The sequence below is a fragment of the Typha angustifolia genome, chromosome 6 (assembly GCF_048772165.1).
Source record: "Typha angustifolia cultivar Huaian chromosome 6, ASM4877216v1, whole genome shotgun sequence".
NCBI lineage: Eukaryota > Viridiplantae > Streptophyta > Magnoliopsida > Poales > Typhaceae > Typha > Typha angustifolia.
The window spans coordinates 1632353-1776531 of record NC_133244.1 but is presented as its reverse complement, the minus strand read 5'-3'; the positions used below and the strand labels follow the sequence as shown (position 1 = coordinate 1776531).

Below are 144179 nucleotides of genomic sequence, written 5' to 3'. Positions count from 1 at the left end.
ATTGGCCTCACTATAGTGGAGTTGCCAGCAAAGTGGGACTCAAGGAAGGCGAAGCGTAGAATGGCATCGTGCCCAGCTATCCGACACTCACTAGAGGATGTGGAGTCCACTATGGGCTTGCAATTAGCCCGTGCAGGCTGACTGTGGCCGCTGGTGGTCACAGGAGTGGCAACCCCAAGGTCACGTGGCTAAGGTTCGCTATAGTGGAGAGAATTGCTATGGGCAATCTGCTGACCATCTCCTGAGGCTACCGCCGACCTGGCTGGAGTGCGGGGCTCCTATGGATAGGACTAAACGTGGTGGTTTGGGCCAGTGGGAGCTAGATGGCCGCTAGTGGGAAGCTAGGGTTTTTTACCCTTAGTTTCCACCGCATGCAAGGAAAATGACCTCGACCCTTACGCTGGCGACAGTGTGTGTCTGTAGTGATGGAGGGGCCTCCATCGTGGCTTGAGGAGGAGTTGAGGCCGTGGTTTGGGCCCGCTTGTCCCCTCCCTCCCGGCTTGGAGTGGATGGATGCGGTTGATCGGTTTTCACCACGGTTGATGGTGCTGGTGGCGCGAGGTGCCCATGTTGAGTTAGAAGGATTGCCGCCAAGTCTTGAATAGTCTTTTCCATCATCTCGGCGCTTTCCACAATAGATCTAGTGACCTCGTTGGAAATTTTTTTAAAAATTGCCTTAGCCCAAGCAGGCGGCTTGTTGTTGACTATTGGTGGTAATGGTGGGGGCATTAGAGAAACTCCCATAGGAATGAAGATGAGTTCTTGGTCCTCCATAGTCGATCCCTCCTTGTTTGTCTTGGATTGTTTGTTAATCATCATTTGAGGAACGTCGGCTTTGATACTAATATTAAGAACTAGATTTGGAACGATTCGGATGTAGGAAAATTAGGAAAATTTTGGTTATAGCCTCACAAGGTAGGGTTCTAATAGCTCTGGTTTCACGTCAATCGGATGTCTGTATGAAAAAGTATAATTAAAACAGTGGAGCAGGATTAGAACAGAGCATAACGATAAATATCCAGCATTGCAGTGATCATCAGAAAGTAGTGGATGGCTAAGGGTGGTGATGGATAGTCGTATAGTAGGGTGGCTACTGGAGAAAAGTGGTGGCCAGGGTTTGAGTGCTTGGAAGGATTCTAAGGTTACGATCTACTCCTATAAAGATAAAAATGATCTAATGGCTACGATAAAAATAATAAATACAATAATAAAAAAAATAACTAAACTTAATTAATTCTCAATGCATGGATGATTAAACTAAGAAGCTTAGCCCCTCTATATATAGAGGTTGGGTATAATAAATTTTACTCGAACTTAGCCCTAAAGGTTTATACGACTCGAACTAGGACTTGTTTTAAAGGCTTACATGATTTAACTAGACTTGCTTTAAGGGCTTACATAAGTATGAATCAATTAAAAGATAAATAGATTCGATCTATCGAGCCCAATATTCTCATGATGCGATCTGATCTGACCTAGTTCGCGTTAATTGAATCGAGCTTGACTCAGAATTTAATCAAGCTTGAAAGAAGACATGATTCAATAGTGAAGATATAAAAACTAATATAATAATATTAACAGCATTCAGATTTTCCCACACTTTCTTAACTTTTCTAGACTAAAATACCTAAGTACAATCACATATAAACTAATAAATAAGTTAAAGCTCACCTCTAATCAAGCATAAAAGGTGGGACGGGAGTTGTTGTTTAAACAAAAACCCTTCTCCTCGAACAGATTATTCATTAACAAAAATAATACGGGTATTTTAGTAGTTTTAATGTAGGGGATTAAATGAAATAAAAATAAGTATATATGAAAAGTGATGTTACAGCCTTAAGAGGAGATGGGGTGGACATAGTTTGGTTGAGGTGGAAGGGAGAGTAGACGAGAGAAGCGAGGGAGAAATACAGAGAACGAGAATAGAATCAATTTTTTATCAACATATGCTCCAATTAGGTTGCGCTTCGCATTTTATAAAGGAGGTTGATTGCCTAAACTAGCATTAGCTAAATCAACTAAGACTAGACTTGATCAAACGGCCTAGCCTGCCCTTGCCCGGCCCAGTTTGGACCGAGCTAAGCCCAGCCCAGACCCGGTTTAGGCCCGGCTCGGCCCGAGCCCGAACTACCCATGGGCGGCACGGACCAGCCCTTTGCTTGCTCGACCAAACCCGAAAGCCCACCCGTTTGGCTCATAACTAGGCCCGTTCGTTCTGCTACAGTAGCCCACTCATTCTGCTACAGTATTCCACCCATTCTGCTACAGTAAAAACCAACGAAAATTTTGATACTGTACTGTTTTGCATTTTTTTAAGCACACCTTTAAAACTTTTTAATTTATTATTATTATTTTTTAAATGGAGGAACATAAATATTTTTTTAAAAAATAAGCTAATAGTAAAAATAATTCTAAAAATAGCTAAAATGTGGGTTGGGCCGGCCCGGCCAGACCGGCGAGCTCGATCTCTCACAGATTGACGGGCAGTAACGGGCTAGACTATTCTAGCCCGGCCCGAACCCAGCTTGGCCCGAGTGATTAGTGGTTCAGGCCGTGAACAAATAGTTAAGCCCGATTGGCCCGAAAAGCCTTGCCCGAACCCGGCCCGGCCTGCCCGATGATCATGTCTAGCTAAGACCTAAGAACTCAATAGCTAACTTGGTTCAAACTGAACCATATATAGACCCAAATGAAATGTAATAAGAAAATAACTAATATAATAAGCAATTGACTTGACCAACTTATGGGCTCGGGCTAACTAAGACTTAGATTCAACCCGAGCTATAATATCTACCTAAATGGTATTAGTGTTAATTTAATCTAAGATATTTTCTGCACATATCTGATAGATGTAATTTGCAAATATTAGAAAATAACGGGTGTAAACCACAAATAGATTAAAAGATAGCATGTTGCATGCAAATTTTCTCAAATTATATTTTGGTAACAACTTCTCCATGTAAAAAATTATGTGCCAAAAGGATATTGTTGAATATAAATATGATGGACCTACAGTAATGTACCGTCATAGTAATGTTGATATTTGGATTGGAAAACTTGGAGTTTTGGTGAATTGGTAGACGGAAAAGACATGAATGGACAAGAGACAAGAGATGCGTTTAAGAAAACTTTGATTTTAATGATTTGCCGTGATTTACTGTTACAAAAATATTTTCTTTTATAGACTCTCTAACTAGTAACTTGATAGAGGACGAAAAATAGATAGTTTTGGTAAATTCAAATGATCAAGAATTAAACTATGATCTACATACTTATTCAAGAGATATTGATAAGAAATCAAATATTCTGAAGATATTTGAACTCAAAAATGAAAGAGATTTTACTTAGAATAGTAAAGCAAGCTGGAACTCATACAAAGCCATACATAGGTTTGTTACGATCTAAAGTAGATTCTGAATAAATTTCTTCGTTTAGTGCTTGAAATTAGTGTCTTTACTATTGTAGAAAGGTTTTGTTTTGATTATCTCTTTTGATGTATAACTCAGAATTAGATTCTGCTTATTTAAACATGCTAAATTTAACTTAAATTAGAATTTTATGAGTCTAAGTCAAAACTATCTATAAATGAAAATTTTGTCCTTTTATCATATTAGAGTTTTGAGTCTTCTGTTAGTCTATAAATGTTATCTAAGCCAGTGGCCAAAGGGATCGTTCGGTCTCATTTATTTTCTTAATAAAATTTTGACAGCTGGTACCATAACGAGAAATAAAGTGGGAATTTTGAAACACTAATGATGAGATCTTAGATATTTTCACTAAGGCACTTCCTTTATACAGTTGGTGAGAAACTCACTTTCCTACCTTACAGATTTATCACAATAGCAAGCTATCATAATAATACCTTAATAAAGAAATGCATTTAGTAACACCAAACATTAAATAGAGCTCGAATATTAAATTTATATTAAATGCCTTCTCGAAGGGTGAAACCACCGAGCATGAAAATAATCACTATCAAAGAAATTACGATAAAGTAGATCACTACAACAAACTCTCTAAATATTGTATTTATAAGAAAGCATATAACCCTAACATCAAATTACAAAATTCTAATAACATTTTCGATAGAAAAATTGAACCTTCTTAAAATGTAAAAAAGATCCTTATGTCTTATTTCCAATCAAGAAATAACTCTAGGTACAAATCCTTATTGTGTTAAAGAAGATCTTAGCCACACCCAGTCAAGAACAAGCCTTATAGGAATTAGGTGCAAGACCATCACTTACTCATGAGGCTAGCTAAGCCAATTGTTACGATCTGACCACATTGGTTAAAGTCGAGCCAAGTCAAGCCGAATCAAGTTATTTAGTTAGTTAGATTTGTTTATTAATTTAAATTTCAAATAAAGTGAGTAATCCATATGTAGCCGTTGGAACTTTTTTCCTATTTAGTCATGTATTGATTATTATCATAGAATGAATCTTAAGTTTAGTCAATTATTATTATTGTCTTATCTTTTACTATAGCTGTTAGAACGTCTTTATCTTTGTAGGAGTAGATCATAACTTTAGATCTTTTCAAAGCACCCAAACTTTAGTCACCATCTTTAACCATGAGCCACTATACTATACGGCTGTCCACCACCACCCTTAGTTGTCCATCACCCTCTGACGACTGCCACAATATTGGATGTTTATCAATCTACCCCGTTCTGACCTTCCTTCACTGTTTTATTTTTAAATTTTCACCTCGCCCTTGAATTTACATGTAACTAAAGCCATTAGATCTGTTATTCGTGAGGCTACTAGCAAAATTTCCATAATTTTCTTATGTTTAGATTGATCAAGATCTAATACGTAATATTGGTATCAAAGCTGATATTCCTTAGATGATGGTTAACACAAGATCGAGAAAGAAGAAACCAAAGAGGATCAAGAGCTCATCTAGCAACAATCGTCGACGATGAGCCATTGATGTGGGGGAAGGTGATATTTAAGGATGAGCTGGTCTAAACCGCAACTACAACCCCCCTCCTTCGACTATGGTGGAGACCCCTCTGATCCTACAGACCCTCCTAGCTACTATAGCCATGTCAGGGCCACTTGCAATAGTGGCTTCAGGGTCGTCTTCTCCACTTGCGGTGGAAGCTAAGGTCGAAAACTATAACTTTCCATCGGCGGCGATCAAGGTGAACTTGGCCTAAACCGCTACGTCCACTCATTTCCTTCGACCACTTGCACCCGAGACAAGGTCGTCGTTCATGCCAACACTAGCTAGAAGACCGTTGACAAAGGCAATTATTACTGTAGTAAACCTGCAAAAAGTGGCCGCGGGTTTGGTGCTTCCACGACCATCAACTGCCATGGATGACTTTCTCAGGCTGACTACTAGGTAATGGTGACCGCTACAGCCGCCGACGAGCGTTAGGTCATTGAACCCGATAGCCACCACCATAGGAAGCTATCCATATGTTGGGATGGCTTCACCAAGGCTTCTCGATGTTGCTGCTCCCACACAGTAGTGCTGTGGGCCCCATTCGCAACCACCGAGGGCCAGTGGAAGCCGATGATGCACTATGGCCGCTGCTGCATTAAATCAAACTTGAGCTCAATTTTCACCTTCCACCATCGTTTGCCATCTCAATGACTCTTTAGATGGCGACTACCGCCAGCCACCTACCCTGACCAGCAGCCACCGAGGCTACAGCTACTTGTCTCAATGCCCCTAGGTCAAAATCATATCTTAGTTCTAGGGTTAGGTTTAAGGCAAGTGCATGGAGGAGATAAAGTGCACAAACTCTGAGGCAAGCCAAATTTTTGGTAATCGGTTCAACCACCTCATACAAACTAGTTTGAAACATATGTGCATGACAACATGATTTTGCTTAAGGATGACTGGTGGAACAACTTGGTGGGCTCGTGCCATCGAATTAAGACGATCCTACTTGCAGCCCAGGCACAAAGATATCAGTCAATAGAGCGGACTCAACCACTTGAGTTTTGGCATGACTTTGCTGATGCAATCTGTGTTTGATTTGGTCTAACATAGTATGAGGATTTTTAGGCCTTGTTGACTAAGCTGACTCAGTCAACAACAGATCGAGCATATTGAGAGGAGTTCAAACGAATCTGCAACTAAGACAACCACTAAACAAAGTCAGCCCTAAAAAGTAACTTCATCAATGGGCTTAGGCCTAACATTTAAGCTGAGGTCAAGATCCTAAGGCCCACTACTTAATTCTAATGATGCATTTTATTGGCGGCTCTGATGGAGTCCAAGTTAGATCTACTAAATCAGATCAGCAAGGAGAAGCGAGGAAAGAGCCTAAGCCCATGACACACTGGAGATTGTGCCTACCTTGACCCAATCCGTGCGGATGGCTTAGCCTAACTGCTAACAAATCTTTGCCACTTTATACCCAATGACTTGGAAGAGCGTAAAAAGAAAGGCTTATGTGTTTACTATAATGACCGATTTACCTCTGGTCATAATGCAAGCGTCAACTAGCCCATGTTATAATCTTAGATTGCCTTGAAGAGGATGAACCTGAGTCATTTGATTGGCATGATAAGCTGTATGAGTACAAAGATGTGAGAGACTAGTCAACTTGAGGACAATGTGTCAAAAGTGTGGTAGATTGTTATGATCTGACCATGTGGGTTAAGTCAATTGAGTTAGTCGAGCCAAGTCGAGTCGAGTCGAGTCAAGTTAATTAGTTAGATTTTTTTATTATTTTGAATTTCAAATAAGGTAGATAATTCGCATCTAGATATAATCCGCTATGAGTGATTATGTGTTGATTATTATCGTGGAATGATCTTAAGTTTAGCCAATTTATTATTATTGCCTTTATTTTGTTACGGTAGCACTTAAATCGTTCCTATTTTTAGAGTAGATCATAGCCCTAAATCCCTCCAAAGCACTCAAACTCTAGCCACCATCTTCAATCACGAGTCATTCTACTATACGGCTATCCACCACCATCTTAGCCGTCACTATCCTTCAACGACTTCCGTAATATTAGATATTTACTAATCTGCCTCGTTTTAACCTTTCTTCACTTTTTTATTTTTATCTTTTCACCTTGATTTTCGATTTATATGAAACAAAAGCTATTATATCCATAACTTGTGAAATTACCATGACAAAATTTTTTATAATTTTCTTACGTCCAAATCGTTCTATATACTAATCTGGTACGTAACACCACCTTACTAAAGTTCATCAAATTCAGGAAGCTAATTGACGTCAAAGAAGTTTGAATTTAGGAGGCATGATTAAACAAATTAAAACTATTCTTATTCTTTGTTACCAAGTGGCTCAATGTAAATTTGTACATACTAAAACATGCATGTTGACAATTAGGATCTCTTCATGCCATGCATATAATATATAATCTAAGCTTATTCTCCCGGTTAGAACAACAAGCAAAATTATTTTAGATTCAATATATCCTTTTTCCCCGAGGCGATGGCGATGTGATCCTGAATACGTGCTCCTCACCGGTTTCTTCGTCCACCTGAACTATCCATTGGCTCCTCTTTCTCCCCGCTGGCACCCGGCACACCATCAGCCCGCCGCCTATCGGTAAATACTCCGCCCTCATCTTGGCGCCGCTCGATTGCCGGCTGAATGCATTATAACCTACCACGAGACCGCCACAAGCCTGGACCGCCCTGGCGTGGGCCGCCTTAAACATTTGCTCGTACTCACCCATCTCGCAGTCGACGATCACAAAATCGGCGGCGGAATATTCGTTCCTCAGAAGTTCTCTCGCATTCCCAACGACGAGCTCTACGTTATCGGCCTCCGGGCCAAGGAATTCAACTGAAGATTGCAGCTCGTCGGCCCCGCGAACGATGCAGACTGCGCGACCGCCGGTTTGGTTTGCCGCGGCGATGATGGCTAGGGTAACTGGACCGGCGGTCTCGCTGCATGCTTCTACCATGAGGCGAGCGCCGCTCCCGGCTGCCAGGGCCGAGACGAATTCGGCGACGTCGGGCTCCATGAGCTTGTTTCCCTGCACAGTACTAGATTAGGAACGCCAGAGTGTCTAAAATGATGGATATGATGAAGGATTGCCATGGTCGGTGGTTTTGCTTACCAGCTTTAGTGTTCGGAGGTAGGCTTTCGTAGCATCTTCTACGGACCAAGCCATGTCTTTCTCTTCTTGTGCTGTTTCTTTACTTGCCTTCAGTTTTATGAAGTATATATAGGCATTTGAGAGCATTACCGTACTTTACTTTATGATAGGCAAGTCACGAATACGTACTTAATTTGTCTCTTTAATTACTTATTTTAAATCTTTGAAGTGAGAGTTGTAACAAGTTCGTAAGTGAAGTTTTTACAATCAAAGTGAAAGCTGGAGCTACCGATATAAATATATTTGCCAACTAAGATCGTAAAATTGTATGTATACATTTGTCATATAGGGGCTATGTTTCCTTTTAAAAGAACACACAATAGTTGTTTGATAATACACCTAAGTCGAGTTTTTATTTTTTTGAGAAGTGAAAACTTAATCGGTAGTTGAACCAAAGCCGCGAAGGTGCAAGCACAAGAACACTCGGTACAATATCTGAGCACTATCCTATTGTCATTGAAATTAGTTATATTAGAAACTAAATATAAAAAATAGCTATATTGGATTAAGTTATAGGAAGGATTTTTCCATTCTGACTTGGATATTTAGATATAATGTTCAATTTCATTTATTTCATGCATTTTATCAAATAAATTCAAAAGTACTATCATGTGGTGGGTTAAAGAATTTTAGATAGGTCGTACTTAATTAAACTTTGGGTGATCTTGATGCTACTATCTCTCTCTTAGTACTAGAGGACAATGCCTTGAAATTTCTAGTTTGACTAGTTCATGTGTAGCTTGACCCCGTCTTACAAAATATTCATGTGATGTATTAGCTCTAGATGCTCCTCGACAGGCAGAAGAATAAATTGGGGAAATCTCCAAGATTATGTTGCATTGCATGCAACAATCCGACAAGACTTTTCTATTAGCTAATTAATTAACCATGCATGGGAGGCAATTCATCCACTAGGCGATTCATGACCAAATTATTGCAGCACTAGAATAGAACTCAAAATTTAGTGAAGATCAGTAGACCTATAGTTTCAAGCATTACTACAAAACAAACAATCAACAACATTAGTAAATGCCACTGAATGGATCTTTTAATGCAGCTAAATTTTTACCAGCATTTAGTTAGAATAGTTGCCTATACATGTATCTCTAGATGATCAAAGGCATTTTCAACTAATGATGGTAATTATTTACTTTCAGTGGCATTAATAAATATCATTGAAGATGGTAGTATTATCGATATTTATTAATATTATTGGTTATGAAATCTTTCAGGAGCACCAATTAAAACAAAAAAAATGCAGATGATAAATAATGATTTGACCGCATATAGCAACTAATAAATATGAAACAAATAGTCTATTAAGTAAGCATCTACCAATATCCTAAAGAAGACATTGAGCCTATTTATAAAGGTATATATATGTGTGTGTGTGTGTACAGACCAAATTGCTGCCCCTTATATTAATTGGAGTATTTTGGGCATAGTCTTCTTTGGTAGTTGTTAATTAATATTCTCTTTATCGATTGCTCCCTAACTTGTCCCTGTCCAAGAATCTAGCCACACATGCTGTGAGTCCAAGTTGATCAAAATATGGCTCAAGGATTTCAACATTGAAGCCAAAGAAAGAGACAATACTAATAATAAGGATATAAGATTTGAGCAAATGGAGCTATGCAAGATTGTGACAAGGTATGGGCTAGTGAGAATTTTAATTAGATTCATGCATCTAACTCTTAAAAATGGATTTGATACCCATTTTTATGCAACTTCTCTAAATTGATCTTCTCTAATTACTTCAAAATCCACTTATAAGAGGAGAGGGAAAAAGAAAGCAAGGGTATTTTTATGTATCTAATTGGTTAGCTAATTTTTTATCATCTTTTCTAACAAAATTTGTAATAGAGGAGGCTTAGTGATACAATTAAATAATTTAGGGGTATATATATCTACTTTTTTTCTTGAGGAAATGAAAATGATGCAGAATGATAATTAAGGGGGTCGAAATGTAATTAATCTTATATTTTATAACACATGCTCAAGGAAATATGTAGCATGATTTAGAGCAGTGAAATAATGGTAGGATTAGAACCTAAATTTTGTCCTGCTCTTATATTGCAGCTGAGAGAGACATGACAATACCATATCAAATCTTATGTTGAATTAACACTCACCACCTAACAACAAGGCAAGCAAGGAAAGAAATCCATGGAATTTTCTGACCACCATGCATGAGTCCACTATAAAGAACTGTCCACCCCACTAGGAGCATGGAGATTAATTGAAGTTTCTTGTCATATACAAAGGCAACAAATCTGTATGCATAGTTTGATCAAGAGGGACACTTTCCTGCAAGCCTAACAAATCTATTCTAACTTAGACTTCCATCCATGCATGTGAGACTAGCATCTTTATGGTGGCAGGGTTTTAATGGAAATCTTTGGGCCCATAATTTTGTTCAGAAAGGGCTTTAATGCTACTGTTTCCTTGGGCACAGAAGAAACAAGGAGCAATAAATTAATAGCAAGGAAAACTATTCCCAAAATATTGCAATCTTGAAAACTGTGCCCAAGACATTCCAATTTGAGCTACTAATGGTGAGTTTTTGTCCAAACTAGGCTTCTTAACGAAAACTTACCCACGAAACATTGATACCCAAGAAATGACTTTTGTATATGTCAGTTTTCTTTAGAAAGAGAAAGTCCATGGACACTTGTTTTCTTTTAAGAAAAGAGAAATTTAATAAACTAACATCCATGAGTACAAAAAGCTCTATTAGTATCATAATCAGAAAAACTGGAGAAGCTCAGAAAAAATCCTCATCCAAGATATATCCATATCATAACAATCTATCCTAAGCCAATCAGTAGCGTGATTATTTTCTCTAAAAATGTGATTAACTTTACAATATTTGAAAATATGAGTTAGGTTAATAATATCATCGACTAAGGACTCCACGATCCAACATGGCACGTCTATTCACTATGTGCACTAGAATTTGTGAATATGACTCAAGAATGTTAGTGATTCCTTAGTTCAAGAGACTCGACAATGTTTATTTGACCAGCATGGCTTCCACACATAATGCTAAGCTATAGGAGCCGCATCAAACCCCTCCTAACTCTAACTGGCCCTTAAAAGAACTGTAGGCATTAACCTTACACCAACCTGGTGGTGGAGGTTCCCACCAAATCAGAGTGCTAAAGGAGGCGAGTTTCATGTGACTAACAAAAATTTTATGAACATAATCATTAGCAAATATTAGAGCTTAGGTCCAGACCTTTTCTAAGTCTTCGCTAATATCATTGTAAACCACATTATTACGGTATTTTTAGAGTTGCCAAAGAAAGACGGTGATCAAAGCAAAGAGCCAAGCCTTAGGCTTCTCCAGCAAGTCCTCACCTTCAAAGAGCTAAGTACATTGATCCCAGCTATCCCAAAAGTAAAAAGACATCGAAAGTCATACCTTAGCAAAAGCCCATAAGGTATTAGCAACCCTACAGATAAGGAACAAAAGAGGAATGCTTTCGCTAGTGAGCGAACACACTAGACGTGTGTTGTTGAATACAGCCTAATGCCATGGATGAAGTTTTTGGTTGGTAGGTTTCCACAATAGAGTTTTCAAAGAAGATTTTAATTTTAGGAGGGATACTTAGGACCCAAATGTCCTTGAGGGATGTTGCCTCTAGATCCAAAGACCATTTCTATCACGCATAGAGATATTAATATCAAGAATATTTTAAGCCAATGAAGGCCCAAAATATAGATTGATGAGCTCAAAATCCCACCGAAAATCTAATATTAGTGATATGACTTGGGTTCGACCAAGCCGTCTCGGATATTAGAGTCTATTTCCTATTTTTATGCCTTTCTTATTTGCAGTTTAGCCATTGTATTTCCTTTATTTGCTTATGTTGCATTTGTGATGTCGGTTGGGTAAGTCAAGTACACTAGACTAAGAGAGGGAAGAGAGTGTTTCCACCAAAGGAAGAAGAGAAGTGGCCATCCAAGGAGGAACCGTTTGCCTCAACTTTCTGCAATTTAATAAAGGCGATCTGCTTGATTGGGTCTATCGAGCGGAATAATTTTTCAAGTACCAATGAACACCTAATGCACAAAAGGTGTTATTGGTGTCATTCCACCTAGAAGAGACTGGCATCCATTAGTACCAAGCAACGAGTCAAGTTCATTCCTACCGTACGTGGAAAGAATCGTTGACATCACCTGCATTCAGTTTGGACCTTTCGGATACGAAGACTTCCAAGCAGCCCTTACCAAGTTAACCCAAAAACTACGCTGAGACAATACCAAGATGAGTTCGAATGTGTGAGCAATTAAGTACGGGGCTGAATAGATTTCCAACTCAAAAGCACGTTTATTAGCGGCCTTCGGTTGGATATACAAGCCGAGGTAAAGGCGGCTCAATCAGCCACCTTAGTAGAAGCATTCAACATAGCTCAAGTGATGGAAGAGAAGCTTAGGGAGCTTTGAATGGCAGCGAAAGGGGCTATAGCACCATGAAGGTCAGAGGAGTACCTCGATAAACCGCAATCGCATAGCAAGTGTCAATGTGTTTGTTGAGGGCAATGATGTAAGCAAGACAAAAATCTTGAAGTCTACTAGAAGGGTTGCCATTGATGAGCATGGCATTAGTCATGTAAGCAAGACAAAAATCTAGCTGATCGAAATATTAGGGAAGCCTTAGCTCTAAGTAGATTGAGAAGGAGATTGTGGCTAACACTATCAAAAGCCTTGTTGAAATCTAGCTTTAGGATAAGATCATTGCATTTGTTTTTACCCATCTAGTGAATCAATTTATGAGTAGCAATGAAATTGTCTAAGATATGTCTATTCTTGATGAAACCTGATTGGGAAGGCATGACAAGCTCATCGAGGAAGGGGGCCAGATGGTTGGCAAGAACCTTTGAAATGATGTTGTCAGAATAGTTGATGAGGCTGATGGGTCAAAAATCATCTGGTTCTATTGCCCCCTCCGATTCTGGGATAGCACTATAAATGCCTTGGCCTAGCCCAAGAGATTTAGGTTTGGATCGAAGAGGTAGTTGAAGGTGTGGATCAAATCATACTTGATGATGTTCTAATATTTATAATAAAAAGGCCAAACAAAAATAGTTTGGATTAGGGGCTTTATTTGTTGCAAGGTCAAAGACTATAGTCTTGATTTCTTCCTCTTCAAAATGGAGCCTTAAGGGCTAAAGATCAACGAAAAGGGAGCCGTATAACAATTTACAGTCAATTAAAATGTTAGGGTAGCTTGAAGAAGGCTTTAAAATGATTTTTGAATAGAGAAAGGATTTACTTTTGATTTGTGACCTTCATTGTTATATAAAATGGAATGAATATGATTGGCCCTCCTCTCATTGGCGAATTTGTGAAAAAATCTCCTTTTAGCCATGTCTGTCTGGACCGATGTTGTTGTAGGATGATACAATCACGGATCAAGGTGTCCGTAGAACGTATCAAATCCAACTGTCAATTCTTTGATATGGTGGATGATTGGTTAGATAGAGGATGATTATGGAGGATTAAGGTTGAATGGTGGAGATGGAATGGCTATGAATGGTAGATGAAATATGATGGAAGGGAATATGATACGATTCGGACTTCACCGACCTCATCTCGAGCATGGATTCTGAAAAACCCCTAGACACACGTATGTATCTAACCTCTAGGCAATGATATTTCTCGTTCGCTTAAGTAAAAGTCGGAAGAAATATTAAAAACGAAAGTAGAGATGAACGCCAAGATTTTAACGTGGAACACCCAAACGGGAAAAAAAAACCACGGATCCAAACTCGGATCAAAACCAATCACTATGATAGTAGCAGTTACAAGACTGACTCACAAAACAATCCGTCGATCCAAACGACTTTGTTCCTCTCAGTCTTGATCGCTAGAACCCACGATTCACTGCTTCTTATGATTGAAGTCCAATCTCAGTAGCCCTCGAGATTGACTTTCGTCTAGATAGCCCTTAAGACGAAAGATTAAGATTTGTAGATGCGAAGGGGCTTATTTGTTGAAGAACCGATGTAGCCTCCAAAAAGTCTCCTTGAATAATCTTCTTCAACTGCCCTAGGTTAGGGCAACACTATCCTTATATATGATCTCCAAGATAGAGCCAAATCCAAGTCATATTCGTACTGACAAAAATCCAATAAATTGCAAACTTCATAGGTGCGTTCGAACGCGGCCCGAGTGCATTCGAACGGCCTAACTTAATCTCAGGTGCGTTCAAACGGGCCCAAGTGCGTTCGAACGCGACAACTTGAATTCTTCAGGTTGCGTTCGAACGCGTTTGTGAACACTGCTCTCGGTCTGTGTGAACGCAGTACCCACATTCGAACGCGTTTGTGAACGCGGCTCTCTGTCTGTGTGAACGCATATTCCGCGTTCGAACGCGTTTGTGAATGCACCGCGTTCGAACGCATTTCTGAACGCGGTGTGAACTCAACAGCTTTTCTCCACTAATTTTGCAATTTTTCAAACCAGAGATATTCTAGACTTGTGTAAAGCTCATATACATGAAAAAATACACTTAGAATATTTTTTACACAATTGCCAACAAATAAAAACCTAACAATCTCTCCCTTTGGCAATTTGTGACAAAACACCTTGTTTACAAGATATTACAAGGACTTCAAATTGAGCAATCAACAAGTCTAGAATATTTTGCACATCAAGCCCTGCAAGTAAACATATACCAATCCAAGATCAAGTAAAAATAACTTAAAATGAATAAACAATTCAAACACAAGTTATCAATGGAGCATAAATTCAAAAATACTTAAGCAGACAAAGTTCACAGTTACTTCAAGCAAAGTTCAAAAGTACTTAAGACTCTCATAAACTCCCCCTATGCTCATACTCCCCCTACACACCTAGACACCTAGACACTAACCTAGACACTAAGACACTCTCCCTCTTTTTGACACAAATGGCAAAGACTAGGAACTCGGAGGGAACTGACGATAAAGAATTGTTAACACGAAGTCGAGGTAGGGGACGAAGGCGGCCTTGGTTTCTTAGTAACTGTAGCTTTTTTTTTTAGGCATTCTAGAGAAGGAAAAAAGTCGCAAGATTCAACATATGCCCAAAGAGTACAAAAAAAATAACAAGAAATCCAAAAATTCTAGAAACTATGAAGACCCTAAGTGAAATCCATCTTCCACTTAAAAATGCTAAGTTATCACGTTCAATCGCATAAAAAAACATCAAGATATTAACAACTTTAACGTGATCAAAACTTGAAACTGCTCGAAATCAATCAAGATCAATAGACTTTGGAGATGCACTTCTAGAAATTCAAAATATATTCAAGACATAGAATATGACAAGATTGACTATAATAACACATAATCAAGAGAAAAATCATATTTTTATGTCAAGAGTATATTATTGAATCTAGGAGTGCATCAATTTTATTTTATGACAAAAACTCTCGACAAATCTGAAACTAAAACCAAAGAAAATTTCAGAATAAAAGAAAACCTAAAAAAATGAAACGAAAGAAACTCGCAAACTAAAAAGAACTCAAATCCCAATAAAATCAGTCCAAAGCACAAATCCCTAAAGAAGTACGAAGATACTCAAATCTCTGTAAATCCAAAGGTTTTGTAAACAAATCACCCAACTGTTTCTCCGTCTCAACATGTTCTAGTGCTATTGTTTTGTCTTCAACTAACTCGCGTATAAAATGATGTCGGATATCAATATGTTTTGTACGCGAGTGTTGAACAGGATTTTTCGATATATTAATAGCACTCATGTTGTCACAATAAAGCACCATAGTATCTTGTTCAATGCCATAATCCTTGACCATCTGTTTCATCCATAGTAACTGAGAACAACAACTCCCTACTGTAATGTACTCGGCCTCCACAGTAGATAAAGATATCGAGTTTTGTTTCTTGCTGTGCCAAGCAACCAGATTGTTTCCAACATAAAAACATCCACTTGAAGTACTTTTTCTATCATCACATGAACCTGCCCAATCAGAATCCGTGTATCCCGATATGATAGCGCCCGAGTCATAAGTAAACCAGATACCTAAATCAACTGTGCCACTGACATATTTTATGATACGTTTCACAGCAAACAAGTGTGACTCCTTAGGTTCAGACTGAAACCTAGTACACACACCGATACTAAATGCAATGTCAGGTCTACTAGTAGTTAAGTACAAGAGGCTACCAATCATGCTCCTATACACTGTCTGATTAACACTTTTTCCTCACATGTCCTTACCTAGTTTGGTAGTTGTACTCATAGGAGTTCTAACATGTTTTGCATTTTCTAAACCAAGTTTAGTCACAAGATCCTTAGCATACTTGGTTTGAGCGATAAAAATCCCTCTCTCCAATTGAGTAATTTGAAGCCCTAAAAAGAACTTCAACTCACCCATCATACTCATCTCAAAATGACTGTGCATGAGATCTACAAACTCCTTAGCTAATAATTGACTCGTCGCCCCGAAAACAATATCATCTACATATATTTGTGCCACAACTAAACTCTTGTTTTCACGTCTAATGAACAATGTCTTGTCCACTCTCCCTCGAGTGAACCCCACATCCACTAAAAAGATGGTCAACTTCTCATACCAAGCTCTTGGAGCTTGTTTTAGCCCGTAAAGAGCCATTTTCAATTTAAAAGCATGAGAAGGAAATTTTTGATCTTCGAAACCCTTAGGTTGTTCCACATAAACATCTTCATTCAGGATACCATTTAAGAAAACACTTTTAACATCCATTTGAAACAATTTAAATTTTAAATGACAAGCAATGGCAAGCAGTATAAGAATAGACTCTAATCTAGCAACAGGAGCAAATGTCTCATCAAAATAGTACAATCATTACCATCATGATCTAGAATAGTACAATCATTTTTGGAGAATTTTACCTCATAATTTTCATCACAAAATTGACTGATGCTCAGTAGATTTGCTTTCAAGCCCTTAACATAAAGAACATTTTCGAGACTAGGAATCCCTAGAGTACTTACCTTTCCTTTACCTATTACCTTTGATGAATTACCATCTCCGAATGTCACAACTCCCCCTTCATGTTTTTCAAGATTAGAAAATAACGACTTGTCACCCGACATATGTCTTGAACAGCTACTGTCTAAATACCATAAATCAGAATTTAAAGCTTTCAAGGCTGTATGCACAACATAACATTTCAAATCACTTTTCTTGACCCATATAGTTTCTGTTTTCATCCCATAAATGAAAGCAGTTCTAGGTTTTTGCACAAATTTACAATGAGGTCGAATATGCCCTAGAATGCCGCAATGATAGCATGTCGGAACAAACCCTTTTCTACTTACCTTTTGTCGAGGAGTGTGACTAAAGTTTACCTTTGGTGCCGTCAAAAACTCACCAGTTTGTAGATTCAACTTCAATTTTGAAGGATTCATCCAGGATTGCTTTGAAAATGCGATTAATAGCTTTAAGTATTCTTCCTTTTGTAAACCTGGAGAAATAAAAACAGTTTTATTATTATTTGAATTACTAGTATATCCAACACCATACCTGTCTTTTCCAGATATCTGAGCTTTTAGAATCTCGTCTAGTTTGTTCTTCCCTTTTAGAAATGTAACTTCCTTATGCAATCGCTCTAGTTCAATTTCATCAGCCTTCATTTTATTTTTCGCATTGTCAAGTTGTTCAGAAAGGTCTTTGACACGTTCAAGCTCCAATTTGTACTTCTCCTCAAATTGAATTCTTTCTGGTTCAATTTCCTTGAGTCGTTAAAGTAGTCTAAGATTGCTTTTCTTGAGTTTAAACGACTCCAGGTACAAGTCATTATATGCCTTTTGAATTTCAGATTCATCTTCCTCAGCTGGTAGCATATCAAGATCATCTGTACTATCAGTATCATCAACAGAGTCAGTATTAAGCAGAGAAGAGGCAAAGGCTACAAAGTTTTCTTCGTCTTTTTCAGAATCATCATTAGATTCATCTGAATCATCCCAAGTAACTTTCATAGCTTTGCCCTTTCTCTTAAGACGATTAGGGCATTCTTGTGCGATGTGTCCAAAACCAGAACATTCAAAACATTGAACTTTATTCTTAGAATTTTTATTTTTCTGTTTGACATTGTTGTTGCTACCACCTGTATTCGAAGTCACAGTATTCTTCTTTTTCACAAAAGCTTTACTTTTTTCAAACTTTTTAGTATTCAACTTGTTTGGCTTTTGAAAGAATTTATTGAACTTTTTGACAAACATAGCCAACATCTCAACATCTAAATCACCATCATCTTCAGACTCCTCTAAATTTTGTTCAATAGTGGATAGAGCTATCCCTTTGGACTTCCTTAGTTTTGAAAGACTGGACTCAAATGTTTGTAGATTTCCTACCAATTGTTCAACTTTCATAGAGTCGATGTCCTTACTTTCCTCAATAGCTGTAACTTTTGCCTGAAACCTTTCTGGAAGAGACCTAAGGATCTTACGGACAATTCTATTTTCAGGAATTTTCTCTCCTAGGTTGAAACTGGAGTTGACTATATCACTCAACTTTGCATAGAACTCATCAAATTGTTACGATCCTTCCTCGGCTATAGGCTCTGATACCAGATTGATACGAACCCTCTTTTGGTGCTATGACTCTGATTCAAGATTAATACGATCTTGCACGGAACTTTGAGATCAGATCCCGAAATATCCCGCCGTTGGATCGCTGTGAAATTTTGATATGTTGTAGGCCCGGAAAAGAGCTTTCCAACGGATCTAGTTTCAGGCGAATCGGAGATGGGGATCTCGAAATATCGTTCGTTTAGTGGACGAACGTCAGGATACTCTGTTTTTGGATTCCGTGGATGAAGGCACGAAATCCTGGGTAATGGTGGATTGTGGAGGGCCGGTGTTGATGGGGTGGCACCGGTGTAAAAGTGATGGTGGAAGGGTTATGGATGATGGAAAGGTTAGGGATAGCGATGGATAAATTGGAAGAAGGGGGAGAAGAGGGCCACTCCTAAGGGACTAGGGTGATTGGCCTGTCGAGGGAGATTAGAAGCGGCGTCGCCGGGGAGATTGAGGGAACGGGAGCGAAGAAGATGAAGGAGGCAAGGCAAACTCAATTCTCAATAATCAATAATAATTTTGGTTGCCCTACACATACTTTTATAGGCTAACCAACAACTCAATCTTATCCTAAAACACAATCTTATCCTAAAACTCAATCTTATCCTAAAACTCAATCTTATCCTAAGGTAAATCCAAACTTGAGACGATGTCGGTGAAGTCCGAATCGTATCACAAATGTTTCATTCTCCTCCATACGTAGGGTTTCAAAATTAGTAGTCAACCTCTGAAGTTTCGAAAGTTTTACAGCCATAGTACCTTCATGAGTTGTTTCTAAGATTGTCCAGGCTTCTTTTGCTATTTCACAAGTTAAATTCTTCTAAATTCTTCCGAGGAAACACAACTAAAAATTGCATTTATTGCTTGGCTATTCCAGCCAACTTTTTCATAATCTGTCTTATCCCATGACTCAATCGGTTTCTCAACAAACTCATCATTCACCATGTACATTGGTGGACTCCAACCGTTCATAATGGCCATCCATACACTCTCATCTATAGACTTCAAATAAGCTCTCATCCTAGCTTTCCAATATCCATAATTTGATCCATCTAGAATAGGAGGTCTAATAGATGGGGTCCATCTCTATGAAAATCCATACCTATCTGATCTCTCTCAAAGAGTGAGAGAACCTGCTCTGATACCAATTGAAAAACCCCTAGACACACGTATGTATCTAACCTCTAGGCAATGATATTTCTCGTTCGCTTAAGTAAAAGTCGGAAGAAATATTAAAAACGAAAGTAGAGATGAACGCCAAGATTTTAATGTGGAAAACCCAAACGGGAAAAAAAAACACGGATCCAAACTCGGATCAAAACCAATCACTATGATAGTAGTAGTTACAAGATTGACTCACAAAACAACCCGTCGATCCAAACGACTTTGTTCCTCTCAGTCTTGATCACTAGAACCTACGATTCACTGCTTCTTGTGATTGAAGTCCAATCTCAGTAGCCCTCGAGATTGATCTTTCGTCTAGATAGCCCTTAAGACGAAAGATTAAGATTTGTAGATGCGAAAGGCCTTGTTTGTTGAAGAACCGATGTAGCCTCCAAAAAGTCTCCTTGAATAATCTTCTTCAACTGCCCTAGGTTAGGGCAACACTATCCTTATATATGATCTCCAAGATAGAGCCAAATCCAAGTCATATTCGTACTCACGAAAATCTAATAAATTGCAAACTTCATAGGTGCGTTCGAACGCGACCCGAGTGCGTTCGAATGGCCTAACTTAATCTCTGGTGCGTTCGAACGGGCCCAAGTGCGTTCGAACGCGGCAGCTTGAATTCTTCAGGTTGCGTTCGAACGCATTTGTGAACGCTGCTCTCGGTCTGTGTGAACGCAGTACCCGCGTTCGAACGCATTTGTGAACGTGGCTCTCTGTCTGTGTGAACGCAGATTCCGCGTTCGAACGCGTTTTTGAACGCACCGCGTTCGAACACGTTTGTGAACGCGGTGTGAACTCAACAACTTTTCTCCACTAATCTTGCAATTCTTCAAACCAGAGATATTCTAGACTTGTGTAAAGCTCATATACATGAAAAAATATACTTAGAATATTTTGTACACAATTGCCAACAAATAAAAACCTAACAGATTCACTTTAGGAGTGTTTTTGTTTCATGTTTTAGTGTTTAATTTCTATTAAAATAAGTTTTCTGTAAGTCGCGTTCAAACGCGGGTGGAGTGAGTTCGAACATGGTTTGTGAACGGGGTTGTGAACGTGGGTGAAGAGAGTGCACTGTGCGTTCGAACGCACTGTGAACGTCTGCATCGTGTTCACAAATCTAGAGGAGCGAACTTGATGCGTTTGAACACGGTCGGCGAAAATTGTATTGTTAGGGTTAATTTGAGTTGTTGGTTAGCCTCTAAAAGGATGTGGATGGCAACCAAAGTGATTATTGAATTGAGAATTGAGTTTTGCTTTGCCTCCTTCGTCTTCTTCACTCCCGTTCTCTCAATCCCCGGCAACGCCGCTTCTAACCTCCCTCAACCGGCCAATCACCCTAGTCCCTTAGGGGCGGCCCTCTCCTCCCCCTTTTTCCATTCTATCCATCACTTGCCCTAACCCTTCCATCAACCATAACCCTTCCACCACCACTTTTCACCGATGCCACCCCATTAACGCCAGTCCTCCACCAACCACCATTACCTAGGATCACATGCCTCCATCCACGGATCCAAAACAGACCACCATGACCATCGTCTGCTAATCGGACGATATCTTGAGATCCCCACATCCGATTCGCCTGAAAATAGATTCATTGGAAAGCTATTTTCTGGGGCTACAACATATCAAACATTCACGTCGATCCAACAGCAGAATATATCTGGATCTTATTTCAAAGTTCCATGCCAGATCTAGTCCAAATCAGGAAATTGGAAGAGATCGAACCTTAGCCTAAAGGGGAGATCGTATCAAGCTTTGTATTAGAGCTCCATAGCCCAAGGCGAGATCGTATCAATCTTGGTATAAGAGCCTTAGCCCAAAAGGGAAGATCGTATCAGAATAGGGAAGATATGGAAGGATATTTAAGGATATATAGGAAAGAATTTGAAATAGATGATGATTGAGGTCTAATTTGGATCTAAATATAGTTGTATCTTCCAGGCTGATTTATCGAGGATTCGACCGTTGGATACTTATCAAATTTGGATGGAAGATAGATTTCTAAGTCAGCTTCCCAAAATGTGGGTCGTGTGGATTTCTAGATATTAAGGTTTTACCAAATACTTCGCTGGATCAGAATAGATCTAGAGGTGGATATTTTGAGATAAATTCTAATCGATCTAACGAAATCAAAATCACGGATCCAACGAAATCGAAATCAGGTCGATCGGATGAGTAGATCAAGAGTTATGGTGAAAATATTGACCGAAGGTCAGATGGTTGCGAGATGGACGTTAAAGGTGGAACCTACGGATTGACGGGATGGAGGTCATCGATGGATGGTGGAAGGCCTATGGGCGTAGGGAAGACCTTAGGACATGGAGGAGATGAATGAGATGGTGTGGGCTAGAGATCCAAATCGCCATCAAGGACTCGATCCAAAACTTAAAGGAGAACTCGAAAGAGATCCAAATCGCCATCAAGGATTCGATCCAGGCCTTAGTGGCAATTTTCCTAGCCCAACACAGCCATGTAGTGCCACCAGCATCACTGACCACAATGAGAACTGACTCCCACGGCGAGAATAATTCAAGCCGTAAGGGAGGGGACGGGCTAGCCCAAACCATGGCCTCGACCCCTCCTCTAACCACGGGGGAGGTCCCCTGACCACTATAGTCTCAAAACACAACGGCAGTGATGCTGGAGCAGCCAACCAAGACGGGTCTCAAGTCATCTTCCCCGCTCATGGTCGAAGCTAGGGCCAAAAATCATAGCTTTCTACCAATGGCGATCCAGCCTCCACCAGCATCGATCTCAACATCCAGTGCCTTTCTTGAACCACCCAGACCCAAGCCTAGGCCGCCATTCAGCGGGCACCAGTTGAAAGATCGCCGACGATGGCAGTTTACACTACACAACAAACTCGCAGCTGGTGGCCGCGGGTTTAGCGCTCCAACGACCATCGACTTCCTTGAGCTGACTAGCTTCCACGAACCAGTTTGGAACCTATGAACATGACCCCATGCACGAGTACGAGCCTGAGGATGAATGGTGGAACAACCCGGTGGGCCCACACCATCGGACTAAGCCAAACCCGCACGCAGCGCAAGTCCAACCCAGTACAAGGACTTTCAGGCCATGTTGACTAAGCTGACTCAGTCATCTATAGTATGAGCCTATCAAGAGGAGTTTGAGTGGATATGCAATTGGGTTACTAACTAGTCTAACTCAACCCTGAAGAGTACTTTCATTAGTGGGCTTAGGCTTGACATTCAAGCTAAGGTCAAGGCTTTGATACCCACTACTTTTGATGAGGCCTTCCCCTTAGCTATTCTGATAGAGTCCAAGTTGGATCTGTTGAACTAGATCTGCAAGGAGGAGAGAAGAAAGACGACCCAAGTCCACAGCCCACAACCCACTAGAGACTACATCTATCCTAACTCAGCCTAACCGCTAGATGATCTCGCACTGCTTTGTATCGAATGACTTTGAAGAGCATAGAAGGAAAGGCTTGTGTTTTTACTATGATGACCAATTTACCCCCGACCATAAATGCAAGTACCAGCTAGCCCACATCATGTTCCTAGGCAGACTCGAGGAGGATGAACCTAAGTCCACAGATTGGCACGACAAGCTATACATGTACAAGGAAGTGAGAGACTAGTCACCTCGAGGATAAGATGTCGGAAGTGTTATGGATTGTTACAATCCAACCACATGGGTTTGGTTAGTCAAGTCAGTTGAGTCAAAGTCAAGTCAACTTGACTTAGTTAAATTTATCTTATTATTTTGAATTTTAAATAAATCAGATAATTCATGTATGGATCCGATCTGCTAGGATTTTTACTCCTATAAATAGGAGTGGACATGTGTTGATAATTATCATTGAATGAATCTGAGTTTAGCTAAATTATTCTTTTTGTCTTTATTTTTTAAATTACATTTATCTTTCTAGGAGTAGATCATAGCCATAGAAGCATTCCGATCTTTCAAACCCTAGCCATCTTTCTCCACCAACAGCCACCTTACGTTACGGCCGTCCACCATCACCCTTAGCAGTCCGCCACCTCCAACGACTATCCCCAACATTGAATATTTACTGTTTTGCCATGTTCCAACATTTCTCTATTATTTTAATTATATTTTTTTATCTAGACATCCGATTAATGTGAAAATAAATCTATTAGAACCCATCTTGTGAGGCTACAACCACCTAAATTTTCATAGATTTTTTACTTCTGGATCAGTCCGAATCTGATTCATAACATATTTCAAGCTGCAAGGAACTAAATACAAGATGAGCTTGGGCAGTGGTTGGATCACCACCAAGCCAATCCTATGCACCAACTTCTCATCCATGAAGTTATGCATGCTACCCGACTTAATCAGGAACTCAACTTGGTGCTTCTTGATCGAACCCATTATCCGCCTAATTGACTCAAGTGCTTCTCGATCAAACACTCTACCCATAGGGTTCGAGGTGTGCGCAAACCCAAATAAGCATGTAGGCTCAACTCGATGTGCACCTCCTCGTGGTTCATAGCCTCAATGTCCGAGTACTCCTCATCACCCCATGGCTTCAAGTCCTCATCCTCGTCTCCCTTGAGGAACATGACAAGTGCGGGTTGCTTCTCACACTTGTGGCCTGAGGTAAATTTCTCATCATAGTAGAAGCACAACCCCTTGGCCCTCTTCTCTTTGATCTATGCTGGGATGAGCCATCAAGAGATGCTCCTCTATTGCCCTAGGTGGTAGGGGCTTGCCTTCTCATAGCCAAATGGATGTGACCCAAGTCGTGGCTGTCGCTCAAGAACCCCTCCAGTCCGTGGTTGTCCAAGGTACCTTTGAGCTTCTTCATTGCTCCTAGGCTACATGTCTTTCACCTCCACATGAATATCGGCATGAGTGCGCTGAAGGTGCTGTAGAGGGCTGATTTGGATCGGCCCGTTATGCGGTTATAGACCCACTCAAACTCTTCCTAATAAATCTTGACTATAATCCACTAAGTTGTCTTAGTCAATATTGCTTGAAAAACTTCATATTCGATTGAATCGATGTGGGCAAATAATGCAAATGCAAACTCCTCCGAATGTAGTTAGTAATGGTTGGGTTAGTTGATCTACTTGAAACCATCTAATTGTAGTGTCCTCCAAGTGGAATGAGGAGAATAGAAATTTCTACTAGTTTGGGACCTTTGGTAAGTAAAGAATTGCTTTGCTCGATAATGCCAGTCAAGTAGATCGTCCATGAATTTAGGGAACTCAAGCCATATGGTTCAGACGTGACCCCACCAAATGGTCCATCCACTCATACCGCATGTTCTCGATCTTTGTGGGGGTCCCATCTATTACGTGGAGGAGGGGTACCCATAGTGCTTACTGCTCTAGGGCCCACTGGTTCAAGCAATAGTCTGCCCTAGCCATGGGTGGCTCAAACCAAACTATTGCTAGGGGCAGCTCGAACCAAGGCCTTGGTGCACGCAATATAGGCCATGGTCTAGCCTATTCTAGTTCAAGCCAAACCCTAGCTACATATGGTACCTAGGACTTGGCTCTTTGAGTTTTTAGAGTCAAAGTGCCTTTCCCTTCTAGTCAAGGATATTTATTATATTAAAGCAAAGGCAAGTTCGTCAGAGTTGTTCTCTATTCACATTGGATTGCAAATAAACTAATAAGACTAAGGGGTTTCGAACACTATCCAATCAGCCAAAGACGACTGGGTTGGCCTAATGTTACGGTCGCTTTTGGCAAAGATGATTTTCTATCCAATTTGATAATTTAGACATAATTCAGTATGAAACTTGCGAAGATAACTTAAATAGATCTAACCGTTGGATTGATATGAGATTTAAATATGTTGTTCCTCTGTGAGTTAGGAACTAAACTCAACTAGAATCTCTTCGATCGAATGAGTAGATTGAAAGTTAGGTATGAGACAATGACCAAAGGTCAAGAGGTAGCGGGATGGACATGAAATATGTGGTTAGTGTTATAGTAGATGATTTATGGGTATAGTGGATGGATTAGTGCTTAGAACTAGACGAGGTGGGAGAAAGGAGCTTCCAGGTATGGCTGATCGCTATAGAGAGGAGAGAGAAGCGACGGAGAATTAACTTCGGCCGCAGATGAGAACTTAGTTTGGATTCCAAGAGGGAGGAATGAGGGAGAAGACGGCTCAAGCATAAATGAAAACCAATTCCAATGATCAATAATCCAAAGAGATTTTCTTTCCACATATTTGGAGGGTAGCCAAACATTCAAAAACTCTAAACAAATTATATTACAACTCAATTTTCCCATCGTGTGTTCGAACGCAATCGGAACCTATTTTATTTTCCTAAAACATAAATAGAGATTGATACAAGTTAAAGCGGTTTAATCATGTTCAGTATGCACCTAAATCAAGAATTGCAACACCTAAGTCGTATCATTTATTTTATTATGCTTTTTAGTATCCTAGAGCATTAGAGGTTTTGGCTTCTCTTATAAAAAGCATCATCTTAGAGACCTTGATGTAAATACTTAATGCAATGTGTTGTGTATCCAAGAATCCAAAATCTCTAATATCTTGCAAGGATTTAGTCAAGTACTAGGGTTAATTCACTGGACATTTGGGCCACTATCGATGCAAACGAATCAAAAGGAGGACTTCTAACTGGGTGGAACTCTTTAGCCTCCTCTAAAATTTCTAAAAGTGGAGTAAGATTTTCTCTTTCAATCCTTCTTCTAGATATTCTCTCTAAGATACAAAGATGTTGATCACTAACATCTACAACCCCACTAATACAAATCTAATTTCCACTTTCCAGCAAGAAATCGCCTCCCTCGCTTCAGACAAGCTTGGTGCATTTCTAGAGATTTCAACTCCACTCAAGCTCTTAATAAGAGAAATATTAAAACCTGCTCCTTTGACAATGACTTATTCAACTCATTCCTTTGCGATCTTGGAATCTCAAACTTACTTATCAGAGGTAGAAATTATACTTGGTCCAATAAACAGCTAATGCCAATGCTAACCAAGCTCGACCGCTTTCTTGTTTCGGTGGATTGGGAGTCTTCCTTCCCTCTTCCATTGTGGTTCCTCTATGTAGTTCAGTGTCTGACCACACTCTAATGGCGTTGGATACAAAGGTGCCCTCTCCTCCTCCTAAGCTTTTCAGATTTGAGAAGGTCTATGCTAGACATGAAGGATTGGACTCCCTCATCCATGAGTGGTGGTTAATGCCCTAACGTACAATAATCTAGTAGGCAGCGGCCAATTTTCTCCTCAAGCTTCGCTCTATCTAATCTCATATTAAATCTTGGTGCAACATTAATTTTTACAGCATCAAGAAGAACTTAATTTTGTGGGAAATTTCAAATCTTTCAAATCAAAGAGTTTCTCTTCATCTTGAATACAACAAAATACTAATAGAAGAAGAAATCCTATGATATGATCCGGGTGAGCTAGGTCAGTCTAGAAGATGAGCTTTAGGCCAATTGGTCCACTCAAAGGGTATTGGGCTGGGCTCACTACAGTTATCCATTCTATTTGCTTTAGTTTAGTCCCATATTGGATAATGGGCTAAGCCCACTTGTATCTCCCTCTTATAAATAGGAGGGCTGATCTTCACTTGAGGATCATGGATGAATTATTATGAAACATCTAGCTTGAGCCCACTTCTCCCTCTTCTATCAGTCTAGGACTTGACTCATCATGGTTAAGTCTCTCTCCCCCGTATTTGACTAATCGTTCCCTCTCAACCCTAAGAGCCGACTCCCTTCTCCCTCATCTTCTCTACCTTGCGCAGCACCCCGATCTAGCCCACACCATCTCATTCATCTCCTCCACGTCCTAAGGTCTTCCCCACGCCCATAGGCCTTCCACCATCCATCGATGACCTCTATCCCGTCGATCCGTAGATTCCACCTTTAACATCCATCTCGCAACCATCTGACCTTCGGTCAATATTTTCACCATAACTCTTGATCTACTCATCCGATCGACCTGATTTCGATTTCGTTGGATCCCTGATTTTGATTTTGTTAGATCGTTTAGAATTTATCTCAAAATATCCACCTCTAGATCTATCCTGATCCAGCAAAGTATTTGGTAAAACCTTAATATCTAGAAATCCACACGACCCACAATCCGGAAAGCTAACTTAGAAACCTATCTTCCATCCAAATTTGATAAGTATCCAACGGTCGGATCATCGATAAATCAGCTTGGAAGATACAACTATATTTAGATCCAAATTAGACCTCAATCATCATCTATTTCAAATTCTTTCCTATATTTCCTTAAATATCCTTCCATATCTTCCTTATTCCCTTCCATCATATTTCATCTACCATTCATAGCCATTCCATCTCCACCATTCATCCTTAATCTTCCATAATCATCCTCTATCGAACCAATCATCCACCATATCAAAAAATCGACGGTTGGATTTGATACATTCTACGGACACCCCGATCCGTGATCGTATCATCCTACAACAACATCAGTCCAGACAGACATGGCTAAAAGGAGATTTTTTCACAAATTCGCCAATGAGAGGAGGGCCAATCATATTCATTCCATTTTATATAAAAATGAGGTCACAAATCAAAAGTAAATCCTTTCTCTATTCAAAAATCATTTTAAAGCCTTCTTCAAGCTACCCTAACATTTTAATTGACTATAAATTGTTATACGGCTCCCTTTTCGTTGATCTTTAGCCCTTAAGGCTCCCTCTTGAAGAGGAAGAAATCAAGACTATAGTCTTCGACCTTGCAACAAATAAAGCCCCTAATCCAAACTATTTTTTTTTTGGCCTTTTTATTATAAATACTAGAACATCATCAAGTATGATTTGATCCACACCTTCAACTACCTCTTCGATCCAAACCTAAATCTCTTGGGCTAGGCCAAGGCATTTATAGTGCTATCCCAAAATCGGAGGGGGCAATAGAACTAGATGATTTTTGACCCATCAGCCTCATCAACTATTCTGACAACATCATTTCAAAGGTTCTTGCCAACCATCTGGCCCCCTTCCTCGATGAGCTTGTCATGCCTTCCCAATCAGGTTTCATCAAGAATAGACATAAAAACAAATGCAATGATCTTATCCCAAAGCTAGATTTCAACAAGGCTTTTGATAGTGTTAGCCACAATCTCCTTCTCAATCTACTTAGAGCTAAGGCTTCCCTAATATTTCGATCAGCTAGATTTTTGTCTTGCTTACATGACTAATGCCATGCTCATCAATGGCAACCATCTGGCCCCCTCTCGTTGACGCTATTCATCCTCTAGGTAGAGTTGCTATTACAAATGATTAATACGACCGAACGCAACCAAATTCTTAAAAGATCATGACCTATCAATCAAATTTCAACTCTGCAATATGCAGACAACACCATTCTCTTCTACAAGAATGAGGAAAGGTCGGTTAAAGCTCTCAACTTCATCATATTTTAGAATTGGGGTTAGGTCTGAAGATCAACTTCTCAAAATCTTGTCTTTCCTCAATGATGGACAATTATAACTTGGTTAACTAGGCGACAACTTTTGGTTGCCAACTAGGGGTCCTTGACAAATTTGAGTATTGCCTTGGTCGGCAAGATCTCTCTCCATTGGAGGTCATTTAACCTTACTAAAGGCAGTCATGTTTAGCAATCCCCCTCCTATTACAACTCCTTTTGGTTACCATCTTCAATATAACCACATCTACTAGGCCATCCTTTGGCAAGGACAAGGTAGCACAATCAGCTTCTACTGCTTGGCAAATTGAACCCTTATGTGCAAGGCAAAGGATCAAAGGGTACTTGGGATTATCAACGTTAAACACCAAAACATGGCCCTCCTAGGAAAGTGGTGGTGGAAGTAATTCAGCCAAGATAATCGTTCCTTGTGGAAGAACCTAGTTCTTCTCTCCTACTACTACTAAGAGAGAATCCCTTAGAATGTGCCCTTTGCTTGCTCACTCCCAACACAAGTCAACAAAATCAAGGATAACTATCTAATTGATATGATACACTTTGTTAGAGACTTTTCTCATTGCATTAGTTAATTGTTTTCATTAAAATAAATTTCATGTAAGTCGTGTTCGAATGCGGAAGGGGTCATGTTCGAACGCCTTTGCGAACGCCTGCATCAGGTTCACAAAAACAGAGAATACGAAATGCGCGTTCGAACACGGTCAGGGGCATTCGAACGCCACGTACGAATGTCTTCCTCAGATTCGCATCGATAGAGAACACCTTTTAAGCGTTCGTTCGCGATCGGGTGTGTTCGAACGCGATCGGTGAGAGTCCACTAGAATTAGGATTAATTATTGTTATTTTAGCTTGTTGGCTAGCCTCTATAAAGGTCTAGATGGCAACCAAAATCATTATGCTATTGGAATATTGGTTTCTTGCCTCTCTATCTTCTCTCTAGTCTCTCTACCCTAATCTCCCTTCTCTCTCTTCACCAACCTACCACCTCTATCGTTGGCAAGGTCTCTTCTAACTTCTAAAATTTCAAGGCGGTGATCCAACGCATTGGGTGTTTCAAATTGAACAATATTTGATAGTCAAGGTACGGCGAAAGATGCAAAAGTCCAGATGGCAAGCTTTCACATCCAAGAAACGGCATTGTATTGGTATAGATCGGTTATTCGTAGTGGTAGATTTACCGGATGGGCTGATTTTTGTAAAATGATTACACGCAAATTTGAGACAACGACATATGAAGATTTTGCTGCCACAATAAGTAAGATGGTTCAGAGGATAACCGTATCGGAGTACCAAACTGAGTTTAAAAGAGTTAGTAGTCGTTGTGAGCCACCTTGGCCCGAACAAACATTGATGAGCACATTTATCGAGGCTATGAGAGGAGATACAAGTAAATGTTCATGCTCTATGTTCTACTACTCTTGAGGAGGCCTTTGAGAAGGCCGTGAGAATGGAACAAAAGCATAGGGCTCTAAAGATGGCAGCGAAAACTAATTGGGGCAACCGAGATGGGCGGTTTGCACTTAGAACATCGGCTGAAAATTCTGCGGTTTCAAAAACAACGGCTGCAATTACTAGACCACGACCACCTCTGAGACCTTCTTCAGATGTTAGAGGAGGCACTAGACCCCCCGTTCGAACTCTCACACCTATCCAAGTGGAGGAGTGAATAGCGAAGGGCCTTTGCTTTCTATGTGATGAGAGTTTCACCCCCGGTCATCGGTGTTCTAAACCAATCGGTAGTGTAATGCTTATCGATGGTCTTGAGGAGGATGATGAGGTTGTTGATGATGAGGAGTGTCCAGAGGAGGTCCATGAGGAGACTGTTGTGGAGGGCGTTGAGGAAGATATCCAAGCTGAAATATCGATGCATGCATATTCAGGTATTTCCGCGCCGAGGACGTTACGAGTAGATGGACTCGTTAGAAAGCATTGTGTGCACATCCTCATTAATTCGGGGAGTACACAACTTTCTAGACAAGAGGTTCGTGAGGAGATTGGGTTTGGATGCCAAACTAACCACGGGATTTGACGTTACTATTGGAGACGGCATAAAGCTTAAGGTGGAGAGCTTATGTCGTCGAGTTAGTATACGGGTGCAAGGACACGACATCATTATAAATTTGTATCTGTTGGCGTTGCGAAGAGCGGACATTGTCCTTGGTGCTTAGTGGTTACAGATTTTGGGACTCATCATATTTGATTTCTGGAGCATGTAGATGAAATTTAAACAAGGAAACAAAGATGTGCGGCTTAATTGTGTTTGGTCTTCACTGATTCCTGCGATGCAGCCTATGATGGGGCTGCCTTGTGCGTATGATTTAGCCTATCTTCTTCAATTAGGACAAGCAGATGAGCGTCAAACGAGTTCAAGTACTACTATTGAATTGTCTAATTTATTAGATAATTTTTCTAGACTGTTTGAGCCACAAGAGTTGCCACCGAGGTGAGCGGTAGACCATCGCATAGAAATTGTACCCGAGGTTGCACCGGCGAACGTGAGGCCATATCGGTATCCACATGTGCCAAAAAAAAAATTAATTTCAAGGATGGTAGCCGAGGTGTTAGAGCAAGGCCTCATACAACCAAGTCATAGCTCATACTCATCCCTCGTGCTATTGGTGCGAAAAATGGAGGGGAGATGGTATTTTTGTGTCGACTATCGAGCATTAAATGCTATTACCGTCAAGGACCAGTATCCTATTTCGATTATTGAGGAGTTGCTGGACGAGCTTGTAGGGGCGACTATATTTAGTAAATTTGACTTGAGGGTCGGGTATCATCAAATTAGAGTTCACCCGGCAGATGTGCACAAACTGCATTTCGGACTCCGAACGGGCATTACGAGTTTCGAGTGATGCCTTTTGGTTTGGTCTCACCAATGCTCCAGCTACCTTTTAAGGCCTCATGAATGATATATTTCGGCCTCTCCTGTGAAGGTATGTCTTGATATTTTTTGACGACATTTTGGTATATAGCATGACTGAATTGAAGCATTGGCAACATTTAGAGGATGTGCTGAATTTGTTGACTCAAAACTAATTGAAGATCAAGAATGAAAAACCCCTAGACACACGTATGTATCTAACCTCTAGGCAATGATATTTCTCGTTCGCTTAAGTAAAAGTCGGAAGAAATATTAAAAACGAAAGTAGAGATGAACACCAAGATTTTAACGTGGAAAACCCAAACGGGAAAAAAACCACGGATCCAAACTCTGATCAAAACCAATCACTATGATAGTAGCAGTTACAAGACTGACTCACAAAATAACCCATCGATCCAAACAACTTTGTTCCTCTCAGTCTTGATCGCTAGAACGCACGATTCACTACTTCTTGTGATTGAAGTCCAATCTCAGTAGCCCTCGAGATTGATCTTTCGTCTAGATAGCCCTTAAGATGAAAGATTAAGATTTGTAGATGCGAAGGGCCTTGTTTGTTGAAGAACCGATGTAGCCTCCAAAAAGTCTCCTTGAATAATCTTCTTCAACTCCCCTAGTTTAGGGCAAAACTATCCTTATATATGATCTCCAAGATAGAGCCAAATCCAAGTCATAATCGTACTCACGAAAATCCAATAAATTGCAAACTTCATATGTGCGTTTGAACGCGGCCCGAGTGCGTTCGAACGACCTAACTTAATCTCAGGTGCGTTCAAACGGGCCCAAGTGCGTTCGAACGCGACAGCTTGAATTCTTCAGGTTGCGTTCGAACGCGTTTGTGAACGCTGCTCTTGGTCTGTGTGAACGCAGTACCCGCGTTCGAACGCGTTTGTGAACGCGGCTCTCTGTCTGTGTGAACGCAGTGCCCGCGTTCGAACACGCTTGTGAACGCGGCTCTCTGTCTGTGTGAACGCAGATTTCACGTTCGAACGCGTTTGTGAACGCGGTGAGAACGTGACGGCTTTTCTCCAATGATCTTGCAATTCTTCACACCAGTGATATTCTAGACTTGTGTAAAGCTCAAATACATGAAAAAATACACTTAGAATATTTTGTACAAAATTGCAAACAAATAAAAAACCTAACAATCTCCTCCTTTGGCAATTTGTGACAAAACACCTAGGTTACAAGATATTACAATGACTTCAAACTGAGCAATCAACAAGTCTAGAATATTTTGCACATCAATCCCTGCAAGGAAACATATACCAATCCAAGATCAAATGAAAATAACTTGAAATAAAAAAAATCAAAACACAAGTTATCACAAGAGCAAAAATTTAAACAGACAAAGATTAAACACACGTTATCACAATTACTTCAAGTTAAGTTTAAATGCCAACGATACTAAGACAAAGCAAAGTTCAACCATCAAGTAAACTCCACTAAACTCCCCCTATGCCCATACTCCCCCTAACTAAACTCCCCCTATGCCCATACTCCCCCTACACACCTAGACACCTAAACACTGAGACACTCTCCCCCTTTTTGGCACAAATGTCAATGACTAGGAACTCGGAGAAAACTGACGATGAAGAATCGTCAACACAGAATCAAGTACAGTTCCCTGACGGACTTGCTCAGTACGTAGATCAGTCACCGTGGAATGGAGATCCTGCACTTGAGTACTAAGTTGATCGAACCGGTCCGAGTACTATGGTAACTCCCCCTCAGCGGGAGATGAGTCATCGGCAGAGCTATCATCAGAACTGTCGAGATGCGATGACCGACCAGTGGCGGAAGAGGATGGTTTGAGAGGAGACGTCTGGTCGTGAGCTTGACTTCGCTTCAGAGTAATCCGATCCAATGGTTTCTGCGAAGTAAGAGAAGGTTCCGAAGCATCTACTCGCACCCCACTCTGAGTGCACAAATTGGTAAGAAAAATGCCAAAAGGTAATCCCTCACGAGGTGCTTCTTTCTGTGCAGCTGAGAGAATCGAATCATAGATCACTGCAGCTAGGTCAATAGAGACTCCCGATAACATGGCATGAAGAAGAAATGCACGATCCAGACTAATGCTGGAATGTCGAGTCTTGGGGGTGACATTGTACAGACAAAAGAGGTGAAGCATGCGAGCCACAGATGTCAGCCTTGCATGCGGCATCATGTTACCTTTCCAACGTTCCCCTTTGATCATGACTGTACCGGCATAGTCATTTATATCAGGGAGTGGAGCAGACGTCGGATACTGAAACTCACCATCAGGCAGACTCAGTTCAGCACGAATAACATCGAAATCCAGGTATATAGATACACCACGAACAGTAGAACGTATACAGTGATCGAAAATCGTGGCATTACTAAAGAATTCGCGAACAACTTCCACATAAGCAGTCCCGCTCATCCGACACACTGATAACCATCCTCGTTCAGTAAAGATCTGTTCAATCCCCAACTCAGAAAAATTAGATATAACCACGGGTCTTTCACAGATAACAGGACGGGTGCCAAAATTATGCTTGTAACGACCCGCAGCCGTTGTTGAAGAAAACTTGGGAGCCGAGGATGGCGAGGAAGGCGGCCTTGGTTTCTTGGTCACCATCGTTTTCTTAGGCATTCTTGAGAAGAAAACACGTTTCAATATTCAATACATGCCGAAAGCAACCAAAAAATAGCAAGAAATCCAAAAAAAATGGTAGAAACCATGAAGCCCCAAAAGGAAAAAGATCTTGCACTTGAAAAACGCTAAGATATCACGTTCAATCTCACAAGAACCATCAAGAGTTTAACATTAACGTGATCAAAAGTTGAGAACGCACAAATCACTCAAGATCGCTTGTTTATTGAAAAAAAAAACTAAGAAAATAATGGATGATCATACCTTGCAAATGTGGGGAGAAACTCAAAATTTTGGTTGAAAGACACTAGATCCGGAGGAGATCTACCCCCAAAAAGGATTTGAAGTGAAAAATTCGATGAAAAGCACCAAGATCTTGAAGATTTGAGAAGGGGAAAATGAAGGGTTTTTAGGGTTTGGAGAATGGAAGATGAAACCCTTGGGTTCGGACGCAATATTTAAAGAACCCACGCGTGCGTTCGAACGCACCAGTCCGCGCGTTCGAACGCGCCGCGTTCGAACTCAAGAATCCTCGTTCGAACGCCCTTTTTTTTAACTTAAAACAAGTTAAAAATCTTTTTGGAGATGCACTTCTAGAATTCCAAAATATAGTCAAGACATAGAATATGATAATCAAATGAAATAAGTCATACAAGATCAATCAAATCATCAAAAGCATATTATAATCAATTCAAATGCATCACTCAAAATTACATTAATCTTGATTGATCATAACGATATGCATATGCAAGATGAGCATAGATAACATGAACCAATCTTCTTAAACAAACTTTACTATATAAACAATGATGCAACACAGTAGTCAAACCGACTTAGTATAGAAATTTTATACTTTTCGACTTATTCTCCATAACACAGCAGGAATTTTTCCTGTATTTTTTTATTGAAACATATATGTGCAATGATGGCTTTCACACATAAGTAGGTATCCATTTTCTTGTAGTACAAATCAAACGATGTGCAAGAAGAAATTCACATATATCATTTTTTTTTAAATTTGCAAATAATGTACTGAGTCAAACTGGACTCGAAACAAGTCGGCTTTCACACTAACTCATTGTAGCCCTTTTCATTGATCTTTTATAAAAATATATTTGATAACTAAGCATGAGGTCAAACTATGCAAATCAAAGTTAATAGAGAGCTATTTAAAAAAAATATTCATGATATCATGCTTACACAAGAATACACATACATTATGAGGCATTAAAAATTTATTATTATAGAAGTCGAGGGAGTGACAAAATCAAAATTAAAACAATATACTACAAGATGACAAAATTGACTATAATAACTCATAATCAAGAGAAAAATCATATTTTTATGTCAAGAGTATATTATTGAATCTAGGAGTGCATCAATTTTTTTTTTTATGACAAAAACTCTCGATAAATCTGAAACTAAAACCAAAGAAAATTTCAGAGTAAATGAAAAACCTAAAAAAAACGCACATATGAAGTTTGCAATTTATTGGATTTTCGTGAGTACGAATATGACTTGGATTTGGCTCTATCTTGGAGATCATATATAAGGATAGTGTTGCCCTAACCTAGGGTGGTTGAAGAAGATTATTCAAGGAGACTTTTTGGAGGCTACATCGGTTCTTCAACAAACAAGGCCCTTCGCATCTACAAATCTTAATCTTTCGTCTTAAGGGCTATCTAGACGAAAGATCAATCTCGAGGGCTACTGAGATTGGACTTCAATCACAAGAAGTAGTGAATCGTGGGTTCTAGCGATCAAGACTGAGAGGAATAAAGTCGTTTGGATCGACGGGTTGTTTTGTGAGTCAGTCTTGTAACTGCTACTGTCATAGTGATTGGTTTTGATCCGAGTTTGGATCCGTGGTTTTTTCCCGTTTGGGTTTTCCACGTTAAAATCTTGGCGTTCATCTCTACTTTCGTTTTTAATATTTCTTCTGACTTTTACTTAAGCGAACGAGAAATATCATTGCCTAGATATTAGATACATACGTGTGTCTAGGGATTTATTTTTTCACTTTTAACATCCATTTGAAACAATTTAAATTTTAAATGACAAGCAATGGCAAGCAGTATACGAATAGACTCTAATCTAGCAACAGGAGCAAATGTCTCATCAAAATCTATACCCTCAACCTGAGTGTATCCATGTGCTACTAGTCTGGCTTTATTTTGAACTATATTGCCATGTTCATCACTTTTATTTTTGTAAATCCATTTTGTTCCAATAACGTTCACGTTCTTAGGTCTAGGAACTAAATACCAAACATCATTCCTAGAAAATTGCTCTAATTCCTCATGCATATCATTTACCCAAGAATCGTCTAACAATGCTTCCTTCACATTTTTAGGTTCAAAAGAAGATGTATAACAAGTAAATGATACCTCACTTTGGATTTGTCGTCTTGTCTTAATTGGTCCATTCACGTCTCCGATCACTTGTGACAGTGGATGATTTGATTTCACTCTAGCAGATGGTTCCGGTACGTTGCAGTCATTTTTGTTCATTTCAACTTTGTCCTCGTCCTGATTCGCAATTTCCAGATCAAGCTCCTTTCCTATTTCTTCATAATATGTATCTGCAGAAACAGAAATAGAAGTAGCTTTAGTTAAGTCAGTCGAGGATTCATCTATCATAACATTAGCAGATTCCATAACAGTAGAAGTTTCAAGGTTAAATACTCTTTAGGCTCTACTATTATTCGAGTACCCCAAGAAGATGCCTTCGCTACTTCTAGTGTCAAATTTAGTCAAATATTCTCGATCACGCAAGATATAACATTTACTACCAAAAACTCGAAAATATTTAACACTAGGTTTCTTACCTTTCCAGATTTCATAAGCAGTCATATTTGTACCTGGACTTAGATAAACACGATTTATTACATGTACCGCTGTATTGACCGCCTCTGCCCAAAACCTTTGAATAACCTTTTTAGCATGAAGCATAACCCTAGCCATTTCCTGCACAACTCGATTTTTTATTTCAACAATCCCGTTCTGTTGTGGAGTTATAGGAGCTGAAAACTCATGTTGAATACCAAGAGAATCGCAAAATATAGAAAAATTTTCATTTTCAAATTCTCTACCATGATCAGAACGAATCCTAACTAGGGTTGTAGATTTTTCATTATGCAATTTTAAGCATAGTGATTTAAAAACTTCAAAGGTTTCAGACTTCTCACGTAGAAAGGCAACCCAGGTATATCTGGAGTAATCATCGACCATTAAGAATATATAGCGTTTACCTCCAAGACTTTCAGTTTTTGTTGGACCCATCAAGTCCATGTGAACTAATTGTAGCACACGGTCAGTGGTAGCTGTATTTACCTTCTTGTGTGAGATACGAATTTGTTTTCCAATTTGACACGAACCGCACACTCTTTTTGACATTTCTTTCATCTTAGGTATTCCTCTTACCACTTCATGTTTGGACAGAGTAAATAATTCCTTGTGATTCACATGTCCAAGACGTTGATGCCAAAGATCTGCAATGTCGAAAGACGCACTGTTACGTTCAAGCTCCAATTTATACTTCTCCTCAAATTGAATTCTTTCTGGTTCAATTTCCTTGAGTCGTTGAAGTAGTCTAAGATTGCTTTTCTTGAGTTTAAACGACTCCAGGTACAAGTCATTATATGCCTTTTGAATTTCAGATTCATCTTCCTCAGCCGGTAGCATATCAAGATCATCTGTACTATCAGTATCATCAACAGAGTCAGTATTAAGCAGAGAAGAGGCAAAGGCTACAAAGTTTTCTTCGTCTTTTTCAGAATCATCATTAGATTCATCTAAATCATCCCAAGTAACTTTCATAACTTTGCCCTTTCTCTTAAGACGATTAGGGCATTCTTGTGCGATGTGTCCAAAACCAGAACATTCAAAACATTGAACTTTATTTTCAGAATTCTTATTTTTCTGTTTGACATTGTTATTGCTACCACCTGTATTCGAAGTCACAGTATTCTTCTTTTTCACAAAAGTTTTGTTTTTTTCAAACTTTTCAGTATTAAACTTGTTTGGCTTTCGAAAGAATTTATTGAACTTTTTGACAAACATAGCCAACATCTCAACATCTAAATCACCTTCATCTTCAGACTCCTCTAAATTTTGTTCAACAGTGGATAGAGCTATCCCTTTAGACTTCCTCGGTTTTGAAAGACTGGACTCAAATGTTTGTAGATTTCCTACCAATTGTTCAACTTTCATAGAGTCAATGTCCTTACTTTCCTCAATAGCTGTAACTTTTGCCTAAAACCTTTCTGGAAGAGACCTAAGGATCTTACGGACAATTCTATTTTCAGGAATTTTCTCTCCTAGGTTGAAACTGGAGTTCACTATATCACTTAACATTGCATAGAACTCATCAAATGTTTCATTCTCCTCCATACGTAGGGTTTCAAAATTAGTAGTCAACCTCTGAAGTTTCGAAAGTTTTACAGCCATAGTACCTTCATGAGTTGTTTCTAAGATCATCCAGGCTTGTTTTGCTATTTCACAAGTAGATATTTTTCTAAATTCTTCCGAGGAAACACAACTAAAAATTGCATTTATTGCTTTGCTATTCCAGCCAACTTTTTCAAAATCTGTTTTATCCCATGACTCAATTGGTTTCTCAACTAACTCATCATTCACCATGTACATTGGTGGACTCCAACCGTTCATAATGGCCATCCAAACTCTCTCATCTATAGACTTCAAATAAGCTATCATCCTAGCTTTCCAATATCCATAATTTGATCCATCTAGAATAGGAGGTCTAATAGATGAGGGTCCATCTCTATGAAAATCCATGCCTATTTGATCTCTCTCAAAAGGTGAGAGAACCTGCTCTGATACCAATTGAAAAACCCCTAGACACACGTATGTATCTAACCTCTAGGCAATGATATTTCTCGTTCGCTTAAGTAAAAGTCGAAAGAAATATTAAAAACGAAAATAGAGATGAACGCCAAGATTTTAACGTGGAAAACCCAAACGGAAAAAAAACCACGGATCCAAACTCTGATCAAAACCAATCACTATGATAGTAGCAGTTACAAGACTGACTCACAAAATAACCCGTCGATCCAAACGACTTTGTTCCTCTCAGTCTTGATCGCTAGAACCCACGATTCACTACTTCTTGTGATTGAAGTCCAATCTCAGTAGCCCTCGAGATTGATCTTTCGTCTAGATAGCCCTTAAGATGAAAGATTAAGATTTGTAGATGCGAAGGGCCTTGTTTGTTGAAGAACCGATGTAGCCTCCAAAAAGTCCCCTTGAATAATCTTCTTCAACTCCCCTAGGTTAGGGCAACACTATCCTTATATATGATCTCCAAGATAGAGCCAAATCCAAGTCATAATCGTACTCACGAAAATCCAATAAATTGCAAATTTCATAGGTGCGTTTGAACGCGGCCCGAGTGCGTTCGAACGGCCTAACTTAATCTCAGGTGCGTTCGAACGGGCCCAAGTGCGTTCGAACGCGACAGCTTGAATTCTTCAGGTTGCGTTCGAACGCGTTTGTGAACGCTGCTCTCGGTCTGTGTGAATGCAGTACCCGTGTTCGAACGCATTTGTGAACGCGGCTCTCTATCTGTGTGAACGCAGTGCCCGGGTTCGAACGCGCTTGTGAACGCGGTTCTCTGTCTGTGTGAACGCAGTGCCCGCGTTCGAACGCGCTTGTGAACACGGCTCTCTGTCTGTGTGAACGCAGTGCCCGCGTTCGAACGCGCTTGTGAACGCGGCTCTCTATCTGTGTGAACGCAGATTTCACGTTCGAACGCGTTTGTGAACGCGGTGAGAACGCGACGGCTTTTCTCCAATGATCTTGCAATTCTTCACACCAGTGATATTCTAGACTTGTGTAAAGCTCAAATACATGAAAAAATACACTTAGAATATTTTGTACAAAATTGCCAACAAATAAATAACCTAACAAAGAAGTCCAAGTGCCTATGGGGAGCACCACAAGTGGAGTATGTAGGCCACATCATTTCAGCGGATGGTGTAGCGGTGGATTCACAAAAGGTTGCATACATGACCACTTGGCGTATTCTTACTACTACCACCAGATTAAGAGTATTTTTGGGGCTAACCGAATATTATCGACGCTTCATCGCCAGATATGGCAAGTTCACTAATCCTCTCACTTATTTGTTGAAGAATGACTCTTTTAGATGGACGGATGAGGCCACTTCAGCATTTGAAAAATTAAAAACAGTAATGATGACGGCTTCCATTTTATCGCTATCGGACTTCACCAAAGAGTTCATTGTTAAATGTGATGCGTCAGGTGTTGGCATAGGAGCTGTACTTATGCAAGGAGGGCGTCCCATAGCTTTTCATAGTAAGACTTTGTTGCAAAAATCTCAGTAATTATTGACTTATAAGAGAGAGATGTTGGCAATTCTGTATGCGGTGACAAATTGGAGACCTTATTTGATCGGTAGACGATTGATTATCTGAACCGATCAAAGGAGGCTTCCATACTTTATGGGACAGCGTATTCACACTCCGACACAGCAAAGATGGGTCACAAAATTGCTGAGGTATGATTATGAAATCCAATACAAGAAGGGAATGGAAAATAGAGCGGCGGATGCACTATCGCGCCAACCCGATACCGCCGAGCTTGCAGCCTATTCTTCTCCTACCTTTCCCTTCCTTGATGAGCTGAGGTATGCACGTACATCTGACCCAAATATTTTGAGATTATTGCAGTAGGTGATGGATGATTCGGAGCGCCATCCAGAGTTGGAGAATCGAGGTGGTTTGCTGCTAGAACGCAGATGCATTCGAGTGCCCACAAACGATGGATTGAGGTAGAAATTGTTGGAGCACTTCCACCAAACTCCATAGGCTGGTCATGAGGGTGTCTTGAAGACTTATAGGAGGATATCTCAGAGTTGCACATGGCCAGGATTGAGGCGGGATGTGAGGACTTTTGTTCATACTTGCGAAGTCTGTCAAAAGGCTAAAGCAACTTTTGAAACCGGCCGGATTACTACAACTTTTACCTATATCGGACCGTCTTTGGGAGGACATTTCTATGGACTTCATAGAAGGTCTTCCACTGGTACGTGGTTATTCCGTTATCTTTGTGGTGGTTGACAGATTTAGCAAGTATGCGCACTTTTCGACATTGTCACATCCGTTTTCAGCCAAGTCGATGGCTGAAATTTTTGTTAGAGATGTTGCTCGGTTACATGGTATGCCACGCACAATTGTCTCGGATCGTGATCGTGTATTTATGAGTAACTTTTGGACTGAGTTTTTCAGATTGTAGGGAACTCGATTGAACTTCTATTCAGCCTATCATCCACAGACGGACGGCCAAACCGAGGTGATCAATCGAGACATTGAGCAGTATTTGAGGTACTTTGTGGGAGAGATGCCGAGATAATGGTTAGAATTCTTATCGTGGGCGGAGTGGTCTTATAACACCGCTTACCATAGCAGCATTAGCATGACTCCATTTGAGGTGGTGTATGGACACACGGCTCCGACGTTGTGCGCTTATGATCTAGTGGTATCTGTAGACCGGACGGAGGTGGACTTAGCGTTGATGGATAGAGACGCCACATTAAGGAGGTTGCGTGCTCATCTTAAACTTACTCAAAACTGTATGAAGTAAGTTTATGATCGTAGCCATATGGAGCAGGAGTTCGACATTGGCAGTTGGGTGTTTGTGAGGGTGCAGCCGTATCGAAAGGTGACCTTGCGTCCAATGCGTAACCAAAAGTTTGCACATCGCTAATTTGGTTCGTTTCGTGTGTTGGAGCGTATTGGTCCGATTGCATATCATTTGGAGCTGCTGGAGGGATCGAGAGTGCATCTTGTCTTTCATGTTTCATTGTTGAGAGAGCGCATTGGAGATCATGAGATTGTTGGATCGGTTCTACCAGAGCCATTAGAGGAGATAGAGATCACAGAGCCAGTTCGTGTACTTGCTAGACGACGACGACATGGTACTAGATTGGAGATGGAGATTCTAGCTGAGTGGCTTGGCAAGCCATCTAATGAGGCAACATGGGAGTTGGAGATTGATATCTCAAAGTGTTTCCCGGACTTTTCACCTTGAGGGCAAGGTGGGGGAAGCGTGGTGGGCTGATACACTTAGTTAGGATCTTTTCTTATTGCATTAAGTGGTTATTTTCATTGAAGTAAAATTTCTATTGGTCGCGTTCGAACGCAGGAGAGGTCGCATTTGAACGCCCTTGCAAATACTTGCATCAGGTTCGCAAATACAGAGAACACATATTGTGTATTCAAATGCAGTCGAGCGAGTTCGAACACCCGCATTCGAACGCCTGTATCACATTCGCATATCTAGAGATGGAGCTTTTTGAGTGCGTTCGAACACGATCGGGTGCGTTTGAACGCAATCGACGGGAATTCTCTAGAATTAGGGTTTCATATTATTTTAGGACTTGTTGGCTAACCTCTATAAATATGTGGATGGCAGCCAACTTCATTATGCTATTGGATTATTGATTTATTGCCTCCTATCTTCTCTTTAGACTTCTCCCTCCTCCCTCTTCACCATCCTTCCATCTCTACAGTTGGCAAGGTTTTTTCTAAGTTCTAATCTCCCTCAACTGTCGAGCCACCTCTCTTGTTTGGGATCTCGTCCACTTCGTTCCCTTCATCTACTTCCCTTAATCACTTCCATAATCCACCCTCATCTCCATACCCATCTATAACCCTAACATCCACTCCACCCGTCACCACCACCATCACTCACATTATTTCGTATTTTCATCCATGCTACAGTTCGAATCTGCGAAGGACGTAAATACAAAAGTTGTAGATCAGAAAGCTACGAACTAATTCTTATAATATATTCAGATCTTTTGTTTCATATTGTATCAAGTGGTAGCCTATCTTTTGTTTCATATTGTATCAAGTGGTATCAGAGCTTATCAATTGGTATCAAAGCCTATCAATTTGGTATCGGAGCTTTATCAAGTTGACGCAATGTAGACTGATCGTAATGCTTTAAAAGAATATGTCATGAACCGATTGGCTTGGTCATCTCCTCGATGAAGATCAGTGCCTCAAGAAAGACCAGCGGTGGGACCACACCAAACCGATACCCCACAAGTCTAGGTGCGACATGTTAGTATCAATGATTCTCTTTTACCTATGCCTGCAAATCATCCCCCACCTCCGATACAAAATCTAAGACCGGCGGTGGTGGAACTCGAGAGGCGTGCAACACCAGTGCGCTTCGTCGATGAAGAGGATTAGCACTTTGAGGATGATGTTGATCCCTTCGAAGATGGTGATAGGCAAGCTCGAGGATTTAGAGAAGGAGATCAACATGCACAAAGATTCAGACCTGAACCAAGGATCTTTCGCAAACCCGAAAATGCTACTCGGGGGAGAACCGTACGCTTGGACTTTCCAAAATTCCAAGGTAGTGATCTAACGGATTGGGTGTTTCAAGTGGAGCAATACTTTGATTGCCAAGAGACAACGAAGGACACAAAGGTCCAGATGACAAGCTTTCACCTCTAAGGAACGGCATTGCATTGGTATCGATCAGTTATTCGTGGAGGAGGATTTACCGATTGGGCTGACTTTTCTAGGAGGATTACTTGTAGATTTGGGACAGCGGCATATGAAGATTTTGCTACCACATTAAGCAAGATGGTTCAGAGGACGACTGTATTGGAGTACCAAGCAGAATTTAAAAGAGTTAGTAGTCGTTGCGAGCCACCTTGGCCCGAACCGACATTGATGAACACATTCATTTCAAGGCTGCAGGAGGAGATACATGCGGATGTTCGTGCTCTTTGTCCTACCACTCTTAAGGAGGCTTTTGAGAAGGCCGTGAGGATGGAGCAAAAGCACAAGACTCTCAAGATGGCAGTGAAAATAAGTTGGGACAACCGAGATGGGCAATTTGCGCCAAGAACGTCTGTTGGAAATTCTATGGGTTCAAAGACAATGGCTGCTAGTACTAGACCACGACCACCTTTGAGACCTTCTTCCAATGTTAGAGAAGGCATAAGACCCCCCGTTCGAACTCTCACACCTGCCCAGGTGGAGGAGCGAAGAGCGAAGGGCCTTTACTTTCGATAAAATGAACATTTCACCCACGGTCATCGATGTTCCAAACCGATTGGGAATGTGATGCTTATCGACGGTCTCAAGAAGGACGATAAGGTTGTTGGTGATGGATAGTGTTCAGAGGAGGTCCATGAGGAGGCCGTGGAGGAGGGCGTGGAGGAAGATATCCAAGCTGAAATATCAATGCATGCATATTCGGGTACTTTCGCGCCGAGGACATTGTGGATGAACAGACTCGTTAGAAAGCATTCTGTGCACATTCTCATTAATTCGGGGAGTACACATGACTTTCTAGATGAGGGGTTAGTAAGGAGATTGGGCTTAGACGCCAAACCAACTTCGGGGTTTGACGTTGCTATTAGAGACGGCACGAAGTTTCGGGCGGAGAGCTTGTGTCGCCGGGTCGATATACAGGTATAAGGACACGACATCATTGTGGACTTGTATCCGTTAGCGCTACGAGGAGCGGACATAGTCCTTGGCTCTCAATGGTTACAAAGCTTGGGACCCATCACTTTTGATTTTCAGAGCATGTGGATGAAATTTAATCAAGAAAATAAAGATGTGCGACTTAATGGCGTTCGTTCTCCGCCGATTCCAGCGATGCAGCCGATGGTGGGGCTGCCTTGTGCTAGTGATTTGGCCTATCTTCTTTAGTTAGGACAAGCAGAAGATGAGCCTCAAATAAGTCCAGATACTACCATTGAGTTGTCTAATTTATTAGAGAAATTTATTGGACTGTTTAAGGAACCAAAGGAATTGTCACCAAGGCAAACGGTGGACCATCACATAGAGATTATGCTCAGGGCTATACCAACGAATGTGCAACCATATCAGTATCCACATGTGCAAAAGGAAGTAATCTCTAAGATGGTAGCCGAGATGTTGGACCAATGCCTCATACAACCAAGTCATAACTCTTACTCATCGCCCATGCTATTGGTGCGAAAGAAGGACGTAACATAGCATTTTTGTATCGACTATCGGGCACTAAACTTTATCACCGTCAAGGACCGGTGTCCCATTCCGGTCATAGAGAAGTTGTTGGACGAACTTGTAAGGGCGACCATATTCAGCAAGCTTGACTTGAGAGCCGGGTATCATCAAATTAAAGCTCACTTGGCACATGTGCATAAAACTGTATTTTGGACTCCGAACGAGCACTACGAGTTCTGGGTGATGCCCTTCGGTCTTACCAATGCTTCAGCTACTTTTCAAGGCCTCATGAATGATATTTTTTTGCCTCTACTATGAAGGTATATTTTGGTTTTCTTTGACGACATTTTGGTATACAGCAGGACTGAAATGGAGCATTGGCGGCATTTGGAGGATGTGCTGAATTTGTTGAAGCAAAACGAGGTAAAGATTAAAAAGTCCAAGTGCCTATGGAGAGTACCACAAGTGGAGTATTTAGGCCGCATCATCTCAGCGAAAGGTGTAGCAGCGGATCATCAAAAGGTAGCATGCATGATCGATTGGCCGATACCTACTACTACCACAGGATTGCGAGGATTCTTGGGGCTAACCGGATATTATCACCGCTTCATTGCCGGGTATGGCAAAATCACTACTCCACTCACTTCTTTGCTAAAGAAGGACTCTTTTAGATGGACGAATGAAGCCACTACAACCTTTGAAAAACTAAAAACAGCAATGACAACGGCACCCGTTCTAGCTCTACCGAACTTCACCAAAGAGTTTGTCGTGGAATGTGATGCATCGGGAGTTAGCATAGGAGCTGTAATAATGCAAGGAGGACGTCCCATAGCTTTCCTTAGTAAAGCTTTATCACAAAAATCCCAGCAATTGTCGACCTACGAGAGAAATATTGGTAATTCTACATGCGGTAACAAAGTGGAGGCCTTATTTGATCGGTAGGTAATTTATTATCCGAACTGACCAAAGGAGCCTTCCATACTTTATGGATAGAGACGCCACATTGATGAGGTTATGTGCCCATCTTAAACTTACTCAAAACTGCATAAAGTAAGTTTATGATCGTAGCCATCGGGAGTAGGAATTCGACATCGGCAGTTGGGTTTTTGTGAGGGTACAACCATATCGACAGGTAACCTTGCATCCGATGCAAAACCAAAAGTTAGCACATCACTACTTTGGTCCGTTTTTGGTGTTAAAGCATATCGATCCAATTGCGTATTGTTTGGAGCTGCTTGAGGGGCCGAGAGTGCATCCTGTCTTCCATGTTTCATTGCTGAGGAAGCGGATTGGTGATCATCAGGTCGTTGGATCAGTTCTACCAGAGCCATTGGAGGAGACAAAGATCGTAGAGCCAGTTTGTGTACTTGCTAGGCATCGACGATGTCATGGTACCAAATTAGAGATAGAGGTTCTAGTCAACTGGCTTGGCAAGCCATCCAATAAGGTGACATGGGAGTTGGAGACGAACATCTTGGAGCGTTTCCCTGACTTTACACCTTAAGGGCAAGGTAAGGGAGACGTGGTAGGCTGATACACCTTGTTAGAGTCTTTTTTTTATTTCATTAGTTAATTGTTTTCATTAAAATATATTTTATGTTGGTCGCATTCGAACGCGAAAGAGGTTGCGTTCGAACGCCTTTGCGAACGCCTACATCAGGTTCGTAAAAACAGAGAATGCGAGATGCACGTTCGAACGCAGTCAGGCACATTCAAACACCGCGTTTGAATGTCTACATCAGATTCGCATCGATAGAGAACATCTTTTATGCGTTCGAACGCGATTGGGTGCGTTCAAACGCGATTGGGTGTGTTCGAACGCGATCGGCGAGAGTCCATTAGAATTAGGGTTAATTATTGTTATTTTGGCTTGTTGGCTAGCCACTTGGTTTTATAATTTTATGACTACTGAAGAATATTTGATGAATATTTTTCCTCGATTGCACGGATTACTTGCTGCAATAAATTCAAATCTTGAAGGGATCGTTCCGTAGCCTATCATGATAATGGTGATCGGATCGACACCTGGTCAGATAGATATGTGTAGCAATGTAGGTTTCACTAAAAATAGCATTCCCTTTGGCTTATAGAGCGACTCGCTATTAGCCTAATTTATAACAACCTAGACAATAGGGCCTCCAAGATCTCCATTCCATCTTCCCTCCCCCAAGGAGAGCCGACCCAGCAATCTGCCTTTAGTTCAGGGAACTGAGGAGCGCATGTTTCTCTTTTCTCCCTCTACAAAGACCAAGACAAGATCATTTAGGTACTTCAACCAGCAGAGGTACTTTATAGTTAAGTCCTACTACGAGTTTCTTAACTTGTCCGGAATCAGATCTTAAATCAACCCTTCCCTTCTTAGGGTCTTCCTTTGGTTAGTTTCCTCATACAAACTTCACTGAAAGACTAAGAAAGGATTTGCTGGCAGCCTACTATGCGTCCTCTGTGTAGATTATCTAGAATCGTATACTCAAGAAATCTACTGTTTCTATTCTGACAAGCTTCATCTGTCCTTCAAATCGTCTACATGGAAGGAATGTTGGTCTAAACATTGCTGCAATACCTCAAGCCCCAATCCATTTAATTTTTTAATATGAGAAGAAAAGAGTTAATATAATCTATTCTAATATTATAGTTCAGTACATTTGATGTGACATAAATTGATATTATATGTTGAAGAATAATAAAATTGTATTGAAAATTAGTGATGTTTTAAACTAAATGACAAAAATACCCTTGAGTATATGTTATAGTTGTAAATAGTATTTTTCTAAAATAATATTATTTTTTATTAAAACTATGGACTTAAAATACTTTATATACCCTGCACTATGAAGAAATAACCATGCATCACGGCGTAATAAAGAGTTATAAAGTCCAAACTGTGGAAAAGTAACACCATACTTCCTATAGCACTAGAGAATATAAATAGACACTGTAGGGTAATGCATGGTTATAAGCCTACATGGTAATACAGGGTTATAAACCTACATAGTAATGCAGGGTTATAAGCCAACATTCTATATAAAATAATCATGCACTAGAAAAAATAAAGAGACTACAGGATAATGCAAGATTATGAGCATGCACTCTCTATAAAATAATAATGCACTAGATGATATAAAAAGACATTGCAGGGTAGTGTGAAAATATAAGCCCTCATTCTATATAAAATAATCATACACTAGAGAATATAAAAAGGTACTATGAGGTAATCCGAGGTTATAAGCCCGCACTCTATGAAAAATAATCATGCACTAGTGGATATAAATAGGCACTACAAGGTGATACAAGACTATAAGTCTACACTTTTTATAAAAACCATGCACTAGAGAATATAAATAGGTATTACGAGATAATGCAATGTGTAAAATAACAATGCACTATAGTATATAAAGAGGCACTCTGAGGTAATGTAGGGTTATAAGCCCGCACTTTATGTAAATAACCATGCACTTAAAAAAATAAAGAAACTTTAGAGTAATGCGAAATTATAAGCCCACACTCTATATAAAATAACTATGCATTAGAAGAAATAAAAAGGCATTGCGGGTTAATAAGGGTTACAAGCCCGCATTGCAAAAAAAATATACAAGCTTAATATTTTTTATATTTTTACATAATTCACCGGCAAAAGAAAAATAATATCTCAAGTATAGGTGATATGACTAATATTTACAAGAAGAGATAGATGAAAGAGAATGAAACAGTACTTGAGATGACCGATGTTTAAGAGAAGAGATAGTAGAGAGAGATGATGAAATGATGTATACTTAAATGTTGTCTAATCTAAGAGTAAAATGATAATTATGGATAGTTATTAAATTATTTTTCAAAAGTTGTATGGAATAAGATGAGAAAGAATAAAAAATTACTATACTCAATAAGGTAAGTTATTGTTTAGATACAATACCAAAATAAGAAGATTTATTTTGGAATAAGCTTTGAACAAGCTCCATTGATCTCCGTTCCATCTTCCCTACCCCAAGAATAACAGACAAAGTTAAGTCCTACTATCGAGTTTCTTAACTCGTCCAGAATCAAATATTACTGTTCTAAATTCATCTGGAATCGCACCCTCCCTTCTAAGGGTCTTTTACTTGGTTAGCTTCCTCAGACAAACTTCACTCAATGACTAAGAAAGGATTCACCTGCAGCCTAGTATGCATCCTCTGTGGAGATAATCCAAGGCAGTTTTTATTCTGACAAAGCTTCTTAACCTATTCTTCAGACCGTCTACATGGAAGGAATGTTGGTCTAACAATTGCGGTAGTACCTCAAGTCTCTTCGACTGCCTTGGATTACGCTTCTATCGCTGAATTTGAAGGGAGCGTAATAACAGAAATTTTAACTTCTCACTCTAACCCCTTCAGGCTTCATTCCTGAGGTTGCAATTTTCTGGAGAAGGGAATCTTGTCCCCCAGAAAGCAAAAATTCAATTTTCCAGCTTCTCTAATAATATATGTACCTTTTAACTACGTAAATTCTCCCCTTTAATTTCATAACTGGCCTAAGCCATACTCTCTCAAATATTTTATATATATATGAGCCTGAAGATTCAATTATCCCAAACGATACAACAAAAAGGTCATACATAAGCCGCTCACAGAAAATACTTCCAATAAGATGGTGCACAGAATACATAATGTCTTGGTTCAATTTACAAAAGATTTCAAATAACTGAATGCTTAAAAGATTCTTAAAATTATCTACTTTTTACATTTAAAAGAAAATTCACTTGATGTTACTCAAAACCCTATTCTTCAAGATTTCATTTAAGCCTATACAGAATTTCATTTTAACTAGGCTGGTAAGAAAGCCTACTGAATAATGGCGGAAATGTCACCTCTAGTGTCAAGCTTAGTCATCCTCATCCTCATCAGCAGTGCCAGCCCTTCGCTTGACTCCTATCATTTCATCCTCGCTTTCAGCTGAATTATCTTTGTATCCTGGAGCACTGGATTGTAGCGGTCTCTCTAATGGCTCATCATCATCATCGGATTCCGACCAGGCCCGTCTCTTCCTATTTATTGCTGAAGATCGGGCACCCTGCAATTGAGGTAACAGAGAATGTCCTTAGCTGATGGAATTAAACTATACATACATGAAATGGGGAAAATAGAGATCATACGAAAAAAAACTTCCCTTGGTGATGCTAGTGGCAATAAAGACCGTAAAGAATATAAAACAATCAACTTAAAGTTTTACAAGTAGCTTCAAATTCCAGGAAGCCGAGAATAGTACAATAAATGTCCTAGAAACAAGAAGGCTAGCACAAAAACTAACTGAAAGGTTCCTTACATGATCCAAGTGAACCTAAGAGATGCTAAAACATTGTTAAAACGTTTCTTATAAGACGTCTATCCCCTCATGAGTAATTTATCAAAGAACAGAACTTTACCATGTCATCTTCAACATCAGAATCTTCAAGGCCAGCAGCAAGAAGATGACCCTGCGTTTTCTCCACTTCATCGTCCTCATGATCATGCATCATGTTTGCTTCTTCTTCCTCCACCTCTTCATGTTCATCCTCCATATCAGCTTCTTCTTCTTCATAGAGCATCTTCTTCTTATCCTTCTTTCTCCGCTTGCCACCTTTCCTCCTCTTCCTCTCACCAATTATACCATCCTCATCTTCATTCTGTGGCCTCTCTCTCCGCTTACCGCTCGGAGTATTGCTGGAAGTCTTCCATTGCTCCTGATGTACATCATACTTTGTCAAAAAAAAATTCATATCCATCTGACATTGATACATGCAAGCACAAAATATAGAACTCTTCTAGATTTATATATTTCATGATCTTCAGTAGGGAAACACATTCTCCTTGAATGATAGCATAATGGAAGTCACAGATCTTAAGAATAGCTAGAACAAAACAGACAGAAAATTATATAAATTAATAGCGCCAAAGTGGAAAAAGTTGATATAAATATAATGGAATCAAAATATATAACTCTTGCTATATCTCATACCACAATGATACATAAAAGTAATTGAAAATTAGGATGGACTAAGCATAAACAGATGGACTGCGATGGCATAGTATTCATGATAAATTAGGCACATGACAATCATGAATACAGCACAGAGATTATACATAGTAATTTAATGCAGATAAATAGATTTGACAAGGTGACCTGACAGAGTCGTCTGCACGAGTGTAAATGAGCTGAGCATAAGCGAACTAGCTCCAACTCAGGCTTGGCTCGAAATTATTTTGAGCCTAATTTTATTTAGGCTCAACTCAACTCAAATCAAACCGAGTCAGACCGGGCCCGAGTTGTGCCCCAACCTAAATTGAGCCTATTTTCAAGCTAAGCTCAAACGAGCTAGTTCAAGCCAGAGTGAGCCCAAACCGAGCCCAAGCCTAAAACTAAGCTATAGTACAAGATTGTTGTACTAGTGGTTGTTGTGCTAGTGGCTTGTTAACTTGTCGGCATGCCCCATGTTGACTCGGCACATTGGCACGCCTTGGAATATATTCTTTGTGATTTTATACAATTTTAGATTCAAAAATATATTAAAGCATACATTAGAGTCTTTTATCCCTAGATAATGTTGTAAAGACCTATTTTGCTAAAAAAAAAAGTAATAGATAAGTAAAATATGATTTAATACATAATATGATGATTAGACAAATTTATTAATTGACAATAGTTCAGTTCTTAAAGATCAAAATTAGTAGCTAATTGAATGTAGAATGACCGAGAGGATCAACACTTTAGGAGTTAATCTAACATATTCCTATTGTTATTAATTTTGAACCATTTTGAATAAATTTCATATATTAACTTGGAATTTTTTAAAATTTTGGGGGAATTTATGGGGAATTAAATTTCTGGCATTTGCAAACCCAAATTGGTTTCTAAAGTGTAAAATAAAAAAAATTAAGAGAATAAAAGTTTTTTTTATGGGATTTGAAGTAATAAACAAAAAAGGTATTTTTCCTCTTCTCTTCCTCCCACTTTTGGATTGGGAAAGTGGTCGCCAAAAAGAGATCCAAATATGCCTTTTTGACTGAACTAAATGGGTATTGGCCAGCAAGTAATTGGTGTTGCCAATACTATGCCCATATCATATAATAAAGGGAAATATGGAACGGCAAACACCAGCATGGGTAGTGCCTTTTGGCATCCCAATGCCAAGTGCTGGTAAGTCATCTGCATGGCTATCCTTGTGATTGTGTACTTACTACAGTTGTAGGCATGATTAGTAATGCTCGTTATTTCTTCTATTAGATAACAGGTGGTTTGCATGGTACCGTCATGCTCTTTATTCTTTCCATGGAAAAACCATCTGCTTTTCAGACCAACAAAAATTCACTTTTTGAATTCCCTAGTATAATCAGTTCACATCAACTGGATTTTAAAGCATCATGGAGTACTGGGAGAATGTCTTATGGTAAAATACAATGTTCATTAAGTCCTCTACCTCTATATACTCCATATTGACCAACGAATTCTCACCAAAGTTGATGGTTATCCAGCAGCATTAAAGATTCTGTTGAATCTCAAAATGCTAGAGGACCAGTTCTATATTTTTCTTTTTTTCAGTTTAAGTTAGCCTTTGGCCTTCAATGCACATCAAATATTACGATCTTATCACCAAAAATAAAATCTTTTAAGCACCACCTCTTTTATTTTCCATTTTACTTATCTCTTGGACCGCTATAGATTATCTTAGCAAAACAATAGAGGACGTAGAGAACTTTCATAATACTAATGGTATGAAAATATCACCAGATAAATGGTTGATGACTTGTTAACTCATAAAAGCATTGGTAGCTCTGCAAGCTTCATCTGTAATTCCTGAATCCAAACTAGAAACACTTGCATGTGCATATACACAAGAAAAGAAAAAAAATTACCAGGATACAACTTTGGACTACCCAAGAACAACCGCAACGAATTAGATCATAAGGTAGATAGATACCAATGGACAATTTCTTATTATGCTAACCTGAGCTACTAATGGAATTAAAAGTACAGAAATATCATAGAAGGAAATAATCAGGTTAGACACTCGACCTTTATACGCTCAAAATGTTGCTCCTGTTGCATGACTTGTTTCAACTCATCCTCTTGTTTTCTCCTCTCCATCTGTGTCACCAAATAACTCTATGAGATGTAGTCTCCAATTGCTAAACATCCAAAAAGAATAGAATAAATAACTGCAGCAAAGAACTATGAGATATAATGGAACCTGAAATTTCCTCTGTTCATCAGCCTTGCGGCGAGCTTCCTCTGCCAGAGAAACTTGACGAGCAACTTCTAACCTCTGCCTGTTTTGTTGTTCTTCACGCTCAGCTGCCTCACAATGAACCTTAGCTGCATCAAGCAAATGTTTGCAATACTCAACATGGGTATCGATTTTCTTCTCATCAAACCCATGAGAGTGATAGGTGGAAGCCGCAGACAACTGACTAAACACACGAACTGCATTTTTCAGTTCTGTGACTGTTGACCGTACCTGTAGTAACACAGTAGATAAGAGGCTTGATATGGGAAGTCAAAAGAACAGTAAGGAAATTAGGCACTGTTAAATGGTTATTAATAGCAAGGAAAAAGATGTGAAACTCTAAGAAGCACAAACAGGAATAGAATGAGAAGGATATAAATTTATATTAGGATGAACTTGTGCATCTGAATTATCCTGGCATATCAATGGCACATCCAAATATATGCTATGAAATATCTTAAGCCAACTATTGTACATTGAAGAAACATCATGTCCCTCCTTATCGTCCATATAGATAAGTCGTTAATATTCTTATTTTCAATTATTCTTCAGTTCTAGAGCCTTCAACAAGCACACTTCTTTAAATACATCTCACTAACTGTTACTCAAAACGACTTTTATCTTCTTGCATTTCAACCGAACTAAAGAATATGAATTGGAACCTAAAGATTATTTGCTTGAATGGAAGTATCAAAACAAAATATAAATTAGATTAATACATGTCAGTAATTTAAAAAATGATAGTCAAAAGAATATCCAGCAACTGACCTCGTCAGCTGTTCGCTTTGTCTTTTGTAGTGTTGACATGGAGAACTTCTGCATTGCAACTCCTGCATCAAACCTGAGTGTATAATTTGAGGGTGCCAAATGGATAGCTCTTAGTAAAGCTTTCTTGCAATCTTGCCATTGTTCAGCCTCATAATGAGTGCGTGCTAAATACAAAAGAACCTGTGTGTCTGTGTTGTAGTAGAACTTCCGCAAGCAGTTCTGATACTGCAAAACAGCATAAGCAATCTATATAATAAAATCTTTCAGGATGAGAGAGAGAGAGAGTGTGTGTATTGATAAACTTGCCATTTTCATAGCCAAGGCAAAATGACCTTGAGCAAAATAAATATGAGCCAAATTAACCCATACATCTGGCATCTGAACAAAGATGCTTCCAGATGCAGCTTCTTGAACCTACATATCGAACCAAATGCTTAGTAAATAACTGACAAGTCACAGATACCAATAAATTAATAGAGACAAAGCTGACCTGAGTAAATATGTCCTTTGAAACATCAAATTGACCTTTCTCGGCCAGCACAACTCCAGCACCATTGGCAGCATACATATTTCCAGGATGCAGAATAAGAACCTTAATAAAGGATTCAAAGGCTCAGTAAAGCAGAAACAAGGATTGCAAACAGAAGAGAGAGGTCCAGAAAATAATATTTGACTTTCACGGCACTGGTGCCGAAATTCTGGTCAAAGCAAAATCAGGCCAAAGTATTGCTTGCCATGAAACCTTTCAAAGAAAATTGGCAAGTAGTGTATCACTTAATTGTGCCAATTTGGGCTCATAGTACAAATGGTCAATCTTCTACAAGTTCCTTAAACATGGAAAGAGCCTAAAGGAAGGAGAATGATATGTGAACTTAATTTTATCTCTATAGATAAATGAGCCAAGGAGCCACTAAAATACAATCATATAGAGTACTAGATGCTAGTTATTGCTAGATTTTTGCACAAATGCTTCTAGAAACAAATGCATAGCATATAGACCGCCTACTTAATTTGACAATTTGTACTCCATACTGAAGAAAATATTAATATTTAAGCGAAGGTAAGAACATTAAGGTTTAAGAGTGATACTATGCAAGTACTGGATGTTTCATGAGTACATATTTACACATCAATGCTTTTGAGGGTTGGATATGGAATTTATTGTTTCTTAATGTTTATCTGTGCCAATGTACTTTTCTGAGGAACATATTTGCCAAACTCCCAATACTACAACTGTCGATTTGCATCAATTCTCTAGCAAAGCAACCTTTACCTCGAAGGCTTGTCTTTCCACCCTTAACTAGTCATCCTCATTCCACCTAGAGAATCTGATAATGATCATTTAGCTAGCACAGATTGATATAGAATTCAAGGAGGTTTCAACAAGGGGATTGTTAAAGAAAAAGGCAACATCTTGAACAAACATGAAATGGATAACAAATTACAATAACTAAGAAGCTTAGCAAGTGGAAGCATATCAAGACATCAAGGAATGAGTGAGAGAATAACTCATACACTGGTATACAGTTCCTTTGCTTTTTCAAGATGTGTAGCTTCCAACTTTGGTCCTTTTTTCTCAGAACGTAAAGCTGCAAAGTAGTTCCAATTACCCTACACATAGCAAAATGAAGCATCAGTTCATTTCCAGAAGATAACAGCAACAAATTTTCATGAAGTGAACATCATATAAAGGATAGAATTTGCAGCAATAGGAATTTATGAAAGATTGTTAAAAGAAAGCACAGATGAATACAGTTCACCATGCCTTATGATATTTATGATATATATATATATATGAGACACATGTAGAGCCCTAACTGCCAGAAATATAGCATACCAGTAAAAGAGTGGCATAGGAATCTTTTCCATCAGTTGCATCTTTGGCTGCACGGAAACTATCTTTTGCCTTGACCCAGTCATCACTCTTAAGTTCAAGGTTACCAAGCATAGACAATGCATTGGGGCATTTATCATCAACTTTAAGAGCATCGCCAATCTAGAACATATTGGAGTATCAATTATATTTCACAACAAAATAAAGCAAGAGTATATACCCCAATTGCACATTAATGCAATACCAGCTCAATGCTTAATTGAATATTGTTCCGTGCCTTCGCCATAGCAGCAAGCCTCAAATAAGCATCAATATAGTCTGGATACTACATTAAGGGCACATATATTAAAAATGATTAGTTGCAGTATGATACATCACAGAGAAATTCTAATAAAGAAAACCATACTTCCACATCAAGTGAAATAAAATGAATACAAAGGTTAAAGCCAGCATCTGTTGAGAGAATAAGAAATTCAAACAGAATCATAGAACAAACCTGATCTAAGCATCAGCCCTACCAAAAGTCATGATTTCATTTTAAATTAGTTTTTATCGAATTTAGTTCAGGCTTAAAAATTGTCTACATTGAATAGATTTAATTGGGAAGGCCCAGAATAAGGATCAGCACTACTGTGGGGGCATATTTATCAATTGGGAGTGTTACCCTTTTCTATGACTCCTTAACTTCTTGAGAAAACGCCATCAAATTAGCACTTCAATTATTTCCCGATTGAGGACCAAATTGTGGATACAATGAAAAGATGAGGTAACCTAAAAGAACACAGATGTTGACTGAAATACAACCATAGGGATCCTGTGCTTGTGCCTCTTTTCTCTTTGTCAATACGGCCAAAAATCTGTTCCCCTCCTCCCCTCCCTCTCTTTCTTATCTTCTCCAGAGGGAGAGGATATGGTCAGAAACATTAGAGAAATAGATAAAGCTCTGATAAAAATGGAAGTTCTTGACTAAATGCACAAGGCCAAACCACTAAGGGATTATTTGCCACACAAGCTACAGGTTTCGTTCCTCCTCAAAGTAAGTACTTTAGCGTCAGAAGATGTAAGAGTGTCTACTGTACAGACGCAAGAAAAAGGGACTTGGACCTTTATAAGTAAGGATTCCTATTGAAGTAGGTGAGGGCGTGACTTCCAAGGAGTGTGGTTAGGGGATGTTGTGCTGTAGCAGTTCCCTTCTTATACATGCAAAAGGGCATGTGCATGTAAGACGTACCAGTAGATTGAGGAATCTAAGTCTGTAAGAACATTTAAGTGTTAATGGAAGAAAATTAATTCAAGTATAACATACAGGGAATTGATGTACCAATCATCCTCGCCATCATCATAGAGGCCTTTTCAGATCTATATTGAATTTGCTCTAGAGCATAACAAAAAGTGAAAATACAGAAAACTTATGCATACCCAGTTATTGTTAAACATAGGAAAAATAGGAAACCCCTTTCTGACCACCTATTGGTCATTCATATTTGCATAGCTGCAGACAATTGAGCCAAATGCCATGCATTATAAGTTATGACTACATAATAAAGGAAGAGAAGATACAAATAGGCGGCAGACATGCATGTAGCTAGCATTAAAGGACATGCATGTGCACCTCAAAAGAGTGGGGGAGAAAGAGAACCTTGAACAAAATCAGACGGTACAAAATGCTTGCTTTTTCTGCGTCATGTAGTTCTTCAAGTAATCTGGCATAATTAAAGAGTGTAGTCACTTTATCCCAAGGCAATTCTACTGGGACACCATCTTCCTCAAGATGGAGGAATATGCTCAAATCCCTGTACTGGACAGAGTAGACACTGGAATCTATATTAGAACTGCTAATTCTCCCATCCATTACGGAGAGCCAAATGCCTTCTCCCAATGCATCTTTAAAGGTCTGTTCAGCCATCTGGAAGAGAAAATGAGCATGTTATCTTCCGCAAAGTGCTAACAATCTAGCAATTCATATCAAAGTACAGCACCAAATCATCAAAATGATGTAATCTAGGAATAACCTCAAATTTTGTATACCAAAATCATTTAATAGTACAAACCTCAAATTCTCCCCTTTCAAAGTAGAGAACCCCAATACAGTTCAGCAATTCTACAGGCACATCTTCACTTCCCCTTTTAAGGAGACTGCGAGCCTATCAAGTGATAGTATGTTAGGTATATATAAGACTTCTTAACTAAAGCACGAAATCAGATGTATCATTGTAATGAATCTAGTGAAACATAAAGTTCATTTTATCAGATTTATAGATATAAATAACTTGACCGCAGTGAAAATACTGTAATTGCAACTGTCCTAAAGTAGTCAGCATGATCTACTTATATGTTATATGAACAACACAATTGTTTTAACATAATATAGTCCAAGAATATTTTCAACTGTAAGGACAGGTATTATTGTAAAGGCATAATCAGTAAACAAACCTTAACCATTTGATCTTTTGGGAACATAATGCAACATTAAATAGAAGGCTTTGCAAAAACAGGGCAACACTTAACTGATAACAAATTTTCCATATCATTTATTGTTCTCAACCAATAGATATCGAGATTATTTCTCACTATGTCAAGAAGCAACTAAAGGAAGAGATATTCCACAACTGTTAAGTGCAATTTATGTGCTTATGTGCACTACATAGAGATCACACAAAAAGGAAGGTTGGCTATAATACCTGCTCGAAAATCTAAAGTCATGCTTCAAATAAATGTGATATGACTAAAAGAGCTTTTCAATGGATAGTGTAACATTTTTATATATCAAAATGAGAAAGACCCTCATCACCAAATATTCCCTGCTTCTTACATATAAAATAACACAAGAAATGAAATGTCAGACTCGTACAGTTTTCAAAGCATCCAAGGCAGCGCCAGCATCAGATGATATCAACAGTTCACCAAGCTCCAACAGTGCCTGCATCAAATTTTTGAAAAAATAACAACTCTCAAACAATAAAAGAGAACCTTTTAGCATCACCACAGGAATAACTGGACAAAACTGTACCAAAATAAGCAAAAGTAAGATGACTGTGAAAACTTAATATAAACTTAGCAAAAATACAAGAGCACAAGCAAACAAGTAGCAAGGAAGATGGGAAATTAAGTATTCTCTCAAGTACCCCCATGCCAATATAAATATTCCCTGTACAAGCTTATGTGCAAATGGCTCTTTTAAGTCATGTATCTCCTTCAACTAAATTTTCAAATATTCAATAAAAATCCAACAAGTATGAACGGGGAAGGGGATGATTCATAACTTCCTAAAATTCATGACAACATACTAATGAATATTGTCCACAGGGAACATATCAGAAACACAGTTTTAAAAGGCATTTCTTTTCATAAAGAGAGAGAAGGGTAATTAACATTCTACAAATTTATGCCTCTTTTTTCACTGATTATCAATTGCTTATCCCCATGCCTTCATAATCCATCATTGATTGTTAGATGTGAGGTAGTAAAGACAAGCCAGAATTGCAGAATCTATCCACCATAATAAGACTACATGGAACAAATTTTCTCCAACTTTAAGATAAAGACAACTTAATACAAATAGACTACCCATGCCAATTGATAGAGTTACACAAGAATGGATTACAATAAAGAACCAATGTAGAAGAAATAATTTGTTGAAATGTTCCAAAATTCAGTTTCAGTCTCCTCCTTGAAAACACAAAACATTTCAGAGCTTCAGACAGTTTCAGCATTTTAGAACACAGTTTCAGTTGTTTTGGTTCTTTTAAATAAAGAAGAAAAGAAGAAATAATAAAAAGAGTCCAACAGAATCAGAAAGTAGAAGTCATTTCACAAAAATATAATTTGAAGTTTACGTGGTCTTGGAAAATCAAGTGTAACCACTAATATTTTATACTTCTACATTTGCTATATTTTAGTACTTACTATCTAGTCACAAAATGAAAATTATGAAGGTCCATTCATATGCACTCCCTGTAATAGTACCAGCATTAATCTTGATACTAATTTCTCACTGTTCCTTCTTTGGTAATGTTGTTATGTAACAAATAGATTGAATGAATTTCTTGCGATTAAAAAGGGAGAAATTACTACTTTTCCCAAACATTCGTAACTTTTAAATAGGTTTTTCCATTAATAAGGAGCAATTAGTTCTATCCTACTGAAAAAAGTGAATAATTTTGTTGCCATAATGAGAAATGAATGTCGTTATGACCATTCTGAGGAGATTATCAGACCAGGCATTGCGTGTTCTCCACTTATTTTCTTGCACGACAAAGCATCAAGAAGTAAAAGAATAATTTGAGAAGGTTATTAACATCACAAGAGTGGCTTACTGGAGTTCAAAAGATGAAATCTGGGGACCAAATCACTTATAAGAAAGAAAGCAGCTGAGATAATGCTTGGAAATGAATTTTGGAGTGAGGTCGAATTGTGTATCTATTTTCGAGCCCCTTGTCATGGTTCTTTGGATGGCTGACAGCAACAACAAATTTGAAATAGGCTTCATCTATGAAGCTATATGATAGGGCAAAAGAATCAATTAAAATAAATCTCGGTAGTGAGGTAAGGCCCACAAGAATGGTGGAAGATGATCGACACTAGATAGGATAAACAACTACACTGAGATATCCATGCAACTGGTAATATTTAAATTTTAAGTTGACATTGTATTTTATAGTTTTTTCTACACAATTTAGCTAACTAATATATGTATGATATTTTCTGAATCCATGATTCTGATATTACAAAAATGTCACAAATGACCATGAGATGTTAATGGAAGGACTATGATTGGAGACTTGAACCCAACAAGGAAAAGCAAATCCAAGCACACAAAGAAATAAGTGACTAGATATTTAAATTTTTTAACTTGCAATTCACATCTTAAACATTAGGTTTAAAATTTTATGATTTTAACCTCAAGTGGAGAAATATAGACTTGCATTGGAGCCTTTATCACCACAAAGTACTTGCATGTTGCAACAATTAATAGAACTATAAGAACAAATAAGATTCATAAGATAGCATGCGCTTTTACTTCTACATTGTTTTTACATTTCAATAATAAGAAATAAATATAGCTCATGTGAATCATATTCCATGCAGCTCAATGGTGGTCATGTACGGTCAAGATGAAACTCCTTCTTTGACGCTTAATAGCAAAGAAATATTAAGTCAAACCGTTTCATCAAGCCAATGTGAACAAATTGGACAACTTTTTCACCTGATCCATACAAAACCTCAGAACATATTCACAATGAAAGAATTTGAGAACTTAGTATTTGGCATTAAAATATGAAGCTTAAGGAAAAATTTGAGGAGAACAAAGTGATGACCTTGTTGATCTAGATCAAGTATTTGATGATGAAAATCAACTGGTGTCTTGGAACAGAGAAGTAGATGATAGAGATAATGGTTGGATTACATCCTACAAGAGGATGAGAGTAGGAGAGCAAGAGTTGACAACAACGATGATAAAACCCTAGGAGCTATACGCTCTCCATATAATCCTATTGCATCTTCTAAGAGATGGATTGAGTACAAGAAGATCAACCTACTTAACGTAGAGGAGAGGGGCAGACCAGAGAGATGATATACCATATGGTGCACGTAAACAATATCAGGGTACAACATAGAACTGCTGATGAGATCACTATCAGTGTCCCAAATCCTCAACAGTATTATACTTTCACCATCCTGACAAGGATGTTGACAAGCACCAACGTTTTGCATGATCCATGACAAAGTTTCATTCATTAGTAGTGATTATTAATTTATTTCTACATAATATGATAATAGTAGATCCTCTTTTTTACTTATCTAATCATTTTCTTAAATTCTACATAGTTTAGGATTTTCTAATATTTCCTTAATTTTTCAGCTATCGTCAGAATTTTCTAGAGCTTTCCTAATTTCTTTTTTTTTAAATTGAAACAAAAAAACCAAAAGTCTACTCTGAACCTCCAAAATGATTTATTTTTTCCCATAACTAACTTCGAACCATAAGAAAACAATAATGCTGTTCTGAAGATTCAAAAGCGATGGTGCACAGGACTCGACAGTAGCAAAGTAATCTCAACCAATTAATATTTTGATTCAATTGTTATAACGAGATTTTGGATGTGACCTAAAGTGAAAGCATGCCAACATGAAAAAAGAAAATAAAGAGGTACGTAGATCCACACCTAAATAGAAAAGATAGAGCCTCAATGAACCTCTTTTTATATCATCATTACCTTTTCCATACTAGCATGGCTATAGATAGGAAAGATGTAAGATAAAACACGAAGCCATAAGGGAAAGAATATCAAACTCACCTAGTTGTGGTGGAATGAAGATTAGCCCACCTTACATCTAGGGGGAAATAGAAAGTCAAATTGTTGGGGGTAAAGAAAGCATGGAATCCATTACAAAAAAAGAGAGGGGCAGAGGTTTTTTGCACATATGAAATTAGGGAAACCTGAGTCTTATATTTATTGATGAAATTTCAATCAATAATTGCAATTGGGTTGAGATCAACCCATATGTAGAATATCTAATTAAGCTGTTAGATCTTACAACAATTAAGCTCCATAGTAATTATTTTTCCTACTTTTCTATTAGTTTTGCCCAATCAAGCTTCATACCTAGTGGCACAAGTATCTTAAGCACATCCCCATGCCACATGCGACCACCCTATTGGCATGGCACCTGCTGATCGGTACACCACTCTAACAACCAGCAAAGAAGTACTTTCTAGGCACAGACATTTCATTGAAACTTTGATCCATGATTTTGATTAAGCATTCTAAGCATGCAAGCTCAATACTTATGTCATTCAAGGATGACAATGGCAAAATTTGCCAAACCGTGGCAATGATGTATCAACTAACATATTAATATGTGCTTGAATAGGATGCCAGTAGCAACCTTGTGTTTTCCCATTAAGCAGGTCCAATCCTAATAGTTAATGCAAACATTAATTTTCTCTATTGGAATTCTTCAGAAGAGAATTATCCTTAGTTTTTCATTAATGAGATAGAAAGTCTTATAATTTTTTGGTTTTAAGATTTTTTAAATAGTTCATTGTACTGTATAATGATAATGAAAAAAAATAAAGTGAATAAGAATTGTAATTAGATGTATCTCGACTTTTTGAGAACCATTTGAATGCAAGTTCCACAATTGACAATATTTAACACTCAACAGATCATTCATTAGCAGAATTACAGTGGAATACAGAGTACTGCATTCAATAGTACTCGAATTCATTTTGCATTGCTATATAATTTCAATTGGGGCAAATTACTTCTCCTAGAACATTATAGTTTATTAATTACATAGGATTATTTAGACCTATTGCACTTCAGGAACTCATGCAGACTGTCATATAAACTACATGTCCAGGCAAAAGCCAAAGTGATGTAGCATTTAGGTCCCAAGCAAGGGGACAGCCTAAACAACCTACAGCTTTCAGATGCAATAAATAAAGAATAAAAAGGATTACCTGACAATCTTTGGGATCAATTCTTGTAGCTTTTCGGAAGGTTTCTATGGCCTTATCATTCTGACCAAGTTGAGCATATATGTGTCCAATAGCCTTTAAAGAAGCAAAACAAATCGATCACAAGAAATGGCCAAATACAATTTTATAAAAAAAATAAAGATCATGAACATGAAGGGAAAGATATATATAATGAAGCTCCGTATTTTTCAGATTGCACTAACCTTTAGACATTCACAATTTTCAGGGTATAGCTCCAACACTTTCTCAAAGCTCAACAGTGAACTTCTAAAATCCCCTAACTTCAGTTGGACTTGTCCCAAGCCTAGACCAAAATACAGCAGTAGAAGTAAATAATGGTACTAAAGAGACAAAACAATAGCTTCTCAAGTTAGGTTGAAGCCTTCACTGGCAGCACAACATAATTCTCAATTGCAGGTTCTGTCTCTATCCAACAAACTATACATCAATCGAAATAATGATAAAAATAACACAACTCCCAAAAAAAGAAAAACAATCACTCATGTCAATACTATTTTAAGTGAGGGTTAGTATCAGCAATAAAGACAGAAGCCTTGTTTACTCTTGAAAGAGTGCATTCACAAGCCATTCAGCCCCTACTGGAAGAAACAAGCCCAAGAAGGCAAGAAGGTAAAATACAAATTTGTAACAGAAATTTGCAATCTCAAGGATCGTCATGCCTTGGCATGGCAGTGTTTCAACCAATGGTCAACATGAAAAATACGATGTCCAAAGATTGCATGGCCTGTCATCCCATCTGCATGATGCCAGCCTGAGTTGCACAGTCCAGCATGCCTTCATATGGAACACAATGCCATTTTCAACCTATATTATGAGATAAAACTAGTAGATGCATTTAAACAGATAATACAACAAATAATGACATTGTTAACTCACCCTTTAATCTAAAAGCTTAAAGCATCATTTACTTTAGGAATAAAGTCAATTCTAGAATAGATTTTTTTTATTATTATTTTCAAAATGAGGTATTTGTTTCAGAGATAACTATTTTTATGTCCACTTATATTCTAGAATGGGAGTGTAATAATTACTTTTGATGTAATATAAAGTTAAAAAAATGATGAAAAAAAATATGTTCTGTTTTTTTATGAATTTATTATGAACACCTTTTGATTTGATATAAAGTAGGTTGATAGGATAAATATCAAGAAACAATTAGTCATTAAATTAGTGCGTGGTATAAAATGTAATTTTGATTAATAGTATTTGTATTCTAAAATGGGGTTATTATAGTATTCAGTTGTTATTTTGAAATAAGAAAAAAATTATTTCTGAAATGAAGGGGGGCTAAGAGAATAGCATATTTTATATTTTTATGTTCTAACACTTCTCTTAACTTCTAAACTTGAAACATTTTGACGCACCCAAGAAATGGCTTGACTTAATATAGTTGAAGGGCTTCTAATTTAAATAACAAATCAGCATAAAGGAATTCAAACTCAAGACCTCTGCTCTGATACAATATTAACTTACCATCTATTATAAAAGCTTAAGGTTTTAAAGGATTATAATTTTTATATTTTATATTCTAGCAAATACTATACTAGTACCATCGGTCCATCATACATACATAGTCACTTTTTATTCATAGTTTCCCTGACAGAAGTTTTATGTTGGCTATATATCTAACAAATGCAACTTCATTTAGCTATGCTCTAAAGACACTGTTGAAAATTATAACATTAAGCAATCTAGCAGAGTTCTGAACGAGTGATTCTCTCAAATATAAGGCTTCTTGAGAGGTGAGGAAGATCAAAAGTTCCAAACTAACATTTGCGAACCTTGTTGAAAAGACAGTACAGTTTTGATTTAACACAAAGGAAGAGAAGGATACATATAGCTGGCCACAAGAAGTTGGGACTAGGAGCTTGCTTGTCAGCTAATACTCCGTCCACGCACTGCCGACAAGTGAAATTCAGTTTTGCTCAGTTTTGCATGAAACTTAGAATCAAATGTGCAGAGCAATCAAAGGAATCATAAATATAAATTTGACATAATTAACCCTAAGTTGTAATCAATTTTACACATTTATATCTTCCATGAGAAAATGATCTAGGGAACTCATTTCTATCTAATTAGACTCAAAATTTAACAAAAACATAGGGCCCCGTTTGGTTTGAGACTAAGCCTCAAACTCGATTAGTTAGTCTCATTTCTTAATCTTGACTTAGATACCTTAAACTAGTTTAAGGTAATTTGGTGTTTAGTTCTAAACTAGTTTAAAAATGTATTTATTATTTGTGATGTGATATGAAAAAGTGAAAGTGTTGATTTTGGAGGGAAATGGATGAGATATAAATTTAATGGATAAAACTATCCTTCTCGTGTAATGATGGTGGTCATTATTATAATTTATGAATAATATGTGGTGTCTATGATAGTCATTTGCGGGCTTAAGTATAATTCTCAAATTATTTGTAGGCTTAAGTATAATTTTTAAATTATTTGCAGGCTTAAGTGTAATTTGCAAGCTTAAATGAATATGGGAGATATAATTGCAGGCTTAAGTGTAATTTGCAGGCTTAAATAAATATGGGAGATATATTTGCATGCTTAAAATGAATATGTAGTGTCTATAATAGTCATTTGTGGACTTAAGTGTAATTTTTAAATTATTTGCAGGCTTGTATGGTGTCTATAATAGCAATTTGCTGGCTTAAATGAATATAAGAGATATATTTGCTGCCTTGCGTCTTACATAAGCCCGCAAATCAAATATGCAAACTGAACATACTAGGAGCGATTAAGCCCGCAAAACAACATTTGCTAGCTTCTTTTGTAAGCCAGCTAACTAGCCTTTGCTATTTTCTAAGCCCGCAAATTAGCTAATTTAGTTAACCTTAACCCCACAAATTTATTTTTAAGCTCGCAAAACAACATTTTACACCCCTTTTAATAATCGATAAGTTACTTTTATTTTATATAATTTTTTATTAAACCTACATTAAACGATATTATTAGTAAAAATATTTTAAAATAATTATATTTTATCTGCTCAAATTATTTACACTATTTTTCTGTAATATTTATTTTATTTTTAGGGTTCTCATTACATGAGGACATAATATTTACAATATAAATATTTGGGTATTTTGAAAGAGAGGAAAGAGGAGAAAAGAGAGAAGAAAAAAAATTGACAAGACATTAAACGAATAGATGTACGTCATGTCAAGGGTAAAATTAGAATCAAATTGAAAGAATAATAAAATTTATATATTATTATTTAATTATTTATTGAGGACTGAACTTGATTAAGAAAAATTTATATATTATTATTTAATTATTTATTGAGGCTCCCTTCTCTCACAAAAGCTCCACAACTGTTTCTCAACTGTTAGGCATTTAGATCTACATTTACAGTTTTCCACTTTGCAATTCTTAATCAATTCAACAGAAATGGCTAATTCATTCCATCTAAGGATTCACCCAATGAATCTTTCATAGCCAATTTGTTCGATGGAGAAGTCGTTTTTCTTCATGCCATCTGCAAATCACTTGCATCATAAGCCGGTTTGAAAAACATTATGGTCGGTGGAAACTGAATTTATAAGTACAATTTTATGTAATAGTAAATTTATAAATACAAAACACTTATAAATCATGATGCATAATCTAGGATTTATCTAAAATCAAATTACATTACTTATGGAAGAGCATTATGTGTGAAGAAATAGAAGATTCAAGTGAAAAGAAAGGAAATTCAGTAGCAGTTTTCAGAAATGATTAGACCCAATATTACTCGGCTAGAACCAAGTTGTACTCGATTCGAACTGCAGAATAGTAATATCAGAATCACTAATGGAAATATGTTCGGTTCAAACCGATCGCACAAAAATGAAGTAGGTTTAGTTCAGAAACTAATTCAGAATAAAATTTTCTTTTTGTAATTCACCTAGACAGAATTAGAGATGTTTCTCACTCTATAAAAGGATCCCAAAGGCTATAGGAAGGCATACAACTTAAAAGAACTCAAAGAAGATCAAAATATTACATCTACGAGTTTTAGGTTCCCTCACGGAGCATACTTTCCAACAAAATGTGGGGAGAGCTGCTACAATTGTCCAAATGCCTAGCCATAAATTTCAAATATAATGAAGCACTTGGAGGAGCTGAATAGAGTCGTCATCAAACTTTTATGATACATGTTCTGAAAATTGATTCATCGCTCAGGTGTAAGACTACTTCACTAGTTATCACACGGGATGTGTGCAATAGGAGACTTAAACAATCAGGCGTTGGTGTCCGAAAGGGTTGTAGGTCAATTTTGTTTTTACATCTTGGTGAAATAGATTGATCTAGTTTAAATATGTCCACGATTTTTTCCTGTCGAGGGAGAGATTTTCTGCGTTAAAAAGTTGTGGCATGGTCTTTGTCATGTTATATTTCTCCTACTCGTACTTAAACCTTTCCTACTTGTTTTCTGCTTTAGTTTTTCTACTTGGCTTTGGTTTTTCCTTTCATACCTATCTATATCTAATTGGATTAGGAATCTTATCTCCCCCAAAATTTAATTGGTATCAAAGCGAGTTCAATTATTTTAGGGTGATAATTTAGACATGGAATTTCAGAGATATGGAAATCACTTTACATTATTTAGTAATAAGGATAATTGGGATGATGATTCTATCAAAGACAACTCTAATTCTGAAAAGGTTAATTATATTGCTATTATTGCTTCCTTCATATCTACTGATGATTCTTATGAAATGTCTTTTCCAGAATGGCAAATTGAAAACAAGAATGATAAGGATGTTTGCATAGAGCTTCAAGCCATCTATAAATCTTGTTTCTAAAACTTAGTGAAATAAATTGATCTAATTTGGATGGATCTGTGATTCTATTCCTCTAGACTGAGAAAGATTTTCCATGTTCAAAAAATATGTTATTGTCTTTATCGTATTTTTTCCTATTAAATTGGTTTCCTTTTTCCTACTTATTTTCAACTTTAGTTTTCCTACTTGGTTCTGTTTTTTTCTTCTCATATCTATCTAAACCAAGGTTCCAAAACTCGGTATTAAGATCAGGATCGGCCATCCGGAAAAATAATACGTATCGGTCGTATTGGTAGTATCGGTTGTATCAGCCGCTCGTATCGGATTGGACTATTTTTTAATCATATAAATTCTAAATATTATTTAAAAATATGGGAATGATAAAAAAATAATAGTTATTTATATATAAAGTCTAAAACCTAAAAATTACATTGACTTATTCAAAAATTTGATGAATACCGAGTTGGCTCTCCTTTCTCTTTTCCCTTCTTTCTCTTCTTTTCCTCCCTTTCTCTATTACTGCTAAAGCAAATTTATTTTTTTCTAAATTTCTTTCGTTTCTTCTTTCTATCTTCTTTCTCTTTTATTGCCACAAGGCAAATTTTATTTTTTTTTTAATTTCTTCTCTCTCCCTCCTCTCTCTCTCTCTCTCTCAATCTCTCTCTTCCTCTCTCTTACTATCGCAAGGTAATTTTTTTCTCTTTTTTTTTCATTTCTTCTCTTTCCTTCTCAATTTGTTCCTCCCTCTCTCTCCCTGTATTACTCCCTCTCAGTCTCTTCCTTACTCTCTCTCACTCTCCACTCTCTCTCGTCTCTATCTCACTCTGTTACTACAGCATATTTTCTGTTGCAATAACAGAGATTGAAGAAGAGAGAGAGAGAGACGAGAGATAGTGGAGAAAGGAGAGGGAGACGCTAGAGGGAGAGAGTAGAGAGAAATGAGAAAGATAGGGCACCAGTGAGAGAAGAAGTGAAAATGAAAATTAGAGAGAAGAGAGAAGGAGAGCCCGTATCTGCGGGATCAACCGTTCCAGTCCGATACCTGGCCAGTGGTATGACCGATGCTGATCCATTTCAGCCAATCCCACTCGAGATCGGCCGAAACTTAGAACCATGATCTAAACCTAGTTAGACTATGAATCCTATATCCCTTGAAATTTCAAAACTATCAAGTAGTTCTCCACTAAGAAAATGATAAAGTAAAATGGATAAACGATGACAATACAATATATTAAGCTGTTTGAGCTTTAAAGAGAGAAAGACCATCTCTCTAGAACTTACATCCTTTGTCCATGAATAATCAACTGAGGGGAAAAATCCTTTTTGATCTTTTATGTGGTTGTACCGGTTCCTACTTCCTAAATGAATCATCAATGCCTTACGTTGAAGATGAATTGATGGTATAGGAATATCTAACAACTTTGTTATATTCATAACAAAATTCTTCAAAAACTACATACCAAAACATCCAAAAGACAGACAGCATTATCAAAACCCAAAGGAGAAAGAATTTGTTGTTAGAGATACTATTTTGGTGCATTCTGAAAGGGAGAGAATTCTAGCCAGAACTGACAGTAAGTGAAGTGAAGGAAGAGGTATTTCTATCAGTTATCTCATCCTAAGGAAATTGGATATTTATATTCTTGATAATTGATCTTGTTTCCAACTTCTCAGGTTTTCGATGTCCTTCATGCATTTGAACTGAAAATCCAATGTCTGCCACTAAAGGAACTAAACACCACTCCAAATAAATGCATATTTTTATGGTTGAGGGATGATTAAACATAAGAGGTACACATAAGCAATATCTAATTAAGAGGAACTATCAATCCATCTCTGATGCCAGTTAGGGGTTGTCCACATTGATTACCACTTACCATAAACCTTGGGTAACAATCATTTGGCTCAAGAATCCCACTAGATGAGTAATATTACTATATATTTTAAAGAATAAAACAAGCATGTACTACAGAACTTAGTCTTTTACCCTTTCTTAGGTAATAAATTATAGCAATATCTTTAAGGCAAATCTACAAAACAATGGTAGGCACCACCTAAAAGCAGACTGCAAGTCTGCAACTAATATCTGATATTTCATACATTTGCGTCATATGTAAGTCTAGACAAAATGTAGGAAAGTAAAACCAAAATTTCTTCTATTATATAATACAAGATGACTTAGTGTGGGATTATGTAGACATATGAGACCATGTATTTCTCAAGAACAAAAGTGCTGCAGAGAAATGATGTAATGACGCACCATAATAGGGCAGGATAAAGTCTTGCGGTTTACTGATGATCTCTTTGACAGATGCCATATAATAGCGGCCAGCCTTCTCATAGTCTCTCTACATTTGCAGTTTAACAAAAATTAAGATATCTGTGTACTAGGAATACAAGAATGAAATAATATATAAAAGAAAAGAAATAAAATTAAAGAAATATTCAGTTATTCTTTCCATATTATTAACTGTTTCACCTTGCTATGGTAGGATCTCGCCAGATTGTAGTAAGAATGCGATTTTGTTAATTTATGATTGCTCACAGCGAGAGCAGTTTCAGTCAACTGCTCCACCAGAAAATGTTGACCGGTGAAGAAAAAGTGATTTGCCAGATAGTTCAGTGCCATTGAACAGTAAGGGTATATTTCAAAAGCTCTTTGCATTTTGACCATTCCTCTCCGAATTCCAGAAGCTATAAATGCCACATGAAAAAAGAATAACAAATTCAGAAGCCAATAATTATACGAGGAAAAAATTTAACATGCGTGAAACTTCCACCAATAAAAAACAACTCCCATGGTGATATTACCTTGATTTGTTTGTAAATCCATGATTGCTAGAGCCACAAGAGCTTCAACATTTTCTGGTTCTAGCTGTATGATTTGATTGATTCAAAATTAGAAAATCAAGTTAGCACAAGATAGCATGTGAGGATCATAGTGCTATGTATTTGCAACATACAAATGTTTTAACTTGCCTGTAAAACTCGCTGAAAAGCCTGTCGAGCTTTTTCAAACTGACCAAGTCTGTACCGACAGAGACCTATACCAAGCCTAACAGATGCAGGGCAAGTAGGATATGCTCGCAATGCCCTCTGGCCAATTTTAAAGTAAGTGAACATGCATCCAATTAATGAATGGAAGCAGAAATTACTTCAGTTAAAACTTAGAATCAAAAAGGCATTGAACCTTATATAACTCTAAAGAACTCTTATATAACTCCAGAGACTTCTTGTGTTGCTCTTGCTTCTCCCCACTAATAAAATCAACACAAGCCTGCAACACAAAAATTATCATAAACTTGCAATTTATACAATAGATTTCTTGAGAAAAAATGTAAAAAATATTGTGAAGAAATATAAAATCAGATTATCTTAGTCTTTTATTGCTGGAAACTCTAAGCCTCCATTCACTTTAGAAATAACTTTTATCTTATTCTGAAATACAACTCCTTATTCTAGAATACAACTCCTTATGCTAGAATAGCAGTTACATCATAATAATACCATTCTAGAATACAAATATTATTTATTAAAATTGCATCTTATACTACACACCAACTAAATTACTAATTTACCCCTGATATCTATCTCAACAATCTATTTTATTCCAAATCAAAGGTATTCATGATATTTCACAAAAAAATAAAATATATTTTCTCATCTTTTTCTTCACTTTATATTACATCAAAGGTAATAATTATATCCTTATTCTAAAATACAAGTAAACATAAGAATAATTATTCCTAAAATAAAAACCTCATTTGAGAATAACAAAGAGGAATATCTATTTTAAAATTGACCTTATTCTTAAGCCCTTGTTCACTTCAAGGAGTAACTTTTTCTTATTCTAGAATACAACTCCTTATTCTAAAATAACAGTTAAATATCACAATAACCTAATTCTACAATACAAATACTATTCATCAAAATCACATCTTATACCACACTAACCCAATTACTAATTTTCCCTTGATATCTATCTCATCAACTTATTTTATATTAAGTCAAAGGGTATTCATGATAATTTCATATAAAAAACATATTTTTTCCATCTTTTTCTTCACTTTATATCATATTATAAGTAATTATTACACTCTTATTTCATAATACAAATGAATATAAGAATAATTATTTTTAAAATAAAGACCTCAGGAATAACAAAGAGGAATATATATTTTAGAATTGACCTTATTCCTAAAGTAAACGAGACCTAAGGTAATGTTTAGAATAAGTGTACCAATTTCTTTAAACTAGCAATCTCTTTTTTCAAATCAATATCAGAGCAAAGACCATAAGTATAGAATTCAGAAAAAGTCTGGAACATTTATCTATTTAGTACAGCAATGACAATCCAAGATTGCAGGTTAACATTAGAGTAGGTTAATCTGCTCTCTGTTAAGCTCCTCCCTAGGAGGAAGAAGATAAAAGAAGCTAATCCAGATTCAATACCAAGGTCAATTTACTAAGAAAAGACAAATGAACATGTAATGAGTATTATAAGAAAAATCTAAATGATAGCTCAAAAATAACAAGCAGAGTACCGAGCAGAGCTAGCTAGACCCAAATGATCTTTAGAATCATATGATTCAAAAGGAAAAAGAAAAAACAAGAAAGTGATTTAAGAACTTGGCTATAATGATAAATATGATTAAGCACTAGGCAGGGTCAATTTGCAGGGCCAGTGCTAGGGTCGGCCTAGTATACTAGAAGAAAATCATACAGCCCTAATGGCAGCCCAAAACCAGCAAAGGCTTCAGCATGGAAAATTTCAACTTGAATGTGGCCTAAGAAAATGACCTCAGGCTCAGTCACTAACCGGGAAATCTCAGATATTGATGGAGGGCTTCCATGATGCAGCAAGATCAAACAATCATCCAATCATGAGCTAAGAGAGGAACTTCAAAGGGAAAATATGGACATCGCTCAGCAGCTAAGTGATCAGGATGAATTAAGGAGGTTATCCATTTGGCCAATAATGATAATGAAAGATTACAAACTACCACATCGAACAACTTTGTTGTCTGACACAAGTTGCTAGAGGGACAAGTAACTAGAGAGGTGGGCGAAAGTTTAAAGCAAGGAAATAAAGCCTGAATGCATATTGGAAGTAGTGATATGGAAAGAAGATTTCACTATATGAAGAAATTAAAAATATATATAAGCATAAAACCAACTTTCTAAGTATTGATTTCAGAATCAACTGAAAAAATAATATATGTCGGCCATAACAGCCATCCATTTTGGATGAATCGGATCGGGGATTCACTGTACCGACCTATTCTTTTTCAGCAAATACGAATTGGGATCAACTGAAACTTCAATCCAGTATATTACCATGTACCCTATGTTTTAAAAAAGCATAGATAATATAACTGCAACACAAAAGGACTAACTATACAAAACAAAAGTACCTGACCAAGAAGAGCAGGAACGTTATTAGGGTTATCACCCAGCACAATTTTGAAAGAGTTGAATGCTTGCTCTATTTCGCCTTTGGCCACACAAAGTTGTCCTGCACAGGAGCAAGTTTAAAAAATTCACCACATCGATACTTCGACCTTTAAACTCTGATTTCATTAATTACAGCTACATAACACTTTTGCATATTAATGCTATAGTAATTATGATTTAGATTTTAGAAATGGTGATACCCAAGATTCAAAAAATCGAGATCAGCCTTCTAAAAAACGATGTGTATCGAACGGATCGGCCATATCGGTTGCCTGGATCATATCAGACTTTTTTTAATTATATAAATTCTAAATATTATTTTAAAATATAGAAAAATATCTAATAATTTAGAGAAAATAAAAAAAATAAGAAAATAAAGAAAGAAAAACTATAGTGCAATGAGAACTGCAAAGAAGAGATTAGAGAGAAAGCGAGTGAAAGTAAATTAAACAAAAGAAAGAAAAATTTTAGTGTAGTGAAGAAGAAGAAGAAGAAGAAGAAAGATGAAAACGAGAGAAAATGGAATAAATGAAAAAGCTGAGAAAAACATAAAATTAAAAATTATATACCGAAGTTTGCAAGAGTTTGATAGAGTTAAATCTGCATAGCCAGAATTCACCGAAGCTAAATATCTCCGTAAGAGAAACAGTGGCTATATGGTAAAGAGAAAAAAAAAAAAGAGTGAGGGTAAGAAGAAAAAGTGAAAGAGAGAAAGAGAGAGAGAGTTTGGATCAGGCCTAGATAAGGATCGGGTTTGACTGATCCTTCTAACCAGGTGATACCTTTACTACAACAAAATAGTCATACATATAATGAAGTGAGAGAACATGATTGAATACATCAGAATCAATATCCAATAATAACATAAGGAACTTAATGCAAGAACAAAACGAAGTCACGAGATTAAGATCCAGTTGACTTTCTTCTTACTTAATCAGATTTTCCACCTAGTTCGATAATTAATTCTTAAGGGCCCGTTTGATTACAAGATAAGGAAACAATTGGAATTAGGATAACATGAGGACTTATTCTAGATAAAGAAAATTTTTATTTAAATTTCAAGTTGAATGTTTGGTTGTAGAAAGAGGGATAAGTTTTGGAATAAAATATACTAATATAGGATAAGATGGTGTTTGATCCTAATAATTAAAATCAAGGATGGCCATGCCTGTGGCACAGATCGTGCTGACCATCGATCGACACGGCACTTACAAGTCGTGCCACAAAAGAGGGAGACTGCTCGCCTTCGACCGCTCACCATTGAGCTTGCCGTCGTGCTCGATATTGCCATTCACTGTCTCTCTCATGTCGCTCGTCGCTCGTATGCTCTAGCTCAAGTAAGAAGATGCAACTCGCGTCGGGGTTCCCTAGCTCGAGGAGGAAGGAGACAGGTTGGGTAGGGTCAAAATAAAAACTTAAATTGATCCTCAACTTAAGTTAAGTTATTCGACCCGACCCGACCCGTCTCATTCCACCACAAGCTAGGGCAACCTGACGTAAGCTACGTCTTTTTCCTTGAGCTAAGGCACATGAGCAAAGAGCAGGCAATGACTAACAAGACGGCGAGCGGCAAAAGGCAAAGGAGAGCAGCAATGAGGAGCAAATCACTGCTAAGAGGGGTGTGCTGGTATGCTGCCGGTGCAATAAGCGCGCCCGTGCTGATCGGCATGGCTATCGTTGGTTAGAATAAGGGATAAACGAACAAACTAATATTATCATTGTTTTCCTAGTTTAATGTAAATAAATATTTGTTATTTCTTCTTTTTTAGAGAGATAGGAAATAGTTTTAAATTAAAAATAATTGTAATTTTATTTTACAAGTATTATATATCTTCTCATTGTTAGTTAAATAATTGTTAGCCAAAAAATAATCTAACTTAATTCATCATAATTTACACAATATAAATATCATCACAAATAGCATCATAAATAGACAACTCATATTAAAATATTTTTGACTATAAACATATTCTAATATATTAGCAAGTATATTATAATCACATTACATTGTTCAACCTGAATCTAAACCACAATATATCACCATAAATAGTACATAAATAAGTGAGGGTAAATTAGTCAATTGCATTTTGGAATAAGTGGGTGAGATATTCTAGAAATTTATCTCAACTAATTCCTAGAATAAAGATATTCAGATAAGAGGGATTATTCCATGTTCCCATTCCATAACCTTATCCTGCATTTGGTATTAATTTTTCAGAATTTTTCAAGGGTTTTATTCCAGAATAACCCACTTATTTCACTCAACCAAACAGCCCCTAAAGATTGCACATATCAGTCCCTGAGAAATTTAACCTACTCTAGACAAATCACAGTTCACAATTTCTAATTTCGTCTATTTCTGATCATAGACCGATAATGTTTAAAGTTTCGCCAGAAACCTATATCGTTCGTCTTATTAGTCTCGGTCACATCTGATCTGAAACTGCCTTGGAACCAGCAATTCAACTAGTTTAAGGAATAAAGAGTGCTTCTACCAAGCCTAATAACAATTCCTTTCAGTTAAATTCAAACTTTTATCTGTATTTGGCCTAGATCTGCCCCATACCCAACCCCTAGTGGCAACTCCAGTTTTCTTTCATTTAAAGGCATATGGCAATCAAAAGAAAAACAAAAAGCACACCAATTAGATGCACTTCTCTACTTCAGCCATCATGTCTTAATTCCATCTGCAATATCCTTGTCGACCTAGCATTCTTGTTGACCAATTGATCAAGGTAACAAAGAGGCTCGCTCTTAGTTACTTGTTGTTCATAGAGAATAATCATTTATAAGGTAGGCAAAATTAGATATTAGATTCAACTTTCGCAATTTTACCTATACAAGAATGAATCAACATTAAAATGCCCCTAATAAGTATAGAAGTGTTTTCTCCCAACCACATAGGTAGGATAAGATGTTCTCCAGCACAAAGCAAAGATCCTCATTACCAACTGACATAGTTAGAACACAAAGTAAACATGCAAATGATAATATAGAAGAAAGGTCTACTGTATGACAAGATCCATTTTCATGACTCAATGGAAAGCAAAGACTACCAACACCGCGAGTCAATGAGTCATGATATGGTAATAAAAATTGTCATTGTAGTGCAAATCTGATCTTCAAAGAAGAAATTTGAGCAATAGCAGTATGCCTATTATGACCCAAGCCCAAGCTAATCTAACCTAGCCAAGCAAAATCACTTAATCTGCTATTGGACTCACGCACTATTCATCTTAGATTTGCTTATTTCCTTTAAGTTGTTCAATTAAGACCTTATGATCTGTTGCATTTGCTTATTAGACCTAGTTGGTCTAAGCTTGCTTATTAGCATTAGTCGATCCAAATGAGGGTTAAACAGCCTAATTCGGAGTTAGCCACCTATAAATTATGGTGTGCAGCTCTTTTGCTCATTATGAAATGAATCAGCTAGTTTTAGCCCTAGGAGTAGTCATAATCTAAATAGCCTCCTCCAACACCTCCGAAATTTCCCTCTACACCTCCATTACGGCCCTTCTCCACCACTCCAATTTGTGGCCACCCTCTCTTGACCCCAAACGAGAGAATTACCACACCGAGAAGCATCTGAACTCATTCAAATCCAGATCTGCTTTTCTAAAAATTGAGTCGCTACAATTGGTATCAGAGCCCTTCCTTCCTTGGAACGTTTCTATGGCGCAAACCAAATCTAGAGCAACAAGGGCAGCAGCAGATGAAGTTCCCCACACCTCTAAATCATCAAGTATTGAAGACACATCTCCCCTAACGTCGACACCATTGAGAGACCAGGCAACTCCAACCATGGCGGCACCACCTCCGGTGGCACCAGCACCACCTCCGGTCGCACCAGCACCACCCGACCGGTTGGCCTTCCTTTTGCAAGCACAGGATGTGAGAGAGAAGGAAAGAGAAGCATAATTGAAAATAAGTTTTCCCTTATTTCTGGTCGTCAAGAATCTCCTTCCATATTTGCACCAGCAACAACAACGGCTGCAACAAATACTCAGGAGCCCCTAGGAATTCGTGCAGACCAAGACCTAGGACATGCTCCCTAAGGCCCAACCCAAGATGTACTTCGTTCATCTTATCGTGCAGCTTATGAGACAGATCCAATGCCCAGGATTCTTAATAAACCAGTTCAGTCTTCAGTTCGCCTACTGAACCAAGCGTGCGGATTGAGCCATAAGTTGCACGATTTAATATCGAACCAGAAAAAGCAGATCTGTGGGCTAGTGGGCCAAGACGGCAATCGAGCCAACGGAACCCACACCAAAGAGTTCCACCAATTCAAGAGTATAGAGCGCACAACCAGCCTTGGGCTCCGATGGGTCGAGATGAAAACCAGATCACCGGAGTTCAAGTTCGTACTTTGCGGCTTGAATTTCCTACTTTTTCAAGTGGAGATCCATTGAACTGGTTGCATCAAGTCGAGCAAAAATATTTGACTACCAAGCGACCCCGGCGCACCAACAAGTCAGACTCGCGTTGTTCCACTTACAAGATAAGGCGTGCGATTGGTTCTGGGCTGCCAATCGTACCCAACCATTTCAGACCTGGGCCGAATTCACTAATGCCATATGTAGGCGATTCTATCCAACCCACTACAAGAACTTTGAGAAGGCTCTACACCGACTCCAGCAGAAAACCACAATGCAAGCGTACAAGGCTGAGGAATCAGCAATCGAACTAAAGGATGGTCTGACTCGCAGCTACACTCAGCTTTCATTAGGGGACTCAAACCTAAAATCCGAATTGGGGTGAGAGCCATGAATCCGATGACCCTCTTGGACACCTATACGTGTGTAGAGGTCATGGAGGAGAAGCTGCAAGAGATGGGGCAGACCAGCAGATCAGGAATGGCCTCGGATTGGAAGAGTACACGTCCTACATCAAACTTGACTTCATTCAGACCTAGCCCTAGGTTTGGAACGGGATCGAGTTGAGGATCACCGAATGCACACCTACCACCACCTCGAGCACCCCTGACCAATGGTGGAGGGCAGAGGAGTAGCCAGTGGCGACTTACATCTGCTAAAGTAGTCGATCGCAAATCCAAAGGCTTATACTTCTACTGCGACGAACGGTTCACACCGGGCCATAAATGCAAGAAGCGACGATCATGCTACTTGATGCCACCGAAGAAGAGGAAATTGAACAATGGAAAGATGAGCATGAAGACCATAAAGAGGCTGCGGAAGAAGAAGAGGAGATGATGCACGCTGAGTTGAATCTCCATGCCTATTCGAGCTCATGTGCTCCTAGGACACTACGGGTAGAAGGAATGATCAAACGAAGCCGAGTTGAGATTTTGATTGACTTGGGCAACACCCATAACTTTGTAGAGGAGAAGATGGTGCGACGATTGGGCTTGACCATAACTCCTACTGCTGGATTCGATGTCACGATTGGAGATGGCACGGTTCTTAGGACTGAAGGAAAATGCGAACGAGTCAAGGTGCTGGTACAAGGGTACAAATTTGAGCTTAATCTGTACCCTCTCGCTCTCAAAGGGGCAGATCTGGTCTTAGGAGTCCAATGGCTCTAGGTGCTCGGTTCTATCACATTAGACTTTGGCGCAATGCGAATAGAGTTCAAATCCAAAGGCAAGAAGGTGCAACTAGAAGGGATCAAACCGAGCCCAAAAGCATCATTTCAGGCCCTAGAAAGACTTTCACAAGCTAGCTGCCATGGCTTGTTGATGAGGCTTGTTTCAACCCGAGAAGGACCCAAAGCATTGAGTAATGATGAAATTAAGGCTGATTTGAATTCTATCTTGCAAGCCTACCCACGAGTATTTGAAGAACCAAAAGAGATGCCCGCGGTTCAAGCCTATAACCACCGCATTGAGATCACACCAGGAGCTAATCCAGCCAATGTACAACCCTACCGGTACCCTCACGCTCAAAAGAAGGCAATCACAAGGCTAGTGCGTGAGATGCTAAATCAAGGGATCATCTAACTGAGCCATAGCGCCTACTCTTCACCAGTACTTCTTGTGCGCAAAAAGAACAATTCATAGCGGTTCTATGTGGACTATCCTGCCCTCGACTCGATCACCATCAAAAACTGATACCCCATTCCGGTCATTGAGGAGCTCCTAGATGAGTTGGCGGGTGCAACAATCTTCACCAAACTGGATTTGTGCATAGGATACCACCAAATCCGAGTCCGAGCGAAAGACGTTCACAAGACAGCCTTCCGGACTCATGATGGGCATTATGAGTTCCTCGTGATGCCCTTCAATCTCACCAATGCCCCAGCGACGTTTCAAGGGCTAATGAATGATGTGTTCCATCCCTTACGAAGGCAGTATGTTCTGGTTTTCTTTGACAACATTCTCGTTTATAGCAGAACCCGAGAGGAACAAATGGACCACCTACACACAGTTATGGAGATCTTGGCCTCGCATGGCCTCCGATTCAAGAGTAGTTAATGCACCTGGGCTCAACCTCGAGTTGATTATCTAGGGCATATAATCTTAGCCAATGGTGTAGAGGCAGATTTGGAGAAGATAACGGCCATGGTGAGCTGGCCTAAACCGAGAACACCCAAGAAGCTAGAGGGTTTCTTGGCTTGACCGATATTATCGGAAGTTCGTTCAGGGATATGGACGGATCACGGCACCTTTGACTGCACTCCTGCGCAAGAACGGGTTCAATTGGAGTGAAAAAGGTGAATCTGCATTTCTAGAACTAAAATGAGCTATGACGAGTGCACCAGTCCTTGCCTTACCCACCTTTACTAAGACCTTTGTGGTAGAATGTGATGCATTGGGGACAGGTCTAGGAGCAGTTTTGATGCAGGAAGGAAAACCAATAGCATACATGAGCAAGGCTCTATCAGAGAAATCGCGCCATCTCAGCACCTATGAGCGCGAGATGTTAACTGTGGTTCATGCAATTGAGAAGTGGAGACCTTATCTACTTGGGCGCCACTTCATTGTGCACACTGATCAGCGATCACTGCCATACCTCCTAGGATAGCAAATCCATACTCCAGCATAGCAAAAATGGTTAGCCAAGTTACTTAGGTACGAATACGACTTGGTCTACAAGAAGGGCAGCAAAAATGGTATTGTAGATGCTCTATCAAGGCAACTAGAACTGGCTAAACTAGCAACCTTGTCTGGTCCAACATTTCCTCTCTTGGATAGAATCAGGACTACCACAAAGAAGACTCAGAGCTCCAGAAGATCAAACTTCAAATTGAGCAAAATCAAGCTGAACCGAACCACACCATAAGGGATGGCCTGATTCTGATCCAAGGTCACATTATAGTGCCTACAAATGCTGAACTTAGAAGAGATTTAATCAGCTACTTCTATGACTCTCTAGTAGTCAGCCATGAAGGTATGACTAGAACTTATCTCCGTCTTAAACGCAGCTGTAGATGGACAGGGATGAAGAAGGATACGTAAGCCTATGTCAAGGCTTGTGATGCATACCAACGGGCCAAGACTGAGTCAACCAAGCCTGCTGACTTGCTGCAGCTCCTGCCCATACCAAATCAAATCTGGGAGGACCTCTCACTTGATTTCATCGAAGGCCTAACAGTTCAGAGAAAATCTGTAATCATGGTTGTGGTTGATCGCCTCAGCAAGTACGCGCATTTCATCGCGTTAAGTCATCCTTACATGGCTCGGACAGTGGCGAAAGCTTTTATACGCGAAGTGGTTCGTCTCTATGGGGTTCCACACTCTATTATGTCCAATTGAGATCCTATCTTCACCAACAAGTTTTGGACTGAAATGGTACATCTCCAAAGGACCGAGTTGAAGATGAGCTTTGCCTACCATCCTCAAACTAATAGGCAAACTGAAAAAGTTAATTGTTGTTTAGAGCAATATCAGATGTGTCAAGTTTATGATCGCAAACACACAGATCGAGTTTTTGCTGTAGGAGATTAGGTCTTTGTCAAACTACAACCATATCGCCAAATCTCAGTTCGATCGGTGTCCAACCAAAAATTAGCTCACCGTTACTTCGGTCCATACCAGGTTGTGGAGCAAATTGGTGAGGTAGTATACAGATTGGACTTGCCCAATGATGTGAGGATATATCATGTATTTCACGTGTCGGCACTATGAGAGCGAGTTGGAGCTGAGAAGGTCGTGCTGGAACGACAACCTGAGCCTATCATAGAAAACCATGATCCGGTTCCACTTCGGACTCTAGCCAAGCGAAGGACACGAATAGGAGGTCGACTTGAGACCCAAGTCCTAGTGGAGTGGATCGGTGGACCAGCTAAGGACCCGACATGGGAGTTGGAGTCAAAGCTGATGCAACACTTTCCAAAATATTCACCTTGAGGACAAGGTGAATAGAAACGTGGTGGAGTGTTATGACCCAAACCCAAGCTGATCTAGCCTAGCCAAGCAAAATCACTTAATCTGCTATTAGACTTACGCAGTATCTATCTTAAATTTGCTTATTTCCTTTAAATTGTTCAATTAAGACCTTATGGTCTGTTGCATTTGCTTATTAGACCTAGTTGGTCTATGCTTGCTTATTAGCATTAGTTAGTCCAGATAAGGGTTAAACAATTTAATTCGGAGTTAGCCACCTATAAATTGTGGTGTGCAGCTCTTTTGCTCATTATGAAATGAATCAGCTAATTTTAGCCCTAGAAGTAGCCATAATCTAAATAGCCTCCTCCAACACCTCCGAAATTTTCCTCTACACCTCCATTACGGCCCTCTCCACCACTCCTCCGGTTCATGGCCACCCTCTCTCGACCCCAAATGAGAGAATTACCACACCTAGAAACATCTGCAACTCATTCAAATCCAGATCTGCTTTTCTAGAAATTGGGCCGCTACAATGCCATATATAGCTTTTCTTCTTTGCAATAGGTTTTGCAGGAAAAAATAGAGAATAAGAAATTAAATAATAATACCCAAACCAATATAGTCTTCCAAAATCCAAACATGGAATCTCATAAAAACTAAAAAGAAAACTAAATTAGTTAAGACCTGCAGGAAAATATCAATAAAAACCTTACTGAGACCAAATGTGGAATCTCATAAAAACTAAAAAGAAAACTAAATTAGTTAAGATCTGCAGGAAAATATCAATAAAAACCTTACTGAGACCAAAAAGAAGAGATTTTGAAGATTGAGATCAGCCAGCAGAAATCAGTCATCATAAACCAAAAAATCAATTGATAAAATTATATTTGACTGAAACCAAGAACCTGAGCTACAACCAAAATAGTAAATGGTATCTGTAGCTAACAAGTAGAAATTAAATCCTTCAGGGGAAAGAAATAGTTCTATGAAATCTATGATCACCTAATCCAAGAGTCATGCAAAAGGGCTTGTTATGACAGACTATATCAATTGCCATCATGAAGAGAGCAAAAAAGGACATTTTGATCAAAGTTCTATGACGACATTGGAGTTGCCATGACATAACTCTGTAGAATGAGATAACTAGGTTGCTCTCAAGTCTCAACAAAAAAGAAGGAATTGTACAATGACAATGAGATATGCAGATTTTCCAGAATCATAATAGTAGCATCATATAAGCAATTTTTTCTTACTTTTTACTACTATATTATCAACAAGAACCTCAGGTTACCAAGTAACTGTTTATTTGTCTCTTCCAAACATTTAGGTAATTGTTTAAAAATGTCTTTTGTAAAAGGTCATAAGGTCACATCTCATAAGAATGACTTAAGTAGTATCGTTGCTATTTCTACCAAGTTTAATAGTGTGAAGGATTTTTTAATAATAGCATACCTCTAAAGTGAGGTCGTGATTAGTTCTGGATAAATACATAAGTTCAACATGAAAAATTATGGTACGCAGTCATAGCAAACAAGAGAAAAGATCAAACCCCTCAAAAGATAACTTCGAGAAGAGCTGGGAGAATGAAACCTTTTCCAATCCAAGTAGAAGGTTCGAGCTTATCAATTCTTGATGCTCTGTTGTAATATTGAGTTGCTAAAATAAAGTGCTCATCCTTTTCTCGTTGCCTTGTCTCGATCTTTCCTAAGTAAGTATGATAGGCTCCCAAAGCATTTAGGATAGCAATTCGCTCATACTTGACATCAGCATAGTACTCGTCAATTTCTGCAGTAGAGATACAGCATTGACTTAGTAATAGAATGAAAGAGCCTACTCTAATAGAAAGAAGCAATGCCATCCAAAAATAAGAAATTAATTGAAAGAAAACCTGGACTGGATCCTTCCTCCAAAATCTGTCGAAACTGTTCAATTTTTCCTTGCTTAAAGTATTCCCTCTAAATCACCCAAAAAATGAAGATATAAGTAATTATGCTATGAATATGCAACACAAGAATCAGTTGTCTATGCAAAAAATTAAAAGGGAAGGTTAAAAAAACGGAAGAAAAAAAAACTTCTCTACTACAACTAAACCATAGACAAGGCAACCAGTATACCAATATTAGCATATTTCAGACCCAAATCAGAAGCAACAACATATCAGGGAAGGATTATCATATGTTGCAGAACTTCAGATTACTCTTTTTTCCAATTATTTTCTTCCATTAATCAGAAAGCTCTTTTCTTGACTAGCAGGCTACTATTAAAAGGAAAGAATCATTGAAGAAAAAAAATCGTAGCGTCAAAATCGACCAAATTTAGCATCAAAAGGAAAAAAAAATGGAGAGGTAGAGAAACCGACCGCGATAATGAGCCAGAGATCGAGAGGGGCCTGCTCCGCCTTGAGAATATCGAGGATATCGGTAGCGTCGCGGGGAAGCTGGTCAAGGGCCACGCGTACCTCCTCCTCCGAGTTCTGTACCGGTATGTACACGCTCGCCATCGACCACGGGTTCGATCTCCGGTCCCCTTCCTCAAAACCCTAGATAAGCTAGGGCTTCCAGTTGGGAGAATCGTTCGTCTTTCGTTGCTTTGGAATCGCGTGTGGGGAGTTCCAGTCGCGGGCGGTGGTGGTGGTGGTGGTGGTGGTCGGAGAGTGGAGCAGCGTAAACCTAAGAAGGTTTTGAAAATAAAAGGAGAGATCCCTCTTTTTCTGGCTCCGCCTGTTTGTTAATTTTTGTTAATTTCTCCCTTTTTTAATTTTCTTTCTTTTAATTTTTTCTTTTTGTGGGCGGGCGGGGGGGGGGGGGGGTGACCACGCTATTTGTATAAGAAAACGTGCGATTTCCACCATAAACTAAATATATTTACAATTTTATGTAACAAACCATAAGTTCTTTTTGCAGCTTCATCCAAATATTTCTGAAAATACTAAAAATGTCACTGCACCAACTTTGATGATATCTTCTTTAATTAAATACAAAAAGATATTACTTGTAAAATATAAAAATCTTAATTATCTATTCTTTAGAGGGAAAAATTAAAATACCTATCAATATTATTTTCGAAATTCTTCTCCAAAACAGTAAACATTCTAAAACCTTATTTTTCCCTGCTAATGAGAGTTTTGGCCCTTTTCGAACTCACCTTTATTTAGGTTACAACATGTTACAAACCAAATCTAGACTGATCTGAACGTATAAAAATTATGAAAATTTATGTGGTGGTAGCCTCATGAGTTAGGGTTCTAATAATTCTAGTTTCACCTAAATCGAAGGTCGAAATAAAAAGTTAAAAATAAAATAGTGGAGATAGGTCAGAATAGGGTAAGACGGTAAATATCCGATATTGCGACGATCGTTGGAGGGTAGTGAACGACCAAGGGTAGGGTGGCTGCTGGAAATGATAGTGGCTATGGGTTGGTAAAAGAATTAGGGTTTCTAACTTAGATCTACTCATAGAAAAATAACGACGACCTAACGGCTACGATAAAACAGTAATGCAGTAATAAGAAAATAATTAAACTCAATTAGTTCTCAATGCTTAAAGTGCTTACATAAGAGATAAACATAACTTAGCTAAATCAGTCTTCCTTATCCTTCTCGGATTGATTCTTCATTCTGCCATAGATAGAATACGAATCTAAAAAACCTTGAATACAGAAATTGTAGATCAAGATGTTTACAATCTTTTCCAAGTGGTTTCATTATATTTGGTCATCTGTGGAATATTTTTTAAATATTTTCTCAAAACAACGCAGAGCTAAATTAGTTAACTAACAAATTCTAACTTATAAGATTCTAATTAAAGCAAATAAGTAGATAAGATAACTAGACTCAATTCATTGAGCCAAATCTCCCCTTAATATGATCCGATCTTACCAGATTTGCATCACAACACCTTGAGAGGATGCACATATACAAATTTAAGAGCTTTACAAATATATTAATGAGAAATTTAATGCTGCAATGAAAGTATTAGATAATTTGAAGAAAGAAATTGCTCATCTCAGTGATATCATGGAGTCGCTGAAAAGTGAATGTGGTCCACATAATAATATAGAGAAAGAGCAACCATACGAAAAGGTAGCAGCTAATGCACCAGACAATAGTGGCATTACACCACGAAATAGTGGTATACGGATCAAGGTCTATGCAAATAATAGAAGAGTTGTTAATAAAAAAGAATTAGAGGAAAGAGGAATATGGAGAAAGATAAGAAAGAAGAGAGCAAGAAGGAATTTGAAGAATGGAGGAATTTGGACAATGGTAACACAAAACCGAGCAATAATGAACTAGAGCAAAGGAAAATAATGAGAAAGAAAAGGAAACCAAAACGAGAGAGATGTTAACGGTAAACGATTACTCCGGCAAAAATATGAGTTTAGCGGTAATACACTTAGTTAAGATCTTTCCTTATTACATTAAGTGTTTATTTTCATTAAAATAAAATTCATGTAGGTTGCGTTCGAATGCAGGAGAGATCGCGTTCGAACGCCCTTCTGAACGCCTGCATTAGGTTCGCAAATACAAATAAAGCATATTGTGCATTCGAATGTAGTTAGGCGAGTTCGAATGCCCACATTTGAATGCCCGCGTTCGAACGCCTGCATCGTGTTCGCACAGATAGAGATTGAGCTTTTTGAGTGCGTTCGAACGAAATCGGTCGCGTACGAACACGATCGACGAGAATCCTCTAGAATTTGGACTCTCGACCACTTCGTTCCCTTCATCTAAATCCCTTAATCACATCCACCATCCACCTTTATCTCCATACCCATCCATAACCCTAACATCCACTCCACCCGTCACCACTACCATCACCCTCGTTATTCCATGTTTTTCGTCTTTGCTATAGTTATTTGCTATACAAAAGTTGTAGATCAGGAAGTTACGGATCTAACCCAATTAGTTTCATAATTTTCTGACTACCAGAGAATATCTGACATATTTTCCCACGGTTGCACGGACTAATTTCTGTAATACATTCAGATTTTGAAGGAATCGTAGCATAGTCTATCTTTAGTTCCAGACCCTATCAATTTGGTATCAGAGCTTATCAAGCAAGTAATATGAAATTGCTAGACCAAATGTTACAACTTTCGAATGAATCTCTTATGTGGGAAGATGGTTCTTTTTTCAGTGAACCATTACAATTTGGTTAAGCTCCTATTTAACGAAATGATTAGCTCTGATATACTGAGTGTTCGATAGAGAATATTTTATTAAAGGCAACTAGCTAATCTTGTAAATTATTTGTCGTGTCAGTTCTCTAATATATTATGTCAAACAATCACTTCTAAGAACAATGATTTTATACATCTACCACAAACATTTTTATTATGGAGTTTCATTGCATTCGCTATTAATTTATTTCGTTACAATCATTCAACTATTGACACTTACCTGTAATGTATTGTGAAAAGATGGTATGAATGCACTATAACTCATTAAATAGTGCAAAATATTGGAAGAATACAAATATTATGATACAAAATAATTTTAACATAGTAACTATTTCTATAATTCATAGATTTATTAATGGAATCCATAAATAAAAATTCATAACATATTATTACTCACAAATATTTTGTAGGCACAATAGACAAATAATTGGATGTGAATTATGGTACTAGTTGTTTATAGCCCCTTTGAAGAATCTTCAATTCTTCATGATGATCGGTCCCATGTCTAGGCATTTAAAAAAAAAATTCTATCTCAAAATAATATGACTCGTAAGAATAAACAAATGAAATGTTAGTTTGTTTATCAATATAGTTCGTTATTTATGAGATCTTTTTATAGAGTGGATTGCAAGATCTTTTTTATGGAGTATATTGTTGGAGAAAATTAAAAAGTGGAGATAATGAAATCAAATAGCTACACTCTTATAACAGTCAGACGAAGTTAAATCTATCTATTGAACAAATTTGCCATCCACTTGTTGCGATTGGAAATTACAACAATAATATATTCTCAAGATATAAGACCGCTGCAAATCAAGGTGCAACTTGCAAAATTGAACCTAATTTGAATAAGAGTTAATTGTAACAGCAAGCACTAAGGTCTTTGGAATTATCCAAAATAATACCAGCATATTTATTAAAAAAACCACTAACTAAAAGATGCTAATAGCTAAATAACTAAAAATTAATTATATAACTAAAAAGTAGTTATTGTAGTTAAAAGATGCAATTGAAAAAATATTAGTTAAATAACTAATAAATAGTTATAATCATGAAACGATGTCTAATTTGAAAATCTACTCATAGAATTATTTATTTTAAAATAACACCTTAGAAATATTAATATTTTAAAATAAATAATAATAACTTTGATTTTCAAATATATTTGTTATTACACAAAAATACTGATACATAAGTAAAAATATCGTATGGTTTGAATTTTCACATAGTGTAAAATCTTAAAGTTGTATTAAGATGTTAATAAACATAAAGTCTTTGAATTAACAAATTTTACTACACAATCGAAGAATTCACACATATCTTTATTAGAATCTCAATGCTCTTTTAGCTCGCATTAATAGCCATGTGTTGATCTCGAGTTTATGAGTGTGCTAGGAGTTGACCAAACTCTGATAAAAGCGACTTGGCTTCGCATTCACATAGGTAGAATTCTTCTAGGTGCTTTTATAGATTAAACACACCTATTATACAAACCCATTAAGAATTTAACTCAACATCACTAGCTAATTACATGAACATAGCACTTATCAAATAATTTTTGAGTAGGTCCAGATGGCGTGCTACATCATCACCTTCAAATTTGTTTTTCCTGTTGAATATATGATTTAGGGGTATGGTTGTCATCTTTCTATGATATTTTTCAACTAGTTTAAGACCTATCTCATAAGATATTTTTCTAATTAGATATTTGTTAAGGTCTTTAGTCAAAAGATCTGCTAAATTTGTGCATGATCGAATGTAATCCACGGTGATTACTTCATCTTCTAATAACTGTCTCATAAAATTATATCTAAGACGTATATGTCTTAACTTTCCATTATATAATTTGCTATATGTCTGTAACCAAGTGGTTTGATTATCATAATGAATCAAAATATGAGACACATGATTTAGCTACATTGACAAATCAATCAAAAAATCTTTTAACCACTCAACCTGTTTACCTTCTCCTCCTAAAGCCACTATCTCAAACTCCAAAGTAGAATAAGTTATACAAGTCTATTTCTTGGATTCCTAAGAAATAGCAAAATCAAGAGTGAAAACCTACCTATTTGTAGATTTAGAACCATCATCTACACAATTCAAGTTTGCATCACTATACCCTTTAATAACAGTTGAATTTCCTCTATAGTATAGTGCAAACGATTTAGTTCCTTTCAAATATCCTAATACAATGGATACTACTTTTCGATATTCAAAATTAGGATAACTAGTGTATCTACTCAATTTGCTTACAACAAAAGTAATGCTTGGACATGTGCAATGCATTGCATATATCAAACTTTCAATAACCCTTAAATATTCAAGTTGCGATACACCTTGGTTTTTATCAATATCAAGCTTCAAATTTGGATTATAAAGTACTTTTGAAATTTTATCAAACAAATAAGAAAATTTCTTAAGAATTTTCTCTATATAATGACCTTTGTGACAATGCAAAAAAGTTTCCATCTCTATGTATTTTCTAACCAAAAATAGTATTTAATATACCCAAATTTTTCATACTAAATTGAGATGATAAGATATTTTTAGTTATTTTAATGTATAAATCACTTTTGTTAACAATAAACATATCATTCACGTATAAGCATATAATTATAATGTCATTATCAATCATCTTATAATAAATGCATTTGTCTGTCTTATTTGACAGAAATTCATTAGAAAACAAAACATTGTCAAACCTCTCATATCATTGCTTAGGGGCTTGTTTTATACCATATAATGATCTAACCAATTTGCATATTTATTTTCTTGATCTTATAAAGTGAAACCTTTTGGTTGATCCATATAAACTTCTTCATCCAAATAACCATTAAAATTAAATACTATTTTTACATCTATTTAACAAATTTTAAAGTTATATATTGACACTAATGAAATCAATATTCTAATCGAAGATATCCTAGCCACATGAGCATAGATATCAAAATAATCAATGCCTTTAGATTGCCTAAACTCTTTGGCTACCAATCTAGCCTTATACTTATCAATAGATCTAATAGATTTAATTGAACTCTAACTTTAGCTCCTCCATGATATGATCTTCTGCATTAGTTCCCCACATATCTGAAAATAGAGGAAATATTGGTGCTGAAAAAGAAGCAAGCTCACTTGTGTCCATTTGGCGCGAAAGGGCATCGGCCAAGGAGTTTCATGACCCATCGTCGTTGGGTTGGGGTGTGCACACGTTGCTCCATGAAGTATGGTAAGCTACGCTGGTCCGTGCGGATAGTAAATCGTTGGCCAATCAAGTAATGTCGCCATTTGGTGACGGCGTGTATAATCGCTAGCATTTCGCGCTTGTAGATGGATAGTTGTCGCAACTGGTTTGACAATGCTTTGCTCATATATACCATAAGTCTGCCCTCTTGCATCAAAACTGCTCCAATGCCCTCACCCGAAGAGTTGCATTCCACCACAAAGGGCTTGCTGAAATCTGGTAGTGCTAGAACTAGAGTGGTAGACATAGCTGTCTTCAAGGCTTCGAAGACCTCCGTCGCCTTGCCCGTCCATTGAAACCCACCTTTTCTGAGTTAGGAGGTTAGCGGGGTAGCAATTTTGCCATAGTTGGCAACGAATCGCCGGTAGTACCATGTCAACCCAAGGAATCCCCTCAATTTCCGCTAATTAGTAGAAATCGTCCAGTCCACCATATTCTTGATCTTGCTTGGATCAGCTTCCACTCCTCTTGCTGAGATTATATGCCCCAAGTACTCCACTCGTGATTCTCCCTAAAGACACTTGCTCATCTTGACTTTTAACTGGTTTTGTTGTAAGATTTTTAATACCTCTCGCACATGCCGCAAGTGCTCTCTCCAATTCCTGCTATACACTAGAATATCATGAAAGAAGACGAGCACATACCGACGCAAGAGCGGGCGAAAAATGTAACGCCTCCGCCCGACATAGGCATGTGGACGCCCACGCACCCACACGGCATGCGCGGCGCACGCGACAGGTCGGGCGAGGCCCGTCACCCATAGATACTATCTTATGTACATTTTGGCCCTTACCGCGATTGATTTCCATCCAGCAGCACCCTTCGACCATTCCTCCGAAATGTCAATGTGAAGTTTGAGAAATCAAATGTTATGGGCCCCAAGCTTTGAAGCCATTGAGTCTCTAAAATAATGTCGGCACCTCGCAAGGCCAACTGATAAAGATCCAATGTAAAAGTTTGGCCTTGCTCCTTCAATTTCACACCTCCACAAATAAAATCTGCTCGCAATGTAGTGCCATCTCCAATTATCACATCGAGCCCTTCCGTGGGTTCAGACTCGAGCCCAATCTTCCCAAGGAGCCTCTTGTCGATGAAGTTGTGGGTGAACCCAGTGTCAATCAAGATTCTCACTATGGTTTTCTTGACTACACCGTTCACCTACAAAGTCATTGGCGCAGTTGTCCCCGAATAGGCGTGGAAGGAGATTTCGGCTATCATGTCCTCCACGGGTTGCTCCTTAGCTTCTTCTCCTTGATGTCTAGCCACACCTTCATTTTCACCTGCAAACTCATCCTCAGCCTCCTCTAATCCGTCGATTAGCATCACCGATCCCATCGGTTTAGCGCAACGATGCCCTGGTACAAACTTCTCATCACAATGTAAGCGTAGGTCTTTGGCTCTTCGTTCCTCCACTTGAGCAAGTGTGAGTGCTTGTCCCGGACCTCTAGGTACGCACTTCACATCTTGGGATGGCTTCAAGGGTGCACGAGGAGGCACCATCGCAGTAGCGGTTCTCGGTACTCCAGTAATATTTTTCGCTGCTATGGTTTGTTAAGCTTGATTGCGGCTCCCTTGGCTCATCCAACTCTGTTTCAGGTGTAACTTCATGGCCCTATGTTTCTCTTCCATAAGCACCGCATTTTCGAAGGCCTCCTTTAAGGTTGAAGGCCTTAAAGCCCTCACATCAGCATGTATGTCTCCCTGCAGCTCGGAGATGAAGGTGCTGCAAAGTTGCTGATCCGTCCATGGTGGATGACATCGGCTACTTATCCTCTCAAATTCTTCTTAGTATGCCCCAACTGTGGTCTTTTGTATCGTCTTTGAGAGGAGAGCATCAAAGTCTTCATACCCCGACGCTCCAAATCGTCGCAAAAGTCAGCCTAAGTTTTGATAGCCTCAATGGCATTGGCTGCTCGAAACCAATGAAGCGCCGCATCCTCAAGGTGGAAGCTCGCAAGTGTCACCTTGTATTTTTTCGCAGTACCTTGGTATGCGAATAATTGCGCCGCCCTATACAACCAATCGATCGGGTCGCCACCTTTGAACTTGGGGAATTCGAGACGCACGACTTGTCCACGAATGTCGATGTCTCGTTCTGGATCATGTCCAAGTCCTTGTCTAACCGGGAGAGGATGCACCATGAAGGGTTGATGATCCCTCCTTCGGTTTTGATTAACTCGCCGTGGTTCTGGATCGTATTGACCTGCCCACGGATCTTGATCTCCAAGGTGATCTCCATAGTGGTTCGCTTATCGGATGGGTTCACCTGTAATTCGGCCTGGTGGAACCATTCTTGCCTGCCTCTGCCCATAGGGTGGTGGTAGCAGCGGCTCTTGTGGTAGCAAATTCTGAATCGGCGACGGTGGGTTCATAGAAGTGGACTCGCGTCGTGGAGTCGATGGTGCGTTCCCATTCGCCATGGTTTCCCTCGTCGCCCGTAATTCCTACATCATCTCCATCATCATCTGGTTGTTGATGGCCATTTGTTCGGAAAGAGATCCCAACACGGCTTGAATACTAGGTTTTTCCGTATTTCGATTAGATCGGACGGTTCAGCGGGTGAAAATCCCTACAACCGTTTCCCCCTCCTCTATTGGGAGAATCTCTTCTTCTTCATCTCGCCGTGCAGCCATGTCTCTGGTTGTCGTCATAGGAAGTGTCCGAGGATCTGGCTCTGATACCAAACCTGATACGATCTCCTCTTAGGCTAAGATTCGATCTCTTCTAATTATCTGATCTGGACTAGATTTGGCACGGAACTTTAAAATAAAATCCCAAACGATGCCGCCGTTAGATCAATGTGAAATATGGATATGTTATAGCCCCAGAAAAGAACTTTCAAAAAAATCAAGTTTCAAGAGAATTGGATGTGGGAATCTCGAGATATCGTCCGATTAGTGGACGAACTTCTAGGTGGACTATTTAGGATCCGTGGATGGAGGCACGAGATCCTAGGTGATGGTGGTTGGAGGCGGACCGACGTTTGTGGGGTGGCACCGGTGAAAAGTTGTGATGGAAAGGTTATGGTTGATGAAAGGGTTAGGGCAAGTGTTGGATAGATTAGAAGAAGGGGGAGGAGAGGGCCGCCCCTAAGGGTCTAGGGTGATTATCTGATCAAAGGAGGTTAGAAGCAGCATCGTCGGGGATTGAGAGAATGAGAGTGAAGAAGACAAAGGAGGCAAGGCAAAACTCAATTCTTCAATAATAATTCTCTGGTTGTCATCCACATCCCTTTTAGAAGCTAACCAAACAACTCAAAATTAACCCTAAACAATATAATTTCGCCGATCGCGTTCGAACGCACCGAGTTCGCTCTTCTCTGGATTTGCGAATGCGATGCAGGCGTTCAAACGTGCCTGTTTCCTACTTCTATGGATTTACGAACGCGATGTAGGCGTTCATCTGGGCTTGGATGTTGAACCGATCGTGGGGTTTGATGTTGCTATAGGAGACGGTACGAAGCTTCGGGGCGAAGAGTTTGTGTCGCCGAGTTGGTATACGGGTGCAAGAACACGACATCATTGTAGACTTTTATCCATTGGTGCTGCGAGAAGCCGATATTATTCTTGGTACTCAGTTGTTACAAAGTTTGGAACCCATCACATTTGATTTTCGGAGCATGTGGATGAAATTTAAATAAGGAAACAAAGATGTGCGGCTTGATGACGTTCATTCTCCGTCGATTTCTACGATGTAGTCGATGGTGGGGTTGCCTCGTGCGAGTGATTTGGCCTATCTTCTTCAGTTAGGACCAGTAGGAGATGAGCCTTAAATGAGTCCAGATACTACCATAGAGTTGTCTAATTTATTAGATAAATTTGCTGGGACTATTTAAGGGACCAAACGAGTTGCCACCAAGGCGAACAGCGGACCATTGCATAGAGATTGTACCCAGGGCTGCGCCGACGAATGTGAGGCCATATCGGTATCCACACGTGCAAAAGAAAGTCATTTCCAAGATGGTAGTCGAGATATTAGAGCATGATCTTATACAACCAAGTCATAGCTCTTACTCATCACCCGTGCTATTGATGTGGAAGAAGGACGGGACATGGCATTTTTGTGTTGACTATCGGGCACTAAACAATATTGCTGTTAAGCACATGTATCCCATTACGGATATAGAGGAGCTACTGGACGAGCTTGTAGGGGTGACTATATTTAACAAGGTTGACTTGAGGGCCGGGTATCATCAAATTAGAGTTCACCCGACGGATATGCACAAAACTGTATTTCGGACTCCGGACGAGCACTACGAGTTCTGAGTGATGCCTTTTGGTCTTACCAATGCTCCAGCTACTTTTCAAGGCCTCATGAATAATATTTTACTGCGAAGGTATGTCTTGGTATTCTTTGACGATATTTTGGTGTATAGCATGATTGAATTAGAGTATTGGCGGTATTTGGAGGATGTGCTGAATTTGTTTAAGCAAAACCAGTAGATCAAGAAGTCCAAGTGTCTATGGGGAGTACCACAAGTGGAATATTTAAGTCACATCATCTCAGCTCAAGGTGTAGCGGCGGATTCTCAAAAAGTGTCATGCATGACTGCTTGGCCTATTCCTACTACCACCATAGGATTGCAAAGATTTTTGGGGCTGACCGGGTATTATCGTCGTTTCGTCACCGAGTATGGCAAGATCGCTACTCCTCTCACTTCTTTGTTGAAGAAGCACTCTTTTAGATGGACAAATAAAGCTACTATAGTTTTTAAAAACCTAAAAATAGCAATGATGACGACGCCCGTTTTTACGCTACTGGACTTCACCAAAGAGTTCATGAATGTGATGCGTCGGGAGTTGGCATAGGAGCTGTATTAATGCAAGGAGGACGTCCCATTGTCTTTCTTAGTAAGGCTTTATCACAAAAATCTTAGCAATTATCGACTTATATGAGAGAGATGTTGGCAATTCTGCATGCGGTGACAAAATGGAGGCCTTATTTGATCAGTAGGCGATTCATTATCCGAACTGATCAAAGGAGCCTTCCGTACTTTATGAGACAGCATATACACACTCCGACACAGCAGAGATGGGTCATAAAATTAGAGAATCAAGGCAGTTTGCTGCTGGACCGCGGACGCTTTCAAGTACCCGCAAATGATGGATTGCGGTAGAAATTATTGGAGCACTTCCACAAAACTCCAAAGGCTGGTCATGAGGGTATCTTGAGGACTTATAGGAGGATATCTCAGAGTTGCACGTGGCTAGGATTAAGACGAGATGTGAGGAGTTTTGTCCGTGCTTGCAGAGTCTGTCAACTAAGGCAATCGTATTAAAATCGATCGGATTACTACAACCTGTATCTATACCGGGTCGTGTTTGGGAAGATATTTCTATGGATTTATGGATTTCATATAGAGTGTTCCGCTGGTACGTGGTTATTCCATTATTTTTATGGCGGTTGACAGATTGAGCAAGTATGCGCACTTTTCGACATTGTCACATCCATTTTCAGCCAAGTCGATGGCTGAAATTTTTGTTAGAGATGTTGCTCGGTTACATGACATGCCACGTATAATTATCTCGGATCGTGATCGTGTATTTATGAGCGACTTTTGGATGAAGTTTTTTAGATTGCTAGGGACTCGATTGAACTTCAGTTTGGCTTACCATCCACACACAAACGACCAAATCGAGGTGGTCAATTGAGGCATTGAGCAATACTTAAGGTGCTTTATTGGAGAGATGCTGAGATAATGGTTAGTGAAAAACCCCTAGACACACGTATGTATCTAACCTCTAGACAATGATATTTCTCGTTCGCTTAAGTAAAAGTCGGAAGAAATATTAAAAACGAAAGTAGAGATGAACGCCAAGATTTTAACGTGGAAAACCCAAACGGGAAAAAAACCATGGATCCAAACTCGGATCAAAACCAATCACTATGATAGTAGCAGTTACAAGACTGACTCACAAAACAACCCGTCGATCCAAACGACTTTGTTCCTCTCAGTCTTGATCGCTAGAACCCACGATTCACTGCTTCTTGTGATTGAAGTCCAATCTCAGTAGCCCTCGAGATTGATCTTTCGTCTAGATAGCCCTTAAGATGAAAGATTAAGATTTGTAGATGCGAAGGGCCTTGTTTGTTGAAGAACCGATGTAGCCTCCAAAAAGTCTCCTTGAATAATCTTCTTCAACTCCCCTAGGTTAGGGCAACACTATCCTTATATATGATCTCCAAGATAGAGCCAAATCCAAGTCATATTCGTACTCACGAAAATCCAATAAATTGCAAACTTCATAGGTGCGTTCGAACGCGGCCCGAGTGCGTTCGAACGGCCTAACTTAATCTTAGGTGCGTTCGAACGGGCCCAAGTGCGTTCGAACGCGACAGTTTGAATTCTTCAGGTTGCGTTCGAATGCATTTGTGAACGCTGCTCTCGGTCTGTGTGAACGCAGTACCCGCGTTCGAACGCGTTTGTGAACGCGGCTCTCTGTCTGTGTGAACGCAGTGCCCGCGTTCGAACGCGTTTGTGAACGCGACTCTCTGTTTGTGTGAACGCAGATTTCGCGTTCGAACTCGTTTGTGAACGCACCGCGTTCGAACGCGTTTGTGAACGCGGTGTGAACGCGACGGCTTTTCTTCAGTGATCTTGTAATTCTTCACACCAGAGATATTCTAGACTTATGTAAAGCTCATATACATGTAAAAAATACATTTAGAATATTTTGTACACAATTGCCAATAAATAAAAACCTAACAATCTCCCTCTTTGGCAATTTGTGACAAAACACTTAGGTTATAAGATATTACAAAGACTTCAAATTGAGCAATCAACAAGTCTAGAATATTTTGCACATCAAGCCCTGCAAAAAGCCCTACAAACACAAATTATCAATGGAGCATAAATTCAAAAGTACTTAAGCAGACAAAGTTCACAGACAAAGTTCAGTTACTTCAAGCAAAGGTCAAAAATACTTAAGACTCTGATAAACTCCCCCTATGCCCATACTCCCCCTACACACCTAGACACCTAGACACTAAGACGCTCTCCCCCTTTTTGACACAAATGCCAAAGACTAGGAACTCTGAGGGAACTGATGATAAAGAATTGTCAACACGAAGTCAAGGTAGGTGACGAAGGCGGCCTTGGTTTCTTGGTAACTGTAGCTTTTTTAGACATTCTAGAGAAGAAAAAAAAATCGCAAGATTCAACATATGCCCAAAGCATACAAAAATAATAATAAGAAATCCAAAAATTCTAGAAACCATGAAGACCCTAAGTGAAATCCATCTTCCACTTAAAAATGCTAAGTTATCACGTTCAATCGCACAAAAAACATCAAGATATTAACTTTAACGTGATCAAAACTTGAAACCGCACGAAATCAATCAAGAACAATAGACTTTGGAGATGCACTTCTAGAAATTCAAAATATATTCAAGACATAGAATATGACAATAAAATGAAATAAGCCATACACAGATCAATCAAGTCATCAAAAGCATATTATAATCAATTCTAATGCATCACTCAAAATTAAATTAATCTTGATTGATCATAACGATACGCATATGCAAGATGAGCATAGATAACATGAACCAATCTTCTTAAACAAACTTTTCTATATAAACAATGATGCAACACAGTAGTCAAACCGACTTAGTATTGAAATTTTGCACTTTTCAATTTATTCTCCATAACATAACAGGAATTTTTCCTGTATTTTTTTTAAAAAAAATAGGTGCAATGATGGCTTTCACACATGAGTAGGTAGCCCTTTTCTTGTAGTACGAATCAAATAAAGTGCAAAAAGAAATTCACATCTATCTTTTTTTTTTTGAATTTGCATATAATGTACTGAGTCAAACTGGACTCGAAACAAGACGGCTTTCACACTAACTCATTGTAGCCCTTTTCATTGATCTTTTATAACAATATATTTGATAACTAAGTATGAGGTCAAACTGTGCAAATCAAAGTTAATAGTGAGCTATTTAAAAAAATATTCATGATATCATGCTCACACAAAAATACACATACATTATGAGTGCATTAAAATTTTATTATTATAGAAGTCGAGGGAGTGACAAAATCAAAATTGAAACAATATACTACAAGATGACAAAATTGACTATAATAACTCATAATCAAGAGAAAAATCATATTTTTATGTCAAGAGTATATTATTGAATCTAGGAGTGCATCAATTTTTTTTATAACAAAAACTCTCGACAAATCTAAAACTGAAACCAAAGAAAATTTCAGAGTAAAATAAAACCCAAAAAAAAAATGAAACAAAATAATAAGAAACTCGCAAACTAAAGCACAAATCAATCCAAAGCATAAATCCCTAAAGAAGTGCGAAGATACTGAAATCTCTGTAAATCAAAAGGTTTTGTAACAAATCACCCAACTGTTTCTCCATCTCAACATGTTCTATTGCTATTGTTTTGTCTTGTAACATTTCAGATTATGTGAAGTTCTAACAATATAGCAATTATTAGATGTTCTAGATCCAAAACATATAACATTACCATCATGATCTAGAATAGTACAATCATTTTTAGAGAATTCTACCTCATAACCTTCATCACAAAATTGAATGATGCTTAATAAATTTGCTTTCAAGCCATTACCATAAAGAACATTTTTGAGACTAGGAATCCTTGGAGTACTTATCTTTCCTTTACCTATTACCTTGGATGAGTTACCATCTCCGAATGTCACAACTCCCCCTTCATGTCTTGAACAGCCACTATCTAAATACCACAATTCAGAATTTAAGGCTTTCAAGGCAGTATGCACAACATAACATTTCAAATCAGATTTCTTGATCCATATGGCCTTTTTTTTCATCCCATAAATAAAAGCACTTCTAGGTTTTTGCAAAAATTTGCAATGTGGTCGAATATGCCCTAGAATGCCGCAATGATAGCATGTCGGAACAAACCTTTTTCTACTCACCTTATGTCGAGGAGAGTGATTAGAGTTTACCTTTGGTACCGTCGAAGATTCACCAGTTTGTATATTCAAGTTCTGTTTAGAAGGGTTCATCCACGATTGCTTTGTAAATGCGGTTAATGGCTTCAGGTATTCTTCCTTTTGTATGCCTACAGAAACAAATACATTTTTATTATTATTTGAATTACCAGTGTATCCAACACCATACCTGTCTTTTCCAGAGATCTAAGCTTTTAGAATTTCGTCAAGTTTGTTTTTCCCTTTCAGAAATGTAACTTCCTTATGCAATCGCTCTAGTTCAATTTCATCAGCATTCATTTTATTTTTCACATTGTCAAGTTGTTCAGAAAGGTCTTTGACATGTTCAAGCTCCAATTTGTACATCTCCTCAAATTGAATTCTTTCTGGTTCGATTACCTTGAGTCGTTGAAGTAGTCTAAGATTGCTTTTCTTGAGTTTAAACGACTCTAGGTATAAGTCATTATATGCCTTTTGGATTTCAGATTCATCTTCCTCAGCAGGTAACATATCCTGATCATCTGTACTATCAGTATCAACATTAGAGTCGGTATTAAGTAGAGAAGAGGTAAAAGCTACAAAGTTTTCTTCGTCTTTTTCAGAATCAACATTAGATTCATCTGAGTCATCCCAAGTAACTTTCATAGCTTTGCTCTTCCTCTTAAGACGATTAGGGCAGTCTTGTGAGATGTGTCCAAAACCAGAACATTCAAAATATTGAACTTTATTCTCAGAATTCTTATTTTTCTGTTTGACATTGTTGTTGGTACCATCTGTATTTGAACTCATAGTATTCTTCTTTTTCACAAAGGCTTTGCTTTTATCAAGTTTTTCAGCATTCAACTTGTTTGGCTTCCGAAAGAATTTATTAAACTTTTTGATAAACTTGGTCAACATCTCAACATCTAAATCACATTCATCATCAGACTCCTCTAAATTTTGTTCAACTGTGGATAGGGCCATCCCTTTGGACTTCCTCGGTTTTGAAAGACTGGACTCAAATGTTTGTAGATTTTCTACCAATTGTTCAACTTTCATAGAATCGATATCCTTACTTTCCTCAATAGTTGTAACTTTTGCCTGAAACTTTTCTGGAAGAGACCTAAGGATCTTACGGACAATTCTGTTTTCAGGAATTTTTTCTCCTAGGTTGAAACTGGAGTTGACTATATCACTCAGCTTTACATAGAACTCATCAAATATCTCATTCTCCTCCATACGCAGGGTTTCAAAACTAGTAGTCAACCTCTGAAGTTTTGAAAGTTTTACAACCATAGTTCCTTCATGAGTTGTTTCTAAGATCGTCCAGGCTTCTTTTGCTATCTCACAAGTAGAAATTCTTCTAAATTCTTTCGAGGAAACATAACTAAAAATTACATTTATTGCTTTGCTATTCCAACCAACTTTTTCATAATCTGTTTTATCCCATAACTCAATCGGTTTCTCAACTAACTCATCATTCACCATGTACATTGGTGGACTCCAACCGTTCACAATGGCCATCCAAACTCTTTCATCTATAGACTTCAAATAAGCTCTTATCCTAGCTTTCCAATATCCATAATTTGATCCATCTAGAATAGGAGGTCTAATAGATGAGGGTCCATCTCTATGAAAATCCATGCCTATTTGATCTCTCTCAAAAGGTGAGAGAACCTGCTCTGATACCAATTGAAAAAATAAATTCCTAGACACACGTATGTATCTAAACACTAGGCAATGATATCGCTCGTTCGCTTAAGTAAAAGTCCGAAGAAATATTAAGAACGAAAGCAGAGATGAACGCCAAGATTTTAACGTGGAAAACCCAAACGTGAAAAAAACCACGGATCCAAACTCGGATCAAAACCAATCACTATAATAGTAGCAGTTACAAGACTGACTCACAAAACACCCCATCGATCCAAACAACTTTGTTTCTCTCAGTCTTGATCGCTAGAACCCACGATTCACTGCTTCTTGTGATTGAAGTCCAATCTCAGTAGCCCTCGAGATTTATCTTTCGTCTAGATCGCCCTTAAGACGAAAGATTAAATTCTTGTAGATGAGTGGAACCTTGTTGGTAGAAGAACCGATGTAGTTTCAAGAAGTCACCCTCAATAATGTTTCTTCCACACCCCTAGAGATAGGGTTTCACAATCCTTATATATGATTTTCAAGATAGAGCCAAATCCGAGTCTTATTCGTACTCACGAAAGTCCAATATTCTTAAACTTTGTTGGTGCGTTCGAACGGCATGACTTAATCTCAGATGCGTTCGAACGCGTTTGTGAACGCAGCTCTCTGTCTGTGTGAACGCAGTGCCCGCGTTCGAATGCGTTTGTGAACGCGGCTCTCTGTCTGTGTGAACGCAGATTTCGCGTTCGAACTCGTTTGTGAACGCACCGCGTTCGAACGCGTTTGTGAACGCGATGTGAACGCGACGGCTTTTCTCAAGTGATCTTGTAATTCTTCCCACCAGAGATATTCTAGACTTATGTAAGCTCATATACATGTAAAAAATACACTTAGAATATTTTGTACACAATTGCCAACAAATAAAAACCTAACAGTTAGAGTTCTTACCGTGGGTAGAGTGGTCTTACAACGTCGCTTACCATAGCAGTATTGACATGACTCCATTTGAGGCGGTGTATGGACGCAGGGCACCGACATTATGCGCTTATGATCCAGTAGCATCTACAGATCGGATGGAGGTGGACTTAGCTTTGATGGATAGAGACGCCACATTGAGGAGGTTACGTGCCTATCTTAAACTTGCTCAAAATTGCATGAAGCAAGTTTATAATCATAGCCATCGAGAGCAAGAGTTTAACATCGGCAATTGGGTGTTTGTGAGAGTACAGCCGTATCGACAGGTGACCTTGCATCCGATGCGTAACCAAAAGTTAGCACATCGCTACTTTGGTTCATTTCGAATGTTAGAGCGTATCGATCCGGTTGCATATCGTTTAGAGTTGCTAGAGGGGTCGAGAGTGCATTCTGTCTTCCATGTTTCATTACTGAGAGAGTGAATCGATGATCATAAGGACGTTAGATTAGTTTTACCGGAGCCATTGGAGGAGACAAAGATCATAGAGCTAGTTCGAGTACTTACTAGGTGCCGACGACGTCATGGTACCAGATTAGAGATGGAGATCTAGTTGAGTGGCTTGGCAAGCCATCCGATGAGGCTACATGGGAGTTGGAGATGGACATCTCGGAGCGTTTCCCCAACTTCACACCTTGAGGGCAAGGTGGGGGAAGCGTGGTGGGCTAATCCACGTTGTTAGAATTTTTTCTTATTGCATTAGTTATTTATTTTTATTAAAATAAAATTTCTGTAGATCGCGTTCGAACGCGAAAGGGGTCACGTTCGAACGCGAAAAGAGTCATGTTTGAACGCCCTTGCAAACGCCTACATCATATTCACAAAAATAGATAACACAAAATGTGCGTTCGAACGTGGTCAGGCACGTTCGAACGCCTACATCACGTTCGCACATATAGAGAACGTCTTTTGTGAGTTCGAACGCGATCGAGCGTATTAGAACGCGATCGGCGGGATTCCACTAGGATTAGGGTTAGTTATTATTATTATGGCTTATTGGCTAGCCTATATAAAGGTGTGGATGGCAGCCAAAATCATTATGCTATTCGAATATTAGTTTCTTGCTTTTCTATTTTTTTTCTAACCTAATCTCACTCCTCCCTCTTCACCAACCTACCACCTCTATCGTTGGCAAGGTCTCTCATAACTTCTAATCTCCCTCGTCTGTCTAGTCCTCCCTCTTTTTTGAAATCTCGACCACTTCTTCCCTTTCGTCTTTATTCTTTAAACAATATCACTCATCCACCCCCATCTCCATTATTATCCATAAATTTAGATCTCGAAGGAATTGTTCCGTAGCCTATCATTGGTATTAGAGCCTATTAGTTTGGTACCGTAGAACCTATCATGTTACTAGAGTCTTTTGTTTTGTACTTATTTAACAAGGCTATTCAAATCTCCTTCACGGTCTTCATATGAGAATATATATCAATTAGATGGTTTGTGAGGTACCCAAAAATAGTACCATAACATAAAATATTATTCTTGTCTCATTTTTGCTTTATAGCTTTTTCTTTTACAATAGACTTTTTGACCAAGATTGAACAATCATTTGCCATGACATAACTTGTCTTCATCACCATAAGGACAACCTCAATTTTCTCCTTCCATCACTTATAGTTATTCTATCAAAGTTATCGAGTCTATAATACGGCAATATGGATGAAAGTGCAGCATTTAAAGTAGTCATTTAAAATCACCAAGTTAGAAAATTTGTTTAAGAATGGTTAGAGAAAATTAAAAAGTGGAGATGAATGAAATCAAATGGCTACACTCTTGCACAGTCAAATGAAGTTAAATCTATCTCTTGAACAAATTTGTCATCTATTTGTTGCAATTGAAAATTATAAAGGCAATAAATTCTTGGGATACAAGATCGCCACGAATCAAAGTGCAACTTGCAAAATTAAACCTTGATCTGAATAAGAGTTAATTGTAACAGCAAATAGTAAGGTCTTTGAAATTATCCAAAATAATAGCACCATCTTCTATTTATAGAAAATAAAAGAACAACAACTAAAAAGTGTTAGTAGTTAGATAATTAAAAATTAGTTATACAACTAAAAATTAGTTAGATAACTAAAAAATAGTTAGATAATTAAAAAGTAGTTATGGTAGTTAAAAGATCAAAATATGCATTGAAAAAAATACTAGTTAAATAACTAACAAATAGTTATAATCATGAAAATGTGTCTAATCAAAATATCTACCCACAAAATTATTTATTTTAGAATAACACCATTAAAATGTGTCTAATCACGGATGAATAAGCTTCTGCATTGCTTATAATTGATGCCTGCAATAGCTGTATTGCATTTATGCTCTGCGATAAAATATTTGATGCGGAATGTTTTTATTATCTAGGGACATCCAACAGATATATATCTTGCATCAATCATATTGACTTCTTTTCTAATAGGTTTATACTCAAATCTATGATTAATGACATATGCTTTTAGTGTAGGAACAAACTCAATTGCATCCCAAAATATCTATCAAATGTACATATCTCATGTGGAAACAAACATTGAGCTACAAGCTATAAGAGTCTCAAAGTGTTCCACATATTCATCAACAAGATCAATTAGAATAGGATCATCATTTGGAGGTGGCACTTCACAGTTATCATAATATCCAATGCTATCAATTGCTAGGTATGTCTTATTGCTCCTTTGAGCCTCAACTTGTTCAATCAATTATGTAGAGAATTGAATCAAAAATTTATATGTCTCTAAAACTCCTTCAACATCTCCACAACAATATTCAAGACTATTAGGTACAATCTCATCCTCACCAACTTTTTATGCAAAAGGAGCATTCAAATCTACAATATTATCAACACTGTAAATGTCTAGTACATCATTGCATTGTTGAGATTGATTTAATTCTTTAAATACAATTTGTGGAATGCTACATAAAAGTACACATGTCCTTGATATGAATCGGTCAGATCAGATCATATTAAAGGGACATTAGATTTGATGGATTAGTCTTGTTATCTTAGTTATTATGTTTATGTGGTTTAGTCAAGTGTTATTAGATTAGAATTTTATGTAATGAGCTAATTCTAGCTCTATGCAATCTCAAAAAAATAATCAGAAGATATAAATCTGACATTCAAATATTATGAACTAATTGGATAAATCGAAGACATCCTGATTTATAACTTTGGTATTCAAGATTTCTCTAAATTTAGACTCTATCTATGACGAAGCGAAGGATTAATCCAAGATAGATAAGGAAGACTAGTTTAGTTAAGTTATTTAGGATTGTTTAGATTTAATCTCTATAAATAAGATTTGATGGCTTGTATCTTAGGTATGTATAAATAAAAGATTAATTGACTTTTATCCTTGCATCCTAGTATCTTCGCTCTCAACTTGGCCGATGACCTCAATCTCTCTCATCCCTCTTTACCAACCAACACCGTCTCTCTCATCGAAATAGTATCGTCTTGCTTCTAATCTTTCTCGTCCACTAATCTTCTTAATCCCGTAGGGTAAGCCTACTTCTCCCCATTCTTCTCCTCTGAACTATCAATCTTTTTAACCACCACCATCCTCATCCACTATCGACACCATCTCCATTATCATCTACAAGCCGATCTACACTTACCACCAACACCATTATTAGCTTACGAACTAGATTAGACTTAGATTTAGTCCTTATTTGATAAGGGTCTAAATATAAAAGTTAAAAATTTAGAAGTTTCAAAGCTATTCTAACTAGTTTAGTAATTTTTCGCCTTCCAAAAAAATATTTGACGAATATTCTCCCTCAACTATTTAGACCAACCCCAAGTAGATTCGTATTTGGACCAACCCCAAGTAGATTCGTATTAGTCCTACAACAAAACATTAGATAAATATTGTTCAAGTACGAATAGACAATATGTATTATGAATCCTAAATTATATATACGAAATCTTATATATGGAATTGGAAAATATATTTATGAAATCCAATATAATAAGCATTGCACCAATTTATACATCGTTATATTATTGATGTGATTCATCTAATAAAGTTTGTTTCATGCTACAAGAAGGTACAGATGTCCTATAACAAAAAAAATTATTATGAATCTGAAATTATATTTACGGAATCTACATATATATATCTACAAAATTTGAAAATATATCTACATAATCCATGAATATATCTATGTAATCCAAAGCTAAATTTTTACAAAATAAAAAAGATGGATATTTACATAACCTATATATTTATGAAATTAATAAATATTACCATAGTCCATCTCCATGGTTGTATATTTTACTGTCAAATAAATATATAACAGTTTGATATAATGGATATACATCAAATATTGACAGGAGATTTTCATCTTCAATAATATCAACAAAAGAATCAATTTGCTTCGGCCAAAAGAGACATTAATACCAATATCATATTCATCTAGATGCTCTTTTATTAATTCATAAAATTTTGCTTCACTTCTAGCATGGTGGAATTTTTTCTAATACGTAAAAGACAAGTACTTCCACCTTCATAGCAAAAGAACATTTATATTCATCCACTATTATAGCACTCTCTATGTGAAAAAGGATTGTAGCATAACGGTATAGAGATAGAGTTTTTTGAGCTATTTTCATTAGAGAGGTGAAAAGAAAGTTTGTTGCAAAACTCTCCGTTCCTATAGAGTAAACAAGTATATAGTAAGTATGAAGTTTATGGAGTTTGTTTTTCTACGGGAGAAGAAAAAAAAATTCTCATCTCTCCTCTTATCTCTACTAATGAATATAAAACCAGAAAAGACAAAACAATATTTAATGTGTTGTTGATGGGGACTTGATTAATTTATATTTAAATAAAAACTTACCATAACTGACAATTGAAGATATCTCTCTACATTACTTACATGACTTAATTGAACTTGTCTTAATGGCTTAGATTACTTAACTAGACTTGTCTTAAGGGCTTACGTAAGCATGAATCAATTAAAAGATAAATAGACTCGATCTATCGAGCCCAATGCCCTCATGATGCGATTCGATTTGACCTAGTTCCCATCATGCCGATTAGGACATTTCTGTGCAATATGTTCAAAATCAGAACATTCAAAACATCGAACTTTACTATCGTGATTTTTGTTTTTCTGTTAAATATTATTGTTACCTACCCCGACATTTGAACTCATAAGATTCTTTTTTTTTTTCAGAAGTCTTATTTTTCTCAAGTTTCTCAGCATTGAACTTATTTGACTTATTGAAGAATTTATTAAACTGTTTGGCAAACATAGTCAACATCTCAATATCTCAACATCTAATTCGCCATCATCATCTGACTCCTTAATTTGTTCAATAGTAATTAAGGCTATATCTTTGGACTTCCTAGGTTTAGAAAGAGTGGATTCAAATGTTTAAAGATTACATACCAATTTTTCAACCTTCATTGTATCGATGTCCTTACTTTCCTTAATAGCTGTCACTTTCGCATGAAATCTGTTTGGGAGAAACCTAAGGATCTTACAAATAATTTTGTTCTTAGAAATTTTTTCTCCTAAGTTAAAACTGAAATTGACTAGGTCACTTAGTTTTACATAGAACTAATCAAATGTCTCATTTTCCTCCATACGGAGAGTTTCAAAACTATTAGTCAATCTCTAAATTTTTGAGAGCTTAACAGCTAAGGTTCCTTCATGAGTAGTTTCTAAGATCGTCCAAACATTTTTAGCTATCTCACAAATAGATATTCTTCTAAATTCATCTGAGGAAATACAACTAAAAATAACATTAATTGTCTTACTATTCCAGCAAACTTTTTCATAATCTGACCTATCTCAAGACTTAAAAGGTTTTTCAACTAGCTTATCATTTACTTAATACATCGGTACACTCTAACCATTCACAACGGCTATCCATATTTGCTCATCTATAGATTTCATGGAAGCTCTCATCCTAGCTTTTTAATATTCATAGTTTGATCTATCAAAAATAGGAGGTATAATAGAAGATTGTCTCATTCTAGCTTTTCAATATTCATAGTTTGATCTATCAAAAATAGGAGGCCTAATAGAAGATTGTCTACTCTATGAAAATTCATGCCTAACTGATCTCTCTCTATATGTAAGAGAGCCTACTCTAATACCAATTGAAAAAACTAACTTATACACGCTTATGTATCTAAAGCATAGGTAATGATATCAACCATTTGCTTTAATAAATAAGGAATAAATATCAAAAAGTAAAGCAAAACTGAATACCAAGATTTTTACGTGGAAAAATCCAAACGAAAAAAAAAATTATAGATCCAAACTCGAATCAAAATCAATCACTAAACTTGTAGCAGTTATAAGACTAACTTACAAAATAACCAATCAATCCTCACGACTTTGTTTCTCTCAGTCTTGCTCGCTAGAACCCACGATTCACCGCTTCCCGTGATTGCTCTCTAATCTTAGTAGCCCTCGAGATTGATTCTTCGTTTGGATAACCCTTAAGACGAAAACTTGGTGCGTTGTAGAAGAGATGGACCTTGTTGGTAGAAGATCGTTGTAGCCTCAAGAACTCATCAAAAGTAATAACCAACATCTTTAGAGTTAGGGCATCACAACCCTCATATAGATTAATAAAATAAAGCCAAATTCAAGTCATATCAGGGCTCACGTAACTCTAAAATTTTGGATATTACGTGAGTGCGTTTGAACGGCCAAAATGCATTTTTTGTATTTTTGAATACTTGAACTCGTGTTCGAATGGCCGAAACCCATTCTCTATCGATGTGAATGTCTGAGTCCACGTTCAAACGCAGTCTGGATGTGTTCGAACGCTGTGCGAATATAAATTTTTTTTAAAACTTGTATAAATTCTTCAATTCAAATACTTTCAAAACTTATATAAATGCTCATGTATATGAATAAAAGCACTTAGATTATTTTGTACACTAAAAATCTAATATCCATTAACCACACCTCTACCGCATCCTAGACAACATTAGAGACTTACAATATCCACTAATCTAGAAATTCAACTCACTAATGTTATAATGGTATTGTCATAGTCTAAATCTTATCCATGTCCTTACCGCCCACAAATCCTGCAATCACTATCATCCTAAACCTTCTTCCTTCATTACATATCAACCCTAACCATCCTCCCCATGTCCACCCTTTATTAAAGACCTACAAGTTTACATATAGCCCTCTAACTTAAAATCATCTCACTAGCCAACAGTACTTCGTTGAGATTAGACTAAGATATGTTCTGAATTTGAAAGATCGTGATTATCAAAATCGAATATTGAGGGGTTACAGAACGAACCACCAATTGCATAGATGGTGTTCCTACACCTAACCTTGAGCCGGTAGCTGAGAATGATCCATACATATTGCATACATGATTTACTAAGTTCACACCTAACGTTGCTAAAGAGAACACGTATTCTTCTACGAAGGTATGCACACACTGTAGCAAGTGCTGAATTTACTATAACAAAGATTGAAGATGACTTTTTTTACTTGAATTAACTTTGTTCTTTGATTCTTTTCACAAATATACTGTTTCACAAGTAATGCAGCTTAATCATACATTGTTTCTAGATTGTACATCATATTTTGAAGTATTTTGTGTTCATAAACTTATTATTATATAAAATCACATTAACAATATCCATATCTATTTAAAATGCAGTTTGCATCTAATTTATATCCGCATCTAATTTAAATCTTCGTCCATATCTAATTTATATTTATATTTGTTTAGTTAGAATATAATTCTAACATTTTATAATAATTGTACTCGAATCCATATCGGGAGCAAAAGTATAGAGATGCATATGTGGTTGACCACTATCTAATTTGTACTCGCCTTACATGAGTATTTACCAATTTAAAAAGAATCCAAGGACAAAATGAAGATGAAGAGGAAGAAGGGTTACCAGATGCCTCCATGGCTTCTTTTCTCTTTTTCTTCGGAGACCCTGACGGCCGACGAGATGATCGATATGCTTACAAGAGAAGCATATCAAGATATCCCGAAACACTGCCGTGCAGTGACCCTGCTGATCACCACACTGGAAACACCCCAAGAATGTCACAGGTGAATGATCGATCCTCCTGGCAGTCGAGGAAGAAGGTATTAACAAATGATCTAGGGTTTACCTCACGTAGCAACACCTCTTTGTAGAGAGGAGGTCTATTCACCTTCCTATCTTCCGCATATCCACCTCTCTCCCTACTCATCGAGCAATTGGATATCTCACATTCCTTGGATCCTCCGCCCGACGTGAGACTAGTTGATTCTCCGATCGAAGAAACTCCACTATCAGGCCTAATAGAGTCGACCTTTGAGACAACAAGTTCTCGTCTCCAACCTCGTTATGGAGGCAGGGGTGGGAATGGAACGCCGACTTTGGGACGCTTCTTATTTATAAAAGATATCACTAATTCTAGTTTGATAAATATCAATAGAAAGTGATTATTTTGAGATAACCAACCAGCGAACTCGAAGAGAAATAATCAAACAATTCATGCATGCAACCAAAACCATATCCACATCCAGACATCAAATCACAGAAAAAAGAAACAAAAATTACACAATTCTGTCTCCTCTTTTACACAATTTCTGTTCTATTTCCTCCAACTCTATTTCTCCTTACATTCGTTTCAAGACTATTATCAGAGACATCACTAGTGCGGTGAGAATACCAGCATAGCACCCGACACTTCACCACCCCGGCCCCAATGGTGTACACGTGGAACCCCGGGGCCACCATCATCTTAACGGCGACGGGCTCGGCCGGTCCCGAACTGGTCCGGTCGACCCCAACGTCCTCCATAAATTTTGGATCGAACCGGGCCCCTCCGTCCACCCTTATGATCGGAATCGGCGGGTGAGCCGACCGCGCCATGAGCCGGACCACCCACGCCGCCTTTGCCGCGTAGAAGAACGCCTGCAGCAGCCGCTCGGTCCACGGCCGAGCCGAGCCGAGCGAGCCAGCCACGTCGCTCATCTTCACATCGCAGAACCGGCTCAGCCCTGGGCTGTAATGCTTCGTCCCGTTCCGCAACACCTCTTCCCACGTCAACCCCCGGAGGAGCTCGTAAGCCGCGCGGTTCGACTCGCAGCGCTTGGCCGGGTCGGCGAGCAGGGTCTCGGCGTCGTCGTCCAGCTCGAATCCGGCGAAGAAGACTTGGTTGAGGAAGGACTCGGTGTTGTGGATGAGGTGGTGTGGGGCGAGGTGGGCGGAGAGGGAGCGGGCGAGGAGGCGGGTGGAGGAGCGGGACTCGGAGACTGAGCGGAGGAAGGGCTCGACGGGGAAGGAGGAGGAGGAGGAGGAGGTGGGGGTAGGATATTGGGATTGGAGGCGGGAGAGCTTCAGGTGGAGGTCGGTGAGGGAGAGCTTGAGGCGGGTCGACTCGAGGAGGGCCTCGTCGCGGGCTCGGGTGGCGGCGAGGAGCTTGAGCTTCAAGGAGCTGGTGGTGGTGGAACTGGCGGCTGTGGTGGAGTTGGGAGTGCGGAGGAAGAAGGAGCGGAGGAAGGAGACCTGCGGGGAAGGGGAGGGGGATGGCTTGACGCGAGAGGAGGGGCGACAAGTCGAGCAGGAGACGGAGTCGGAGGCCGAGTCGCCCGGCTTCTGAACCTTCTTAGATTGATGGGTCAACGGAGTTGTCTTTCTTGGTGTCCGTTTCTTTCTCTCCTTTACCTTTTCTTCCTTCTCTTCCTCCTGGATCTATACCCAAAACCAATGATAAGTGTACTTTTCAAAGATAAAAATTAAAAAAAAGAAAAGAAAACAAACAAACAAACAAACAAACTTTTGAGCAAAGAGAGTTTTTCCGACTTACAGGATCGCAGAGAGAGGAGCGAGCGAGAGAAGGGCGAGAGTAAGAAGAGGAGGAGGGAGAGGGAGAACGAGAGGAGGCCATGGGAGAGGTGGGGAAGGAGGTGATACTTTAAGTTAGTCATGGGCGTGTATATTATTTGTAATTAAGGGGTAGGTGGGAGTTAAATGATGGGTGGCGCAAAATGATTGTCGTATAGTTGCATGAAAACAAAAGGTTGCGTTCATTCATTCTCTCTCACTGCAGAAGAATATTAAGTATATTTGGATCGGCCCTCTTGCTTTTATTGCAATCACAGGGGGTACGTTATCTGCCATTTATTTTTACCGTTATGGGTACCACAAATCAAACCCCCATCAAAAGGTTTCTCAGTAGATATGAGCTGCAATCGTACCATGCAAATTTTAATGTACCACAACGAATAAAAATAAAAACGTAATTGTTCTTCGTTACGATGGTTGATGAGTTTAGTTTCATTTTAGGCGGTCATGTGACATTAAGTTTTTGTTTATATATGCATGTCCCAATTTCTTGGAATTCAATTATTTTAGAATTCTACTTATTTTTTAAATTTTACTGTTTGGAACTATTAGCTCATGGGATTTCAGTGGCTTTAGATGGATTTCAAGCTATGCAGTGAAATCAAATAATTTCAGGTTGGAATGTGTTAGAATTCGGTTCACTACTAATCTTTATTTTGTTGACGCCCAAATGTAAAATAGGAAAATAAAAATAAAAATATATAATAACCGACCTCCTTCGAAACAATAGAATTAGATGAATTTTATTTTTATTTTATTATTTTCTAAACAATGAAATTTAATTCCAAGCTTTATCTATGGATAGGCTCGAAACGTATCGCTTGATGGAAAAGTATGACATGTGAGAACAATCAGTGCCAAAAAAATTTATTAAAATAATTTTCATTATGTATTATTACGGATACGTGGAAAAATTATGAGGAGTGGTCAAGTGCTGCTCTCAATTGTCACTTGGCTAATAATGGAGCAGCATTAATTATGGCTGTTGGAGTAATTAGTTGTAAGCTTGGATGAATTTACCAGCGTGTGGGCCTTCTACGTCTCCCTTAATTTGACGGCCGGAGAGGAGAGGTTTCTCTCGTCCTTCTCAATAATAAATGATTAAGATACGGTGATCTTATGCTACATACACATAGCTTAAGTTGAATATTTCTTTGGGTCATTTGAAAAAACAAAGGATTTTTTATTTTACAATTCTACCCCATTTAAATTTACCATTGACCATTGTAGTCTTTAGTCTTATCCAATACTTCAAATACCAAGTTTCTCCTTCCACCGTATAAGAAGAGAATATCTCTCAGCATTAAATGTTTTATTATTTTTTGGGGTATGAAATAGAAAGTAGATGATAAGTTACCTCCAATTTTTTTTTCTTTTAAAAAACTAGGCAATATCAATTAGAAAATCAAAAGCTTTTTGCCCAATTTACATCCTCCTTCCTTCTCACCCTAACATCCCTCTCCCTCTCTTACCTCAGCATCCTCCTCCCTTTTGATCTTCACTTCAAACTTTCCTCTCTCTATATTTGCCCGGACAATCTCCTCATTTACTCTAATATTCTCTTCCTTGTCCTAAGTATCTATTCTCTTATTTCCTTCCTTTTTTAAACCCGGAGTGTTAGAGAAATAACTCTTGCTTTTTCAATCCATTTGGTAAACTCACATTGCTAGAGAACCTTGTCTAATCTTAGATTGAATTCTCAATCCCAATTATCTTCTTCATCCTTAGCCGAATCCTTCAAGCCCTATGTGAGTAAGGTAATATATGTGATCGCATATTTTAATTTTTTCTAGTCAGCTTATCAATCAATTTAATTAATTTATCTATTTAATTGTGATCTATAGAATTATGTGGGTTTTGTTAGTTTGATATATATAATTATATAATATTTTTGTTAACTTATTTATAGATACTGCTAGTTTATCTATGTAATTAGATTCTATATAATATTATCAATTTTTGTTAGTTCATCTATATAGATTTTACTAGTTTATCTATGTAATTGTGGTCTTAGAAATTCTGTAGGCTTTTGTTTTATCTATTTGTAGAATAATGTATTATTATTCCTAGAATTCAGTTTTAGTATTTACGAATTTATTATCTTTATTTGTGGAATCCAATAGAAGATATTAATTTATGGATCATGTCTTAGCTGGATTATTAATTATGTAGATATTCTACCTTCTTTGAGGGTCTCATCTCCAAAAGAGGCTGACTTGAGGACTAGAATAGAGAAGAAGAGTGTGGATGACAGTTGCAAGGAGAAATGAAATGATTAAAGTATGTCAAAAATTTATATTATGACCTATTATAGTTTGGAACAATGAAAGTCATTTTGTGATGTTGTGTAACTTGAACAATAAAATTTTGACACACAATAGTGTACTTTTATCAATATTTTGACATACATCAATGTAATTTAATCTATATTTGGATAACCTAGTTTGTTTACAAATATAACATATAGTTTTACAACATTACAATTCAATAATCAAATTTATTTATATTTATTTTCAATCTGTATTTTGACATACAACAATTTCACTCAAGCTGTATTTGACAGTTTAGAATATTTCTAATTTGTGAATTAGCATATACTAGTTTAATTCACTTTTGAAAAATCTAAAACCAAAGGTTCCTAATATGTTGCTTATTAAAATTATCGACAGAGAATACCAACAAATAAATAAGCAAAAACGAACATTAAAGATTTTATGTAGAATTTTTTAAAAATTGGTAAGAAACCATGTAACCAAACTCTAATGAAACTTATAGTTTACAATATGCACTTACAGAGACATCTTAATTTCCACAACTCTATTTGAGAATTGTCTTGCTCATTAGATTCCATGATTCACTACTTGCCATGATTGTTTCTCATTCTTTGACTCTCAAAATTAAGATAACTGCTTTAATAACCCTCGAGTTGTCCTCCACGACTAAAGAACTAAAGTTTTGTAGATTGAAGACTAAAATAATCCATCTAAAAAAGTTAAGTTACAAGCGCTCTCCTCGCTATTAGGATTAATTGTTGGTAATCTTTAAATACCCTTATCTGCTCTTAAAATATTTCATGATATAGTCCAATTTGATGAAACTCGCAACAACATTTGAATGCACCGACTTGCGTATTCAAACTACTATGATTTTAAAATTCCTACTCTTTGTAAATTCAAATGTTCAAAATGATGTTTGAATGACCACGACTCCGGAAAACATATTCTCTGTAAATGTAAATGTTTGAAGTGTTGTTTGAATAATTATTACTCCAGAAATTATCTTCTTCATGATTTTAAACATTTGTAAGTGTTGTTCGAACTTCTCTTGCATCAAGTCTTCACCCAACTTGTATATATATGCTGATTTTATAATAAATAAGTACATAAATATATTTAAATTATTTTGTACATATTTGCCAATTAAATAAGACCTTACAAATTTATACTTTGAAATCTTAATTTATTTACACTATATTTTTCGGTAATCCATAGATTTGTTTATGGAATCCTTTGATATTATCATAGAATCCATGAATAATATTATTGGATTCATAAATATTATTCTCATAATCTATAGATGTATTTATAAAATCATAGATATTAGTGCAAAATGCAAAGATAATATCCTAAAATCTAGAGATTATATTTTAGTTATTCGTATACATAATTTTGGAATCCATAATTTAGTGAAATCACATTAAAATAATATTCTCACAATCCCCGTATTTATGATATCCACACATATTATTGCAAAATTCATAGATATTATTTGGAATCCACAAATACTCTTGTAGGATCTACAAATATTATTGCAGAATTCATAAAATCTATTTCCAAAATTCAGAGTTAAATATCTTGGTATTCGTATATAATAAATTACTATTTAGATATATAGTTTTGGAACCCATAGATAATAACATGGTTAAATCACATTATACATTTATAGATGCAAAAATTTAAAGATACAAAGTGAGAATATATAAATACAAAATGGAAATCAATCTATATATGTATAAGTAGTCTGACAAGAAAAAAAATAATTGAATGTTGTGAAGGATGCTAGAGATAATGACATAGCAAACACTTAGATTTTTTACATCTCAAAGTATCTTATAAGACCTTTGTGTTTTTGCGTTTTTGCATTGGAATATTCTTCTTTCGTTATGTTTTCATCTTAGTCCGATTCACTATAGGCAGTAGTAATTTAATATTTGAGAATATGCCCTCTAATAAAAAATTCTCTTGATGCTATCGGTAAAATAGATTCATATTAATTTGTTTAATAACTTTGCCTCATATAATGAGGATAATTCCACTTATACTCCATAAACTATCATCATTTCCTGCATACTTTTTTTAAAAATTTTCTTTACCACATACACCCCCAATTCAATTTTTATTTTTTTGATTTAGTTACTATTTTTTTCTTAATTCATGAGGATATATATATATATATATATATATATATGAATATTTTTCTTAGTTTAGGAGGTGTATATGGGTAATAAAAAAATTCATGGAGTGTATGTGAAAAACAGTGATAGTCTACAGGGTCTAAGTGAAATTATTCTCATAAAATAACTATTATAGAAATAATAGTATAAAATTATTATTGTTCAAAATTTTATCAAAGAGGCAAAGAAAAAATTCATTCAAAAATATTGTTGAATGGAGAAGAAGAAAATGGAAATCCAAATGGCATTTAATAATTTCCCTACATACTTATGAAATTTTTTATAAGAAATGACAAGTATTAAAGACAACCTTAATAATTAAAATTACAGTAAAAGTGGGGATAGTTTTATCTCCCTATGAAAAGATATGAGAGCATTATAATATATTTTATACATAGGATGAGTAAACTGCACCGGGCAAATTGAAATGGGTACGACCACAAAAAAGAAAAGTATGTTATTTTTTGGGTACAAATTGCCATAATTTTTTTATTTTTTTATTGATCATGAGCTTGTAGATATATAAGCTAGACAAAATGGTGAACATTTTTTTTAATTAATCATGAGCCTATAAGCTATATGCTAGAGGAAGAAAATTAGTCGCAGGTCATACTAGAAAATATATGTCTGGTGAATTGATTAAGAGTTTGCCTTGCCCTTGCTTGCTAAACCTGACCCTCCACCTCTGCTACAACCGCCTGACCCTCCCTAAGCTGGCTAGTACTTACCTGACCTCTCCACCTGTGGCGTAAATGAGTCCTCTTCCCTAGTGCCTTTGTCTTAGGCTTAGTTATTTAAGAAAAATCAAGAGAATATGTACCTTAAGGGAGCCTTGCCTTCCTTAAGGTCCTTGTTATAGCGGGTGAAGGTTTGCTAGCGAGGCTCAATGGTTATCGACCTATAGCACCTTTAAGCCAACAAGGAGTAGAGATATAGTTTGATGAGTAAATTTCACCACTGACCTATTTGATGCAGGAAATAGAAAAAAGATGGAGCCCCATTAGAGCTTTGCTGGTGATTATGGCTGTTAAAATTTTCACCTTTAAATTCTTTGACAAGTATGACATGGTGGCAAGTGGAGCTTCAAAGGCCTTGTCTTAAAACTTATTCTATGGAGGTCAGATTTTCAACTACTAAGGAATGAGATTACCTCTACTTTGGCGGTCTAGATGCAGTTTTTAGGTCTTTTCTTCAACTAGCCCATTGATACTCTCATGAATATTACTGTCGATTTCACTTGCCCTTTTGAAGTGGACTCCTATACCTAGGCAACAGTTACAAGTAGGTTTGCTCGAGTATGCGTTGAAATTGACTTTTCTCTTCCTTTGAAATAGTGCATAGATGTGGGTCCACCATGAATTTCATTCTTCCAACTAGTGACTTATGAAAACATTCTTACTATTTATTTTTGGTGTGGTCATATTGGATGTCAACTAGCTATGTGCCTTGAGTTCCTTACCACTATTAACCGATCTTCCTCGGGCCACCTGCTTAATGAGGGCCTAATCCAGGGCAAGGGCTCCTTGCTAATGTTGGGTTAATCGATGCCCTCTGCCATAATCATTTAGAAAGGGACAACCTTAGTCTATACATCCACGTGCAGCCCTGTGGTCATAGTGGTTGCCGCCCTAGACTGCTCTCCTTAGAGGCGCAGAATATTGCTAGTGGCAATGATGCAACATGCACAACCATGTACGAATATGGTTAATGATAACCTTAGTGGTCTAGATTCGGTCGATGAGAATCTGAATGTGATGAATTAGGATTTGGTACATGCTTTGGTCTAGTTGTGAGTCTTCTCAATTGTGCCTTGGGCCCTAATCTCTAGTAGTCCTATCTTTTCCTTAAGGCATGTTGCAATTGCATGGGTCATCTATCCTAAAGTTCCTTTGACTCTAGGGTCCTATAAGAGTGTAGCCTAGCCCCCCGCCCCATCTCTCACTCGCCCCATCTCCGATTATTTCTAAGCCTAAGATTGTCGCTGATGTGAGACACTTGTTGGATCTTCCCATTGATTGCTTTGATACTACCAATAAGGATTTTTAAGGGCCTCCTAGACTACCTCCTACCATATTTGTGGATTGTGCCATGACGCTCTCGAATATGCATAGGTTAAACTTTTTAAAAAGCCACCGAACATCCATATGGAATCGACCGACCTAGATTTGGTGCCTACAATCTTTGCAGTCATATTTAAATGGTAAAATTTTAAATTGACTAAGCAATGGAGGCGATGTTGGAATAGACGGATTTCATAAGGTTTTTCATGGAGGTAGGAGGCAAACGACATAGTTTCTTAATGAGTATCCTTATGTGGAATATTCATGACTTGGACAAGAAAGAAGGGAGATCTTCTTTCCTCAATCTCATAAACTCTCACTCTCCTAATATATTTATTTTGCTAGAAACTCACTTAACTAAATATAAATCTACTCTCTTCCTCTTCAAGATGGAGCCAAAGTGGGTTGGTACTTCTATCTTAGGGTTTGGGGTAGCCAATGGTATTATGATAGGGTTGCAAGCGATGGTGAGAGAAATTACTAAGATTGGCTTGGCTTTCCCTCACAAGCCCTTCATATCACTTGCTTCTCCCAGGATAAGTTTTCTTTCCTCATTTCTACTATCTATGCTAGTAATGAGACATTGGAGAGGAATTGGTTACTCCATGAGTTTAGTTAAGTGAATGCTCAAAATCTTCCCTAGCTTGTACTTGGTGACTTTAATTGTATTATGGCCTCTTTTTAGACAAATTTGCGAGCATATCTTTTTTTTTAATCTCCTTCAATTTAGGTTCTTTGTAATTTTATTTTTAATGTTGAGCTTGTGAATGTTGGTTTCTCTAGCACCTCCCTACACCTAGTGCAATAATCGGCATAGTGAGAAGAGAGTTTTGCTGAAGCCTAGATAGGATTTTCTTAAATTCATCTTTGATTAGTTTTTTTTTACTTATTTTGTTTTGCATTTGTCTAGAATTGCTTTGGATCATTGATCGTTATTGATTAATTTGGGTTATTTCAAAAGCCTAAAATCAACACATTTTAGTCTGAATGGTTCTGGTTTGATCACTTTGAAGTTTGCTTACATTGTAAATACTATCTAAACTCAAATTGATTCTTCTTCATCACTGTATTGGAGTCCTTTTCATGAAATACTTTCCATTCTTACTGATAGGCTTAACCACTAGAATAGACATAGTCTTGGTCGGTTAGAGTTAAATTTGAATCAAGTTGAGGATACTACTATGAAACTAAAGGCTAAAGAGGTTCTCCTTTTCCTTGGAGATCTAGGCATCTTCAACCATAAATGTGTAGCTTTACTAAAACAAATAAAGTAAGGCTAGGGTCAAATAGATTACCGAGAGAGATAGTAAGATTTAGTTTTTTTTAGCTACACCAAAAATTTGCAAAAGTAAAAGTACTATTAATCTTTTATATATTTTGGATAGTGAGATTTCTTCTTGCTCTATCACTATCACAAACTCTTTTATGAACTTTTATACTAATCTTGAAACTATCAGGCCCCACTGAACCATTAGGTTAAGTAGCTTATCTTTCTCACCATAAGTCGTAACTGACCTTACTCATCTTTTTTCTAGTGCAGAAATAAAATCAACTATGTGGTCTGTAACAGTGGAGAAGGCCCTCGACCCTGATTTAAAAAAAAAATATTTGGGATATTTTAGAGAAAGATTTGTCATCCTCTATTTAAATCTTTTCAAAACACTTATTCATTTCAACCTAACTAGAACTAAACTTTCTAATTTTCATCCCCAAGATGCCTAACTCGACCAAGGTTTGTAGATTATATGCCAATTTTCTCTCTACAAGATGATGTATCGAGTCCTGACTAAGATCTTAGTGGATAGAATTGAACCTATTTTGCCGAGTGCCATTGGGTTTGAGTAGTCAGTTTTGTGGCTAGGAGACGTATTCATGATGGCATTTATATGGCTTAGGAAATTATTCATAACATTTTAGAAAAAAAATTATGGTAATTTTATCTTGCTCAGAGTTGATTTGGAAATGGCTTATGACAAAATTTCTTAGTTTGCTATTTCATCTGCTCTCCTAAAAATGAATTTTCAGCATAACTTTATTGCTTGGATTGAGCATTATATTTTCTCACTTTCTTTTCTATTTTGATTAACGGGAATATTTTTTTCTCATTGTTTTTGGGCTCTTGTGGTACATGTAGGGGGATCCTTTATCCCTTGACCTTTCATCCTTACTAGATTACTTAATGACTCAGTGGCTCGAAGTCTTATTGAGCCATTTAATTTATGTAGTTTCTTCAACATTAGCCACATTTTCTATACTGATAACTTATTAATCACTATTAGAGTTTTCCTACTCAAATCTAATTGATGTTTTTATGCAATTTGCTAGTGTTACTACTCACAACATTAACTTTAAAAAATTGAAAGTGTTTTTTCTTCCAAATTTATTTTAGACCAAGATCAACAATTTATTAAATGTTCTTCATATTCTGATCGAATCTTTGCTTTCAAGTAATTGGGTGCGAACAACTTTCTTAATCGCCTCCTCACTGGAAATCATAAAGAGCTTTTTAAATGGATTGAAACTCTATTGGTAGGTTAGAGGAGGGCTAATCTTACTAGGCTAGTAAGTTAAACCATATTAACTCTGTCCTCAACTCAACCCCAATTCATCTTCTTTCCTCAACTTGGAGCCTCCCAGCTTTTGTGGATAGAATCATAAAGCAGTTCATTTGGTCTAAGGGTAAGAGAGGGCTCTACCTTATCAATTGGAGCAACATTACCAAACCCAAGGATGAGGAGGGCCTTCGATCTATGATCCTCACTCGACCTGTTGGGCTCTCGTGGCTAAAAGGACTTTACAAATCCTTAATATGGATAGTGTGTGGGCTAAACTAGTTCTAGCCAAAATAGGGTATTCACCCTTGGGCCATTAAAAAAGATATAAACATATCATTTGGAGTTAAAAGCTGATTAAAGAAACCACTCGTATCATTAAGAGAGTGTTTCTACAAAATCATCAATATGGGGACAATTCTTCCATCTAGTTCAATCCTTAGGTGAGTAACATTCCATTAGCCAAGTGGCTAACTTTTATCAATGGTTAAGAGGACGTATAATGTGAAAGAGCTGATCCGTAATAGAACTTTGCAATGAGCCAAAATTTCATGGTCTATTCATCCCTTCCCTAAGTGAGATGATATTCTCCATTTATCTCTCACTTAGAGCAATGTCGAACAAATGAATTTGGGGTTTTACACTCTTCTATTATGGCTACCTTGCAATCGGTTTACACCATGTTGCGCAGCTTAGAACCTCAATTACATACCCTCTTTTGGGTGCGGGGTGGTGGTGGAACATAGCACTAATAGTATAGGACCATATGGCGTATTGGGGACAACTATCTTGGGTTAAAGGCCTTTGAATTGGTGATGTTCTCTTTGCCCATCGAAATAAGATGCCACTTCTATTTTGCTACTATTCTTATCATTCTATGGCATATTTAGAATCTTAGAAACAATATCTGCTTCACTGATATTAGAGAACCTGCCACTATTGTTTGGGAAAGAGCACTTGCCTTAGCTCACGATGCTTGAGTATCATTCATTGTCTTGGCCTTTACAACTTACCAAATCCGCTAGGACCCTCCTGCTCCTGAATTCCTTAAGCTCAACACTGATAGCTTCCTAAGTCCCATTGAGCTCGGGGGAGTAGGGTTCATAATTGCTCCCCAATGATAGCTGATTGTCAGATCCTCCGATGATATTCTCCACCCTAGCATCAAAAGCCATGGCTTTAAGAAATATACTCCTCTTTTTTAGACATAAGAATATTCCCAAAATGATAATTGAAAGCAACTCCCTACTACTTGTGAAAATAGTGTACTCTATATCACCGAGGATTGCAAAAATCTCTGCTCTTATAATAATTTTGTTAAGATTAACCATGTTTATAAGTTAGTTAATAAGCTAGATGACTAGGTAGCCAACCTAGATGAAGAGTGAGATATGGATATACTTAGAAAGGGACATTCCCTGATCCCCTGCTACATTTTCTAACCATGGATTATAGTGGCACTTATTATAACTATGATGAGTAATTAATATAACTCCTTTATTCAAAAAACAACTAGCCCTTTCAAACATATAAATTAAATAACTTGTCCAACCCTCATAAGAAATATGTTACAATGAGTTCAAATCATGCATATATAGCACTCTAATAGAAAATTCATTAAAAATTAAATCCAATATTTAAAAGGAAAATTGAACCCATGACCTTTTTTTATATTGGTTTGGTTACATAACCAGCATACCCATCCATTGTTTCTTATTTGCTTGTAAACTCTTCCAAATTTTATAATTGCATGCATACTTAAAACCCATCGTATTTCTTGAGGATAATTTTTAACACAAATAAATTAAAAGTTTATTAAGTTAAAAGACGAAAAGATAAAAATTCCCTTAATTGAAAAAAATATATGTAAATAAGAATAAAGATAGAAATATCTTTTTATAGTTAATTTAAATGAATCTTAACAATTAGTTATGTTTATGAGGCATTCATACCGAAAACTCAAATTTTAAGAGGTATCTATGCAAAAATTAAATAGATAAAAATATAATACATTTTTTTTTGACAAACAAGTCATAGCCCTTGTCTATTGAAAATTAAAAACCATTAACCTCCAAAGAAATTAATTCACAAAATTTGCCCAAACCTATTACAGCCCTAGAACTCTACCACACTTGAGAAACAAAATTAACAAATAGAATACTAGGAGTTCTCCCACTAACGGTACATCACAACCAAACAACCAACTAACCACAACAAAATGAAAACCAGCTAGCAACTTCTTCAAAGTAAAGCTCCTCAACTGGAGTACAACAAATCAACTAAACAAAACACAAAAATCAATTTCAATCATAGTAGAGAATATAACATAATACTAGTACTCGAAATCCCAATCAACATTAGCAGCTCTAAACAATCATACAAGATCTACCGCCTCGTCTCCGTGCATTTGCCGATGAGCTCTCTTTACTGCCTCAAGCCCTTGAATCCCATCCCAACACAAGAAAAGGGCTGCTATTTTGTGTAATAAAACCTTCCAAGTTTTAGAGCAATTGTTGAAAATTTTATTATTCCTTTCTAACCATATAGAACAGAATAAGGCACTCGGCCAAATCAACCACCGTTTAATCTTTCTACTTGCCATACATATTTTTTTAAACTAGTCTTTTATATGCTTTATATTACTAGTTATTCCTCACTCTTTTTTTTCACCATATTCTTCATGTAGCCACATCATATAAACAAATGATCAACAGTTTTCTCCTATGCATAATAAACACAATACAACACCCGACTATCATTTTCTTCTCAAATTATCTCTGTTAATAGCCTATTATTACAAGCAAGCCACAAGAATGTCTGATATTTAATGGTATCTTCATTTGTCAAATCTTAACTAGTCCTTTAGATATAATTCCACCATTATTTATAAATCTTTAAATAGATATCACTATAAAAATTCTCTTATTCTCAAACCACTAAACAACTTTATCCTTTCCGGCCTTGATTTGTACATTTTTGTTGTTAATCCAGTTAATCATGTTTTATTCTTCTAGAATCAACTATTCTGTTAAATTCCTTCAGTATTTAAAGCACTAGTTTTACTCATCTTAGACCTCCTAAACCAGTAATTTCTTATCCCAAGTAATACCAAAAAGTTAAGGAAAGCATATAGCCAAGGAATAGTCTCTAATCTAAATATTAGTCTATTATTCAACTTTTCTATTCTCATTAACTTGCCATTGTAATCCAGCCTTGAAAATTGACCCCCGCTGTAAAACATCTCTCGAGAAAGAAAAGATTCTATTATAGTTCATCAATTTAAAAGATTCTACCTTGACTTTATTGTAGTATCTCTGTATTACAATCATAGAATACATTTGATTCTTCAAATTCATTAATCGCCACCACCATTTTGCTAATAAGCCTCATTTTTTTTTTCAAATTAAGAATACCCATACCACCATATTCTTTTCTCATACAAACTCTATAATAATTAATCAAAGCATAACCTTTTTTATATGTCTAAGCACCATACCGTAGAAAATCTCTTCTCAGCTTATCAATCATCTTCTTTACCCACACCGAGATATTGAAAAAGGTCAACTAATATAAACGCATTACACTCAAAACTAAATTAATAAGAGTAATTCTCCTCTCTTCTCCAAAGAAAGTAATTTCCCTTTTCATCCCGTAAGCCTTTTCTCCACTTTCTCAATCACCGACATCCAATTTTGTTTCCGTAATTTACTATCAAGTAGAGTAAGTCTCAAATATTTAATTGGTAGCTCCTTAACACGATAATTTAACAGCTTCACCAATACTCTTCTTTTTTTTTATTCTAACCCATATAAACTAAGGAGCATTTCTTAAAATTTATTTTCAGCCCCAACACAACCTCAAAAAAGTACAGAATAAATTTTAAAATAGATATATCTGCTTCCTTAGCTTGCATAAATAACAGAGTATCATCAATATATTGTAGATTAACAAACCCTTTTGTTAAAATATCACTACCCAAAACCTCTAATCAATCCTTCTTGCTTGGCTCTCTGTAACATTCTATTCAAGTCATCGGCTACCAAAATAAATAAATAAGGAGATAATAAGTCCTCTTGCCTAAGCTCTTTCATATATTTAAAGTAACTTTCAAGACCCCCATTCTGAATTACAGTCGATGACCTAATTGTAGCAGATTGCATCACCCAATAAATTCACTCCTTTGGAAAACCTCTCCAATATAAAATATCAGTTTGAAAATCCCATCTTACATTATCATAGGCTTTCTCAAAATCCAACTTCAACATGAGCATTTCACTCTTTTATTTTTTAATCTCAAAGTTAAGTTTATGGACACTAATCATACTATCCAAAACATACCTTCCTTTCGGGAAGGCACTTTAGTAATTATCAATCACACTCCCAATTACTAAGCACAATTGATTAGTTAAAACTTTAGTTATCACCTTATAACTACAGTTCAAAATAGTCTAAACTCTTCTTTCCTTTCAGCTTTAGTAGTTATGAGTATTAAATAGATCATAGCATAGTTTAGCCTTTGAATATTACAATTATTTGCATGAAACTCCCTAAACAATTGCAAAACCTTATTTTTAATCAAAGGACAAAAATAATGAAAAAATTTTATACTAAATCTGTTTGGACCCGGTGCTTTATTCTCTGTCATAACAAATACAACCTTATGAATCTCCTCCTTAGTGAAAGGCTTCACAAGCCCCCAATTTATCTTGATGTCAAATTTCATCGGTCACTCTTAATTGCCAACTTCCTATTGAGCCAAACAACTTTATATAGAAATATGTAAAATGATTACCAATCTTATCCTGATCCATATCATAAACATTTTGCACTAACAAAGAACAGATTGTATTCCTACTTCTCCCATTAACAATTCTGTGAAAATAAGTAATACTAAGATCCCTCTCAATAAACATTGCTTTTTAGCTCTCTGTTGTCATCTCATTTCCTCTTCTTTATAAATCTATTACACTTTTAGAACAACCTCTTCTCTACAATCTATATTCTCATTAGTTAGATTCCTATTCTCCTTGAGTAGATCAAGAATATCCACAATCTTCAACAAACTAACTATTTAAGCCTGATTAGCCTTTTTTAAATTTTGACTCCCTCCTCTCATTCTCTTTCTCAGTCTTTAATTTTTTCAATCTAAATTTCCATAACAGTTTTACCATATGTTTCTTTCTCCCACTATTTTTGCACTAAAGAGTCAAACTCAGGCTTACGAAATCAGAAGTGTTCCAATATGAACAGATGATTTTAACTTCTTTAAACCCATTATCTACTAGCATAGGGAATATGATCGGAATCAATGTGAGATAAATCTGTAACCATAGTCATAAGGAAACTTCTTTCCCAATTTGCTGTAACAAATACCTTATCCAACAATGCCAAAATGGGTTCCTCCATATTTGGCTAAGAGTATTTTCTACCATTCATCTTAAACTCTCTGGCTTTCAATTTTTTTTCACCATATTAAACATTCTTCTTTCTCTATTACTGCATTTCTTTCCTTTTCTCTCTTCCATAAACCTTGGGCATTAAAATCTCCCTAATCAACCAATATTCTCCCTTGCAATTCTTGACTTCTTTAAGCTCATCTCATAACTTTTTTTTCTCTTCCCAACTTTGAGGAGCATACACATTAGTAATTACCAAATTCAAATCCACCTCATTGCTATGTACATACACAAAAAGAGTATGTATTCTTTTTTTTCAATCAATTTATCATCCTTAATCCTAGTAAGGATACCACCAAATAAATCCACAGAAGGAATATAAGACCATCTTGATCCTACCTCCTCCCGTAGCAAGTAACATTCTCTCATTTAAAACATCATGGTTGGTTTCTTATATACACAAGAAATCTAACTTTTCTTGAATAATCATTTTTAATTATGGTCCTCTCCTACGGTGCACCCACACCCCTAATATTCCAAAAGACACCTTTCAGATTCCATTATTTTGTTCCCTCTCTTTTTTCATCCTCATTCTCAAGGATACAATATACTTCTCCGCTCTTTCTCTCTCAGGGGATTTTAGAATTTTCAAGTTTTCTTCTTTATCTTCTTAGGTATATCCCAAGCTCACACCACAAGTATTAGCTATTGGAAAATAATTTAGAGTCTGAAAATTTTGAAAAGCATAAACATTGTAAAAGATTATCTTTACCTATTCTTTTTTTCTAGCTCTAAAGTTTTAGTTTTTCCAGCCTCCACTATCAGTTGCTGAATAGATTTGTCATGTCCCCCAAGATTAATAACATTTCGAATGCTTCTTCTAGTTGCTAGCTTAGGTAATTTACTAACCTTCCTAGTATATTTCTTAACCGGAGATGATCTCATAACTTGAAGAGGTTTCACATCTAAAATGCTGCCATCAGAATAGACAATGACCTGCCAATCTTCATGCTCCAATTTCTTAGATTCCTTGTCCTCCTCATTAGGCTCCACCTGTTGCCCTTCAACTGCCTCACCAGTTGCTACCATCCTCTCCCAAGTAGCCTTCTCAATCAAAACATTCCTACCATTCCAAAACTTCTCCACTATGACCATTCTACATTAGTCTTTCCCCTCTAGAGATGTATTTCTAGATTCAAGTTTAGGTGAATTCACTAAACCATCTGCCTCCATTTTTTGCTTACCTTTGCTGTCCACTTACTTTCTTTTATCTTCTTGTATTTTTTCTCTCTGTTCTATGGTATTCATCCCTCTAGTTATATCAACGCCTTTCACATGGACCTTTGCAAATGCCTTACCCCAACCATCTTGTGGGTAGCTTTCCTCTTTCAAAATTTTAACATCAAAAGAGCATTTCTCTAGCACCATTCATGGAAAATTCTTATCCCAACTGCCTTAGTCATGGCTACTGCTCTAGTCAGAACTCCACTTATATTTTCTAATGCAAGTATATATTTCCCCACCTTCCAATTTTTTACCATTCCCTTCTATTTCACATCTAACATCAAACACCACATTTTCAATCATCACTGCTATTTTAACAAAAACATCAACAATATTTTTAACCATAACTTTCAGTCTAGCTATTTTTAGATCTTCTTTCCTCATAATTCTTTCATCTACCATTATTAAAGTACCAAAATTTTCCAGAACTTTTATAAAGTGAATATAGTTCCAATAATGAAAATGAATACCTGCTAATTGAATCCAAATTAGGTTTTTTTCAATATAATATTTGCTAGACTATTCTCCATAGAGCAAAAATCACCACAGCAATTTCCAAATCAATTCGCAAGAGAAGCCCATTTCTCCTCCATTAGACAACTCTGTACCCCACTGCATTATGCCCAAACTTTCTACACTTGTAGTAGAGAATACTATTTCGACACATGGCAGCCCAATGCCCTCTCTTGCCCCACCAAAAGCAACCACTAGATCTTCACCTTTCCACAGCCCTGAAACCCCTAGACTATTCTTAATGAACCAGATCTGGGATGATCTGTTCGTAAGAAAATTATAAAAATTTAGGTGGTGATAGCCTCATGAGTTAGCGTTCTAATGGCTTTAGTTTCACCTCTATTAGTGCTTGAAGGTGGAGGTGGTGCATGTTCCACAGTGGCCGACGGCGCAGGTGGTGCAAGGTGGTGGAGGGTGGCTAGTACGACCTTTATCAAGACCTAAAATGAGTCCTTGAGGGCGGTTTGGATTTCCTTCGAGTTCTCCTTCGACACAGCCAAAAATTCTTAAAAAAATACTTTTGCCCATGCTGGTGGCTCATTGTCAATAGTTGCTGGTTGTGCCTAGAAAACCTTCGGAGGGATGGAGATAAGTTTTTTGTCCTCCATGGCTGCGATCTCTCCTGGGTTAGCTTTGGATCATGTGTTCACTATTGTCCGAGGAACATCAGCTCTGATACCAAAGTTATGAAATAGATCTGGAATGATCCGTTCATAAGAAAATTATAAAAATTTAAGTGGTGATAGCCTTGTGAGTTAGCATTCTAATGGATTTGGTTTCACCTAAATCAGAGATCGGGATGAAAAGATAAAAATAAAATAGTGGAGATAGGTTAGGGAGGGTAAAACGATAATTTTCAACATTGTGGCGATCGTAAGAGGATGGTGGACAGCCGAGGGTGGTGGTGGATAGCCGTGTAGTAGGGTGGCTGCTGGAGGTAGGAGGTGGCTAGGGTTTGGATGCTTGGAAGGGATCTACGGTTATGATCTACTCCTATGAAGATAAAGACAATATAATGGCTAAGGTAAAAAGATAAGGACGAAAATAATGACTGACCAAACTCAGATTTCTCTCAATGATGATAATTATCATATGTCCTAGCGGATTGGATCCACATGCGAGTTATCAGATTCATTTAAAATTCAAAACAAAAAGATAAAGCTAAGTAACTAATTGACTAAATCAACTTTCCTTATCTTTCTGGGATTAATCCTTCATTTCACCACAGATAGATTTTGAATTTAGAGAAGCGTGAATACTAAAGTTGTAGATATGGAGGTTGGCAATCTTATCTAGTTGGTTGATATTATTCTAACATTTGTAGAATATTTTGCAAATATTTTTCCAAAACTGCATAGAGTTAGATTTAGTTAATTAAATAAAATCCTAATCTACTAAGACACTAACTAAACCAAATAAGCAAATAAAATAACTAGACTCAATCCATTGAGTCCAATGTCCCCTTGATGTGATCCAATCTGACCCAGTTCGTATCAAATACTATTTCGACACATGGCAGCCCAATGCCCTCTCTTGCCCCACCAAAAGCAACCACTAGATCTTCACCTCTCGGTAGCCTCGAAAACACTAGACTATTCTTAATTAGAACAAGAAGCCCCTCGAAGAACCTCACTGTATAAGAATTTACTATTCCTCTCAAGATTTACAATATCTCTCTTCTCTATGAGGCATGACCTCTACTGAGATATTCCCCCTTTGAATTCTTTGCCAGGCATAAGATTATCAATCCCAACTCCCCAAGTGATCCCACTTTTTCTCTCTCCACTCTTATCGGATCCCAATCAACACCTATCCAATCTGATCGCATCCTTCAAAATCTCATCTTGGACTAGATTCACTAATGATCCATGGGTCGAACCCATGGGTTTTGCCCATTCCCCTAGACGCCATTTGATCTTGGAGGGTATACATGCAAATATATAAGAGATTTTTGGAGGAATATGTATAATAAAATCCTAGCTATGTACTCCTATCTTGACTTGGACCTTGAGTTATTTCATGTTTTTTGTTTGTAATCTCATCTTTACAAGAAAAAAGGATCCATTCAGCACGTGTGACTTCTAATTTAATTAAATACGGGAATTAATTAGTTGTATTTTGTTTTGTTTTGAGGAATGGACTAAACAATTATTAGCATCTTGGTTGTACTTAATTGTTGTTGTTGGCCATTTCTTGTGAGCTTTAAACCAGTCAATGATATTGAGGTTGTTATTACTTTATGTTCATGTTTCCCTACAAAATTAGGAAGCAAACAAAAAGTACTTATATAAATATAAAATTACTGCTAACTAAATAAGATGTAGTGCGTATAAATGGAGCTTTGACAATCTAATTGTATTTGATTTTTTTGTTTTGTAATAATTGACTTCACTGTGCACCTGATATGAACCAATGCAAGGGTGATATTAGCGGTAATGGTGGTGGGTGGTTTGATGAAAGTATTGGTGATCATGGTGGATGGTGATGATGACATGAATAGATCTGAGATTTAGAGAAGAAGATGACGGATAAATGGCTAGCCTATGGGATTAAGGGGATTGGTAAATGGAGGGAGGAGTGTGTCAACTTTGGTGTTAGCGACAGCTAGGCTAAAAGACTCAAGGGAGATAGGGAGATTGAGATTGAGATTGAGAACAAAGAAATAGAGGAGAGGCAAACCAAATATTAGTTCATTGATGCTCTAGCTTAGGCTGCTCTCCATATTAATAGAGGCTAGCCCTAAATCAAATAAGTGTCCAAATTACCCTAATTCAGATTGAGTTTGGCGTCGTTTGAATGCCTTGACAAAGCTTTTTAGCATTGTCATTTGAACACCTTGATGAAGCTTGCTCTTGGTGTTAAGTGTTCGTATGATGTTTGAATGATGTTCGAATAATTTGAGGGCTAGTTGAACGAATGTTTTGAAAAGGCCCGTTAGGCATTTGAGTGTCTAAACCTAAGGCCAAATAGTCCTTCAAGAATCAACTATGATAAATAGATTCGATCCAGTGAACCTAATCTCTCTTGTGAGGTGACTTGATCAAGCCTGGGTTATATCAGCATCGCATATGTAAATTATGTCCATTCTATTATAACCAAATGTGCATCAATTATAAAATATATATATACTTATTTTTATATGCTAAATTAAAAAATTAAATATAATTAAATTACAAAAGACCTCCTAATAAATTTTTGCAATATCTAATTTAGGTTATTAGGTTGTATACAAAACTAAAAAATTTTAGAGTAAGAAAATTACTTGAGTTTTCCTTTTAATTTTGACGCATTACTAGACTATCTATTTTGATTAGCTTTTCATCCGGGGTCATTTGACATAGCGGAATAAGGGGTTTCTTTATAATAGATCCTATTTATTCTAAAAAATCCATACCAAATAAAGATATGCAAATGGAATAAGAAAATAAAATAATTGACCATATATCCATATCATAGCTTTTAGATGGGATAAAATTTTTGATATGAATTGAGTCAGTTTGGACCACATCATAGGGCATTGGACTCGTTGGGCTCGAGTTAGATATCTAGTCTAGATGTGGAGTGCAACAAGATTAGGGTATGCATGAATTGATTGATTGAGTTCCTCTATCTCTCTCTCATTCTCTATTGCACCACCACCGCCCTCTCTCAACCTTAGCCACCGACTAGCTCATCATTCTCGTCTGTCGATTTGTCTCCTTTAGGGTCAACCACCTTTTCTCCTCTCCTCTTTCTGTGTGTGTGTGCGCGCGCTCTAACAAGTCATCCCTAGTACCTCCATACCACAACCATCTTACCACCGACCACTTCAATACCACTGCTACTCTACACCTCTCGACCATGCCCTTACCATCTTAAACCTTACATCTAACCCTTAACCACGTCCTCCCACTGCTGCCCATGTAATAATATCATCCACAACCCCAAACAATACCTCCCACCATCACCACCATTCCCTCCCGCCTATACTCCCACAACGATCCTAGATCAAAAATGTAGATTATAAAGTTACGAAGCCAATCTATCTAGTTTCGTAATAGTTCGGTGTCGCACGAATATTTCATGAATAATCTTCTAGGATTGTGTAGACTAGTATTTTTGTGACTAATTAAATCTACCCTCTGAGCTGGGTTCACATTAATTATTTCAAAACACAAATGATTAATTTGCGCTCTCCAGTAATTTATTAGAATATAATACCAAATTTCAATATGACTATAATATAATTACCAAATTTTAATGCTAGTAGATTATATTGTGACTATTTCTATTAATTATAAAAAGTGCAATAATATCAATTTGGTCATCTTTTATCTCTTATCCAAAGTATTACAACCGAACACCATCTTATTATATATTTTTATCCCAACAACTTATCTTTTTCTGTTTTTTTCCCAATCAAACACCCAACGGGAAATTAGGATAAAAATTCTTTTTATCCTGGAATAAATCCTCATTTTAACCTCATCTTAGTATTTTCTTATTCTGCAGCGAGCAGAGAAAATTTAGAGGAACAATATATAACAATGTATAAAAAAGAGAGAAAAGAAGAAATAATAATTTTTTTTTAAAAAGTTCAATAGCTTGGCCTAATTATCCCAAATATTTTCCCAAAAAGGAGAGAGGGGGAGAAAAAGTGAGGAAAAAAAGGCATCTAACAATCAAAATTTTCACTCCAAAAGTGTAGAAAAAGGAGGAATTAAAAAAACTTCCCTTTCTTTACTTAGAGCTATGGCAGCTATGCAGAGCATTTATGACTAATTGTCGACTATTTCCTCTCAACTACTAGCATTAAATCACAGGTCCCAATTCTAGAACCCTGCAAGAAGGGCAAGTGTACAGTGCCAGAGGAAATCCTGAAAGGAACTCCTCAGTGAGAAGGTTGTATTCTTTTCTTCAGTGTTTGACTAATCTGCTATACATTCTTAAAATTATAGTAAAGAATTTGAAAACTATAGCAAAAAAGTAATTTTTTTTATTAATAATAATAGATAGGTCAAAACTCCTTTGCCTTGGTCCCCTTTCCTCCCTTGTCGCATATATCCACATCTCACATGCATCTGTCCTCGTTCGTGCATGACTTTTTTATAGTCACTTGTCCTATTGTCTCTTTTAAGGTTTTCTCTAATTTCTCCAAAAAAATTTGTAATAACATATGCATATTGTGAAAATTGAATTAAAAAACAAATTCAAAGAAAGAGACTCAGTTTTGTGAGTGACTTACATTCTCAAAACCAACACAATGCAAATAGAATCAGAATTTAGGTAAGGGCATTCAAATGTGTCTTGCTTTACAAATATATAGAATCTGTGGAAAATCTTTAAAAGAATATTGTACCTTATCTAGAAGAGATATGTAAAGGAGCCATAAGTTTTGATTATCGACAGACTTTTGGAGAATAACCGACAACTTTAGATATCGTATCTATATTGGATGTAGAGTAACTATGTTTTAAAGCTTACTGAGACGGAAGGATTAATCTTAAGGGTCATTGAAGATGAGAATCATTCACAAGAAGTGGCGTATTGCAATGTCAAGCGACCAAAATTGTTATAGACTAAGTCATGAAGATAATAGATAATCTATAAATTGTTATAAGATTTTAGCAAAGGTTTCGATTTGAGTTTGAATCCATAGTTTTTTATTTGATTTGAGAATTTTTCACATAAAATCTTCTATATTGGCAATTACTTATTTGTCCTTTATTATCCCATATTTTATTATATTAATAGTATATGTATACTCAATTTCATATAATTTATATTTTTTCAATTGGCATTAGAGTAAGTCACTACAAAATCATTCTTGTGCTATTTGCTTGAAAATATGATATCTAGATTTTGTGATTAGAAAGGGTGAGAACCAGATTTTGTGCTATCTTGTTTGCATGTGTATCTCTTTCTTGATTCCAAGCATGGCAATTTTTTATCAAAATTTTTTTATAGAGTTTCATATTATTTTTTGTCCTTTTATGGTTTCACATAACTTTGCTTCAAGAATACTTTAGTTTCCTTGGTATTGCAAATGCTAAAAATTATGTAGAGAAGTGTAATGTGAATGCTAAGATAATTTATGAATGAAACTAAATATTGTTGCCTATTTTTTTTAGAAAGGTAGGTTTAATTGTTTAATTTATTTAGCGAAAATGACTGGCCCCTTTATCTAGCTTATAGTTAATTATAATTTATTAGTGTTTAGTAAAAATTAAAAATCTTTAGTGGAAATGGATAGTTATGATAATTAATCATGACATAATACATATAGAGCTCATAAGTGTCTTTAAAAGAGGATGTAAAATGATCCAAAATAATGAAAGTTACATGATTTTAGGGTTCTCCATCCAAACATAATAAAATAATAATTTTTAGGGTTATTTACATCAAAAACTCACTTAGTTTTTATTTTTATGAGTCAGACCTATTTTTTGTTTACTTCGAGGCATGTTTCCTCTTTTTTTTCCAAATTTATTTTTCTTCTTCTTCTTTAATTGCTATTGATGCTTCTTCTTATTAATTAGGATTAGTAAGAGACTAATTATATTACCACTATCTCAGAAGTTTTTTTTATTAATATAAAAAATAATTATGAAGACTTTTATAGAAAAAAGATTAAGAGATAAAAAGAACCGTAGTAGTAAAGGAATAATAATAATAATAATAATAATAATAATAATAATAATAATAATACTAATAATAATACTAATAATAATAATAATAATAATAATAATAATAATAATAATGATGATGATGATGATGATGATGATTGATGATGATAAGTAGTAACAAAAAAACGAAAAGAAGAAAAAAAAATAGTAACAAAAAAGAAGAACAAGAAGCAACAGCAACAAATATATATATATATTAACAATTTTTATAAATATAATAATAACTTTTATTAGTTTTTAATAATTTTTATTGTTTTTTATATGCACGGTAGAATTTACATACTTTACAATTATACATAACGAATCTCGTTGTTTTTAACAATTTTTATTATTTTTTTCTATACAATATAGAATTTATATACTTCACCATTATAATTTACATAGAAATAAATAATAATAATTTATAATTATTCTTTTGGTTATTTAACTTATTCTAATTATCTCACCACTATTTTCAATTAATCTCTTACTTTTTTAATTTAAAGCGATTAGAGATACTGGTAAAATAAAGGATTAAGAGATAAAAAAAGAATAAGAAAAAGAAAATTATTAACAAATTTCACAAATATATAACAACTTTTATTTTTTTTTTATACACCGCAGAGTTTACATATTTTACTATTACAAATTACATAGAAATAAATAATAATCATACAGTGTTATTTTTTATTTTTTAACTGATCATAATTATTTCCCCACCATCCTTGATTAATATCTTACTTTATTAATTGAAAAATAATTAGAAAACCTTATATAGAAAAAAAGAAGAAAATGATTGACAAATAAAAGAAGAAGAACAAGAACAACAAAAAGAACAAGAAGAAAAAGAAAAAGAAGTAATAATAAAAAAAGAGGAAAATATATTAATAATTTTTACAAATATATAATAAATTTTGTTATTTTTTAATACACCGCAGAATGTATATATTTTATTGTTATAATTTACATAGAAATAAGTAATAATCACACATAGTCGGTTGTTTAACTAATTCCAATTATCCGAGCACTATAAAAGAAAAATAAGAAAAATAAAATATATTAATAATTTTTACAAATATATAACAAATTTTTTAGAGTATTTAAAATTTCTATATAAGTTACTAAGATAATCGGCGGCTTATATTTAAAAGTTACTAATCGAGTTAGCTCAAAATAAATATTTATGAGGGTTAGCTACAAACTTGATACAAAGTCGGCTTTCTTGTAGAAGGGTTGACTTGTAAAACAAATATAAAGAGGATTCAATTCATATAAGCCAAACTGGTCAATGTTCAGGTTATGTTTGTGATGTTATAGTGCCGTGTTCGGTATGTAGGATATATTTAAATGCAATTAATTGGCCTGAGCGCCTGACAAGTTAAGCGAATTAGTCATATAACCTGTAATATATGAATCATTTTAGAACAAAAGAGCTATTAATAAACAGGTTATGTTTTAGTTAAGACGTCAAATATAATATCTATGAAGTCAATTTGATATGATTGCTACTACTAGTTATAGCTCAAGATTTGTCTTTTATTCTTAACTTGGAGATGAAAATGGATTGGATAAAATTTGACCCCATCTAGATTCATATAGATTGAGATTTTTTTATCCATCTTAATATCTAAATTAGTTTTGTATTCGTATATGAATAATATATAAGGATACGAACTATATTGAAGAATAATATCAAAATTAATATCTATATGTTTATATGTTTGAAATATTCTAAAAATAGTAATATAAAAGGTTTTTTTTTATAATTTTACTTGAATCTCTAATCTACTTTCCATATAATATATATGTATATATAATTACTGAAAAATTTCTTCAAGCTGAAATTGAAAATGTAATTAGAAAATACTTTGAAATTTTTTAAGGAAAAGGCTACCTGACTTCAAGTATGAGAGCTATCATTATAAATCTTAGATGTTTTTTGATGCATTTTGTCATCGGTCTGTTTGACTTATAAAATGATTTTTCATGGACCTATGTGTACTTTGTGATGCATAATGTATTTTAGTTTAATTTAAAATTTAAACTTATGCATTATAGGAAAGTGCCTAATTTTGGCATATTTCAATCGATTTCAACGTCTCTAATCTGAGTCTAATATATATTTAATTAGATTAATTAAAATTAAATTTGGAACATTTCATGTCATTAATACATTGGAAAGTTTTATTTCACATATTGGATTTGATTGACCTATCTTATCTTATATGATTTGATGTGTTTTCTTCAAATATCTTGATACGAACCGACTAGACCTAATTTGGATCAGTTTATGGATAGAAATTTTGTTACGTACCGACTTGATCCGATTTGTAACGGTTCTTGACCGGTTTGAAAATGTGACTTTCAAAAGAAATTTCGGAGGATCTAGCCATTGGATATTGCTAAGTTTTAGATATGTTGTCGCTCATGAAGAGAGTTTTCCAATGAATTGAAGATCGTAAGGTTTGGATGGCTAGATTTTGAGATATCTGCCGATCAATGATTGAAGGTCAGATAAACTCTAGCTTATTGGCCCTTCAATGGCTAGATAAGTATTAGGAAAATTCTTTTGGAGTGAAGGAGAAGAAGTTATTATAGAAGGAGGGGGATAAAGGCAATAATGCTGATCCAATTATTACATAAATTCTAATTAGGGTTTTCTCCACATATTTATAGAGGCTCACCTCTTTAACCTAAACAACTAAATTAAAACCCTAATAAACCAACAGTTCTCGTTACGGTGTGTTCGAATACGTCTGATCGCGCAAATACCGTTCTTTGTTGTTGTGAACGCGTGCAGGCATTCGGACAGTCGCGTTCGAATAGCCTCGTGGTTGTTCGAACACGCAAATCTTGTTCTCTGTTTTTATGAACACATGTAGGCGTTCACAAGACTTGTTCGAAGGTGATCCCCGGCAAAAAACCTTATTTTCTCAAGCAAAAAATCAAACTAGATAAATATGCTTATCCCCAATGAACTTAATATCGTGAGTAGATCCAATCTGATCAAGTCGTATCATTTCACCACGCTTTTATTCACTTTGCCCTCAAGGTGTCTTGTTTATAACCCGAAAAAAATTTGTTTACAACCTAAATAAACCCGTTTACAACCTGAATAACTTATAAAAATTTGAATAATTTGTGCCACCGTATAATTCGTTTATGACTCGTGTAACCTGTTAAATAAATGGACGTATTCGTATTTAAAAATTTAACTCATTTAATAAATAGATTGTGCTCGTGTTTGCATTATTATGACTTAACTCTAACCCAATTAACCCAACCCAATTGTCACCTCTACCCAAAACCTATTAATATCCAACCCAATAAAATTGGGCCAAAGTCTGACTTAGGCTTGTTTTGGACCAGTCTGACTCGACTGGAAATTCTATTGAACTGGCTTGGGTCAACCCTTGTCCAAGCTCGGCCCGAGCTCATCCGTCCATCGAGGCTCTCGTCCATCGAGGCCTGGTCCCTTCGGTTGTAATCTGTCCGACCATATTTGCTAAATCTATATTCCTTAATTTACTTATATTCATTTTCTTAAAAGTTAGTGCGTTAATTATAGCCTAGGGAGCAACGCTAAAAAATATTTGATTTTGATTGATTGGTTTATATTCGGAGAGATAAATGTCTGCCAAAAATATTTACGTTACCATTACAAAGACAAAGATATTCAACGAAGCCAAACAGAGATATACTCTAATTTGCCAAAGATAATTATTTTACTATTACAAAGACAAACAGTCCGGCCTGTTACTCGGCCAGAGTCCAGACACTCCAGACCCGATTCAGTACTAGGTTGGGAATGTACAGGGCAAATCTTTGTCCAAGTCCGAGCCCGGTTTTATTATGGCTGGGTACTATTCAAGGGTCAGTGTAACCGAGTTCAAGCGACCTCGTTCGCGGGGCGTGAAACCCTCAGTTCGCCACGCCTGGTACTCGGACCCCAAGAGATAACGTCGCCACGTATTCCCTCCCATTGGACGCGTCCATTTCTTAACCACAAGCTTCTTCCCTCCTCCCACTCCCTTTTTAAAAACCGAATCTCTCTCTCTCTCTCTCTCTCTCTCTCTCTCCCCCCGATGGCTTCTTCCTTAACCCCGCCTCCTCCGCCTGCCCCAAATCCCACCCCAGTCCACCCAGGCCGCATCCGCCTCCTCTCCTCTGGTGCGCCCTCCCCCACCTCCACCTCCACCTCCACCTCCGGCCCCGTCATCTACTGGATGTTCCGCGACCAACGAATACGCGACAACTGGGCCATCCTCCACGCCGCGCAACTCGCCGCCTCCTCCTCCTCCTCCTCTCCCCTCGCCGTCGCCTTCACCCTCTTCCCCTCCCCCTTCTTCCTCTCCGCCCGCTCCCGCCAACTCGCATTCATGCTCCGGTCCCTTCGCCTCCTCTCTCTCCACCTAACCTCCCTCAACATCCCCTTCTTCCTCCTCCGCGGCGATCCTGTTCTCACCCTTCCCTCCCTCCTTCGCCGCCTCAATGCTTCCGCTCTCGTCGCTGATTTCTCTCCTCTCCGCCCTTTTCGCTCCTCTCTCGATGCCATCGTTCGGGAAGTCGGAAATGAAATCACCGTCCACCAGGTCGATGCCCATAACGTCGTTCCCGTCTGGGCCGCCTCTGAACGGCTCGAGTACGCCGCGAAGACCATCCGACCCAAGATCCACCGCCTCCTCCCAGAGTACCTTGTTGAATTCCCCGACCTACCGAGGCTTTCCTCTCCCTGGATTGGCGAGGAGCCTCCTGGGATTAACTGGGATGAGCTCATCTCCGAGGTTAAAAGGTATAGTCGTGTGTGTTGCTAAATATCCCATTAGTCAAAATTGGATTTTGATGTGGAATTTTGTGTGCGGGGTTGTAGGGAAGCAGGGGACGTGCGGGAAATTGGGTGGTGCGAGCCAGGGGAGGATGCGGCAATGGAGATGCTGATGGGGAGAATGGATGGGTTTCTCACGAAGAGGATAAAGAACTATGATACTGACCGGAATGATCCGGTGAAACCAAAGGGGCTGTCGGGGCTGTCGCCATACCTGCACTTTGGGCAAATCTCGGCGCAGCGCTGTGCTCTCGAGGCAAAGGCGCGTAGAAAATTTAGTCCTCAGGTGAGCATATTATGTTCACACTGTTATCACTTTGAAATTTCGAGCTGTGTGCAATTAGTGCTGCTATTTTGGTTTCTTAATTATTCAGAACTTAGGAAATATTTTATAGAAGTTTGACTCTTGATCATTTGGTTAAACGACAAAACCTTGTATAGTCAGTCGATGCTTTCTTGGAGGAGTTGATCATTAGGAGGGAGCTGGCAGACAACTTCTGCTATTACCAGCCACAATATGATTCGTTGCAGGGTGCGTGGGAATGGGCTCGGAAAACTTTAATGGAGCATGCTTTAGATAAGAGAGAGCATATCTATACGTGAGTAAGTTGACTTGCTGCTCTTTGAGATTGGACTGGCCTCAGCTAACAGTGTTGAACATTTTGTGGTGTTTATTGTTTCTTCCTTGAGTTATTGAATCCAGTTGCTTGCATGTTGAGTTGAACTGGATTTTGTGGTTTGCAGGAGAGAGCAGCTGGAGAAAGCAAAAACTCATGATCCTGTAGGTTTTCCAGCTGAGGCTCTTTCATTTCTCATGATTGTAAATTTGGAAGTTGGTGGGTTTGGGTGCTTCTTACTGAGTGTATCCTAACAATATTTTTTTGTTTCAGCTTTGGAATGCATCACAACTGGAGATGGTTCATTATGGGAAGATGCACGGATTCATGCGGTAAAAGAGCCCGTCTTATCTTATTCTTTTCAACCTTGTGTGTTTTTCTTCATTTTGGTATGATGCAGAAGGTTTTCACACATAAAGAGATATTGCTAACTGACCATTTTTACCTGTACTCTAAGTAAATAGAAAGAGTGCTTTCAGATAGAAATTTTAGTAATAAAAAGTCATTATAGTCAGTTTTTCTACTTTTATTTATTCATTTTGCAAAGGCTCTTACTGTCTATTGTTGATTCAAGACACTTCCACAGTATTGTTCGGAGTGGATCCTCTCAGAGCATACTATATAGTAATATTATTATTTTATCAATGAATCATTTATTTCTCTTGAAATCAGTTTAATTCTAATTTCTACATGCTTTTTTTTAGGATATAGTACACTCCATTATGTTCTCAGCTCTTATGTGATTGATATGTTTTAAGAAGCCTCTACTGAGTACTGACCTTATGATGGACATCAAAGTGGATTTTCAAGTTGGTTATGTGAGAATAGATCCTGTTCTCTGCTAACATAGTAGTTCTTAGCAGGATGTATTGGGCGAAAAAGATTCTAGAGTGGACAAGTGGGCCTGAAGAAGCTCTTTCAACAGCAATATATTTAAATGACAAGGTATTAACTTCATCTGCAATTGTCAGTTCTTGTAGCTTATCTGCTAGACTGAGTACTCCATATATGCAGAAATATCTTAAATGTATTTCTGTATATCTTTTGCCTAGTTGAATTGATCAGCTGTCTGGATCATCTATTGTACTATGTCATATTCAGTGTTCAACCACTTTTAATGCAACCTGAGCTAAGAGAAGTTGTTGGAATAATATAAGAGTCAGATAAACAATAACAACGAGAAACAATAACAACAAAGCCTTTAGTGGCATGGCAATTATTTGTGGTCAGCTAAGAAATAAAGGGTAAAGCTATTTTATGTTGAAATGATATAGAAAGAGGAGAGAGAGAGGGGAATCAGATGGGAAGCATAGAAGGACAGGCCATAACAAAGGGAGTGTTTTGGAATGTACTGAGGGATCAGAGAGTAGGATAGAAGCAAGAACAAGAGTGAAATGACGGAAGAAATAGTACTACGGTGACATTTTTTTTTTCTGTAGATAGAACCTTGACATGAGAATACCATTATAGTTTAGCATATTTTCAAATCTAAAGTTCCTAGTGACCTCATTTTGGCACACTATCTATGGTTATATATAGCTATTATTTATATGGGTTTTTAGGTATAATATTTATAGCGTGAAGTATTAGTTAACTTATTGGGCAAGTTTGATTGCCTCGGATATATCAGAAGAGATGATGACTAGCAACAGTTTCATGACAATGACGATGACCATCAACAATTTCACGATGATGATGATGATGACCACCAAATTTTCTTTATCTACTGTACAATTCTACATGGTTTTGTGTTAGCGTTCATTATTAGTGATCATATCTCATACTATGAGTACTTATTCTGTTTTACTATTTGTTTACTATCCTTTCTAGAATTTTCTAGAGTTTTTATTTTTAGAAAAATGACCAAACCAAAGAAACCCAAAAGTCTTATCCAAAACACTGAAATTGTTCGAAACTCCATAAGTTTTGTTTAAGGTTCAAAAAATTGGGATCGGGTTTTTGAAAATCGATTAGATCGATTGTATCGGTTGCTCGAATTGGATTGGATTGGATTTTTTTTTAATTACATAAAATTCTAAATATCATTTAAAATATGCAGGAAATTTTTTAAACATTTATAAAATATGACAAGAAAAAAAAAATTATTCACATATGAGTTCTAAAAGTTAAACAAAAGTATTAACTTATTCAAAAGTCAAAATTTTGATGAATATCGAGCTGGCTCTCGTAAATTTCTGTGGTCATTTTCATCATAATTACTATTAGTTTGTAAATAATAATGTCTAGGGCTTGGTGTTTCAAAGATCATATCATTCATATCAAATAGATCTTGTTATCTCTGAGGAGGATAATAATCAATATGTGAATCTTGTATTTGAGGATATTAAAGATACTGAGGGGGATAATAACCAGCATATAGATCATGCTAAGAAGCACAGACACGGATATGGGACACAGATACGACACGATACGGACACGGGGATACGACAAATCTTAAAAAAACAGGACACGATACGTTTAGGACACGGCAAAATAAATAAATAAAAGCATTATATATATTATCGATATGTTTAAAGAAATATTTTTCTAAACTTATAAAATAAATACACAAGCATGCATAAATTATTCATGAGAGAAAAACAAAATGTATACAATACTACAAAGCCAAAAATGATAATGCTAATACGTGATAATACAATTCTATATTATAATAATAAATATCTAACTACCTAAGAATAAATAACTAACTACCATTACTTAACTACAGTGAACGACATAGGCGAATCTGAGATTTTACAATAATTTGCATTAATATTAATTTTCTTGTATGTACTAACTTGTGATTGTTGCATTATATTTCTATGGTATATGCAGGAATTTCCTAAAATCGATAATTTATGTTATCAACTTTTATAGTATATGATAAATCTTATGTCCAAAAAGTTTCTCAAGAGTATCTAAAAGTGTCTAAGGAGTGTCTGAATTTATTCTATAATTTTTTAAATATGGGATATGTCGTAGAAGTATCCGACACGTGTCCAATGAGTGTCCAACGAGTGTCGGTATCCGACAAGTGTCGGACACGGACACGGCATACTATTTGAAGTGTCCGTGTTTTATAGAGATCATGTGATGATTCTAAATAATGAATACTTGATAAACTATAGTCATAGGAAGTAACATTTTGATAACGACGTTGATATGTATATACATTCTCAGTTTTTTTTTTTCGTTAATTTTTATGCTTTTTTGATTTCTCTCTACAAATGTGGAAGGGACGATCTTACTAGCTGGTGTATCATCAGGATCATTAGGATTATCGTTTGCACTAGTAGCTATACTATCTCTTGTTACAGAACGGCTTGTACTAGCTTTTGCTCTAGTCGTGGTCTCTTCTCCATTGTCTTATTTAACTATGGGTTATCTTTATTATCTAATAATTTATTTTTTACTTCTTCGATCCATAGAGTTAAGGGGTC

The 144179-nt window shown here is 37.2% G+C and overlaps 4 protein-coding genes across 4 annotated transcripts in view; 1 reads left to right on the top strand and 3 right to left on the bottom strand.

The window, feature by feature from the left end:
* Positions 1-7405: 7405 nt before the first annotated feature.
* Positions 7406-8193, bottom strand: LOC140761190 (uncharacterized). The gene is made up of 2 exons (XM_073098411.1): positions 8066-8193; positions 7406-7981 (listed from the first exon to the last, which is right to left on the bottom strand). Exons 1-2 carry the CDS (start codon positions 8189-8191, stop codon positions 7406-7408), a joined length of 702 nt encoding a protein of 233 aa, XP_072954512.1. The 5' UTR covers positions 8192-8193.
* A 42145-nt stretch (positions 8194-50338) lies between these two features.
* LOC140760870 (protein CTR9 homolog) lies at positions 50339-85340 on the bottom strand. Its single transcript, XM_073097930.1, has 24 exons — positions 84968-85340; positions 84497-84563; positions 84199-84393; positions 74282-74382; positions 72058-72144; positions 71847-71963; positions 71679-71742; positions 71347-71561; positions 71128-71215; positions 64278-64378; positions 64057-64149; positions 59440-59508; positions 58640-58732; positions 58228-58494; positions 56833-56913; positions 56592-56750; positions 56270-56365; positions 55245-55346; positions 55061-55168; positions 54755-54979; positions 53951-54217; positions 53776-53847; positions 51149-51445; positions 50339-50796 (listed from the first exon to the last, which is right to left on the bottom strand). The coding sequence occupies exons 1-24, from the start codon at positions 85106-85108 to the stop codon at positions 50608-50610; spliced, it is 3294 nt and encodes a 1097-aa protein (XP_072954031.1). The 5' UTR covers positions 85109-85340; the 3' UTR covers positions 50339-50607.
* A 25670-nt stretch (positions 85341-111010) lies between these two features.
* On the bottom strand, positions 111011-112512 carry LOC140761124 (IRK-interacting protein-like). Its single transcript, XM_073098321.1, has 2 exons — positions 112358-112512; positions 111011-112242 (listed from the first exon to the last, which is right to left on the bottom strand). The coding sequence occupies exons 1-2, from the start codon at positions 112436-112438 to the stop codon at positions 111124-111126; spliced, it is 1200 nt and encodes a 399-aa protein (XP_072954422.1). The 5' UTR covers positions 112439-112512; the 3' UTR covers positions 111011-111123.
* Positions 112513-139382: 26870 nt separating this feature from the next.
* LOC140761046 (deoxyribodipyrimidine photo-lyase) overlaps positions 139383-144179 on the top strand; it is a 10084-nt gene continuing 5287 nt past the window's right edge. Inside the window, exons 1-6 of the mRNA XM_073098222.1 lie at positions 139383-140089; positions 140168-140408; positions 140564-140721; positions 140867-140903; positions 141013-141071; positions 141603-141684. Coding sequence (XP_072954323.1) covers positions 139383-140089; positions 140168-140408; positions 140564-140721; positions 140867-140903; positions 141013-141071; positions 141603-141684 — 1284 coding nt within the window. The remainder of the gene's footprint in view (positions 140090-140167; positions 140409-140563; positions 140722-140866; positions 140904-141012; positions 141072-141602; positions 141685-144179) is intronic.

Excerpts from the sequence above, each read along its gene's own strand:
- LOC140761190 (XM_073098411.1), bottom strand. The coding sequence starts at position 8,191 with ATGCTCTCAAATGCCTATATATACTTCATAAAACTGAAGGCAAGTAAA. Across the intron at positions 7,982-8,065 it reads ACCTCCGAACACTAAAGCTG|GGAAACAAGCTCATGGAGCC; the intron begins GTAAGCAAAACC and ends AGTACTGTGCAG.
- LOC140760870 (XM_073097930.1), bottom strand. The coding sequence starts at position 85,108 with ATGGCGAGCGTGTACATACCGGTACAGAACTCGGAGGAGGAGGTACGC. Across the intron at positions 71,964-72,057 it reads GTTCTTTAGAGTTATATAAG|AGGGCATTGCGAGCATATCC; the intron begins GTTCAATGCCTT and ends AAAATTGGCCAG. Across the intron at positions 54,980-55,060 it reads TTGCCTTGGCTATGAAAATG|TATCAGAACTGCTTGCGGAA; the intron begins GCAAGTTTATCA and ends GCTGTTTTGCAG.
- LOC140761124 (XM_073098321.1), bottom strand. The coding sequence starts at position 112,438 with ATGGCCTCCTCTCGTTCTCCCTCTCCCTCCTCCTCTTCTTACTCTCGC. Across the intron at positions 112,243-112,357 it reads GCTCCTCTCTCTGCGATCCT|ATCCAGGAGGAAGAGAAGGA; the intron begins GTAAGTCGGAAA and ends TTTTGGGTATAG.